The sequence below is a fragment of the Pogoniulus pusillus genome, chromosome 1, assembly GCF_015220805.1.
Source record: "Pogoniulus pusillus isolate bPogPus1 chromosome 1, bPogPus1.pri, whole genome shotgun sequence".
NCBI lineage: Eukaryota > Metazoa > Chordata > Aves > Piciformes > Lybiidae > Pogoniulus > Pogoniulus pusillus.
Window position 1 is genome coordinate 11,074,308 of NC_087264.1, and position 142,346 is coordinate 11,216,653.

The window sequence follows — 142,346 nt, forward strand, 5'->3', positions numbered from 1 at the left end:
GCGGGCAGGCGCCCATACAGTGCGGCGGCACGGCGCTTCCCTAACGCCTTGAAGCTCGGTTCATGGGCTGGAGGAGGGTGGAAGCCTCGGCTGTCAAACCATGCGTGGTATATCCTGTAGTTTCTCTGCACAAGCATTTAAAAATGTGCAAGGAAGATCTTGGTTTAGTTATGAGAAGATCTGGTTGTGAATTAAGACGGAGAATGAGGAGTAATTCGCATAGCGATGTAGAAACAAATCGGGGTTTTTTTGCAGAGAAAACGGGAACCTCTAGAAAAGGAAAAAAAATGCTAGATCTGGTGGAATTCATATAAACTTGGCATCTCCGGGGACCTAGCAGCCTAATAGTAACATTTTCTCTTTAAAAAGCATAGTTTATCTGACAAACTTAATGTCTCTCATGAATATTTGCCAGCTCTGGTTCGAAATCTTTCCTACCAGGTAGATAAAATTTTCCTTGTTTTAAGAGACGTGAACATGAAAAGGTAGCCTTTGAACACTACACAATAAGGAAGTTGCTCCTCTGTTACTTCATCATCATGACGACGAAGTGCTCCACAATACACCTGACCTGCGGAAGGAGAAACCCCTTATGCTTCTCTGTTCCTTCTTCACTTTCAAGCTAATGTCTTGCTCTGTGTCAACAACAAGAATTTTGGATTTGAATGCTTGCCTCTTGTGCAAATGATCCATGTTTCTGCATGTACATAGGCATCTGTGTACATGTATGCTCAGACAGTACATACTTGCAGGAAAGCTGTGGTCTGTCAGCAGGCAGGACGCTTTGCACAGAGAAAGGAGTGGGATTTGTCTCTTATCTGGCTTGCTAAGGTCAGTCATAAAATCTTAAAGGCAGGAAGTGTGTCCAGATCTCACAGTTTTACAGATTGCATCAGGTTGGAAGGGACCCTTCAAAGGTCATCTTGTCCAACTTTACCCCTGTAGTCAACAGGGACACCTTCAACTGGATCAGGCTGCCCAGGGCCTCATCAAGTCTGATCTTGAATGTCTCCAGGGCCAGGACCTCAACCATATCCCTTAGCAGCTTGTCCCAGTATTTTTGCCACTCTCATTGTAAAGAACTTCCTTATGTCCAACCTAAATCTACCCTGCTCCAGTTTAAAACCATTTCCCCTCATCCTATCACTACATATCCTTCTAAACAATCCTTCCCCAGCCTTCATGTAGGTACCCTTCAGATACTGAAATGGAGTTATAAGGCCTCTCAGGAATCTTTTTTTCAAGGCAGAACAGCCCCAACTCTTTCATCCTGTCTTTGTAGGAGGGATGCTGCACTTCTGTGGCCTTCTGGACCTGCTCCAGCAGGTCCTTGTCCCTCTTGAGTTAAGAGTCTCTGCTTTTGCCACAGGACTGCTGCTTCATCTTTTCAGTTGCCAGCAAAGCACAGTATCATCAGGGTTGGAAGAGACCTCACAGATCATCAAGTCCAACCCTTTACCACAGAGCTCAAGGCTAGACCATGGCACCAAGTGCCATGTCCAATCCTGCCTTGAACAGCTCCAGGGACAGCGACTCCACCACCTCCCCGGGCAGCCCATTCCAGTGTCCAATGACTCTCTCAGTGAAGAACTTTCTCCTCACCTCGAGCCTAAACCTCCCCTGGTGTAGCTTGAGGCTGTGTCCTCTCGTTCTGGTGCTGGCCACCTGAGAGAAGGGAGCAACCTCCTCCTGGCCACAACCTCCCCTCAGGTAGTTGTAGACAGCAATAAGGTCTCCCCTGAGCCTCCTCTTCTCCAGGCTAACCAATCCCAGCTCCCTCAGCCTCTCCTCGTAGGGCTGTGCTCAAGGCCTCTCACCAGCCTCGTCGCCCTTCTCTGGACACGCTCAAGCATCTCAATGTCCCTCCTAAACTGGGGGGCCCAGAACTGAACACAGTACTCCAGGTGTGGTGTAACCAGTGCAGAGTACAGGGGCAGAATGACCTCCCTGCTCCTGCTGACCACACCATTCCTGATGCAGGCCAGGATGCCACTGGCTCTCTTGGCCACCTGGGCACTCTGCTGGCTCATGTTCTTTGCAATGTATTTGTTAAAAAATGTAAATGATTTTTGCCAGAGTCAGAAAACAGTAGATGGAAGTTTACATAGGTCGTTTACCAGACCAATGCTCTCACCCTGCACTCATGGGCACTCCAGCCAGCATGAGATGGCTGAACTGCAAGCATCAGAGCAGAGGAGCAATTTGCAGACTTTGAGCAGGACACTAAGCTCAATAATGCTGTCTGCATCTATAGGTTTGCCTGTCCTGAGCCTTGGCAAAACTGATCTGTGGAAGTTCTGTGCACAGACACGAAGAGCTATTAAAGTAAGCTAAGCCTGTGTTGCCATTCCATGGAAGCAGTGGTCACTCAGATAAAATCTGAACTGTACAATAGTGAATACTTAGATGAAAAGCCTAGGCCTGCTGATACAATAGTTCTGCTATTGCTCTCTGTAAAGCCCACTTCTAATTCCCACAGTCCAAATTTAAAAGAGCCTGGGAAGGGGGTTGTGCGGGAGGACTGCTTATGCCTGAATTTCAGAGTCATGTTTCTGACTAATAAAATTAATTTGAAATAAGAACTTTTGATGAAATGCTCGAGACCATAAAAATAATGTCAGGTAATTTTGCCATCTTATTGGCAATAAGCAACAACATTGATTAGTGCTGTTTTTTTCCAGGTAACAAAACCTGCACTGGAAATGTGAAACTGAACAGCAGCTACTTTCTATTTTCTCTTTTTTTTTTCCCATTTAAACAGATGAGTTCATTATTTCAAAGTGGTTTATTTTTCTTCTTAGAAACCAGGCTGTAGTAAAAAAAAAACAATTGCACAGGATTAGTATTTCTTTGTTTCCATAAAACATTCTGCTCTATTATCAGGTACTGTTTAAGCTGTATTCACAAATGAGAATGTGACTTTTTTTCCTAGCAGAAGGCTCTGAAAACTCAGAAAGCAATCTGATAATTGAATTGTGCTTTCTGGTTCTTGTGCTATTGATAGTGATAGTGACTGGTTTTGTGAGGGGGGTTTAGATGACAGTGTTTGTATGTTATCCAGAGTAGGCTGCATCTTGTGCTTTTGGCTGTACTGGCTACAGTGCTAACAGTTATAAAAACTGAGGTTTACAGTAGAATTGGAGAACGTAACTCAAAAGACACGTGGGAAGCAGGTCATAGAATCATAGAATCAACCAGGTTGGAAGACACCTCCAAGATCATCCACTTCAACCTAGCACCCAGCCCTAGCCAGTCAACTAGACCATGGCACTAAGTGCCTCAGCCAGGCTTTTCCTGAACACCTCCAGGGACGGTGCCTCCACCACCTCCCTGGGCAGCCCATTCCAATGCCAATCACTCTTTCTGCCAACAACTTCCTCATAACATCCAGCCTAGACCTCCACCAACACAACTTGAGACTGTGTCCCCTTGGGAGAAGAGACCAACCCCCACCTGGCTACAGCCTCCCTTCAGGTAGTTGTAGACAGCAATGAGGTCACCTTTAAGAGTCCTCCAGGCTGCACACCCCCAGCTCCCTCAGCCTCTCCTCACAGGGCTATGTTCCAGGCCCCTCACCAGCTTCTTAGAGATGCTAATAAAGGTGACATTTTAATGTCACTCTTTTGTCTGTCACCACACACAGAAACCTAAAGAAAATCATGCAAAATGATATCATTGTGATGGAGAATTTAGATTTTTTTTTTTCTTCTGGGCATTAAATGTCAAACTGATTATCTTAACACTGCACAGACATGCTAGACTCTAACAGTGTGTATGGTCAGAGCAAAGAATGTTGGAACTGATTGCTGGACAAAACACAAGGATTGATAGTAATATATTTGAATGCCCAGGTTTTGGATCTTAATTCTGGAGGAAGGATTGCAAATGCAAAACTGACTGAGGAATTTCTATTCTCACCTCACTTTAAAGGCTGGAGACTGAAAGACATCTGTTGGAAGAGGCAAGTAGAGAATCAGCTAATGTAATTCTTAGAGCTGCTTCATTGTGCACTGCAGCTGTGACATCAGCTGGGAAGTCTGCCAAATTATCAGAGCTTTTTAGTTAATTCAAAAATCTCAGTTTGGGCTAATACAGTTGTTAGTTGTGATGTGACTTCTTGGTGTTTCTTTAAGCATTTACAAAACACATTTTAAAATGTGTTACATCCACAGGATCTAACCAGTATCATTCATCCTTTTTTTTTCTGGCACCTTGGGTTTTTTTTTCTTGTAAAATTCTGAGACAATCCCACACAGTGGGAGATTTCCAGGACTGTTACATTATCAGTGTTACCTTTAAAACTAACGTCCTTACTTGTGCTTGAAATCATTATTTGTATTTGTTTTGAATTTTTTACCTTCCACTGAATGTATAATCTTAACAGTGTTTTCTAGTAGGAAGAAGTGTGTGATTTTGAAAGTAGAAGTGGCAAAGATATTGATAGAAAAGGACTGACTGCTCCCTGCAACAATGCTCCATGATGAGACCTAAGTGCAACCCACTGCAAGGCCAAAGCAAAACATGTTTTATGCAGCATAGAAAACCAAGGAAAGAGAAAAGATCTTCATCCTCAACTTCATGTCCAGCAGAGAGTGAGATCTGAAAGACAGGAGAAGATTTTGTATGTGTTGACTTCTTGCTTTGATCCATGCCCATTTAACTTCTGAACTTGCCTTTCCATACAGGAGAAGAGTGAGTCCCTGAACACGGCAGAGTGGCTATAGCAATGCAATTGCTCTGCATTCCCCAGGTATCAGACAGGTTCAGGCACTGAGCTGTGACTATGGAAGCCAGGAGCAAACAGTGATGGTTCCTGAACTGCATTCACTGAGCTGCAACTATGGAAACCAGGAGCAAACAGTGTTGGTTCCTGAACTGCATTCCTCATTTAATTCCTTGCCTGTAAGGCCAAGCACGCTGCGATTTGCCTGCAGAGCCATATGGCATGGTGCATGAGATGTAAACTTTCGTGATGGGAATGCTGTCAAGTGCCTGAACTGCTCTAATTCCACCACCATTTGATGCAAATGCTTATATGGTCTGGGACAGAACCACACTGCTCCAGAGAGCTGCATGCTCTGGAGCACTGCTTTCATGGATTGGCACAAGAACACAGCTTAGAAAAGTGAGAGAACTGAAAATATCTCCTCAGCTTTCCATAAGTGTGATGCCTTGTGAGTTACAAAGGAAGCACAAAGGACGAGTATCCAGTTGGTGATGATGCTAGCTCAGAATTTAACTCTGTGTGTTTGAAGCTAAACCAGAGCTGTGTCTTAAACATAAATGCTTTTGGGTTCTTTGCCATCTGAGTCAGGCATGTTACTGTTCCTCCTGTGCCATTTCCTGTGTGGCTGATACTGAATCAAAGACTCCATTCACAATGATGGGAAAAGAATAGATGACTCTAGTGCACGTAATGTTTTCAAGCACAAATTAATAATCAGTGTGCCTGAGTGTTAGTGGGAAGTAATTGTTTTGTAGCCATGAGATGAATTCCAGGGAGTCTGGGCACAGGTTACCTAAAAATGGTATAGCCTACGCTTGTTCAAAAGGGAGCATCTAAAATTGTCAACAGGCTAATGGAAAGCACACAGCTTAGATGAATTTCCCAGGGCCCACAATAAGTCTCAAGAGCTGGATTTGGCTTGTTGAAACTTGCCAAGGGGTTGTTGGACATAGTTGCCTTCACCATCTCCATGTTCTCCCCAAAGCATCTGGCATCCAACCTGCAGCTCCCACCTGTGATAACCATTTGTACCTTCAGTTGTTAGCAGAGCCTCTCATACCTTTCTCTGCCTTTCTCTAAGGTGAACCCTTTGTCACACAGGGACATCCAGGTGTGTCTATATAGACAGCTCAGTGTACACCCAAATCCATACATAAGTCCACTTTGTTTATACAAGAGTGTGCATTAAGGTCCAAGCTTGAGCTCAGCCTCAGCAGTCTCTGGAGGCACCACAGGTGAAGCCCCAGGTTCTTGTTCATATGGTTTCCAAAGCTTTACTAGACCCAAGCCCTGAAGTGCCTTTATGTGGATTTCCCTGAATAACTGGTGTTTGATTTAAATTGTAACTTTCATTCCAATATTGCCAGAGGCAAGATATCCGTGAAAACTATCCCTGTGATTGTTCTTCCTCACCCTTGGAAACATTTGCTCTGGATATGCCTGCTAATGACAGCTTCCAGCTATGGGATCTTTCCTGCATTTGTCTCATGGATGATAAAACTTACTCCCAACCAGGACTCAGCTTAGCCCACAGCTATCTCTTTAAGAGGTTGAAGAGACTGGAATGCTAGGATTTGTCACCAAAAGGCACCCCATTCCAATCTGTAAGCACTAGCATGCACGTTTTCTCTGATTAATCTTCACCTTTTGGTTTGTGCTACAGATAACAGATGTGAACATGGTATTCCAGCTGTAACCCAAATAAAGATGTGATATACCTTATTTTGCTGATGCCACAGCCAAGGAATTTGTTTAGCCCTCTCAGATACTGTAACTCTCAACTTTGGAAACTCAAGTTCACCTTTTTCAGTATCTCTGACCCTTCCCCTCCACGTGCATTATCTCCTGTCTTGGAAACTATGCTTCATTATCCCTACAAGTATGATTTTTAACTTTAGTCATACTCAAACGTGTATTGTTCTCCTGAACAAAGTTTTGCAAGCTGGTTTGCTCCACACCAGCAACACATCCTATACTTTCCACCTCTTCTTTCCATCTTGGTGTCATCTGCAAAGCTTATCATTAATCCTCTCATTTCTTTACAATGCTGGGTGAAATATCAAATGGTGCAGATAAAGAACTCATTTTGCAGGGTTACATGATTATACTGCATTTTTCTGCATTTAAAAAAAGCATTGATAATTGGTTGCCAGCTTGAAAATTCATAGAATGTACCAACTATCCCAGTGTAGGAAAGAGCTAGAGGCAAAATAGACAACTTGGACTGAGAAAAATCTGATTACTGGGGTGTGTTAGCAAGCAAAGGGAAGGGGTGCAAAAACTGAGGGCTCAATAAATGGCTGAAGTGGCACAATGAGCCAGACATGCCAGGGTGGCATTCAGGGAGCAGTGCCTGCTGCCTGCTGTGTCCTGAGCATCCTTCCAGGAACACCACGATGGTGTTTAAGGGATTAAGCAACCATTTTATGTGTGTCACGTTGGGTTTATATTGTTCCTGTTTATTAATCAGCATGTCCTGCTGCAACGAGTTGAGGGCCTTAAAGAAGTCAATGTGCTTTACATCAGCTTCATTACATAAATCACTTAATCTTGCAATCTCCTTGGTGAAAGATAACAACTCAGTTTGAAAGGGTCTCTTCCCATAAACTCCTGCTGATTGGCATTAATTATATTTCTCTCCCTTAACTCCTTGTTAATCTAGATCCATATGAGTCATTCCATTATATTGCTGGGATTATTGTCAGGAGATAGGCCTATAAATACTTAGGTCTTTCTCTCTACCTTTTCCAAAACCTTTCCCAACATCTGCTTTCCTTTGGAGCTTCCACACTGCCCCAAAAGTTACTGGAGATGACACACAGTTGTAGTCCTGTGGTTATGCATTGTGAAACATCTGTGATAGTCACAGGATCACAGGATGTCAGGGGTTGGAAGGGACCCAGAGATCATTGAGTCCAACCCCCCCTGCCAGAGCAGGACCATACAATCTAGCTCAGGTCACAGAGGAACATGTCCAGATGGACCTTGACAGTCTTCAGAGAAGGAGACCCCACAACCTCTCTGGGGAGCCTGTGCCGGTGCTCTGTGACCCTTACAGTAAAGAAGTTCCCTCCTGTGTTGAAGTGGAATCTCCTGTGCTGCAGCTAATATCCATTGCTCCTTGTCCTATCACAGAGAGCAAGGGAGCAGAGCCTGTTCCCCTACTCCTCATACCCAGCCCTCAAATATTTAGAATCATAGAATCAACCAGGTTGGAAGAGACCTCCAAGATCATCCAGGCCAACCTAGCACCCTGCCCTAGCCAGTCAACTAGACCATGGCACTAAGTGCCTCAGCCGGGCTCTTCCTGAACACCTCCAGGGACGGTGCCTCCACCACCTCCCTGGGCAGCCCATTCCAATGCCAATCACTCTCTCTGGGAACAACTTCCTCCTAACATCCAGCCTATACTTTCCCCGGCACAACTTGAGACTGTGTCCCCTTGTTCTGTTGCTGGTTGCCTGGGAGAAGAGACCAACCCCACCTGGCTACAGCCTCCCTTCAGGTAGTTGTAGACAGCAATGAGGTCACCCCTGAGCCTCCTCTTCTTCAGGCTAAACAACCCCAGCTCCCTCAGCCTCTCCTCACAGGGCTTTGTCACCTTTCTCTGGACATATTCCTGTATCTCCACATCTCTCTTGAATTAAGGAGGCCAGAACTGGACACAGTACTTATAAGCATTTACTAGATCCCCTCTCAGTCTTCTCTTCTCCAGACTAAAAAGCCCCAAGTCCCTCAGCCTCTCCTCATAAGGCAGTGCTTCAGTCCCCTAATCATCCTTGTAGCCCTCTATTGGACTCTCTTGAGCAGATCCCTGTCCCTCATAAACTGGGGAGGCCAAACCTGAATGCAGTACTCAAGATGTCACCCAGACAGAGCCATCTGCATTCTGTATTCTACTGAAACAAGAGTGCTTGGAACAATGAATTAACATTCCAGTTATGTACAACCTTTGCAAAAGCATGGGAATAAAAATTTTGTGTGCCTGTTTATCTTGAGTTTCTCTGTTGCAACCTGGTACCATGGCTACAAAGGGTCTTTTTTAAAAGCATGGGTGATTTAAAAAAGGATGTATAGACCAGCCAGAGGGATGCATGGTACAGACAGGTATGTGTGTAGCCCCCAGCCGTGCTTCAGAGCACATTTGCTCTTTCTAGAGATACGCTGTCTTTTGCCTTCCGTTCTTCTCACACAATGACAACAACCCAGGAGATGAAGAAATATTCCCATACTTACTACTGTTACTGTAGGTGTCTAGGAACATCACTTTGTTTGTTTCAGAACACCAGTGTGGTGACAAATATATAGCGTATTTGGGCTTGTTTCACGGGAAAAGATGAACTGCTGATCATAAAGTATCTGCTAGAAGGTCAACACTTTCAAACTGAATTGGAAAGATCAGCACTGGTCAGACCACACCTTGAGTACTGTGTCCAGTTCTGGGCCCCTCAATTCAAGAGAGATGTTGAGGTGCTGGAATGTGTCCAGAGAAGGGCAACAAAGCTGGTGAGAGGCCTGGAGCATAAACCCTATGAGGAGAGGCTGAGGGAGCTGGGGGTGTGCAGCCTGGAGAAGACGAGGCTCAGGGCAGACCTCATTGCTGTCTACAACTACCTGAAAGGAGGCTGTAGCCAGGTGGGGGTTGGTCTCTTCTCTCAGGCAACCAGCAATAGAACAAGGGGACACAGTCTCAAGTTATGTTGGTGGAGGTCTAGGCTGGATGTTAGGAGGAAGTTGTTGGCAGAGAGAGAGATTGGCATTGGAATGGGCTGCCCAGGGAGGTGGTGGATTCACCGTTCCTGGAGGTGTTCAAGCAAAGCCTGGATAAGGCACTTAGTGCCATGGTCTGGTTGACTGGCTAGGGCTGGGTGCTAGGTTGGCCTGGATGATCTTGGAGGTCTCTTCCAACCTGGTTGATTCTATGATTCTATGATATCACAGTAGTGCTGCTGGCCCAGCCCTGGTTAGAATTCATGTCATACAAGAACATAAAGACACTTTTGGAGACAGAGAGGATGTTTTATCATTATCATCTAAGCACAGGACAGTTTTCAAGATGCATAGAAGAATAGAATTAATTAGAAGAAATGTTTTAATGTTATCAAAATAAAAAGCAATAATTAGGACTGTCATCATTTCAGGTTCTATATTCATCTGCATCTGTATTTATCTCAACAGCTATCTGAAATTGTCAGTGAGAGCCAGACTCACCCCAGCTGTCCCTGCAGGGAGCTTGGCTGGTGCTCCCCAGCAGAGGAGACCTGCTTTGAGCTCAGCCTTTGAAGGAACAGGACATCTCCATCCCCAGAATAGTCAGGACACTGGCTCTGATGTTTCCTAGCCAACAGTGCCAGTCACAGCTTAACCTTTTTTTGACTGCTGACAATAAACATTTTGGGATTAGGTCTGTGGTCTGCATGAATCATGTAGTTCTGTGTGACTTGCTTGATGTTCCTGGCACTGTATAAACCTACTAAATGAATACCCCCTTTTGGCAGTGAAGTCCATGTGTGCTGCATGTATTCTCTGTGGAGAAAATTCAGCCTGCAGCATACAGCTAAAGTTTCCTCTGTGCATCATAGAGTTTTGCTCTGAGTAGCTTGCAGGGATTTTCTTTTCACTTGCTATGCAGCACCATGTGATTTACAGGCAAACACCTAACTACAACTATATTACATTAATTAACATTCATTGCTTTTCTTCCCTCTTGCCCTTCCGTTTTTCAGCCTTATGCTTCTGGGGCTTGTTGAACCAAAGTCTTCTTTCACCATTCATAAAAATGCTTTCAGAATGGATACAACCACAAGCTGCTGGGAGCAGGGCAGGCAGGGAGCCCTAGGAAGCCTCTTAACTGAGGAGTGCTGCTTTCAGGGGCTTTGCATCCTCCACAGCTCTCACTGAACACCTTTTTTGCCACCTACCTTCTCCTTGGTCTGTTCTGTTTGCTAGTCTGGCAATGAAGTGCTGCATCTTGCTGGCAGGCTTTACCTGTGCAAATACAGGATCCTGTTGAGCTAATAAATACTTCCAGTCATTGCCTGAGGTTGCCAACAGTAACATTCCCTTCCTCATTTATACTAGATGCTGAATATGCATTGGTACCATTAACACCTTTAACATCTCTCCCATTAACATTTTATGCCCATAAAAGGATTTTTGTATTTTCTGCTGGTTCTGGTTTTGTTTTCTTTTTGGCTACTGAAGGCTGAGCTACCTGAACATTGAGCAGTCAGCCTTTTAAACTTATTTTTAAACTTTCACAGTAGTTACAGATTTTTCTTCCATTTGATTTTGAAAAGCAAAATAATGTTGGAGAGAAATGTGGAGGTATTGACTTCAAATGCTTTAGAAACCTTTTTTTTTATTTACACCTCCACCACCTGAAGGGAGGTTGTAGCCAGGTGGGAGTTGGTGTCTTCTCCCAGGCAACCAGCAACAAAGCAAGGGGACACAGTCTCAAGTTGTGCTGGGGGAAGTATAGGCTGGATGTTAGGAGGAAGTTCTTGCCAGAGAGAGTGATTGGCATTGGAATGGGCTGCCCAGGGAGGTGGTGGAGGCACCGTCCCTGAAGGTGGTCAGGAAAAGCCTGGCTGAGGCACTTAGTGCCATGGTCTAGTTGACTGGCTAGGGCTGGATGCTAGGTTGGCCTGGATGATCTTGGAGGTCTCTTCCAACCTGGTTGATTCTATGATTCTATGATTCTTTGATTCTATTTTTGAAGCACTGCATTGTTTTTGGGTTCAGCTATATTGCTTTTAATATTTTATGTCTGTGAATATGATGAACTGTAATGAAAACATCCTTATATCTTTTTCTAGTAAGTGTGTCTTTCAAAACAGGGAATGAAATCAAATGATGGAGAGGTGCTCTGGGTATGAAGGCACAAGAAAATGCATAAAAGATGAGGCTCTATTTATGTTTTTTGCACGCACACAAAATCCAAGCAAACAAAACCCAACAACAGCAACAAAAACCCACCCCAAAATCAATCCACCTACATTAAAGAAACACTATTCAAGCTACAAAGTACATCAGCTGGCATGTGGCCTCTCTATACTTGCACGTTAGGATCCAGGCTTTAATTAGAGGACCACATGCTGACTTTTCAGAGGCCTCTGCTTACTGGATCTGCTCCTGGGGCATAGAGTTGTGTGTGGGAGAGGGATCCCCTCTGCTTTACTGCTGGAAGGGGCAAGGCTGTGGAGTTGTGGGGGAAAAGTGTCTCCTCAGGGGACTACAGCTGCAAAGCTGAGTTCAACAGGGACTGCAAAGCTCCAGGATGATGAAGTCTAAGGGAAGTTTGTGCAACTGGCTGTAAAGACAGCATGAAGCCAACATGCTAGCCAGCATGGAGAAAGGAAAATTGCAGAGCTGTCTGCCAGGATATGCTGATGGTGCACAGTCGTGCTGTGTGGTTAGCTAGGTTAGAGTGGATACTTCTTCCAGGAGCAATATAAATGCATTACTGCAATGCAGTGAGCTAATTCCCACTCAGCTCAGCAGACAGCCTGCTATAGGGCTTGCATGGAGCTGCTTCAGGTATCTCACCAAGCAGGGTTTTTGCTTAGCCATGCTTCCACAGGTGGGAACCATCCATTTTGTTCATGGAGATGAGCTTGGGTGGGGAGCCTTGAGGAAACAGTGAAATGAGAAACATGCAGAGACAGCCAGGTTGGCACCTCCTAACTGTGGAACAGCCTATTGTGTAACCTCAGCTTTCTGAAGGTCACTTGCCTCTGTGTGAGCCCTCCTGGGTTGCACTGGTGCAAACTGGAGGTCCCCAGGAGGCCCACCATGCCTTGGTGACAGGGCCAGCAACAGAGCGAGAGTGCTGAGGCTGCCAGACAGAAGGGTGACAGGAGCTAACAAAGCATTTGTCACAGTGGAAGGCTGCCATCCACAGTGTGTTGACTGATGTGAGATATAGGACCAGAAGGTTTCAGCTGATGACGGAAGAGAAATGCAGATGGAAATACTTTATTCATCCAAGGCATTGCAGAGGACATGTCCTCATGGCTAGTGGAGACTTCTCTTTCTTCCTTCTGTCCCACATCCTCTGAGGTCCATCTCTTCCTATCCACCAGATCTTTATCCTAACTTCCCTCTCCTCATCCATCCCACACCCAACTCAGACTTCTCCCCTCTGTCTCCAGAATGCTCACATCTCCTTACCTTTTGATCCTAGAATTTTCTCTAAAGGTCAAGGACAAAAGGTGTCATCCCCCAGCCTCACCCTTGTCAAACTACCTTGTCTGAGATGTCACAGTATCACAGTATCACCAAGGTTGGAAGAGACCTCACAGATCATCAAGTCCAACCCTTTGCCACAGAGCTCAAGGCTAGACCATGGCACCAAGTGCCACGTCCAATCCTGCCTTGAACAGCTCCAGGGACAGCGACTCCACCACCTCCCCGGGCAGCCCATTCCAGTGCCCAATGACTCTCTCAGTGAAGAACTTTCTCCTCACCTCCAGCCTAAATTTCCCCTGGCGCACTCTGAGGCTGTGTCCTCTCGTTCTGGTGCTGGCCACCTGAGAGAAGAGAGCAACCTCCTCCTGGCCACAACCACCCTTCAGGTAGTTGTAGACAGCAATAAGGTCTCCCCTGAGCCTCCTCTTCTCCAGGCTAAACAATCCCAGCTCCCTCAGCCTCTCCTCGTAGGGCTGTGCTCAAGGCCTCTCACCATCCTCCTCACCCTTCTCTGGACAAGTGTGGCAGCCTGCCAGCACAGGTGGTTAGGGCCTGGCAAAAATGTAAGGGACTGCAAAGGTTTTACAGCAAGCAACACTGGACCATGTTGGCAGCAGGCAGTGCTGCCGACTGGCATCGGAGACATCCTGAGTCCAAGGAGCCCATGAGGCTGGCTGGCAAAGCAGGGGCATGTTCCTACAGACTTAGATCATGGTGACCATGTGGTTTTAGCCAGTAGAACACAACTTGTGGACCCTTCTGCCCCTTGGCTTGCTTCTCATGAGCATCCCTCAACATCAACAGAGCTGACCTTCACGGTGAGGCATTTCTGGCAACTGTCTCTGCAGTTGGGAGCAGATGATGCTTCTGAAGGCAGTGTCTTCTGCTTTCCACCAGGCAAGGTTCTGCCTCTGGTTTTTTTTTTCTATTACCCTCTGTCCTAAGGAAACAGAATGTTTGCATGGTTTTGTGGACTTCTAAGTATTTAATAACTTACTAATAGGTGGCATTAGTTAATCTTTTTGCTCTGCCTTTACTCTTTAGAAAGATGGAAGTTATTTCTTAAAAATAAAGCATTGCATATGCTGCATGTGGGAAGTGGTGATTTCTAGCTATGGACTGAGGGGGCAAAACTGTACAGTTTAGAACTGTATCATAAATAATGAGTGTGATGCCTGTGTTACTGTGACTTTACACTAGTCTAAAAGTGGAGTCATGAAGCTGAGAGTCAGCCCCAATATGTTGTGACTCTGTTGCAGAGCTACTAAACATTGGGTACCAGATCCTTGGCTGAACAAGAAGAGTTTTATTAACTTTATTCTCAAGCTCAGCTAATGAGCCAGGCTGTGAATCCTTCTCATGATTCAGACCTAGCACTTCTGCACCAGAAAGTAGGCTGGGGTAGGTGTGGAGTCCTGGACAGAAATCAAGGACTGGCAAGACATCAGGAAAATATCTACTCATCTGGACTGCCTTCTGTGCAGCTACCCTGACTTGTCCCAACTGATGAGCTGGCCCTGAACTTACAGGGCAGCACCCAAACCTTCAGCATGCTGTTCAGGGCACCTGATTTTTCTGAGAGACATGACCAGAAGGCAGGATGAGGTCAAAACCTTCTCAGCAGTGTGAGTTCAGAGCAGCAAACATTTACCCTCGACTTGCCAACACTCTGTCTTCTTCCAGCATGCCCACATCTGCAGCAACTCTGTTGCCTTGAAGGGCTGAGATATTTGAGCTTGACTTGTGGTACACACATTGAAACACAGTATATGGGCAGAGTGAAAAACCAAAGCAAACCAGAGCAACGCCAAATGGTGAGGTACAGCTGCCCAGGTGTGACTTGTGTCCCTCTAGTGCCTACAGACTGTGAATAAGGAGGGAAAGAGAGCCTGGCACAAGGTCTCCTTTGTTCTGCCTGCCCCTGCCGTGCTCTGTGATGCTGGGGGTGCTGTTGCAGGAAAGGCAACATGTGGCAGACAGGACCTGGCTGCAAGGAACCTGGAGCAGACTCCCTACCTAGTACACAGGCACACATGCAACCCTTCAAAGCCTCTTGCACCAAAAGGGAGTCACGTGCTGTTTACCTTTATGGGCTTATCTATCCTGATGTCCTTGGGTTGCTCCATCCCTACCCCATGTTGCCCATGGGTGCCTGCACCCCTTGCTGATGCAATGCAGGCTGCTTCTCTTCCTGCTCGTGCATGTGCTGCAAGCTCCAGGATCTCCTCAAGGGCCTGATTCTCCTTTTGTGACAGAAAAGAAGGACAGTATCTCCACTGCTAGCCACAGCCCATCCTGATGTTTCCCTACTTAAGATAAATCTCAGGCATCTTCACCTTGGGAGGAAGGCTTCCTGGCTGAGGGAAGAAGGTATCTCATTTTTTACCCTCCTACCAACAAGCCCTTTTATTACATGCACTGGTAGACCTTTCACTACAAGCACACAACAGGGAAACTCATAGATTTAGATGCCAACCACAAATTTTCTAGTCCAGTGAATCTCACATTTTTCATTTCCAGGCATCCCTCTCTGTTTGCAGGACTCCTTCCTCTTCCTATGCAAGAGGGGTGGGATGGTCCTTCAGTAGATTTGCCTTTCCCTGGGAGTGAAGGACCCCTGGGGCCATTCCCACTGCAGCTCCCCATGCCCACTGCAGGTCCCCATCCCTGGGGCCAGCCAGCACATGCTTTCCTGATGAGGTTACACAATGGCTGTGGGGAATGGCGTGTTAGGACAAGGAGTGTGAGTCACCAAAGGTACTGGAGTCTTATATAACCCCAGCAAACATTTTTCGAGTGCACTTCAGCTGAAAGGGCTGTCAGGAGCCTTGACAAAAGTGACAGCCTGGGAGGAGCAGGGCAGAAGAAAGCAAATACTGCTGTTTTTTCCCCACCTCCTTACATTTGATCCTTCTGTCTTGACCTTCTCCAGATCCAGGAGGCCCTTGGCAGCTGGAGGACCAGGGCAACACTTACGCATCCTGTGGTGCGTGATGACAGCTTCTCCAAGATGAGCTTCAGGGTGGTGTTTTGGTTCTGAACCTGAAATCTCCATAAACAGACTAAATTTACCTTCAAGCCCATTGTTTTCTGCTTCTGACTCCAGGCTTTGCCTTCACCTCTATCAGCTGTCCCTGCATAATCCTACGTTTCCCTCTGTGCTTTTCTTCATGCTGGTATCCTGAGGCTATCCTGCAGGTATGGCAACTTCAGGGCTGCATACTGAACCCACAGCTAACACCACACATCTGAAACCCCTTGTACAAGACCCATGTCAGAATCTCAGCAGGGTCCACCTAAAGAGGAGGGATTCACTTGCAGTGAGTCCTGCACACTGGCAAACAGGGATGTGACACAAACCCAGCTGCCAGTCTGTGAGTGTGGCACACTCAGAGATGTTGTTTAAGACATCTTAGGCAGGGATCAGCAGAGTTTTCAAGCAATGGGCTACATTTGCAATCATTTTAACTTTGAACTGAATGCATCTTCCAGCTCCTGCATCAGGCCCTGCAGTCCATGGGTGATCTTTCACCAGCAAATGCTCATTTGTGAAAGCCAAGATGTTTTGTGTTTCAGGTTCAACTCAACTTTTGTCAGGTGGCACTCCTGGCTCCAGGACAGACTCTGCAGGCAAAACAAAGTCCAGAAGAGTGTGAAGGAATTACAGCACTCATCTCCACCACTGGGATCCAAGCCAAGCTCCATCTCATGCTTGCGAGCTGATGGGCTAATGAGAAGCAAGATGTCTGAGCAGCTCTTGCTGGGCTAGACACACTTCTCCACTAGCAGGAATTTAACCATTTGCATCATGATTCCAGCTCTCCCAGGGAGCAAGAATCCCAGGTCCAAGTCCAGTCACTGCTGAGGTTGAGTTGTGTTGGAGATAAATTATTCACCCACAAGGGTTGGAGGCATGAGGGCAGGACAGGACACTTCACATGAAGCAGAGAAAGTGGCAAATGAAGGAATCTCTCTTTATTTCTGCATAAACAAACCTTTAAGAAAGTCTTGGCTCCATCCCAGCATGGAAGGGGAATACTGTCTGCAAACGCATTATTACAGACTCCCCCAGATAGCTGAGGCTTTCTGCAAAGCAGCAGAGCATGACTGCTGTGCAGGCAACCAACGTGGCCAGGGACTGAGTCACCAGCAGCCAGGAATGACAAGAGAGGCTGGGAAAACGAGGGGCACAGCTCAGACAGCACAGGGCTGGCATCTTTGCAGGGAAGCAGGAATTGGCCTCGGCACAGCTTCATCTCACCTCGCTGAGTTTTTCTCTGTGTGGAAAAGGGTTTGAGGATTGAGGGTTTTTTGGAGGAATCATAGAATCACAGAATCAACCAGGTTGGAAGAGACCTCCAAGATCATCCAGTCCAACCTAGCACCCAGCCCTAGCCAGTCAACCAGACCATGGCACTAAGTGCCTCAGCCAGGCTTTTCTTGAACACCTCCAAGGACGGTGACTCCACCACCTCCCTGGGCAGCCCATTCCAATGCCAATCACTCTCTCTGGCAACAACTTCCTCCTAACATCCAGCCTATACTTCCCCCAGCACAACTTGAGACTGTGTCCCCTTGTTCTGTTGCTGGTTGCCTGGGAGAAGAGGCCACCCCCTACCTGGCTACAGCCTCCTTTCAGGTAGTTGTAGCCAGCAATGAGGTCTGCCCTGAGCTGCATCTTCTCCAGGCTAAACAACCCCAGCTCCCTCAGCCTCTCCTCATAGGATTTGTGTTCCAGGCCTCTCACCAGCTTTGTTGGCTTCCTCTGGACACATTCCTGTATCTCCACATCTCTCTTGAATTAAGGAGCCCAGAACTGGACACAGTACTTATAAGCATTTACCAATGACTTAATAGATGGGACAGATTCCTAGCTGGTGCTTCCTCCAGATGTGTATTAGCTCAGGCTGGGATGCCCCATGCAGCACTTATCTCCATGTTGCTCACAGCTGGTGAGGAGACCAACAGCCATCTCTCATGGAGGATTAGTCTCTCTTCTTTCAGCCAAGAGAACCTAAATGTCTCCCCTACACTTGATGCCATGTACCTGAGCTGCATAGTTGTGTCTCTGTGTTTTACAAACACAGGCCAAGACTGCAGGCATTACTCATTCTGGTGAGTCCAGAGGGGTCCTGCAAAAGAACCATCTGCTTCCACAGCTGGAGGGGATTGATGGACCAGCAACAGAACAAGGGGACACAGTCTCAAGTTGTGCTGAGGGAGGTATAGGCTGGATGTTAGGAAGAAGTTATTCACAGACAGAGTGATTGGCATTGGAATGGGCTGCCCAGGGAGATGGTGGAGTCACCGTCCCTGGAGGTGTTCAAGAACAGACTGGATGAGGCACTTAGTGCCATGGTCTAGTTGACTGGCTAGGGCTGGGTGCTAGGTTGGACTGGATGATCTTGGAGGTCTCTTCCAACTTGGTTGATTCTATGATTCCTCCATTGTACCCTGCACAACTCGATGGTCTAATGTGATAGACTCTATACTGCATTTTGTGACTTGGCAGTGCCCCCCATGGCTGCAAAACAAAACCCACATGTGCATTTGACCCCTGAGTGCCCTGGCTTCCCTGGCTGGCCTAAGCTTAGGAAGGAAGCAAGGCTGAGAAATGACAACCTGCTCACACTGGTGGTGCTGCCTGGCCAGGAGGTTGGGGTTGCACATGCCCTGGGGCTCAGATGTCAAGGTGACACCACTTCACATGAGACCGGTTCCTGGGTCTCATTCCTCAAGTAGCTGCTTGCTGGGCCAAGCAAATCTGGCAGTGAAGCTGGCTCTTCAGGGTTGTGTGGGTTTTGACAGCCCCAGTGGCCTCCTGAAATGGGCCAGCCAGGTGCTGCTGCAACAGGGCAGGGAAGGATGGCTCCGGAATCTGGGCTTCTCTTCCCTGCAAAGCAGCTAATCTTGACCGGGCACACGAGTGTCAACAGGTGCCACGGAGGGAAGAGAGACGAGGGGATATTGGTGCAGCTGGAGGAAGTATTTATAGCTGCTTTTTAAAAACCCCATATAGATCACAGCTCTGTTAACGTATGTAACACAATCGGGAACCTGAGCTTTGCATGATCCCATGGCTGCAGGATTTCCTGTGGAATCCTCTACAGGCCACAAAAACAAGCTAAAAATAAATGCATTAAAAATGAGACACGTACTGAAACACGTGCATGCCTGTGTCTGCTCTCTGACCAGTGAATTGGGTAGTGGCAAGAGGGGCAAGGAAAAGGGACAGCCCCTAGAAAAGTCTCTGTAGTAACTGTTCTGGTACATTCCAGTCCCCAGGGAGCTCCAGGCATGCAAAGGTCAGAGCCTGTGCTTTTAACACGTGTTTCAGGAGCCCAAAAGATAGAAAGCAGGAGGAGTTACAAAAAGATTGTGCAGGAGGAAGAAAGCAGAAGCAGATGGGGATTCCCTCAGGCAAAGCTGGTGAGCCTATCTCTCCCCTGTGCAGGCTGGTCCCTATCTCCTTCCAGCAGCTGCGCACTGGAGCAAACACTGTCACACAACGCAGAGCTCTGGAGGAGCAGACCTACCTATTTAGCACTCCCATGAGTTCCAGAAAAAGGTGCAGAAGCAATGTTTTCCCATGCACTAAGGGATGCACAGGGCCACCAGGGCATCCTTCACAGATACTGGGCTGCCTGTAAGGCTGGCCAGCAAAAGGTAATGAGAGGGTCTGGGGTAATCATGGTCCAACCCCCATGGGTAGACCCATGACAGAACATTCATCGCTGGTCTACAGTCTCCCAAGCCCCCATGAGCACAATCTCCTGCTGCTGTCACATCTCCACAGCCAGGCCTGGACACCAGCTCCATTTGAAATCATGGCTATGATATGATGGAATTTAGGTCCCGCAAGTAGCAGCGTGGATCAGACAGGACCTAACAGGATGGTAGCATCACCTGGCAACTCAGCTTCTCACCCTCCCTTGGGCTTCTCCCCTTCTCTGGGAGAGGACCAGAATGACAAGACACCTTCACCTCTCCCATGGCAGACCCATCATCTTGCTGCTGCTGTCTGAATCACAGCTGACAGATGCATTCATGCAGTAGGATCAGCCATTAAGGGGATCATTAATTAAGACAGCAGCAGGGCTCCTCGGAACTACAGCGTCCGCTGGAAGGAGGGAAGTGAGGTTCCCTACAGCTCAAATGAGCCTGAGCTTCACATCCTCTAATTACCCAAGACTGTCGTGATTCTATCAGTAGTTGCAGCAAACACCCTGCAGGCAGCAGAATGACGGAAGGTGGCTCTTTCTGTAGATGAATTCAGCCACTGCCCTTGTTCCAGCACCCTGCATACTCCTGTAACTGGACTTTTGGCAGAGGCACACGCTCCTGGCTGCCACCAGCCTATGCTTTTTGTGGTGCCACTCTAAACAGAGGTGTCTCTGTCCCCCGTCCCATTGCAGAGCTGCCTCCTGCCACCAGCACAGAGGCAAAGGCATCCCCCATATCATGGCAAGAGGGGAGATGTTTTGGTCACTACTCCAACCACATATCAAAATCTTTTTCTTGTTCTGGGAGCGTGTGATGTTATAGTAAGAAGGTGCCTTAGACAAGCTGCTTTGGCATATGGTCCCTTCCCCCAGTGCTCTGCTATTAGCTGCCAGAGATGAAAAGCTGTGATGTGCATAGAGAGAGATGGAGGTGTTAAAGATGTCACCGGCAAGCTGCTTTTTGTGGGGATGAAATTGAATGGGATGGGTGAGAGCAGCCAGCTGGGGAGAGCAGAACAGTCTCATGCTGCAGGCAGTCAGGGTTGGAGCTACTTCTCCCACCAATGCCCATTATGCATCCCCCCACTTCTGCCTGCATCCTCCATGGGGGCTGCTGCAGCATGAGCACTGAGGAGCACAAAATGGGCTTTTTCTGCAGTTCAACAGAAAACCTCTCCTCCCAGTGGAGTATCTTGTGCAGAATAAGCTACACGTGTGAGGGCTGATTCCTGGGTTTAATTTTTGGAGTGATTTTCAAGCAGGAACAAGGGAAGGGAGGCAACCCATTGAGAGAGAAATAGTTTTACCCTTTCAGTACTAATGGAGAAGATCATTACAGGGCTATTGCTAGCTATTGTTCAGTGATTGGAAGTCAGACCAAATATCCAAGCTTGAATATCCAAGCTAGAGATGAGTAAGGATAAAATCCTCCAGCACTTCTGCAAAGCCTCTTTTCCTGGCCTGTTGCTTTGACAGGTTTTCTTTGTACAGATTCCTTAGCTAATTTTTTCTCATTGCATCCAGGAAAAAATGTTCCAACTTTTCTCAGAAAGCCCTTTACAGCTTTTCCACATCAAATCTGTGGTGTCAACCAGAGACTGGTCACTCCTTTGCTGAATACTTGTCATGTTCCTCAGTGAATGGTTTTCTTCCTTGCTCCTGCAGAGGTATTTGTTCCTTGCAGAAAGGTTTTGCAAATGTCTCCTCAGCTTCTTTTCAAGCCTTTCTGATAAACCTTCCATTAAACTTTACATTGGAGGAGAAAAGCAAATCGTGATCCCTCCAAAGTCCCACTCACTGCTAGCTACCGCTGTCCCTCTCCAATGGGTCTGAGGTTGCTGGATAGTACATGGGTACACGGCTGCTCTGCACAGGCACAGCCCATCTCAGTTCTTCCCTTCCTGCAGCCGTTCCGTGAGCCTGAAGGAGTTCCTTCAACCTCCTCTGAAACCTCAGCCTCGGTGGCTGGTGCTGGAGGCTGATGGATGCTGCCCCACCCCTAACCTGTTTTCTAAGCTGCTGAGCCTGCCTCATCCGCATCCATCACTCAGACATTTCTGGGTTTGCTTCTTTGCATAGGTGAGTGCCTGCAAAGCAGCACAGGGTTCTGCTGGCTGTGATGTCTCTGAGCTGGCCAGGCTGCCAGGAGGCCTGCTGGAGCCGTGCTGGGTGGTCAGGCTCTCTGGGGTGTAATTCCTGTGGCAGCAATGCACTCACAGATGAAGTGTGAGGAGCCTGAACCACCTCACAGTTGTCTTCAGATTGATTCTTGAGACATCAAGACTCAAAGGAAGTAGCAGTTTATGGAAATGGGATCCTACCTCCTTATGTTTTTTCTTCCTGCTGTGGACTGGAGTGTGGATGCAGTAAGGGTTGTTAGATGTGGTGATGAATAGTTAGGCAAGGTGAATCTAGTGTCCCACTTGTCCTAGGCTTGTAAAACAAGGCTGATCAAGCAACTTATCCCTTGCTGAGAGCAATCCCTACTTTCCTAGTAGCTAAAATGAGAAGAACTAGGCCCCAAACTCCATCCCACTCTGGGTTGATATACAGAATAGTGTTAGGAACACCCAAAAACCCATGATACTATTTATACATATGGGAGGAGGGGAAATCTGCTATTTTTAAGAGCTGGATTTGGAGACATTTGAATAAGAAAGACCTAGTCAGAGTCATTACAGAGCATTATGGATGCTATGGACACAGCCACATCAGCTAGTTCTCTCCCCATCCCACCTGGATGGACCATATGCAATCTAGTCCTCATAGCTGTGGTTATCTTCCTGGAGAATCAACCATGATGGTCCACAGCCCTTTCTCCATCCTCCATTAAATCCGTTATCCTACAAAACTGGAATCTTTGATTAACAGTCAGGTAAGGGAGGCAAAACCTCAGGGTATTTCTCTGTACTCAGGAGACTGTCCCTGCTCCAAGGTAAGTGTATGCCTCATTTTTGCTCTGCAGAAGAGAGGAAGGGCTGAGCTGCCCTCAAGAGAGATGACAGATTCACAGGAGGAAAAAAAACCCACAAACAAAAAGAAAACAAAAAAACCCCAACCAACAGACACCCTCCTCCAGACAATTTCTTTGGAAGTCATTTTCTCTTCAGAAGTTCTGTCTGCATTTTTTATTAATAATACAACACCCTGGATGTGTCAAAAAAATAAATAAATACAAGAATGCGTTTCCTGGTGGGGAGCTCCAGCCTCACAGAGCCAGGTGATGCAGTGAGGTTGTCATTTGCTTCATGGAATTTCATTTCCTAATCAACACGTCTGTGAAATCACTCCGTTTTCAAAGCTCAGTTTTCAGAGCTGCTGAGATCAAAGCCTGGAGAGGAGGAGGGAGAATAGGGAGGGGGAAACCTGCCGTCTTCGTCAGCAGCACAGCACAGAAAAAATACCTGCCTGAGAAAGCCTAAACAAGGGCTGGTTTAATGCCCCAACCTAATTAGACTCAAACAAAAAAACAGAATCATAGAATCATAGAACCAGTCAGGGTCGGAAGGGACCACAAGCATCATCTAGTTCCACCCCCCTGCCATGGGCAGGGATACCCTACCCTAGATCAGCCTAGCCACAGCCTCATCCAGCCTGGCCTTAAACACCTCCAGCCATGGAGCCTCAATCACCTCCCTGGGCAATCCATTCCAGGCTCTCACCACTCTCATGGTGAAGAACTTCACCATGAAGAGATGCAAAGACCCAGCTCTCATCACACTCCATCTTTGAGGTAAAAAATCCACTTCTTAGAAACACGGGAACTCCCTTAAAATTTGCAGGGTCCGTCTTGTTGCCCCTGAGATGGGAGCACTGTGGAGTCATGAGGTGCATAGGAGGGAAGGGGGAGTGCAGGGACCCTCCCAGAGCCACCCTCTACTGCTGCAAGTGATGTGAATGGCACTGCCTTCAGTGTCTCCACAAATCGTGCTCATCACCCAGGCCCAGGATGACAACTTGCCCAGCTTTTTGTCCTGAGCGTCCAACTTCTTCCACCACTCACAGACAACTTAAGGACGAGCAGTCTTTCCCCAGTCACCTGCTCTCACAAGCATCAAACAGGAGGAGCTCAAACACATTAAAATTGCCCAAATCTGAGCCAGACAATCAGGTTTTTGTTTCTCTGACATCTGCAAGGCCATAAACTCACTTGTCTGGCAGTTACCTGGGCGGTTACCTGGAAGATGCAGGCTATGCTTGTGTTTGAAGAAGTTAGAAAGACTTGGGAGGGGGCAGGGGAATAAAAAAAAAACAAACATCCCTGGTGTCTTCATTTATCATGAAAAAGGATTTTATTTTCAAACTTCAAGAAAAGACATGTGTGTAGAGGTGCCAGTTGGAGCTTGCCTGATGCTTGGTAGCTACTCGCACTGCAAAAGCACAGTGTTGAGAAGCATCCCTTCGATTTCTAGGTTCCCATATCTCCTGGAGATATCCATATCCCTTCAACAAGTGGAATTAATTTGCTCTGGGAAAGGTTGGGTCAGTCAACCAGAGATGTTGAGGCAATGCATGGAGCTGTCAGCCGTGTGGATGTGCACCCACTGATGCTTTCCAGCTGCTTTTTGGGTGGCAGTTTGGTCTGCCCCTCCACTGGGCATGGGCAGGCACAGCATCCCATGGCATAAATTCCACAGCCTCCAGTGGGGATTCACCTCTCCCTGTGAAATGCTGTGCCTGCCTGTGCCCATCAGAGCTACACAGATACAGCCAGATGCTGGCTGCAAATTTTTGGACTGATCTCTGCTACAGACAAGGGGATGGCAGAGCAGCAGATGTTACCAACACTCCACGCTGCCAGGTGACTCAGTCTCCATTAATTCACCCCACTGCCACTGTGCTGCCCAAACAAACCCAAGATGCTCTACACACTGTCCAGAAGCAGCTTCAGGTGGGATTGTGTAGGGAGCCATCTGCTCCTGTATGGCTGATGCACTTGCCATTGTGCTTCTTGTTTAAGTTTTGCTCTGTGTGGCACATTTGCAGAAAAATAATAATGCAGAAGAACAGAAAAAAAAAAAACAAACCCAACAAACAGATACTCAGATTCACCCTATTGGACTGCTGAGTAGGAATTGGTGTTGCTAGGTCATTAGTTTTGTCTTCCCTGCAGGTCCCGGCAGCTGTGGGTACCCCTCAGCCAATACAGCTTTTTGGAGCTGTGTAATTACAGTATCCCAAGTATCAGAAAGAGAGATGGAGGTGGGACCATGGGACAGCAAGGTGCTGCATGGTGAGTCACTGACGCATGGGAGGGGACCATCTCCATCCCAGTGCTGGAGGTCAGCAGCAGGACAGGACAGGTGTCCATGTGGGTGAAGGAGCACCTGGCTGCACGTGCACTTGGGCAAGTGCAGCTGGTGAAATGCCTCATTCAGAAGACACATTACCTGGAAATAGAATCAAGAGCTGGATAGAGGATGCAGCAGGAGCTGCAGAGGATGCAGGATCCTCTATGCAGCTTCTGCCTTTGTGCAGTACTTGCTCTGTCAGGTATGGAGATGTGGTAGTTGTTCCTGCAGGTATAACTGCTGGGGTTAATTAGGCTGTGTGTGGCATGAATATATCCTCCAGTGTAAAGGGTATCAGTCTGCCCCCCAAGCATGTGAACTGAGATTGCATGGTCTGAGAGTCTTAAGACCACCTTCGCATAACCCAGGTTGGAGGGTATGATCAAGCAAATGTGCCCTATGTGTAACACTGACTTATTGTGTATCTTTTGGAAGAAAATCCTTCCTGATATGGAGAGGCAGCTGTGGCTCTATCTCCCTCAAACACTTTTTTGACAGTAGTTTTGGGAGACAATTATTTCCACCACCCTCATCAACATGCCTCACTTGCCCCGTCATATGGCTCCTGCTTCTTTCCAGACAGGCATATCCGCTGCTGCAATGCCTCGGCCATCCTCGGTGGGAGGGTGACAAAGCAGCTGCTGTGCCACCTTTCCATCCCAGGGCTACATGCACCTCTGGAGGCCCTATGGCACGCCTGACCCCGCTTTCCACAAGGGCTGCTGAGAGGCGTGGTGTGAGGGCAGGGCTGGGAACCCATTTGCTATTCGAGAGACTTTTGGACTTAATTCCCAAAAACACGTGGAAATGGACACAAGCCGAGCAGCTGCTGGAAGGGACGAGGCCACTCTCGGCAGATTCATAGCCACAAAATGTTCAGGAGTGTGCAAGTGGGAGGCAGAGAGAGGATGCTTTTCTTTTCTTTTCTTTTCTTTTCTTTTCTTTTCTTTTCTTTTCTTTTCTTTTCTTTTCTTTTCTTTTCTTTTCTTTTCTTTTCTTTTCTTTTCTTTTCTTTTCTTTTCTTTTCTTTTCTTTTCTTTTCTTTTCTTTTCTTTTCTTTTCTTTTCTTTTCTCTTTTCTTTTCTTTTCTTTTTTCTTTTCTCTTTTCTCTTTTCTTTTCTCTTTTCTTTTCTTTTCTCTTTTCTTTTTTCTTTTCTTTTTTCTTTTCTTTTCTTTTCTCTTTTCTTTTCTTTTCTTTTCTTTTCTTTTCTTTTCTTTTCTTTTCTTTTCTTTTCTTTTCTTTTCTTTTCTTTTCTTTTCTTTTCTTTTCTTTTCTCTTTTCTTTTCTTTTCTTTTCTTTTCTTTTCTTTTCTTTTCTTTTCTTTTCTTTTCTTTTCTTTTCTTTTCTTTTCTTTTCTTTTCTTTTCTTTTCTTTTCTTTTCCCTTTCCTTTCCTTTCCCCTTTCCTTTCCTTTCCTTTCCTTTCCTTTCCTTTCCTTTCCTTTCCTTTCCTTTCCTTTCCTTTCCTTTCCTTTCCTTTCCTTTCCTTTCCTTTCCTTTCCTTTCCTTTCCTTTCCTTTCCTTTCCTTTCCTTTCCTTTCCTTTCCTTTCCTTTCCTTTCCTTTCCTTTCCTTTCCTTTCCTTTCCTTTCCTTTCCTTTCCTTTCCCTTTCCTTTCCTTTCCTTTCCCTTTCCTTTTTCCTTTCCCTTTCCCTTTCCTTTTTCCTTTCCCTTTCCCTTTCCTTTTTCCTTTCCCTTTCCCTTTCCTTTTTCCTTTCCCTTTCCCTTTCCTTTTTCCTTTCCCTTTCCCTTTCCTTTTTCCTTTCCCTTTCCCTTTCCTTTTTCCTTTCCCTTTCCCTTTCCTTTTTCCTTTCCCTTTCCCTTTCCTTTTTCCTTTCCCTTTCCCTTTCCTTTTTCCTTTCCCTTTCCCTTTCCTTTTTCCTTTCCCTTTCCCTTTCCTTTTTCCTTTCCCTTTCCCTTTCCTTTTTCCTTTCCCTTTCCCTTTCCTTTTTCCTTTCCCTTTCCCTTTCCTTTTTCCTTTCCCTTTCCCTTTCCTTTTTCTCTTTAGTGTCTTTTGCGGGATTGGCTTTGCTTTTTTAATTTTTATATTTTGCCGCCTCTAATTGTCTCTGAATTGTTTCTTCTTTCAATGAGTTTGTTCGTTGCCCTCCGTTCCCGTCCGGCCCGTTACTGCTACGAGCCAGGGTCAGGCCAGAGGGCGGGACCGGAGGTGCTGCTGGCGCACGGGCGCCTCCCGGCGGCCGCCCGGGGCAGCGCTACGCGGCGTTGAGTGCGCGGCCGCTGCAGCCTCCTGGGGTCTGTGGCCACGTCGCTGTACGGCCGCGGCTGCTCTGCTGCGCGGAGCCCATGCTGGGAAACCGGCCTTACTCCAGCGCTTCTCGCAAGTGAAGGAGTAGCTGCGGTGGCCTGTATCCAGCTACTCCTCCCCCGGCCTCCTCTGGCACTCCCCACAGACCCAAACACCTCATCGTGCTTCCGTGAGCCGTTCCCGCAGCCTACGCCAACTGCCACGGCGTGTGCCTCCCAAACCAAACCCATGACAGAGGTACTGACAGCTTGCTAGGGGCCGCAAGTGGTACTCAGGCTGTGCGTGGGTCAAAAATCTCTCCCTGTTCCCTTCTAATCACCCGACCATCTGCCTAAGCTGTGTCCCGCGGCGTACCAGCGGAGCGGCGCACTGGTGCTGCTGCGGCGCAGGGAGCAGGGTTAGTCCTGGCTGCGATCCCCTGCGCAAGTCCCTGTGCTGCAGCCTGGGGACACGCACGGGGACACGGGCCACTGCTGCTACCAACAAACAAGGGCAAGGGAATGATGTAAAATTCCCAGCGTTGGTGGCTTCTCTGATACTTGAGTGCATGCACTGCACATGGACCTCTCCGTGTCAGCCTTCTGACGGCTCCAGGTGTCTGTGTTAGAGAGCAAAATCTCCTCCCACTAACCAGCTCTTGATCAAGGCAGATAATGTTCGCAGCCAAGCAGAGCAAGTGCCGTGGAGTAAGAAAGGCAGAGTAGTCCAGCCCCCCAGTTTAGAAGGGACGTTGAGATGCTTGAGCGTGTCCAGAGAAGGGTGACGAGGCTGGTGAGAGGCCTTGAGCACAGCCCTACGAGGAGAGGCTGAGGGAGCTGGGATTGGTTAGCCTGGAGAAGAGGAGGCTCAGGGGAGACCTCATTGCTGTGTACAACTACCTGAGGGGTGGTTGTGGCCAGGAGGAGGTTGCTCTCTTCTCTCAGGTGGCCAGCACCAGAACAAGAGGACACAGCCTCAAGCTACGCCAGGGGAGATTTAGGCTGGAGGTGAGGAGAAAGTTCTTCACTGAGAGAGTCATTGGACACTGGAATGGGCTGCCTGGGGAGGTGGTGGAGTCGCCGTCCCTGGGGCAGTTCAAGGCAAGGTTGGACGTGGCACTTGGTGCCATGGTCTAGCCTTGAGCTCTGTGGTAAAGGGTTGGACTTGATGATCTGTGAGGTCTCTTCCAACTCTGATGATACTGTGATACTGTGATGCCGTCCAGTAGTTGTTTGCAAGTTAGGCAGGCAGGCCCCAAGGAGCGGCTGGCCTCTTTGATCCCCGGCTGACAATGGGCTCATGGGAATGAGACGGACAGAAGAAGGTGCCTGTTACACTCCATCGCGCTCACAGCCTGCTATGTGCAAGGCAGGTTGGGTCATGAGTGCAGCCACTCCTTCCCATCATACAGGCATCTGCAGGTTTTCCTGCAGAACTGGTTCTCTGGTATTAGTGATACTGCTGCTTCTGTCTTCCTGTCCCACCCCTCAGCAATGAGGTAAAAAAAGGAACAAGGTGGAGACAATACCATAAAGGACTACCTTAAAAAAAGCAACCGCAGCAGTCAGTGCCTTGTTCTCATGAAGCACCCACCACAGCTCCCCGGTACACATCACTGAGCACCCCCTGAAAAGGCTCTCAGCAACAAACAGGTATCTGCTCTCCCACTTCTCCTCCCACTAGGAACATTCACTTCCCCCTTGGTGACTCAGATAAACCCACTCCCTTACCTGGGAGAAGTCTGTTGACATTACCAAACAGGAAGTCCTCACTGGTTGTCTCATTTCTCTACCACCCACGTACCACAGCCACCTTCACCTTTTGGCTTCCTGCTCACTGACCTGGATCAGGATGCCACCAGCTGTGCCCACCATTCTAAACTTAGCTTTCCTTGTGCCTCCCTCCTGGCTCACATGCTCCTGCCCTACCCCAAGGACAGGTCCTGAGCAGACATTTTACCTGGGTGTCCAAACCTGGCCATACAAAGCTGAAAAGCTGATGGTCTCCAGGTCCATGCCAACGAGGAGATTCACCAGGTTAGTGGGGAGAGGCTGCCTGCACAGCTCCAGAGGCTTCATGTTCACCTCTTGCTTCCTGTGGCAGTAGTTATGCCAGAGTCAAAAGCATTGCTCCTGTCTACAGCATGGACTAGGAAGCTGGCCAGATAGACTCATCACCTGTCATTTTCTTTACTGTTAGCCAACATGGGGAGGACACAGTTAATAGTTTTGCCTACACATTACTGCTTTTATGGTTCTTTTCGTCCCTGGACTCTTGACTTCAGCAAGTTGTGCTACTTGCTAAGAACTTTGGCTCCCCCATTTGCCTGCGAGATGAAGGTGTTGTTCCCCACTGGTTAGGACCCAGCCTGCTTTGCTTGCAGAAAGGTTTCCCCTCCCTTTTTTCTGTATCACTCACTGAGGCGGGGACTTTACTCTTCTGGAGATGGCATGCTCCTGGCAGCAGCCTGGGTGGATGTGGTTGCCACATCATTCTGACCTCACGAGACCTAGCTGGCATCGTTTGTCTCATTTAAACTGGTTCTTCAGATTTTGTTAAAAGTCCACCAGTAGTCTATTACTTTTCCCTTAAAATTACTCCTTTGACATTCTCGATCTCATGCAAGTGAAAACTAAAATCTAAACGTGCTGATCATGGAGAAGGCTTGGAGAATACAAACTCCTGAATTAACTGTCAGGATTCTGAAGGAGGTTATTTAAAATTCCATGGCTTTCCTAATGCTGAACAGGATTTTTCCAGCTCCTGCTTCCTGTTTCTCCTGCTTGCCCACTGACCATAACCACCCTGAACCTCATAGCATGTCCAGCTGGGACTACCAGCTCCCATAGTTTATGATACAGAATATGAACACAGGCTGAAGGAACAATAGAGGCAGGAGATGGAAACCTTTAAACCCAGGCTTCCCAGCTTCAGAGGCCATGTGAAAAACCCAGCATCTCTTTCTTTAGCTTTTTCCTTCTTTCTTTAGTCTTTTCCTATATGTATGACTCTTTTCACCATTTGTATACTTGTAACTTTGTTCATAAGTGTGATTATTGTTTAATTATTAATTAATTAACAATTTTCTGACAACACAGAGATGGGATTCTCCTGGGGAAATAATGCTTTCCTTACATTTCTTTTAAAGATGACAGATGTCTGCCTTAACCACACAGATACAAAGCAAACTTCTTTTATGTCAGTGTTGTTACCTGGGTTTTATTAATAACAGGTAGATATAGAAATCAGGATCAAGCGAAACTTCAGATAATAATGCAACACCCACAAAAACCTCTTATTGAGGAGTTTCTGGTGCTGATGCTTGCATGTATGTATGACTGCAATGTAAAACTGAAATGCCTATGACCCTAGGCTTGGAGCAGAGCCTTGCTTTGCGTCATCTCTCTCCAGCTTGGGAAAAAAAATACAGTGCACAAAACGCATCTGCCACCAGAGTAAAGAGAGCAGATTAGCAGTGGAAAAAAACAGCACTCTCTAGCTCCAGCCTCAAAAAATGCGAGGTTCCTGGGAGCAGGAACAGGCTCTGCAGTGTCTTCCCCCTCCTTGCAGGTGCATGGCTGCCTGTGCTCAAGGACAGCTCTGACATGGTGCAGCCAAGTAACACTGGAACTGAGCAACCCAGAAGGAGCTGTGTGAGAAAGTTAGGAGAAGGTCAGGCTGGGGCCTCCCCTCTCTAACACTCAGACTCAGGCCCTTCTAAAACTTGTGCACCCACATGGGCATGCTTGTGCCCTGCCATGGACTCAGCTGATCCTATCCCTTGTCTTATGGACCTGAATTCCTGGCTTCACCCTGAACCTGCCCTGTCATGACAGATTCATTTGGCCATCACTAGAAGCTAGTGGAATCCCATTCACAGAGACACAGAACACTGCTTTTTTTTGTCTGGAGGCTAACCTACTAAAGAACCTACTATATTACTGCAAGTATAAAAAGTGGTCTGGAAAAGACAGATTAACATTTATTCATTTCCCTGACATTCATCAAACAAGAGGACAGATTAACATTTATTCATTTCCCTGACATTCATCAAACAAGAGGAACTATTTGTTCTGTTTTACTGATGATGATTGGGTGACCTGCTGTTTCTTGGGTTTTTAACCCAAGATATTGAAGGCTTCTAAATTTTTTGCTCTCTGAAAAGCATTAGGAATTGCAGAATTCTACCAAATTAAAAGCAGCATCACCCGAGTGCTGGGGCCATGTCCTTGATACATGCCAACCAAAACAGCTCTAAGGAAACCCTGTAGAAACCTTTGTGCTGGTCAACGTTAGGTAAGGAAGTGACATCCTGGGAGAGCTGGTCAGAGGCCCCAGAACAGCCTGTCACCAGTTTCAGGTTCAGAGACAAACTCTGGCACCTCCACGGCAGCAAGACGATTATCTTTGAAATGGAAAATACAGACAATGACAACAGCTTGGCAAGCATGTAAGTAATCCCGATGGCTCCGACAATTCCCTAAGAAGTAAGCTGAAATTTAGGAGACAAAGGGTATTTCACAGATAAGGCTTTAAAGAGCATTGTTTTCAAGCTGCCTTTTATTGTCTCTACTTCTCTCCTTCTACGGTTTTTTCCCCTATCTTCACGGTTCAGTGCTGTTACTGAATGCCAAGGAGTCAATCTCCAGCAACAGCCCTCCAAAGTTCTTGTAATTAGTTTGAGAAGAAAATAGCTGCCACAGTTTGGAAGACTAATTGGTAGGTGACTACATTTGTTCCATCTTCCCTTGCCATTTCTGTTCACTGATTTCACCGGGAGCGCAGAATTGCTGTGATCTTTATTACTACCCTGTAGCAGGGAGAGGACAGCTTTGTTACAGATCACTACATTAACTACTTCCCAGTGATACTTCTTCTTTCCAAATGTCAAGAACTTGCACAACTGGAACACACCATATACTAAACATTCTTTAATAGAGTTAAAAATCAACACTTTTATCTTCGTGGTACATATGGCCAGCAGCAAATTGACCAAACTACTTGAGTTGGGTGGAGATTAGGATCTTTCAGCAAGCACCTCAACCCAAAGAGCAAGACCAAGCTTAGCGGGGCAGGATTACAGCCTAGGTGGTAATCAGTGCCTCACATGAGTGACTCTGTGGAGCAAACTGCACTCTGTTTAAAGTCTTTGGGGGTGTCAAAGCATAGTTGCAGCTGCTACCACAGTGAGGGGAAATAAAAAGCACTCACATCACATTACTGTGCCTGCTGGAGTCCCTTCACATCACTTTTAGCCATTGTCTCATCGTCTACAAGCCTGAGCTGTACACTCTCAGGAGTAAAGAACATCCTTTCATATAACACACAGCTACCACACCAGCTGAGCCAGGCCCTGGCACCTAATGCTGATTTTGAGGCTCTCATTAATAAAAGTAAAACCTGACAATTCTACTTCCTCTACATACAACAATAAAGATTTCAAACTCTACCTGAAGCCACAGAACTCCTTTCATCTGCTCATGCTGCTGTCCCAAAGAAAGCCATAAGCTGCAAAGGTCCCAGTCATGCTGGACTAAGAGAAGACACTGATCAAGGTTGCTGAGCTGCAGCAGACCTCTAGATTGTGGGATCCTGGAGGGAGATGAAGATTTGTAAAGCCAAAGCTAATGGTCCTGCTGCCAGACTTTCCACCTGCCAAATCACGGCATTCACATTGAGGTTTTGAAACAGAGACTATACGGTATTGAAACAATGCAAATAACCCAGCACTTAATGTGTTCTTTCTAAGTGCCAAGAGTCTCTTTGAAGCTTAAAGCAGATTGGATCTAAACACCAAGTTGCTTTTTGAAGAGGCACTTGTTAATTTTAATCAGATAGCAGCAGCAATAAACTCAGACTCAGGAAACTTGGAAGTCGGATCTATTCCTTCTCTGAAGAAATGCGCACTAAATGATCACTCATTTTATTAACTAGTAGAGTCCTTGGTTAATGATCTAAGAAGGAAACAGTGATGTGTATGGAAAATGGTGTGAGAAGTGTAACTCAGTGCCAGGAATGTCATAGTAGTGGCCTCAGTGCTTCTAGAAGCCTCTCTCATGTCTGAATATGAGGGTAGCATTAGTGGGCTACTACAGACAAGGATATTTTCACTCCCTGCACACCTCCATCATGTCTACCCTAAATCTGTGATATGCTATGACATCATCAGTTCCATGATCCAGTGGAAAACTTTTTTTTTTTTGGCAGATCTATTTCCTAGCTTCCCTACTGGAAAGAACAAGCCTGTCACACTAGTTACTTAAGTCTTGAGGTAGAGAAAGAAAAGAGATTATCCTCATTGGTGACAGCCTACAATCAAGTCTGCCCTAAAATAAAACTAACTACACCCTAGAAGAAATTTCACTTGGTCAGAGCTGGTAGCAGCAAACACCGTGGTCCACGTGCTTCAGCCAGAAACCTTCTGGTCACGTCCTAGAGAGGGTATTAACCCAGATCTGCAAAGCTGCAGCTGCAGCCCATCTGCATGGAACAAGTGATTACTTCGATGAACTGTGCTGACCTACACTAGCTAAGAACCAGGCTCAAAGCATTAGGAGAGGGCACTGCCCATGATGCATAGAACTCTCTGGTGCAGTTTATTCAGCGATCACATTTCCTCGATGTTCCAACTGTGAGCTGCTCCTGGTAAAGAGCAGGGCTTTTCTTTAATCCCTCCACGAACAGGAATTCTGCTCAGAAAAAAGCCAACTCAACCCACCCTCACCCAAAGAACTTGCCCCACCTCCCACTGAAATTGGTGACTACCAGGGAGACACAGCTCTGCAGCACCAATGTGACTGGGAGAGACTGCTGAAGGATTTCCTTTTCTGGGTATTACTAATACTCGACCTGTTGATACAAACAAGCAAGGAGCCCAGGGCTGAAACCTGGCTACCAACCACCATTTTTAACCCTCTCCTCAAGCTTCTGAAACCACCTTTTTGCTTTAGAACAGGTCCAGAGATTATTTTCTCTTGCTACCCACACATTTTTCTACTGTTAAGCTGATGATTTTTGCCTGGTACTAACAGCTATGCTGCATTCCACTGGGATTTGTCAGAGGATCACTCCAGCCTAGCAGGCAAATGTCTGTATGTCAGGTGTGCACTGAAGTATTACATGAAGGAAACATGTCTGCACCAGAAAGGATCTTCTTGAGAGGTCATACAGGCAGGACTAATTCATCTTAAGAGTTCCCCAACAAGCATTAAAACTGACAATTACTTTTGAAATACAAACTTGGCTTAAACAGATCTTTAAAAAAACAAACTCAGGTTTTCTTTTGAAGAAGCCAGGAATAAACCTGTGTTTTATTATAAACATCAAGGTTTTACTGCAGTAGTACAAACATTCATCTAAAGTAAAAGGCTATTCAAATGCTTCATGCTTTTTTGTCACATCTGTTGGTGCTGAGTGACTATGATGCCAGGGCCACCTGTAATGCAAATGCTACAGGTGCAGATTTACATCCCACTGGATTTGGAAGAAAGAACAGTAGTGTCTTGAGCTGCAAACTAACTAGAGCAAGTAAAACCTTCTCTAATTTCTGCTAAAACAGATGTAGTCTACTTGGACTTCAGCAAAGCCTTTGACACTGTCTGCCACAAGAAGCTCCTAGCCAAGCTGGCAGATCATGGTTTGGACAGATTCACTCTGTGCTGGATCAAGAACTGGCTGGATGGCAGAGCTCAGAGAGTGGTGGTGAATGGTGCCACATCCAGTTGGCAGCCAGTCACAAGTGGTGTTCCCCAAGGATCAGTGCTGGGCCCAGTCCTGTTCAATATCTTTATTGATGATCTGGACGAGGGCATTGAGTCCAGCATCAGTAAGTTTGCAGATGACACCAAGCTAGGAGCAGGTGTTGATCTGTTGGAAGGTAGGAGAGCCCTGCAGAGGGACCTGGACAGGCTGGATGGGTGGGCAGAGGCCAATGGGATGAGATTTAACAAGGCCAAGTGCAGGGTTCTGCACTTCGGCCACAATAACCCCAAGCAGTGCTACAGGCTGGGGACTGAGTGGCTGGAGAGCAGCCAGGAGGAAAGGGACCTGGGGGTACTGATAGATAGTAGCTGAACATAAGCCAGCAGTGTGCCCAGGTGGCCAAGAGAGCCAATGGCATCCTGGCCTGCATCAGGAACAGTGTGGCCAGTAGGACAAGGGAGGTTATTCTTCCCCTGTACTCAGCACTGGTCAGGCCACACCTCGAGTACTGTGTCCAGTTCTGGGCCCCTCAATTCAAGAGAGATGTTGAGGTGCTGGAACATGTCCAGAGAAGGGCAACGAGGCTGGTGAGGGGCCTGGAACACAAACCCTTTGAGGAGAGGTTGAGGGAACTGGGCCTGTTTAGCCTGGAGAAGAGGAGGCTCAGGGGTGATCTTATTACTGTCTACAACTACCTGAAGGGGCATTGTAGCCAGGTGGGGGTTGGCCTCTTCTCCCAGGCAACCAGCAATAGAACAAGGGGACACAGTCTCAAGTTGTGCCAGGGTAGGTATAGGCTGGATATTAGGAAGAAGTTCTTCACAGAGAGAGTGATTTCCCATTGGAATGGGCTGCCCAGGGAGGTGGTGGAGGCACCGTCCCTGGGGGTCTTCAAGAAAAGACTGGATGAGGCACTCAGTGCCATGGTCTGGTTGACTGGCTAGGGCTGGGTGATAGGTTGGACTCGATGATCTTGGAGGTCTCTTCCAACCTGGTTGATTCTATGATTCTATGATCTAGGACATGCAGTTCACAGGGCACTGAAGTCCCTCAGAACTTCCAATACTAAATCCCACAAACAACAAAGAAACCAACCAACCCACTCGCCCATGCTGAAGTTTATCATCATTCTTGCCACTCTTGTTTTTCCAGAGAAAAGGCTGAGGGGCAATTAAAAAAAACCAACCAACCAAAAAAAAACCCCAAAAACCAAACCACAACCAACCACACTCTCTGAAACCCCTCACTGACCCACCACTCCTACACCAAAGCCTTTCCCTTCAGCCTGTGACTTACTCTTCTGTTTAGATGGGCTTGGCCTCCTTTCATACACTCATAAGGTACACCTTTGCACTGGCACCTGTAAAAACTCATTCCCACAGCTACAAGGATCAGCTGCAGGGCTGCTATGCTCAAGGTAACATAGTGCCTTTGCACCCCCCAGTCTAGACTGGAGATTTGCTCTGGTATGGTAATGTTGTGTATGAAAACCTCAGAAAAAATAACCCCAACCAAAACCCCACCACCTTATGAATACCAATTTAGTTTTTTGTTAGAGAAAGCCTGCAACGATTGGAATGCAGACAGGTGCCCTTTGCAGTACGCTGACATCTTACAATGCAGATGGAACGGGCTTTGTGCCAGTGTTTCGGAGTTCCACTGTTGAATGAGACAAATAACTCTGAGTCTCTGTTGCATTTCTGTCACTTTTGTCTTGCATGCTTCCAATCGCACTCTTACTCGTGAAAGAAATAAGGGAGTTCGGAGTCACAAATCAAGATTGACCAAAACCAAATCCTTTTATTTCCACAACTGTATAAATGTGCTCCAAGTGTGTGTCCAACACATGTTAGAAAAAACAAAAGAGAACATGCCAGTTGCAAACTAGATCAGTTCACCTATGTGCTGACCCCTTGGTATCAGGCTTAGTTACACAAGACCAGTCACAGTAAAAAGATACATTTTTAGAGTACAAAGAGTAGCAGGATGTTAAGCCATTTCAGCTTGTGCACATACAAATCACACTTCTGGCAGAAAATGCAGAGAAGTTTGCATTATTATGCTGGAAGCTATGTCGCATCACTTTAAATGGCATCAATATCGATATCATCATCTTTGTTTGCAGGCTTCACAGTTTCAACTTTAGGTACACTGGCAGTTGTAGAGTACACCACCTGCGGAGACAAGACACTTTCACTATGGCACCTACTGCCATTAAGCAGACTACAATTTCAGCACCAGGAGTTGCAGCACCTGCCTGCTCAACAGCTTTCCTGCCTACTGCCAGGAGCTGCCTCCAGGAGCTCTGAAATGTACCCACTGCACAGCCCCTCCCAGTGCAGCAGTATTGTACAGAGAGGAAGCCAGAGTTCAGGCATGCCAGAATAACTACACTTTAACATGCAGGATCTCATATCCAAGACAATCCTAGGTAGTACTCAAGAGAAGCAAAACAACTCAACATCCTACGTGCAAAAAAACCCTAAGAACACCCCAAAATATCACTTGGCCAGTCACCTGACATGTAGCTAATAGATGTATCTAGACATAGATCCTGAAGAGCAGTCACTTGCCCTTTATTCAGCTTTTCAACAAGCACCCACCCACTAACTCTTTAAAAGCCAGGGCTTTACACACACCACCTTTTTTTGTCTATCTTCCACTACATGTACTAATCTCTGTGGAAGAGATTGTTACCATTCCACAAACAGAAAAAAGTCACCTCACAATGCACCAAGGTTCAAGATTTAGAAGCATGCAGAAACAGTTCACTCCACAGCCACTGATAGCAAGTGAGCACTGCCTTACCTCTATGTTTTCATCTTCGTCCTCGTCTTCATTCCCGGAAGATTCTTCTTCAGCTTCCTTTAGCCATTTAATAAATGGTTCTGCTTTGACACGGATTTCTTTGGCAAGCTCCCTTGAAACGTATTTTTTTGAGGCCTGAAAGCAAGCACATTTTGCTTCAATATTGGCATGAGTTTGTCGGCTCACACCCAAAATATAGTGAGAGCCTAACTCAGAACTCTAACCTCGCCCCACTGAGCAGCCCATTTTTGAAAGGGAGGTCTCCCCGTAAGTAACTTAGCATACATGAGTCATTTTACGACACCTGCACAGGAAGCTACATCTAAATGGAGTAATCAGATGCACTACAGTGCATTCAGATACTTAGCTGGAGGAATACATGAAATACTACACCTTACCTTTTCTGCCCAGCCAAGAATGACTTCTTCTTCCAGGAGATCTGCATCATACATTTCTTTCAAAATATGTGGTATTTTGGAAAGAAGTTGAGACTGATGCATGGCTACCACACACTCAAAGCCATGAAGAAGGTACTTTTGAGCTTTCTTGTTATTGTGGCAGAACTAGAGTTGTGATAAAAGCAAAAGCAACTAGATTAGCTTAGCTTTTTTTAATCTGCAGGAAGATCTTCTGCTTTCAATTTGACAGTAAAATTTACAACAGTTCATATTAGCTCTCTCAACAGTCTTCTCTAAAGGCTGGTTTGAAACAAATCTACTGAAAGCCCTCTTCCCCATAGCACCAAGCAATCCAGAGTAGAGTTACATGGTTGCTAATACAAGCCAATCCAATAGCCGTTGCACTAAATGCAGAAGAGACTGCTTACACGAAGGAAGTGACGTCTGTATTTCCTGATCTGTTCACGAATCTTTTCGTCAAAAAGGACTTCAGTGAGAACCAGTGCGCCCATGGCCTTTACATCCAGTCTCTCTGCTTCTGCTACAATGTCTTTGTCCGAAGTATCAATGACACCTTCTTCCTTCTTTTTCTATGAAGAACACATACAGATGTTTTAAAGCTCCCAAAGACTGCATCAATGCTTTATCGCACAAACTCTTTCTCTGCCACTAGTGGAACCGGTACTTTTGTTGAAGCTCAAGCAGCTTGCTCTTAGGTCTCCTTACCACTATTTTCTACAACTACAGCAGAGAAGGCTATCAAAATAACCTAAAATTATTTACCTTCACAAAATCAAATAGTAGATTGACTCTCTCCTCCAGTGTTCTTTCCAGGTCTTCACTAAGTGTGAGGTTCTTTGCATGGTCACTGATTTCATCCATTCTACGTCTCTGGGCTTCTTCTGTTGTGTCTTCACCCCAGTCATCATCGTCCTCCTCCTCCTACAAAACAAAACCAAGCCAAACAGGTTCATACTAGAAGCTTAGCAATGAGTGAAATGTTGTTATTATACAGAGACACAAGAGCACTTTTATAAACAGACACTTTCAATTTTTCTCTAAAGAAAAGGTGAACACTACAGTTTGAAAGTCAAAACGTGAAGAAACATGTAGAAAAGAAGCAGTAGAAACTAGACTTGAGTTTGCAGAAACCTACGGAGTTACTTGGAAGTCTAATTTTACTACTCTATCCAGGTCCGCTCGAGATACTCCTTTGTAGAGACCTGGATTGTAAAGGGTTGGCAACTTTTCACTTAGAGCACAAACACCATTACTGAAGAGTTGGTAAAGCAGTTAAGATCTGGATGTAGCAAGGACTTCTGATGCAATGTTGACTTTGAAGGAACACCAGTGATTCAGAAGTTTTAGATCAGATAGAGACACCACACACCCTTATCTCCCCACTTTCCCTTCTACTTACCACAACCTGTGGAGGAGTAATCTCCTCTGGTGGTGGGGGTGGAAGTGTCTCATTGCTGGACACAGAACCATTCTCTTTGTCCTTGCCTTTTCTGTTCTTCTTCTCCTTTTCTTTCTTTCCTGTACCAGTGTCACCACTTTCTGCAAGTGAATTTTAATGTTGCATTCTATGAGCTAAAGAAAACTAAAGTCCCTTTGCTACTACTGCACCTCAGCCAAATTCCTGTGTGGGCTCAGATGCTTTTACTGACAGCAAGTTAGGTCCCATCCCTGAAGACATTCAGGGTGGATGTCCACCCAGGAAACCCTTGGTTCCAGTTAAAAGCCTTGCTTCTTGGGAAGACCCAATGTTGTCAAAGTCTATATAACAGGCAACCTCACAAAAACAGAGACTCCCGGAATAGGTTAGGCTTTTTTTGTTCTAGCAAGCTTAAATTGCAGCAGGCAACTAGATGCTTACTACAGAGTGTTGCTTGCATGAAAGTCAGTTAGCATTTACTACACTGACTTTAATTCCTACCCTTCTACTTCACGCTGACTCAAAAGCAGAACTGTAACTAGCTGACAGCTCTCCTCCTACTGCATTTTGTTCTGCATAGGCAAACTCAACTCCTTCTAAGTACTTCCTTCTACTTAGCAAGGATATAGGACAACAGGACAAGACACTACTCACACTAAACCTATGAACACAGGTACTGTGCTTCATCCTAACCCATACAACTCCAGAACTATGCTAGACCCTTCTTATGCGTTGTCTAGAAACTGTTTTTCTACTTCAGTAACAGCACTCTCAATGAATAAGTTCCCTTTACCCCAACCAAATAAAGGGAACTCACTTACCAGGTGGGTTTTTGAGAATGAACGTGCAGAGTTTATGGTTTGTGTCAAGCATGCCTCGATAGCCACAGGCTTTACAAGAGTTGCCTATAGTTTGTTTCTTAGGATTGACATGCTGTAAAAAAAAACAAAACCCAACCTTCAGTTAACATACCATGTGCAGAACATGAAGCACTGAAGCCTAAACCAGTGTTTACACTTAAATCCACAAAATTAAGACAGGCGTTTGAATATTTTATCACCCCCGCCACAGCAAATTTCGAAGCAGAAACTTAGCCCAGAATTTCTGAACCATTATAAATGCAGAACTTTCCCAGAGATGTGAAAGGTTTTGTACTGTACTTTCTCTTCACTGGTATTCAAGCCAGCTATGAACATTGCTGCACTTTAATAAACATCTAACACAAAGTCTTTCCATTAATACTAAGGGGAGAGCACTCACCAGATCAGTTTCAGGATTCTCACACTCAGGACAGAGAACAAATTTTTTAATGAATCCATCCAACATGTCTTGCAGCTTATTCGCCTCATGAGATCCATTGACAATGTAACGGTCATTCTTAACATCAAACTGGGTCTGTGCTCCCAGCTCACAACCAAAAAATTTGGTAGGATCTGTAAAGAAACTATAATAACCACCAGTGCCCTCACATCTTCAGATTTTTAACAGCAAGTACATGAATAAAAAGAAGCAATGGTCTATTATTTCACCTCGAGATGATCTCATTGCTTTCTCATAAATGTTGAAAGCACAGTATTAACACCTGATTAGGTACCTAACACTACTACTTCAAATGTAACAGAACAAAAAAATGCCATCACTCCAGACTACTTACACGTTGGAGGCCGATTAAGCGCCTTTGCAACGTCAACCATGTTGACTATAACTGTCTTTATTCCATTTCCTTTGCCCTCCACCTAAATAAAAAACAAAGCAGAGATAGCAATTACAACAGCCTTTTTACATGTATAAAAGTTCTGCTGTTTTTAAGTGTGTATTCCTACTGTACATTAGCGTGGTGTCTTGCCCTTTCGCTACCTAAATATTATCACTATCTCACACCTCTCTTCTTCTATCAAGACAACAAAGTAGTGTGAAACACTACCTACCTACCAACGTTCAGTAAGTTACCTTGGCAATCAGACGGGGCATTTTGTAGCGATAGAACTGATCTGAAACACTGCGGTTGACGTTGACAGACATTTTTCCTTATTAGTAGCTTTATCAATAAGATGAAGAGATCTTTGATTGCAGTTTTTTGGTATCTTCTGTCTGGAGAAGACGGGATGACATAAACGACTGCAAGAGTTCTCGGTCTCTGACATGAAAAAATTTTCGCCACCGAGGCTGTAAGGTTCTTGCTTGTATGCTATGTTTCCCCAATACAGGTACCAGTGGCTGCGCAACAGCTCTGCAAGCATTAATAAACAGATACAAAACCAAGTTTAACTTAACATGCACCAATGATATCTTGCTATAGAGCTCTATGATACATTTCAAACTGCAGGGCAGAGTTAATCAGGAGAAAGTATCTGGAAGAGCTTTAAATTTCACTGCACAAACCTATCACATACAAACTCTGTCACTGTGTAAAGAAATTCAATACGAAGCAGCAGTAATCTGTATACATATTACACACAACTTACCATTTTTTTTTAAATGGGAGTGGAGAAGAATTGAGAATTAGGTAATTCTCCCATGGATTCTTATAGCAGCTTCAGATTGAGTCCTGACTTAACAATAAGCCTGATAAAGTCTGACTTAAATTGCTTCCCTGTACAAAGCCTACTGATGCAGAAGTATAGAACAATGCTTTCCCAGTTTTTTTTCTTAGGGGAGGGAGGATGAATCCTATTATTAAAGTTGCCTTGAGCAGTATATGCATATTTAACATGTGCCTCTATAATCAGATCCAAGTAGCTAAGCCACAATTGGCTTGACTACGCAGGCAACCCTGACTGCAGCACGTGTGTTATGACACGTCATCATGTTGTTATCATTAATGACAGAAGCACTGACGCATTAAAATAACTTTATTAGTATTTATGCGTGAGAGTACAACTATTGGTTCCACACACTTCTGACTGCCTCTGGTCAGGCTTACAGTTTCTTTATTCAAGAAGCAAGCAGATCCGTACGTGCCTTGTGTGTTTTGTGCTTCCTCAGCACAAAGTACATTGTGGACTTTGTTCCCTAAGACGTCTAAAACGAGCCACCATATGACCTGACCACGTGCTTGCAGAAGCACAGAGGAACCAGGTATCTCCATGACTGGGCTCTCGGACGGAACTCGCGATTTCCCCTCCTTCCAGATTACAGCTTTTGTCTGCTGTAGACTAAAGCTCCCTCTCCTGGTCCCTAAGACACTTCATCTCAAGCGCCACCCGCCGCCTCTTCCCCACCCCCCCCGCCAAACGCTATACGCGGAAGAAAAAGCGGGAAGGCAAGAGACTCCTTGCTTCAAAGCAAAGCTTCGTTTCCCTGCCCGCCCCCCTCCCCCCAATCCTGTGATGAGTCATAAATGCAGCAATTAAGGACTGAGTCAGCCCTAAAGAGATGGGGGGGAAGTCACCTACAGCCACGCATGCGCTCTCCAGTCGCGGGAGGGGGACAATCCACAGCTGCTGCCCCCCTCCTCGCCTTCCCCCGCCCCGCGTCCCTGGGGCTACACCTCGAAGAGCAAGCGCACCCCCTCCACCCACCAAGGCCCCGGGGCGGGTTCGTAACTGCGCCACAGCTCCCGCGCCGCCGCCCCCTCCCCGGCCGCCCACAGCGCGGGGAGGTGCGGCCCCATCCTCCGCCATCTTGTCTCCTCGCATGGCAGCGGTAAGGCATTAAGAGATAAAAAAATAACCCCCAAAACCCAATAAAAAGGAAAAAAAACCCACAGCCACCAAACAAGTGCAACTGAAGCTTTCGAGCATTTAGGGTTTTTGCCTTTCTTTTCTTCGCTTCTCTCCTTCCTCTCACAGACCTCACACGCTTCGTTACACAAAACCTCTTCTACTATCCACCATTTACCGACAACACGACGCGGTCCTGCCTAAGCCACCCACTCACTTCCCTCAACTTCCAGGACTTGAGACCTCCTCTCAATTTCCTCTGCCCTCATCCACCCTTGCCTAGCGTCAAGACTCACCGTTTTCGTCCAATAAAGACATAAACCCAACGCTGCTCGCCCCGGGCTGCGACGAAGCCAAGTGTGCGAGGAGAACAGGGCCGTGGGGGCGCTTATATCCAGACGGAGAGGGAGGCGGAGGCGGACGCCGCTGCCTCCGGGTCCCGGCGTCCTGAGGCAGGCGGTTTCAGCAGGGACAGCAGTGCCGGGCAATCTGCAGGCAAGACACAATCAAGGGCATCGTTAGTGGCGACACCTGGGTGGAGAGGAAGGGGAAGGAAGTGGAAGAAAAGGGAAGGGGGGAGGGAGAGGCGGCGCCGGCAAGGAGCTCAGGCAGAAAGAGGCAGCTGATGGAACCCCAGCAATGGCTTCCCAGTACTCACCTCTAGAATGTTCTCGCTCTGACTGAACAACGCCAAAGCTGGGATCAATCAGCCAGCGGCGTGCCCCGCCTCCCAACCGCGCCATTGGCTCGTCTCTGGCCTTGGGGCGAAGCTATTGGCTGGCGGATGGACATCCCCCTCATCTACTGGCGATGATCACCATCAATCAAGACGCTCTAGCTTAGCCTCCCTCCTCTTCTGCCCTTCCCCCTCCGATGCCCCAAAGGACATCGCGTCTACACTGAGGGGGTCTCGCGAGAGCGCCTTGCTGGCTGGAGCTGGGGGAGGCGCGGGAGCTGGCGGAGCCTGAGTCAGTGCGGCAAGGGCGGGGGTGGCGATGGCTGCGGTCGCGGCCGTGTGGTCGGGGAGTTCCAGCAGCACTCGGCCTCCCCGGCCTCCCTGCTGGGTGTGCTGAGAGATTTCTCCCTGTTCCCAAGCTGCTCTTAGCGGCGCTTCGCGCCCTGCTGCAGGAGCGGACCTCGGCTGCTTCTTAGAGCTGCTAAGCTTCGCTGGGCAGCGATCGGGATGCCCCGAGGCCTAGAGGGGCCCCTTGAGTTTGCGCCGGGAAGTCCGGCTCCCTGCTGTCATGGTGTACACTTAAACGGCGCGGAGCAGGCCCCATTGGAGGCCGCGCTCCCACTGCCCGGGGCCGCCAGCCCAGGCCGGAGCTGGGGAGAGGCGTTCGGGGCTGTGCCTCTGAGGGAGGCAGTGTGTGCAGTGCTGTAGAATGAACGTTTGGGTTGTGACTCGTAATAGAGTGGCAATGACCGAATGCTTGCCATCACGGCAACTATTTTACGAATAATTTGAAGTAATTAAGTTGCTGAATAAGTGTTGGTTTTCCTGTACAGCCTGCTTTCAGCGTGCAGGAAGGACCCTGTTATTTAACTTCAGTGTCATAAAGACTCGTTTGGATACCTGTGAATGCTTGGACTTCCTTATAGAAAGATGACACGTTCAGTATGAGCATACACTTTGTGCTTAATGTAAAATACTGACAGCCCTCGGTTGAGTTTGGAACCTGGATGACATACATGTTTGAATTCTTAGTCAATTAAAAGGCAGAAAACCGGTTCTTTCTTCCCTGTGCTCTGTTTTTCACCAAAGATCAATAATGTTCAAGAACTTTTGATTTTTATCGATAGAGCAATGAACCAACTCTCATACCGCTACAAACACTACTCATCAGAACGGGACTCCTTGGTTCCCGTCATTGTGTCTTACTGAGTAATGTAAAGCTTCTCGATAACTGTGTGGGTGTATAGAGGAAAACAGGGAATGAACATAAAAATAGTGATGTTTAGTAATGTAATATACTCTCTGTCTCTTCCTGCCTGAAGTTAGTTTTGAAATGTAGGTTGCAGGCTGACTGTGATGATGTAGCTGTGGTCAAAGGAAGCACACCTCTCGTTTAACCTTCAAGTGTGTCTTGAAAAATTTTGGAGTGCTCTGCGGAAGAACTGCATTCAAATACAGAAGTGACTGATAAGTCAGTTTTTCTTAGGAGTTACAAAAGCATGGCTATTATTACACTTCTGGTTAGACAAAATAATAAAAACCTGTTCCCTTAGCTGGAGCAACCAGAGAAAAATGTGCACTTCTCTGTGCTTTCTAAAGAGCCTTCAGCATGATGGCTGCTGCCTTAGTTTTATGTCTCAGGCTTTAGAATAGCAGATCTTTGTAGCCAGGATACCACTCTGTAAAACATTATATGAGTCTGCCTTGGACTTCACTGTCTGCATTTGAAAAAGTTAATTTTTTTTCAGGATCAGGAGATTTTAAGTGGTGCCCAAAGATAGGACAAGGGGTAAAAGGTACCAACCTGAATAGAAGAAATTCCATCTAAACTTGAGGAGGAACTTTAATTTAAGGGTGATGGAGTACTGGAACAGGTCACCCAGGGAGGAATGGAGTCATCTCTTGAGAGATTCCAAAGATGTCTGGATGTGTACCTGTGTGACCTCCAGGTGAATCTACCATGGCAGAGGGGTTGGATTCCATGATCTCTCCAGAGGTCCCATCCAACCCCACTGTTCTGTGATTCTGTGATCTTGGAGATACACACTTTGTGAAATGCCTTCCTTTCCATGATTTGTAACATTACCATTCTTGTTAGCTATCATTACTAGTTCAGGAATTAGTAAGAGGAAAAAAAAGAGAGCAAGTGTATGATGTAAATGCACATACAGCTATTATTTATGCTAAAATCTCCCAGCTAGTGTTTGAGCAGGAGAGTCCTGAAATGACTTAGTGTAGGCTGACAGCGTGAGGCAGAGTCTGCTCCAGATTTGCTACCACCTCAGTGTACACAATAAGAGGGGAGTCTGGGTCTGACTCTCCAGTTAGCTCTGCTCTATATGGAACCCACACACTGGGTCATCTGCTTGGGTCACTACTGTGCTTTACCAACGCTGTATCTGTCACCAGGTATGTTCACCATGTTGTATTAAACAGAGCACCATCAAATCTAAAGGGCCTGATGTCACTTTTGCTTTAATGAATAAGGCTTCAGTGAGCAGAGTATCCTGGCTCTGGCTATTTGCTGGAATACCCTTTTAAAAATAAAGGTAGTAATGGATCTTTTCTTAGACTAATTGGTACATCTGGAGAAACTAGCAAGCTTCCTGAAGAGCTAATACCTGACCATGTGGCCTGAGAGAAGAGCTAAAGGCTGTCATGTGCATCACTGAATTTTAAGCAGTGCTATTGTGTGCAGTGTACTAGGAAAGTGGGTGTTGAGGCCATCAGGCTGCATGTACTGCATGGCCATTTGAATGGTCTCACTGTGTTTGCTGGGATATCATGGATATTCATTGTAGTATTTATTTTCAGCAGGAACAGGAATTGCTCTGCATGTTTTTTACCCTTCCAGTGTACATTTAGCATTGCATGTGTCTGGTTCTTTGCTGTGGAAGCTGTCTGTTGGGAATTTTTTAGACAGTAGTTGGTTGAAAGAACAAAATAAAATATCCCTTTGAGCAATTAAAAGCAGGCTGTCTGCATTTAAAAAGACAAGCAAACAAAGGCGAACTCACACAAATAAATGAAGAGTGCAAATGGGGTGGAAGTACAATCAGGAGGTGCGTTCAGCACAGCACAGTTTGGAGGGCTGTGAAAGTGGGATGACCCTGACCTAAGGATCTGTCTTTTTCCTCTGTGTGTCAGCTCTAGGTGAAAATGTTTGTGATAGGAATTGGAGAAGCCCAGTTTCCTTAGTTTTTCCAGGTAGCAGCTTTGGCCACAGGCCTAATGGACAACCACTACCATTACCCAGCAGTTCCATGCTTGTGGTTGGCAAATCTGCCTGCTACATTTATATGGTTGCTGAGAAGTGGGTGTGGAAGAAATCCCTGGGGGAATACAGCTTCCAGCTGACAACGTGTCATCAAAGCTGGCTGCCTGTTCATTATGCCCAGTAGCAACCACCTTATTTACATCTCCCCACTACTTGTCATAGGCTTCAGACATCAAAATCTGTCTGCTTGTGCATTAAGTATCTCTTCCAGTATCATTTTAGCAATTTATGATTCATTTCCATTTCATTAAAGAAATTGCTCAGATCCACTGCAGCCATTGTGTGCTTTGCCGTTGCCTTCACATACACATCCACTCTTTGGCCACTGATGGTCTGGCAGCCAGTGTTGTGATTATTGGTACTGATTTCCCAGAAGATGTTAACTCTAAGTAGCAAAGAAGAGTAATGAATGCTTAGAGTTACTTATTGACTTAACTTTAAGAGCAAGGTATGGTAGCCACTGGTTTTGAGAGCCCATCTCCTGAATATCCTCTCAGTTAGGGGAGACATTGGAGATCTTAAGTGCACTCAAAGCACTTCTTTTGTGGGCTGTTGAGCTAGTTTCTAAGTGTCTCCACTGCTGGTTACTAAATGTTTTACTCTTTTCAGCTTATTTGAGTGTGGAGGAGTTTCTTTGCTTTAGAATAATACAAGGGCATTGCTAGAGAGAACTGGGGTTTGGAGGCATTCCTGGGGCCCAGCTAGGGTTTCCATTTGCACTTTTACTGGCAGATCTAGTACAGGAGAAGGTATCTCTGATGCTTATGCTGATACCAAAGGAAAATTGTGTTTTAAAGGCAGAGGAAAATTTTACTCTTCTCCAGACTTAAACTTTTGAAGGTGCTGCTTGGCGAAAGGTCAGAGCTGTGCATTTGAAAACAGACAGACATAGCAGAAAAGATTTTTGTCTCTGAAGTCTGATTTTAGCTCTCTTACAGAGTTGCTCCTCTTGGAAAAGTGAAGGTATTTTGCAGAGCAATGTAGGTTTTGTAGTGGATAATACTGGATTTGTAGGTTGTAATTCAGAACTTGCTGGTTGTTTGGTCTGCTTTGCTTTGAGCTTGAGTACAGCTGATGTGGGCTTCCTAATGAAACTACAGGGATTACCTTTTGTAATGAAGCAAATAATAGATGACTGTGACACAGTGCTGAAGTCTTTGAATGCTCTGGTGGTTTGCAGCTCAAATATTGATATTGCTAGAGTAAATAATTTGCCAAAAAATGAAAAAGAGGAGTGGTACTCAAAGGAAGAAAATGGAAGCGGAAACTTCATTCCATGATTTTCACATGCCAAGTGTTATGTATGCTTAGGATGTTACACAGACTAGTAGCTATTAAAATAGCTGGTAACACATGTGGTTTGCAAGTGTGGTGTAATGAGTTGTCTGGTTTTGACTGATGTGGATTCTATGATAGCTAATAAAAGCTGCCTTGAAGCACTGATGATGTTCGCTGTACCCATCTATCCATGCCTCGCGTACCCAAATGTCTGTATCTGAAATTATCCAGGGTGGTCAGGAGCAGGTAGATGAGGTTGAAGAGACAGGCACGTGTGTGCATATACACAGATGCACGCACCACAGTCACACAAATCTTACTTGTCCTAAGAAGTAAGGCTAAAAATACCCTTGAATGTGAATCCACATCAAACATGGTGTGTCTGTAAAGTCTTGCATAATTTTACTGTCCTAACATACTTTTTTCTTTTAGAAAACTCAGGAGACACACTGAAAGTAGAATTTTATTACAAGGATATTGCCACTTTGGACTGTTTTCAGAATCAGATTTTGAAAGGTCTTAAGACCCAAATGAATGTGGAAATGTGTTTGTTTTGGAGGCTGGTTTTGCCTTGAAGTTCATGGATATTATTTTAAAAAAATAACTCTTTAAGAAAGAAAACTTCTCTGTATTGATATTTTTTAGCTTTTTACTTGAGAGAGTTTTAGGAAACAAGCTTTCATAGAGTTGAATGGGTCTAAAATAAACGCTGATGAGATAATCCGTGGCTACCATATTCACCTAGGAACCTGTGGCACCTACAACAGGGTTACATTAGGTGGTAGCTGGACATATTTTGGCACTGTAACTCTTAGGGAATTGCCAAAATGGTCTTGTACATATAAGTGAATTGACTGGTGTAAAGCATTAATAGGCCTTTGGGAATCTAATTTATACTTGTTAGTGTCCTTAACATACCTTTTTGTTAAGTCTTATTTGCATAAGTAATGTTAAGCACAGTAGCACTTTTACTTCAGTGCCTGTGTCATCTTGGGGCATCTTAATAAGATGTAACTTGTAGTTGTGCAGGTCTCCATGAATTTTGCATGTAGTACATCTTCTCTGCACTGAAGAACACAGACTTTAAAGTTTTTTGCAACCACTTCACCCTCTAAAAGAGGAGATAAGAATACACTGGATTGTTTTTCAATGTTGTTTCACGGCACCTCACACAAAGTGTTTTTAATCATTCTCATAAATGGTTTACTGTTCCTTTTCTATCCTGTCACTTTTTAACTGTTATATCCAGTGAGCAAAAAGCTTTCAGATGGTTCTTTGGGGTTTAATGTATTATTTGTCCTAGATATTGGGCATGACTTATTCAGAAATGTGTAATAAATACACAGCTTTAATTTCTGATTGTTTGCACAGTTGACAGATTAACAGATGACAAGGTGATGGATGAATTCTCTGTTCTAGATGGGTGTATGGCTGCAGGTGGGATCTCAAAGGTCATATGTAAATGCTTGTGAGCTCAGTCAAATCCATGGAGACGCATAATTTTCTACCGGTAGACAGTGTCCTGGTTTAACTCAGAGACTTTACTACTGAGTTGTCTTTCCTGGTAGTGGCTTTAGATACAATACTTGAGTCTTCTCTCTTTTTTTTTTTCTCTGGGTGTAGATATTCTGTTCTTTTGATGAGTGGCCACCTACTGTGGCTAGAGTATGCCTTTATTTTCCTTGCTTTTTTTCCCCTGGTGTGCTCAGATAAAGAGTATCAGCCCTCCACATGGGATTTTGATAGTTCAGTCTATCTGCCACAAAGGTAAATCTCTGTCAGTCTCTGTGCTCTGGAGGATGTTTACTAGTACAGGTTTGATAAAACTTTTCATTTTACAGGTCATGAATTCTGAATCTCAGTGCCTCTGCAGCTACCACAAAAACTTTCAGTGAGCAGATGAAGCCTGAAATGCCTCCAATTGCAGGTGCCAGGGAGTCTCACCTCTTCCTCTGTAGAGAGCCCTGACCTACTGCATTCTGCATCCTGTAAAGTATTTGGATGCGCAGGGAGGTGATCAAATTGGCTCCTACACCTTGTCCAACAGCGTGCTAATCCTGGTGCATGGAAAGGCATATGTTGTGACACGTGGAGGCAGATTGCTCACAGTTTACTCAATTCCTGGAGCAGCAGGAAAGCAGGCAGAGTAACCGTGGGCTGCCAAGTTACAGCCTGTTAGGTAGACGGAGAATCAGCGCAAACCTCCGTATTCCCTGCTATAGAGTAAACTGCTCAGTAACATTGTCTCCTATCCTAGCAAAGGTCTTAAAGAGGCAGCTTTCTAGCTTACTTTGGGTTATGGCAGATGTGCCTAACGTTTGCCTGTTTAGTTATTGTGCTCCAGCTCTGTAAAGAGTGTTGTGTTTGCCACAGTGATTCCAATGTATGTATTCCTGCTGATCGATCTTTGGACGGTGTGATCAGTGTTGGGGGGGTTCATCTCCCTGCATCTGTGGACTTTGCACAGGGCTACTGCACAAGAGGCTGTGCAATATACACTTCCAAAAAGCCTGCTAATGAGAACAGGTGACTCAAAGGAGGGTTACTTGTTGTGGGTTTCTCTCTCATGGAGTGCTTCTTCTCAACGAACAAAAATATCATATAAAATGAAATCAGATTCTTAAGCATTATGGCTTAGCTTCACCCATTCACTCTGAGCACTTCGAAAGTTTGGCATGCATCATTTACAAAAGAGCAGTTCCAGAGCTGTGAAAAGCCCTATATGTCTTAACTCTTGTCCTGTGTCTTGTATCTTGCCCTTTTCCCACTTACAGAAACTGTTTGAAGATTTTTTTAAGAGGATCTGTCACTGTGCACACAGTCCCTGCTAATGCATTAAGGACAGACAGATTCTATGCATTAATCCTGTATTGAAAATGTCTTCAAAATATATCCCCAGAAGAAACTTCTGGTTTGTTTCTTTTGGTTTGTCCTTTGGCTGTGGCTGGACACCTGATCATGGGCCAGAATCAAACTGGCTGAGTGCCAACACAGAGCAATTTGCATCTCCTCTGTAGACTTTCAGTGCCCGTCTGGATGTGGTCCTCTGTGACCTGAGCTAGATTGTATGGTCCTGCTCTGGCAGGGGGTTTGGACTTGATGATCTCTTTGGGCCCCTTCCGACCCCTCACATCCTGTGATCTTGTGCTGTGATCTCCATCTAAGTTAACTTCAGTTCATTTTGGCCATATCTCTGCAGCATTTCCCACAGCCAGTCATCTGTGCTTCAGCTGATAGGGGTGCAAGCTGAACTCAGCCTTGCCTGGCTGAGCCTGCCAAGAAAAGCATTAGCTAAGCAGAAAACAGCTTGTAACTGAGCACAAAGGTGTGCATGCATTAAGTATCCACAACTTGATACAGAAAAGATAGAGGCACAGTCAAAACAGGGGAAAGGGGACCAGGCAGACAACTGCCTGAGGTGACTCGGGAGCAAGTGCTGCACTGCTTGCTGAGAAAGGTCGTTTTGTCTCCCTGCGTTGTTGTCTGTCTTGTTTTGACTGAGGTGCAGAGCAAATGCAGAAAGTCATCTGTATGGCCTTGACATTTTTCTGGTTTGTGCCACTGCTTTGTTATGCTCAGAAAGTTTAGCACTTTCAAGGTTATGTGTTGGACTTTTGTGTATATCTCAGCCCCAGCGAAACAGAGATATTTGTGCAGCTGGCTTTGCAGTTCCCCTCTCCCTAATGTGCAAGCCAAGGGACAGAGAGGGTGAATGCTGGGGCACCATTCTAACAACAGAATTTTCTGCTGAATCACAGCTGGGAGACAGAATAAGACAAATTCTTCTTCTGTATCTATGAAGGAGCAGGGAGCAGAGGTGACGAGACCTTTAACCATCATCTACCTCTTTAGCACTGGCTGATGCATCTGTCTGATGCCATACAGCATGATAGCATTTGTATTGCTCCATTTACATCAGAGCTTGACTGTTGTGGCCTGCATTTCTTGACCGTATTTTGAACACAGCTAATGCAAGTCTTGCTGTAGCAGAAATCCGGCTGCATCCGTGAGTATCCCTCGAAGACACTGGACAGCATTTCTTACCAGTTTCACAAGGAATGGTCTTATCAGAGTTCTTAGACTTCACCTGGATATGCACAGTTCATTCTTGTTCTGACAAGCCTTCTTTTGATAACATCCACTCTGCCATAGGCTGCAGATAACATAATAAAATGGACTTCCAGCTATGACTTCTTTTCTTTTCAGGCAATGTTATCTATTTCTGCACTGGCAAAATTTTTGGATTGTGGGCCTTGAGGCTGCAAGACTGAATATGTAAGATACCAACTCTGTTTCCCTGAATTTTGGCAGCATTCAAAAGATTAGATTCACAACTTAACTTCCATATCTACCAAATGCCTGTTTGGCAAAATAGTTTTCTTGAATGTCACACCCTGATTCTGGATTCAGCTCAGTGGGGCTATTCTGTGAGAATAAGTAGCTTTCTCCTCCTGCAGTGGATTCAGGTCCAGCCAAGAGACACCTTGGGTTTTGGTACGAGGTAGAACAGTCCTTTAGCAGTCATGACTGCTCTTAACAAGAGGTGGCTATGGGAAAAAAAGGAATGCCTGCAGTGTAAGGCTTATTTCTTTAAGTTGCCCTTTATTTGATGTCTAGCAGGGACAACTGAGCCTATTTACATGACAGTAGCTTTGGTCACTGTTGCACATTTGGGTTATATGTGCTCAAATGTCATCCCTTTGCATGGGAGTGCAGAGGTAAGCTCTGTGTCTGAGCACCAGTCCTGCACTTTGCTTGCAGCTTTCTGATTTCCCCTTAACTGTGGGGATTTAAAAGTTAGCAAGTCTCTTCTTTTCAGCTTCTCTTCTTTGTTCTTCTCATGTTCTTTTTCCTTCCAGCTCCCTAAGGGGAAAACCAAATGTCACTTGCAGTTCACTGCTGTGTACTACTTTTATTGCCTCAGTCTTGTTCTTTTTCAGAGCATGAACCCAGTCGACCAACTTCTTATCTGTTTGACAGGCTGTGAGTGTTGTCCCGGTGACCAGCATAGTTGCACTATCATCACGTACAGAAGGCAGCGAAACAGATGCCTCGGCCTGTGGGTGTAGCTGTGCATGCAGATGATACGCAGGTAAGTCACTGGGATACATGAAGATAAGGTCCAAGTCTTGGTCTATGTATTTGAAAGATGATTCAAAAACAAAATGGAGAAGCATGCAAAGTTAATAGCTGTAACATAAGAAAGGAAAATGTGTGTAGGAGTTGCAAATGCTCAGTTCTTCTCAGCTTCTGATCTGTGTACCCATAATTTACTGCATTTGTACTTGAGAGATGCTTGCCCACCAGCCTCCTATCTTTTTGCTTTTCTTTTTCTACCCACTCCATTTCTTACTTAGGTTTGTGGACATGAGAAAGAATAGTGTTAGTAACACTTCTGAGTTACATTTTCTGTCCAGTCACCATGCTTAGCCCATTCATGCACACGTTTCTGTACAACATTGACTCCAGTTCACTAATTACATGAATTGATCAGACCGTTTTTGTGGTGCCCTGATACAGATTGTCTCCTAGGTGGTAACAGACAGCCCTGCTTTGAGCAACATACAATCCTAGTGGAAGACAAGGAACAACAGATGGAAAAAGACGGTCAAGGGAGCCCAAAGAAACAGTGAGACTCTGTTACTCAGCACTTAGGCAACGGTGTCAGCACACCAGCTGCCTGATGCTTGGGACATCTCCTGCAGACTACACAGCATGTTGGGTTTTTTTGAGTTGGCTGGCTCACTTAAATATTGTCAACTTTCAGCCATCGAAGACAACGTGGGATTGGGATAACCTAGAAAAAACCCTCAAATCCTAGCTAGTACAGGCTATATAGAGTCATAGAGTCACCTGAGTTGGAAGAGACCTCTAAAGGTCATCCACTCCAACCCCCCTGCAGTAAGCAGGGACATCCTCAACTAGACCAGGTCATCCAGAGCCCTGTCAAGGCTCACCTTGAGTGTCTCCAGGGATGAGGCCTCAACTGCCTCTCTGGACAACCTGTTCCAGTGCTCAACCACCCTCGTTGTACATAACTTTTTCCTAACATCCAATATAAATCTACTCTTCTCTAATTTCAAACCATTGCCCCTCATCCTATCGCTGCAGATCTTTGTAAACAGTTCCTCTCTGGCTTTCTTGCAGGCCCCCTTCAGGTACCATAAGGTGGCAATTAGGTCTTCTTGGAGCCTTCTCTTCTCTGGGCTGAGCAACCCCAGCTCTCTCCCTCAGCTTGTCCTAATAGCAGAGGTGCTGCAGTCCCCTGATCATTTTTGTGGCCCTCCTCTGGACCCTTTCCATCAGTTCCATGTTCTTCCTGTATTGAAGGCTCCGGAGCTGGACACAATACTTCAGGTGAGGTCTTACCAGAGCAAAGTGGCTGAATCATCTCACTCGGTGTGCTGACCATACATCTTTTGATGCAGCCCAGGATACAATTTGCCTTTTGGGCTGCAAGCACATGCTGCTCATGTCCAGCTTCTCATCCACTAGCACCCCCATATCCTTTTCCTCAGGGCTGCTTTCTTTCATCGCCCAGCCTGTATTGATAATGAGGGTTGTTCTGACCCAGGTGCAGGGCATAAAAAATGCAGGTGCAGATGTGTTAGGGGATAACAACCTGTTCAGATCTTTTAATCTGGGAAAGTCTCCTAACAAACCTGCTGGGTTTTGTGATGGGTGGTACAGCTTTAATGTGCTGGAGCTCAAGTGGGACACAGCTCAGAGGCTTCTGTGCCTTGTGTTATGTGTGTGGTGGCTTGGTGGTTGTTATGAGGAGTAAATTCAGTTAACCCCTGACCCAGCTAATCTTCCATGGCTGACGAAGACTTGAAGTCTACAACTACCTGAAGGGAGGCTGTAGCCAGGTGGGGGTTGGTCTCTTCTCCCAGGCAATCAGCTACAGAACAAGGGGACACAGTCTCAAGTTGTGCTGGGGTAGGTCTAGGCTGGATGTTAGGAGGAAGTTCTTGCCAGAGAGAGTGATTGGCATTGGAATGGGCTGCTCAGGGAGGTGGTGGAATTGCCATCCCTGAAGGTGTTTAAGAAAAGCCTGGCTGAGGCACTTAGTGCCATGGTCTAGTTGATTGACTAGAACTGGGTGACAGGTTGGACTTGGAGATGATCTTGGAGGTCTCTTCCAACCTGGCTGATTCTGTGAATGTGGTTGGTTTATTATAAAAACTGTCCTTTCTAGGCACTTAAGTACCAGCCATAGCTCCACAGACATCATCAGAATACTGTACTAGACTAAAAATCACAGGAAGTTATGCCTGATCAGCTGCCTGTCTGGTTTTGCTTATGTATCTGTGCTCTTATCATTGCCCTTGCCTATGTTGGCTTGTCTGTGACCTCCAGAGGCCTTGCAGCAGATAGAATGCTCCATCAGACCATTCTGTCTGCTGCTTACATCTGTGTATCTCCAACCAACCTGCACTGGGGGGATTTCTGTAGGAGGCGTTGGGAAAAGGGTGCTGCAGATCTGCCGATCTGTCTCTTGGGAAGGTCTCCAGGGTGGTACTTCAGAGTAGGCTGTGTTTCAGTGTTGGTCAGTAGGGAGAAGGGATATGCTTGTGAATGATGTGACTCAGCCTCTGTGCTAAGGCTCCTGATGGGATATGCCATGTCCTGCAGCTGCAGGATCAGAGATCTGCTGACTGAAGAGGAGAGGTTTAAGGGTGTTGTGGGATGGAGCTTCTGTCATGTAAAATTCATGCTGCTAGCAGGCAATTTTAAATAAAACATTACCTTCCCTAAACGAGACACAAAGTCTTCACATCCTGCTTGTAAGGAAAAAAACCCCACACCAACCCAAAAACACCCAACAAAACCCCAGCCCCCTGAAAATCCCCACCCCCCCAAAGAAAAAAGAAGGCATAAAGAAATAATGTTTAAAGAATGAGAGAATTCAGGACTGTCTTCTATGTGCCAGTCTGATGTGACCCTGAATCTGCTCTCACAGCAGCTTTGCACTTGAATGACATTTGCATGTTGCTCATGAGGAAGTGTAGCAGTGAGGGGAGCCTCAGTTCCGTTAGAGAAGAGGACTCATGCTTTCTGATCAGAGGACTTGCCTTTCTCACCTAACAGCTTCAGCTTCTTGGCTGGCTCCATGAGCTTCAGTGACACATTGCATGGTTCTCGTGAGCAACAAAGCAGACCTGCACCAGCTCTCTTGTTACTGGGCAGCTGATAACCTGGCTCCCATTCCACTTCTCCTTCTGCTTTCTGTTTGCCTGCCCACCTGTGCCTGTCGTCCTGTGCTCATTAGTACTTTTTCTGTTACTGAGATCAGATTGTTTTCCTTGGGCTGCTCCTGATTCATGTAGGTATTGTATATTACGACGTTTCCGAGGGACTTGTGAAAGTCCTGTGTACCTTGAGCTAGTAAGGCACGAATATGTGGCCCTTCCCTTGTAACACGAGTTCTTCCTCTTTTGGGAAGCCTGATAAGTGAAGAAGAAGCTATTGTTTGTTGTTGTTACAAAATGCTCTTGAGATAAATGGGAATCTGGCACCAACAACTAGCTGTGTAGTTTTGGGAGGGTAAGCCAAATGCCTGAAAAGCAGCTTTTGTTACTAATGAGTGCAGTGAGTGATTGCTGCCTTCAGTTCTTTTTGCTGGTTATAACAATAAGAGTATGCATGTGTCAGTGACTGATAAACTATGGCTTATTTTTGTATGAGCTGACCCCCAGAAGAATATGGTTATGGAAAATACAATGCAACATTGCATATGATGTGTTGCAGCTTATAGGTAGCAGAAGTGATCCATGTGTGAGTCTTCTGTGAGGGACAGGAAAAAATACTGGGAAGTTTGGGGTATAAGAAGCTGTCTTCATGAAGTTTATGCCAAAACACTGGTATTCTTGGGAGCAGTGTTAGACTCATGGCATCACAGCTTCAGGTGATGACACAGTGACACTTGGCTAACCCTCCAGCCAGCTTGTGTCACCCAGGCCATTCCAGCAGATTTGCAGGATATGTTCCATGTTCTTAAAACACCCCTGAGCATCCTTACATATGGTTCTCACTCACTGCCTCTGACACACAGTGGCTATACACGTAAGAGAGCTTAGCCTTTCCCATTTGTGCTGTTCCTATTTGCAGGAAAATGGTTTTATTGGGTGGGATTCACCTAGACAGTACCAACAGTTAGCTCAGAGAAGGCAGACCACCTGGGATAAGAGCTTCAAGCCTTGAGATCAGTTACAAAGGACAGATGAAAATATCTTTTCCAAATTTGAGCATATGCAACATCTTGATGGATTGGCAAAGTGGTGACTGGGACTCCAAGAAGGCCCCAGTTTCTGGGGCAGCAGTTCCAGAACAGGAGCAGAGACAAACAAGCTGTCAGCAAGCACCAGGCTCTCATAGAAAGCACAAACCCTTCTCTTTCCACTGTGGCAGAGGCAGCCTATCTCCACGCTCTCATCCTCTCTGCAGCAAAATTCTTGCACAGATTTGAAGCCAAGAGCTAGCGGTGGCTCCCAGCTGTGCAGAAGCCCTGTGCTAGTGGTGGTGTCATGGAGAGACAGGCAAGCAGGATTCCCAGGCAGGTGACTTACCAACCATTCAGCTTATCCTGTGCCCTTGCAGATCATCTACATCTGGATATTTTCACATGAGACCTGTGGGCCTGGAGGCTAGTTTCTGACACCTTTTGAGGTGGTTAGTTTCTACAAATTCAGGCTGTAGTTCATCTGCTCTGAAATGCATGCTTATGGATGCCTCAGCTACTCATTTTGATTTCCTTCTATTTTTGATGGAGAGAATTAGGCAGTGCTGGTGTGCTGCTGTCTTAGATGTCTTCATTTGCTTGAGCGGGAAGGCACTGCCCATGCCTTTATTCTAGGTATAAAAGCAGTCTGGATTCTCACCAGAGACACTTATTCACACTGGTCATGCAAGGTTAGTAAAAGTATCCACATCACCAGAACATGAATTGCCTCTTAACTCACACACTGGGCAAAGACTCTGGATTCCCCACACAAGCCAGATGAATACCAGGCATATGTACTGTCCATAGGGGACCTATGGCAACCCATCCTGGCTTGGTTGTGTGATGGATATCTGTCAGGGTTGTGACCGCTGATCTGCTGAATGAAAAGCTGGTAGAAGAAGAGATCTCAGAAAATAAACTTAAATCTCTGCACAGGTTTTCTGTTGCCAAACTTGGCTGTCCTGCTGACTTTTGTCTATTTGCTGAGATTTTGGGTTTACCTTTTCTGCAGTTGTAAGTGCAGTGATTTCTATCCTTCAAACCCTGTCAGATTCCCACTTTGCATAACCCTCTGACAACATTTCTGCTCTATAGCATAGAATCATAGAATCAACCAGGTTGGATGAGACCTCCAAGATCATCTCCAAGTCCAACCTTGTTGTGGAGGCAGGAGTTAATGTGTGGCCGAGTTGGGAATTTTATACAAAAATAGTTATTTTATTTTCCCAAAAACCCGCCCCCAAAACTATATATATAAAGATTAATTTAGTTTAATTAGCAGGTTCAGTCGTATGAGAATTATCTACAGGGATACCATCAATAATCTGACTGTTTTGGAAGTCAGAAGTTGGAAAAGGCTTTAGCTATTAAATTATAGCAGTTTTCTTACTAATAAAGCGGAGCCAAAATAACTCACGATCAGGCTGACTTGCTTGTGGTCTGTCTCTCTTTCTCGCTCCCTTTTCAGCGGCTGTAGGTGGACCATTAAGAGTCGTTAAGCTTGCAAAGGTGTCGATGGCCTTTGAAGCTTTCTGTATCCAGCTTAGGCGAGGGAGGGCGGGGGGGGGGGAGAGGGGGAGGGAGAACTCTCTGGTGAGCACGAAGGTTCAGGCAGTAACCAAGTCCAAGGCGGGAACCCCCAAAGGCGGGAAGACCCCAATATTTATACCCTCACTAGACAAAGGGCAGAGTTACCACACCTTAGGTGCAAAAGTGCACAGCCAATCCCAGCTCTATCCCAGCGTGTGCACTGCACAGGGCACTCCTCGTGTGGGCAGGACCCCTTTGCTCACTCCATTCACGCCTGCGGGGCAGGCAAGGGGGGGAACAAGGCGGCTTTCCCCCTCCCATTCAAGCCACGGAGAGAGAGGAATTTAGGGGTACACAGGACTTCCAGGACAAACCTGTCACCCAGCTCTAGTCAATCAACGAGACCATGGCACTAAGTGCCTCATCCAGGCTCTTCCTGAACACCTCCAGGGACAGTGACTCTGCCACCTCCCTGGGCAGCCCATTCCAATGGCAACTTCCTCCTAACATCCAGCCTATATCTCCCCCCAGCACAACTTGATACAACTGTATCCCCTTATTCTGTAGATGGTTGTCTGGGAGAAGAGACCAACCCCCACCTGACTACAGCCTCCCTTCAGGTAGTTGTGGACAGCAATGAGGTCACCTCTGAGCCTCCTCTTCCCCAGGCTAAACACCCCCAGCTCCCTCAGCCTCTCCTCATAGGGTTTGTGTTCCAGGCCTCTCACTACCTTTATCACCTTTCTCTGGACATGTTCCAGCACCTCAACATCTCTCTTGAATTGAGGAGCCCAGAACTGGACACGGGACTCAAGGTGTGGCCTGACCAGTGCTGAGTACAGAGGTAGAATAACCTCCCTTGTCCTACTGGCCACACTGTTCCTGATACAGGCCAGTACATCATTGTCCCATGTCACCTGCATCACTGTCTTGGTTTTTTTTTAGCATCTTCGTGCTCTTGGCTGGTTTGGTTTGCTCACTGCAGAAAGCAAAGGTCTCAGACATCCATGAGGGTGGCCAGCCCTTCTGTCCATCTTAGCCACATACCACCATTGTTACACGACTGAGTGGCATAGGATGTGCTTTCCATCTCCTGGAGAACTAGTTGATGGAGAAGTGTCCTGTGTGGTTCATCAGTGGGACATGGCATTGCCTCATCCAGGCCTTCCTAGCTTCCCCAGCATGTGCACTCTGTCTGCAACTGGATCCCATCGTGCCCTAGCATTGTATGGCTCAGTGGACCTTTCTGGATAAGTTCTTGGCATGACAGAAACCAGCAGCCCTTGATCCAGCATAGCCTCACTGCTGGAAGCCAGGGGCAGGAGCTGCCTCTGAGCTGCCAGAGAGCCACGAGTGGCTCTGGAGCAGCAAGTGAGCCACCCTGCTGTGTGATCCTGTCCTCTATGGCTTTGGCACATGTCACCCTCTCCATGGAGCCGTGGCTGCCTGGCCTGCTGCTTTGCTGAAATGAGGACTGCAGTCCTTTCCAGACTCTGAATTGAGACCAGAGGCTTGCTGGAGCCATCTTTGTGCTGATGCAGATAAAGCTCTTTTATGGCTAAAGGATGCCACCACTTTCCCTTAAGTTTATATCCTCTTTTCCTCCTTCCTGTCCCCCTCTCCCATGATATGGATTCATGAATTTCTGACTCAATGGTGGGAAATGCTCTCATTCAGGCAGAGAATCTGGGTCAGCTGTTTGTAAGAATAGATCAAGCCTTCACTGAAGGCAAGGGACAAGACTTCAGCGGGGTGGAGTATTTTCCTGTCTTGTTTATTATGAGCTCCAAAAGTTGACAGGCATTTTGTGGACAGCAGCTATAGCTCCTGTCCACGTGTCCAGAGAAAGGCAACAAAGCTGGTGAAAGGCCTGGAACACAAACCCTGTGAGGAGAGGCTGAGGGAGCTGGGGGTGTGCAGCCTGGAGAAGAGGAGGCTCAGGGGTGACCTCATGCTGTCTACAACTACTTGAAGGGACATTGTAGCCAGGTGGGGGGTGGCCTCTTCTCCCAGGCAACCAGCAGTAGAACAAGGGGACACAGTCTCAAGTTGTGCCAGGGAAAGTATAGGCTGGATGTTAGGAGGAAGTTCTTGCCAGAGAGAGTGATTGGCATTGGAATGGGCTGCCCAGGGAGGTGGTGGAGGCACCATCCCTGGAGGTCTTCAAGAAAAGCCTGGATGAGGCACTTAGTGCCATGGTGTAGTTGACTGGATAGGGCTGGGTGATAGGTTGGAGTGGATGATCTTGGAGGTCACTTCCAACCTGGTTGATTCTATGATTCTCCCTGCCAGCTAGAAGCAGGCATTACTGATTCAGTGCATGACAGGGGAGGACAAATAATATTAAATGTTAATTGTGATTTAAAAGTATTCTTTTAAAGTAAGATGGAGCACACAGTAACAAAGACCTGTGCCTCTGTGTTCAAGAGGATCTAATTTGTGAGCTGTTACATTATGAAGACAAAGCTTAGGTTTTTTTTTCCCCTTGTTTCACACTTATAAATATCTGCTTTTACATGTGGCTTCTAATTATTTAATTGTATATGCAGATTACATAGTCGTTTGCATGTTGTCATCAATGACAGCGACTAATAACACTGACAGTTATTTCCAGGCACATATGGTGATGCCAAAGATTTTAAATATCAGTCAGTACCTGTCATACATATCAATATCTCCTGATCTCTTCCCTTAAAAATGTTAGAATAAATTAATATCACAGTGTACATCTGCTGCTTCTTGGAACTAGCTGTATCGTGGCAGATCTGTTGTGTTATGTATTTAGTCTAAGACTACAGTCCAGCTTGGAGTTTCTGATTTAGCTGTGTGTGATGGTCCCCTGAGACTGGGAAGCAGAAGGAAAAATAATGTTAATATACATTTTCACAGTTGTATTTACACATCAAAGGGTGGGGGAAAGCAAGTGCAGACATGAAGGACTCGGGTCCTGCTTGTATATCGCTGTTTTGATCCAGAAGGTATTTTACAGCTCTTTGACTTTCCCTTTATGTAGACCTAAATGTTTACCTAGGGTAAAGTTAGTAGGAATCAGGGTTAGGGAGTGCCCTGTTCATCATGAAAATCAGTGCAGTAGTCTTTTTCCTGATACAAACTAGGTTTTGAGCAGGAAAGCTTATGTTTTGCTGCCATTTATGCATTTTGCCTGCCTGAAATGTATTTAACTGTGAAGACTGTGGTAAAACTCAAGGAGACCTCAGTGGACATGTAACTGTTACTGAACGTGGAACCTCTCCATTAAAACTTTGCACAGAAAATACCACTGAAACCCATTCATTGAATCAACCAGGTTGGAAGAGACCTCAAAGATCATCCAGTCCAACCTGGCACCCAGCCCTGTCCAATCAACTGGACCATGACACTAAGTGCCTCATCCAGTAATTTTTTTAATACCTCCAGGGACAGTGACTCCACCACCTCCCTGGGCAGCCCATTCCAATGGCAAATCACTCACTCCATGAAGAACCTCCTCCTAACATCCAGCTTATACCTCCCTCAGCACAACTTGAGACTGAGTCCCCTTGCTCTGTTGCTGGTTGTCTGGAAGAAGATACCAACCCCCACCTGGCTACAGCCTCCCTTCAGGTAGTTTTAGACAGCAGTGAGATCACCTCTGAGCTTCCTCTTCTCCAGGAAGAAACAAGCTTCGAGTCAGCTGCCTTAAAAGCCAATGATTCCATGCTATGTCAAGATCAGTTGTTTTAAATTAATTTACAGTTTGTGCCATTTTCAGATGTTACTGACTCCAAGGCATTTGTTGTCGTGTAGCCTTGGAGCATGCAAACAACACTCCACACCATTATTTCCTGCTCATTAAACAGATGTGTACTGCTAAGAGTCTAAATAATCTCTCTGAAGCTAAAGGAAATAGTCAGTTATTTAAATCCTGTTGGAATGTAGCCTTCAATGCCCTTTAATTGATTTGAGTTTCAAAAGTCTCAGCTCTTGACATGTGTGGGAGATCTAAGGTCCTGACAGTACAGGTACTTTGCTTGTTGGGGATTGGAAAAAGCTGTGGCTCCTGTTTTAATTTGCTTGACATTTGGGAACATCCTTACAAATTGCCAAATTTTGGTACCTCAAGGACCACATCCTTCTCCTCGGTGGGGGAAGGCTTGCTGTGAGTGATGAACACTGGCAGAATGGTTGTGATGAAGGCGGTAGAGGAGCACTGCCAATGTGCTGTGCAGCTCTCGGGAGCTGGGTTGCCGTCTCTGATTCTTTATATAGCGCTTCCTCCGCTTTGCTGAGAAGTGGGAAGCAATGGAAAGATGAGCTACATCCTGATACTGGTGCCAGATGAATGCATTGTAAATACTCTTCTCTTTCTTTTACCTTGCCTCTATCTGTTGCCTTACCTGCCAAGATTTACACACCTCTTGCTTTTTGGTATTTCCTTCATTCCTGTAAGAGAAGAAAACGTTGAAAACTCTTAGGGAGCTTCCACAACATGTAGTGGTGCCAAATTTTCACAGTATCACCAGGGTTGGAAGAGACCTCATAGATCATCAAGTCCAACCCTTTACCACAGAGCTCAAGGCTAGACCATGGCACCAAGTGCCACGTCCAATCCTGCCTTGAACAGCCCCAGGGACGGCGACTCCACCACCTCCCCGGGCAGCCCATTCCAGTGTCCAATGACTCTCTCAGTGAAGAACTTTCTCCTCACCTCGAGCCTAAATCTCCCCTGGCACAGCCTGAGGCTGTGTCCTCTTGTTCTGGTGCTGGCCACCTGAGAGAAGAGAGCAACCTCCTCCTGGCCACAACCACCCCTCAGGTAGCTGTAGACAGCAATAAGGTCACCCCTGAGCCTCCTCTTCTCCAGGCTAACCAATCCCAGCTCCCTCAGCCTCTCCTCGTAGGGCTGTGCTCAAGGCCTCTCACCAGCCTCGTTGCCCTTCTCTGGACATGCTCAAGCATCTCAATGTCCCTCCTAAACTGGGGGGCCCAGAACTGAATATTCCCTCTAAATGCTTTTCTGGTTTAGGAAGAAAACATGGTGATGCTTTGTAAATGTTTTATCACCATGTATTTGGGAGGCCTGCTTTATTCAGCCCAAACTCAAACTAATAAAAATTTTATGCTCCTCCTTGTGCTCATGTAGAGCTCCTCTCCAGGGTAATTTTCTGAAACAGCTTCAGAGGATGATTAACTCTCTCCTACACCCTTTTGGCTTCCATTCCTGGAGATGTTGAAGAAAAGCCTGGATGAGACACTTAATGCCATGGTCTAGTTGACTGGACAGGGCTGGGTGCTAGGTGGTCTGGATGATCTTGGAGGTCTCTTCCAACCTGGTTGATTCTATGATTCTTGCTGTACCAAACCCCTCACTGTTGCTATCTAGCTCCAGTGTTTAGGGATTACAAAAGACTTTCAAAAGTGACCTTAAGACAATGTGATGTGGCATCTTGGATATCCTGAGCTTTGCCAGGGCTAGTGGCTAAACCAGCTCCCTGCCTTACTGTGGGGAGGGAATGGATTCATACTCAGATTGTCCGGAATTGATAACAGGATTTGCTGTGCTGAACATTTTTGAAAATGTGATTCTTTTAGATGTCTCTATAAAAGCTGCTGTCTCTTCTCTCACCTTCTCTCCTAAATAACATGTTTGCCATGTCAGCAATGAAGATAATGGCTCTGAGCTATGTTGTTAACATATCCCATCCTATGTAACAACTCCTTTGGCAGTGCAGGTGCATTGGATGTTCTTGCTTTAGTTTATAGCCAGAGATACCTGCCATGAATGTTGAGTGAAAAAATGCTTGCGTTTTGGTCTTGTGTCTTAAATGTGCCCAGCTCCTATTTTGAGTCTCAGGATGTCCTTGAAGCCAATCTGTATTTAACGATTTTTAACCTCCAGATGGTGTGTGGCAGATGTGCCTTTGGAGCCATGGTGGGGTGAAACATGGGAGAGTGGAAATTACACAATCACTGGCCTCTTGCAGCAGCAGAAAAAACATGCAAATGATGTAATGTGGATTTTCAGTCCCAAATCTCTGCACACGATGTTCTGTATAGGGCAACCATGGGCTATTTAAACACCCCCAGGGAGTGCCAGCAACCCAGAGTGGGGGGGACAAGGTGAGAGAACAGGGTGTGGTGAGGCAGTTGGTGTGGGCAGGGAGAAGTCTCTCTCCTAGCTTTAGGGTAGGTCAGCAAGTTCAGCGGATCTGCAGCTCATGAAGCAAAGTGCTCAGGCTCTGCTAGCTTGTGGAGTGGGCTCATCCTGGCAGATGAAGTTGCCAAGCCACTACCTCTCATATTTGAAAGTTCATGGCAGTCTGGTGAAGTTCCTGCTGACTGGAAAAGGGGAAACATAACCTTTACCTTCAAATAGGGGGGTTAAAAAAGAGGAATACCCCGGAAACTATAGGCTAGGTGATTTTACTGCTAGAAAGAATTGCTGAAAAAGCACATAGAGGACACCTGTCAATCTGAGACAGGTGAAAAGACTTGAATAAAATAATTTTTGGCTTGTCTGTCCTAACAGAAAAGGAATACTCATCACACAAGCTTTCAAAAATTAACCTTTCTGGATAACATCATGGGTCATCTTGAAAAGAGAGATGGTGGCAGTTGAGGTAATGCATTCTTTATCACACTAGCAGATGATATCCATAATTTATTTCTCAGAAAGATCTTTCTAGCCCAAAGATGTCTAGCAACATTTAAGTTGTAGTTCTCCTTTGGCAGGCATGCCTCTGTAAGTCTTCCTTGGATTACTCCTCTCATAGCTCATAGGATTAGAAATCAAGCTGTCAGGTGTCTGCTTTTCAAGGGATATGATCAGACTGACAGCCCATTACGCTGCAGTGCTTTCTGAGAAATAAACACATCCCTTAGCTGCTGTTCAAGACTTCGACTTCCTGAGCACTGAAGTGAAAAGGGTGGATTCAGAGTAGAGGAGATAAGACTTGAACTACCTTTGGAATATATTTTTTCCATGTTTTTCTGATCTTTTTGAGGCAGAGAGTCAGGTCACCCCTCCTTCAGACACCTTGGCACAACACTCTGCTGTTTGGCATGGCAGACAGGAAGAAAGAGACCTGGGGGTACTGGTAGATAGTAGGCTGAACGTGAGCCAGCAGTGTGACCAGGTGGCCAAGAGAGCCAATGGCATCCTGGCCTGTATGAGGAACAGTGTGGCCAGTAGGCCAAGGGAGGTTATTCTTCCCCTGTACTCAGCACTGGTCAGGCCACACCTTGAGTACTGTGTCCAGTTCTGGGCCCCTCAATTCAAGAGAGATGTTGAGATACTGGAATGTGTCCAGAGAAGGGTGACAAAGTTGGTGAGAGGCCTGGGACGCAGCCCTGTGAAGGGAGGCTGAGGGAGCTGGGGGTGTTTAGCCTGGAGAAGAGGAGGCTCAGGGGTGACCTCATTGCTGTCTACAACTACCTGAAGGGAGGCTGTAGCCAGCTGGGGTTGGTCTCTTCTCCCAGGCAACCAGCAACAGAACAAAGGGACACAGTCTCAAGTTGTGCTGGGGGAGGCATAGGCTGGATGTTAGGAGGCAGTTGTTGGCAGAGAGAGTGATTGGCATTGGAATGGGCTGCCCAGAGAGGTGGTGGAGTGGCCATCCCTAGAGGTGTTCAGGAAGAGCCTGGATGAGGCACTTGGTGCCATGGTCTAGTTGACTGGATAGGGCTGGATGCTAGGTTGGACTGGGTGAGCTTGGAGGTCTCTTCCAACCTGGTTGATTCTATGATTCTATATTGTTTATAAAGAGATGTATATGGTTAGAGAACAGGGTCAGGCAGTATTCCTTCTTTGCCTGCTGCCCATAGAGGACTCTGGAGGCCCTGGGCAAACATACATTTTGTCAGGCTGCCTCACTTTGAAGCCCAGGCTGTTTTCCCTGATAATTTGTTCTCTGTGACTAAACAGGAAAATAACCTTCAAAATGAGGTGCACGCAGTGAGGGGGTGGAGCTGACGGACTCCATCTCCTGTCTGTCCTGGGTCTGTGGACCTCATCCTATCCCCGTGTCCCCTACAGGTGCCAGTGCTATGCCGAGGTCTACACCCCCATCCCTCCACACCAGTAATGTCAAACCAGTTGCTGGCTTCAGTGAGTAGGAGTTCCCAGCTTGGTACCTGTTTCTTTACTGAAAACTATGCTGCTGCTTCAGGAACTGTTGCTTTATTCTACTCTCACTACACAGAGAGGAAATTTTATTGCAGAGATTTTTAGGGTTACTTTGAACATTCCTATTGGTTAGACTTCTACAGTTCACTCCTAAAGTTTTGGAGATTGTGTGATTTACTGATTTATCACTGCCACTGTTGCTGTCAAAAGGGGAAAATATCTTCTATAAAAATAATGCTTGTTTTACTCTGAAAAAAAAAAGCAAGCAAGCAAGCAAACTAAAACCAAAACCCAACCTTAGAATTAGGCAAAATCCCCAGGAACTAGCTAAAAATGTTTCAAGAGAATGGCAAAGTAGGTTACTAATTAAGTGAAAATTGAGGTCAGTTTGGAGTGGGGCCCTCACAATCAGGAGGAAGACACAGGCAGTGCAAATTGTACGTCACAGCCAAATGAGTCTTGTTTATGTATTGAGGGCAGGAGAGGAGACAGTGTTCAACTCATTGGGGAACTTGTTCTTAGGACTTTGGAGCAGTGTCTGAGACTGCTGGGATCATGCAGCCCGTCTGTCAATCTGTCTGTCCTCTCCTAATAAACCACATTCCTCCAATTTCAGACAAATCTGGTGCAGGAGAGGTCTCAGATTAGCTTCTACAAAGTGGGATGAAACTCAGTGACTAAGTGAGGAAGAGCTACTCAAGTGAACACACTCACTAAGAGAAAGGAAGAAATTTCCTTCTTTCCCTTTTGTGACAGCTGTAGCCATTGGGCAGCAGCAAGAGCTCCACATTAGCTCCAACTTGCAGCTCTTTTACCTGTTTGGGATAACAGATGTCAGGGAGGTGATGGGGTGCAGTTTGAGGCAAGGAGGCAGTGCAGGGGAGCAGCTTTGTTTCAGCAGTTACTATGGGAAAGGTTGCTTGTATTAGATATTTATGCTGCTTTATTTGCTCTTGCACACACATGAGTTAGCCGTAGAGTAAACAGGGGATTTGGTGAGCAACAGAGGCAAGGAAACTGTGTGTATTTTCAGACTGAGCTGCTGGGTGGAATGTCTAATACATGCTGAATTCAAGCCATGTTTTATTGCTCAGCAGGAGCAGTGAAGGTCTGTCCTCTTTCCTCAGCAATTCATTTTCATGAAGTGTGTGAGGATGTGCTATTTTGTACCAGCCACCCTCTGTCACTTTGGCTAAAATTAGCTTTAAAATTGGTAAAAAATGCCTCAAGACCTACTTGAGGGCATCAGGTGAGCATGGACATCCACACAACCTGTGGCTGCATTCATGAAATCATTTAGGAAATGAGGTTATCCTTAGGAAACAGGAATGAATGTATGTTTTTTACAGAGCGAGAAAGAGCTGATTTTGCATAATTGACAAAGTAATTTCTTGCATATGATCATTATGGTAATGCCAGCTGTAATGTCAAACTGGTGAGAAAGGTATTTTTGGCTTGTTTGTTTGCTCTCACTCCCAAAAGCCTCCCTTTCTTACACTACAGACTGGCTGTTCTTTGATCACTGATGAAATCAAAGATGCTGTGTGTGTATGGAAGAACTCATTACTGGCTTACACCATAGCTTGCAAAGTTCTTTTGCATGGATTTCTATCCGAAGGAATCTCCATATTTCTGTGCCACACACTGCATGTTTTATCATTACAAATTAATATTCCTTTATGCAGTCTTTCATTGCTTTGGTTCAAAGTGGTGGAGAGTGCCAGCATGTTCTAGAAACAAGGAAGGAGTGGAAAAACTCAGATCTCTCTTCAGATACTGCAAATCCAGCCTGTATATTAGGATTCAAGTGTGTTTCATGTAACAGATGCTACTGAGCACAAGATTTCCATTGTATATGCCTGACTGTGTTTATGTGGAGTCCTGCAAAGCAAGCAGGGGCATCACTGCATTGCTGGAATCGGAATATTACTGTAACTGGACTCTTGCAAAGTCATTTCATTTGAAGTGCTAATAGGCTGACTTAATCTCGTTAGCATCCAGACCAAACAGCTATTATTCAAGTCAGGCACACAGTCCAATTATTATGAAGCAATTTTATTGTTATAGGGTAAAAAAAAAAAAAAAAGGAGGAAGCAGCAAGATAAAGAGTTAAGTCAACAGAGAAATAATATAAAAACTTATCTGAGATACTCACTTGTTTAGGGAAAAATCCCAAAGACAAAGGAGATACAGTTTCTCTGAGGTAGAAAGACAGAGTCTTAGTGACGTGGAGAGGCTGTGGGCTTTTCCAGCAGCTCCAGGCAAGAAGGGAAACTCCTGAACACTGAGCATGTTCCCAGTAAGACAAACTGCTCCTCTTTTGCTGTGAACATAACAAGGGTCAGGGCAGGAAGGAGAATGAGCCCCTTGGAGAACATCACACTGTGGATAAATAGAGGCATTGAAATGCCAGGAAGGAGAAGGGAGCAAGCTTCCAAGAAGTGGCTTTTGAGCAAAATCATTTGGTACACCTGACAATGGAGATTGTTCAGAAGCAGAACTGTGCTTGCTATGGTGCTGTGTCCTTGTGGTTTCCTACTGGCCTTCTTAATGCTTGGAAGGACTCCCCTTGGGTGGATATCTCAGTAGCCCATGGAAGGGGCAGGTGGAAGGTAGCAGTTCCCTGGTTTCCCCTCAAAAAAGTACGGTTCTGAACAGCAAACAATCTCTTTTGAACTGTGTTAACACTTGGTGAAAGACCAAGTTTGATCTTGACAAATTTCAGCTCTTCTGCTGTAAACAGGTAGCCTCCCTGGAGACTTTGCTTGTCTTGGCATCAAACTATTCATGGAAGCACTGCAGTAGAAGATGTTCCTAGAGATTGAAATCCTCCCCACGTTTTAGCTGCAGAACTTTAGCCTGAGCGGTAACATAGCATTAAGAGACAGAGGGAAGAGGACTGTGCACCCTGTATGTGCTGCTAGGCACTTAGACCCAGGAAAGCAGGGTGCTATTAGTTTTGGCAGCTGTTTTGTGGCATGTCCTCTTCTGGTACAGTGAATTCAGTAAAGCTACCCTTCAACCCTTGCCTTTGGACAGTAGTTGTGGGCAGAGGTATGCAGAGTGAGTGGGGGTGGATTGCTGCTCCTGTTGCAGCAGGAGGTGTGGGGTGTCTCTTCATGCTTCTGATGGACTCAGCATGCACAGTCAGAAAGACCACCCCCAACTTGCTGTTCCTTCATAGGGTCCTCATAGCTGACTGTTCCTCTAGGCAACCACCTGCTTTGCCTGTACACACACATTGCTCTGGTTCATGGGCCAGGTGACGGTAGAACAGACGAACCACTTGGGGTTTTGGTGCTGGAGTGCTCATATGGGGTGTACCCTGAGATCATTCTCATCTTGGGGAGTGTCTACCATGGCTTTTGTTCAGTGGATTAAGGTGGGCCATGCTATGAGAGATGTTCCTAGCCTCATGAAGCAACATCTCTCTGCTTATTCACTTCCCTCTTTCTATAGGCTCATGTTGTATTCCTTTGAAAGAAGCTTTCAGCAGTTCCCATACATCATGTTGCCCTAGTTTAGAATCACGGAATCGTTTAGTTTGGAAGGAGTTCTTAACATCATTGAGTGCAACTATTAAGCTCTCTCTGCCAAGTCCACCATTAAACCATGCCTCTACGTGCCACATCTACATATCTTTAAAGTGCCTCCAGGAATGGTGATTCCACCACTTCCCTAAGCAGCCTCTTCCAGTGCTTCACAACCCTTCCAGTCAAGGATTCTTTTCTACTATCCACGGCAGACTCGCAGAGAATTTTGCCTGCAGGACTGGCACTTTTCCTTCCACAGAGAAGCCTAGGGAAATGTTTTTTTGTTAGAGCTGGGCTTGTTGGAAAAAATGCTGATGAAGTGAAATGTAAACACATTGTGTTAGAATTTTCATGGGGAGATATTGCTGAAGGGTTTCAGTACGCCTGGAATGCATCTCTGCAGTGCTAACCCTCTGGCATCGTTCTGTATTCACATACAGTGCAGCTATAATATTCCAATTCACATACAGTGCAGCTACAATATTCCGAAGGAAACATTTGCACTTCAGCCAGTTAAAAAAATTAAGGTAGAAGTGGAATGTACATGAATGAAGCCTCTCCATTTCCAACATTTTTCACAACCTTGGGAAACACTGTATTTTGCAACCTCGGTATTTTCTGTTGGCAGCAGCTCAAATGTGTGACCATTACTGGAATTTCTGCTGGTTCTTTGAAATGAGATATATTTATTTCCTCCTGTAGTTACTGTTGAATCAAACAGCTCCATGATAACATGCTGATGGAATTAGGCACTGAGTAAAGGAGTCAGAACAATATATTTGCATAGTGTCCAAGCAGGAAAGCAGTGGACTTTCACTTTCATCATAAAAAAAGTAGATCTTGGAAGAAGCCACAAGCATTAAACCCAGAAAGATGACTGCACATACTGAGATTAATCCAGGTGCTATGTGGAAAACTTGCCTCTTAAATGCACACACCTCAAAAATGATTCTTGAATAGTGTATGGGTTTTAATCATTACAGCTGTAACAGCTAAGACAAGACTTTCTTCAGCCTGTGGAAATCTTTAAGTTCTTGATTTAATTTTTATGTTAATGGAAAAGATAAATAAACCTCATTTTGTAACTATCTAGCAAAGAGAGCATGATAAAGACATCACTTTAGCTTATCGCAATTCAAGAGAGAAGTTGAGATACTGGAATGTGTCCAGAGAAGGGCAACGAAGCTGGTGAGAGGCCTGGAACACAGCCCTGTGAGGAGAGGCTGCGGGAGCTGAGGTTGTTTAGCCTGGAGGAGGCTCAGGGGAGACCTCATTGCTGTCTGCAACTACCTGAAGGGAGTTTGTAGCCAGGTGGGGGTTGGTCTCTTCTCCCAGGCAGCTAGCAATAGAACAAGGGGACACAGTCTCAAGGTGTGTTGGGGGAGATATAGGCTGAATGTTAGGAGGAAGTTCTTCACAGAGAGAGTGATTTGCCATTGGAATGGGCTGCCCAGGGAGGTGGTGGAGTTGCTGTCCCTGAAGGTGTTGAGGAAGAGCCTGGATGAGGCACTTAGTGCCATGCTCTAGTTGATTGGACAGCACTTGGTGATAGTTTGGACTGGTTGATCTTGGAGGTCGCTGCCAACCTGGTTGATTCTATGATTCTATGATCTCCAAGCAGAGTGTCTTTCTCAAAGCAGTGCAGGGATTTGTTAAATATCTTTTGAAAACATGATCTCCTGGAGTTAAATGATACTTCTGTGTAGGAATTCATTCTGAGGATTACAGATCAGAAACTTTAGCAGCTCCAGACTCACCAGTATGGTCCTTGTGCTGAGTGGGCATAATCTCCTTTCTCTTCACTGTGGAGGCTGGGTGTTGAATAGACCTGTAGGTGCACGGGCACATTGGACACACAGCAACATGCACAAGTTTATGGTGGACTGCTGTAATGTTGTGCCCTTTTTATGTGTGAGTCTAATAGTGTCTACAGTTGCTGGAAAACTGCAGAGACCAGAAGGCTCCTCAGAATGGTGCTGCTAAAGCATGAAAACCATCACTTCTTTTCCAGGTCTTCCCTCTTGGCTAACACTGGACTTGCTGGGAGGTGGGGAAAAAATTGCCTGCAAAGATAGGTATGATCTTCTTGCCAACAAAGAGCTCAGGTGCAGCCAGCACACAATAGGGTCGTTGGCAAGGGATGTATGCTTCATAGAAACTGTTAATAATCAACTTCCTTAAACTGATAGTACTGCCACTGAAACAGCTGTCAGTACACAGGGACGTTTTAGTCATCTATAAACTGCTGAAAATCCCTCTGGCTTTCCCCCAGTGCTTGTGGTTAGCTTGTGTGTGAAGTATTTGATGTTAGTTTCCTAGAAGAGAGAGAGAGAGATTACATAAAAGGGCTGGCAGCCTATAAAAACATCCTCACTCAGCACGGGCATGAACCAGGTTAGACTTCTTTGAAGGCTTCTATAAGCTGCACAGTGAAAAAAGAAAAATAAAAAAGAGAAAGAGAAAAAGAGAAAAAGAAAAAGAGAAAGAGAAAAAGAAAAGGAGAAAGAGAAAAAGAGAAAGAAAAAGTAAAAGAAAAAAAGAAAAACAGAAAGAAAAAAAGGTCTTGGAAGAAATTACATCTCTGGGAAACAGCCACCCAAATCACCTTGCATAGAAGTGTTTCTTATGTATTTTGTTTTGTTTTGTTTTGTTTTGTTTTCTAATAGTATTCCCAGCTGGACATCTGCTTGTATGATGAGGAAGACAAAATATTCCTGGCTACCCTTCACGGAAAGAGGCAGTGAGTGGGAGAAAACAACTGGGGAAGACACAAGGATGCTGCCCAAGGTCACACATGAGGAGGGAAAGAGGCAGGAATCAAAGAGGAGAGGGAAGCTGAAAGCAGTGGCAGGCAAATTGCTGAAGGCCATAGCTACTGGGAAAGAGGCATCAAAGGAGAAGGCTGGTAGTGAGGATGTGGCAGAGAATTTGCTGAAGATGGAAACCGGTCGGAAGGCAGCAGAGGGAAAGACACCTACAGGTAACCTTGAAGTTATCTCTGGGTCCAGTTCTGCAGCTTCTCTGCCTCTCCCATCCTTACAGGCTCTTGGTTTTGTTAGCTTCTGGAGTGAATGCTTTCACACTTTCTTCCTTCTCAACCTTTGCTGAGCTCTTATCCTTTTTGAACTCCACCCTTGCACTTCTGGAGACTTCTGTATTTCACTTTCTCTTTGCCTCACAAGTGTTTCTCTTTGCTATTCTTGGTTTTATTCTTGCAAAGACTCCTGATGTGTCTTGTGAGATAGATGATGTACCTGTGACTGACACCTTGTTGGGTATGTCTGTACTGTTCTTCCACAGATGAGGAGGAGGAGGTAGGTAGGTTGTACGTGGGCTAATTGTACCAAGTACACATTTCCTATGCATTGTATATATTGAGGCAGGGCAAGTGCAGCTTGCTAGACCCTTCCTGAGCAGCTTGCCCATTGCTTTGCTGAAGTCCTTGTACCAAGCCTTCCCCATTTTGTGTCATGTTCTTCCCTCCAGTCTTGTTCATTCAATTCTTACTACACAGATCAAGTGATTTCATAGAGGAAAATTGGGATGCATGTGAAATGTAATGGAATCTCATAGTCTTTAGTTTTTCATTCTATACCCAAACCTGCATCCTAAATCAGTTTCAGAGTCTCACTGCTTCTGGCCTTGCTTAGCTTTCCATGTGTTCTCATCCAGTTTGATTTTCCCTCTGGGCTCTGCTCCATATACCTTTGGGCAAATCTTGTTAACTCTTTGTTGTTCAGTTTTGTCATCTGTAAAATGCACAGGAAAAAAACCCACAGCTCTGTGCAGCTCTTGTGAGATTGCATTTAACTCTTAGTGGCAGGCTGGATGTGATGTGTAAATGCTTTGAAAACAATTATCAGTGAAAAACTTCTCCTTCCAAGTTCTGAACTACAGAGATTTCCTAACTGCCTTAATGGAGTGTCTGGTGTTTAGGGCAGTGGATCAGTCACTATAGCTTCTTGCAGATGTGGAAATAATGGGGAGTTACTTGAATCCCTGTTGCTGAGACACTGGAGATAGGTAGCCCACCTTTAGATTTTTGCCTTTGGACAAAATAGCATGCATAGTCATTTGACCTAGTTAAAAAGCCCCAGCAAAGAGAGCCTGGACTACACTGAGCAGCCTTAGTCAAACATGGGAGTTCCTTGGCAGGAGTGACACCCTCTGCTTAGTCATGCCAGACTGTGAACATGCGGGAAGGACCTTACAAGAGAGTTTGCAGCACTTTGGTCCTGTCAGGGTTTCTGTAACGAAGGTAGAGGATTCCTTCTAGTCTTGATTTTCAGCACCTGGCTCTTTCAGAAGGTGTCCTTTCTCTCACAACTCTTTTCTGGACAAAATGTACTTTCCTGAAGTGAAGATTGTCATTAATGACCCTGCATTACGCACGTGAGGAGGTCTGCTGGGATGAATGCAGAAAGCTGCTGAAGACTAGTCTTCAGACTTAATCTGAAGGAGAAAGGCAAAAGAAAGAGGAAAGGAAGTGCTTGCCCTGAGGAAACTGAGAGGTGCTAAACCTTAAGTGAGGTGATCTTGGGTAGATCTTGAGGAATTTTGAGATATTACATACTTCAGGACTCAGATATTAAAGTGACAGGTCCTATAGAGGAGTGAACAAGTTCTCTTGTTATTCTTTCTGTTGCAGAGGAAACCATCTGTGGATTCATTGAGCAAGGAAAATTTTTTGAAGCTTGTGATCTCATTTATGATCTGGAGCATTCTGGAAATGATGATGTGGGAAAGTCTGACTCACTTTACATGCTACTGTCTGAACAAATGTGGACTGTGGTGGGAGAAGCACTTGGTAGAAGTGGTAGGATGTTCTTGGAGCCATTGCAGTCGGTGGGGGAATCACTGAAATGGGAGAAGCAGAAGGAAGCAGAGTTGTTTGGCAGTGGCCAAGAGATGGAGTCTGTTTCCACTTGGAGTCCAAACTTCTGGAGTAAAGATCTGGAGGAAAAACTAATACAGTACATGACAGCCCAGATTCCCCCATTTGATTCTTCTAGCAACACAGATGAGAATACACTGAAACAGCATCTAAGTGAGCTGGAAATGACATTTCTTCCCAACTTGGAGCACAGAAGTCATGTCTTCAAAGAGGCAGGACTGCTCGTCACTTACACCTACTGCTGTCATGCCTCTTTGTCTTCTCATATTTCCACACTTACTGACAATAATCATTTCAGCTTCAGACAATGTCTTTTAGTTTATGAATGGTGCCTTAAAATGCACAAAAGGTACATCTGAAGGTTTTCTTTTCCTCTATGTTTTTTCTGTGTCTCTATTTTTCAGTTCTGAGCACAATCTCTGCATCCAGCTAACACAGTGATGGTCAGGACTCTTGCTGAGTTTCGATTTTATGTTCTGTGCTCTCTGAATCAGAGCCTTTTTTCATTGCACTACTGCCTCTTTCTAAATTTTTAGTACTGGGCTAAGAGGTTTACCTGAGATAGGCAGGTATTTCTCCTCTGAATTCCTGTTGGATATACAGAATGTCCTGCTTCCTTGATCAATTTACTTTCTCTCAGTGAGCCTTTCTTAGCAAGAACCATAGTCCTCCTGTTACTCCAGAATAATTTTCTCTTGTCTTTATGTCAGCATGTAAGTCTGCAGACTTCTCTTTTCTCCTTGGTTCTCTTGCTGCTTTATCTAGCTTGTAGTTTGAGCAGCCATTTCCCTATTTCCTGCATTAGTGTTCAGACCACAGGAAAAATATTTGACAGATCATTAAACTCCCGCCCAGGTTTGGGGAAGTGGATGAAGAGCAGCACATCTGGGGCCTTTCTGGCCCAATGTGAATTCAAAAGCTTTCTTGTGATTTCTTTTTGCATGACAGTGGTAGATGAGGTATTTGTCCATGCTTGCTTTACTACTTGACAGTTCCAATCTGCTCATGTTCTAGTGCTGTTCAGCCCTTTTGGGTTATCTGGTTGCTTTGCGCCAAGCCTGGTGCTTTTCTGTTCCTTGTATAAACCTTTTATACCTCATATGCAGCTCATCAGGTGTGCTCTTCCCTTCACTATGTCCTGAAGGAGGGAGGCAGGGTGGTAGGTATGTGCAGGTGCATGCTGAACTCAGACACCTAGGAGACGTGGCCAGGATGCATCCTTTCTACTGCCACCTTTATGAGTTTAAAATGAGAAAACTCTAGTTTAGAGTAATAGATTGATGAAATGTTTAAAACTGACATGAAAGTGGAGGTGAATTATTATGTAATGTAAATATACAATGAGAAGCTCAAAGAGAGGAAAAAATGTGTTATGCAAATGCTGAATTCCTTCAAGAAGGAAAATAACATCGAGTAGCTTGTGATTGTATTAAGGCCAGAAGGTAGTGAAGAAAGTGGAAATGAAAAGAGCAGAGATACCAGACTTAACTGTTTACATTTTCCTCTCTGAATACAGATACAACATTAATGAAAACTCCTGTGTAGATGCAAGTGTCCTGGTGCATAACTATATTTTATTCCATTCAGAGAGAATATGTGACACTTGTAAAGCTGTGTTTGGGTGGCTCTGCTCAAGCCTGAGAAGGAATTCATCTGCAAAACTGAGGGAATGGGAGAGGGAAATGGCAAGACAAAAGTGTAATTTGGGCAGTAAATGCAGAAGGAGGAAAACAAGCAGCACAAAAGAATTGCTGGCAAAATGGCATGATAAAGATCATCTTCCAAATTATGGGTGCCTTGACACTGCAAACATCGATGGGTGCTTACAGGGCACCCTTTGCTTAGTGTGGGGTTGTGATGCCAAGGAGGGGGTGACAGGTAGGCACTGGGCTGTGGAGCAGTGGGAAGCTGCCCCTCTGCTGTGCTCTTGTTTCTGTACACAGTGGCAGTGAGATATTGCTGAGACCCAGACAGACTCCTCAAGACAGCTTTTCTCTTGGTGCACAATGTCTCATGTGGATTATTTTGAAGACTGAGGAAAAGTTACTTGCAATCACTCAGGTAAGAACACAGAAGTTTTACCTCAATCTGCTCAGTTTATTCCCACAGTTTTAACATATGAATTGCCCTTGTTAAATTAGCTGCTCCCTTGCTATCTGAGCCAGCTCTGCTCAGGTGTGTTTGAGCCTCAAGATGCTGCATTTTGTTGTACAGCCCATCTGTGAAGATCCATCCATGTCTGTCTTCCAAAAGAATGCTGCCCTGTCTTTGCTCCTTAACAAAAAAGATGCTCAGACAGGATGCAGATCTCCATCCTGTTGCTGCACCTTCACACTGCTGCAATCTGCTCTGCTCAGAAGCCAGTGTATGTGAAGGAATGGGAGGCTATGGGTGAAATTCACTGCTTTATGAAAGACCATTCAAGATACTGTTCATCTTCTCTCCAGCTGTTAATGAGCTCATAGTGAGTAACAGATGGGGATGTTTTTAATAGCCGCTTTGCCTCAGCTATGCAGGATATTGAAGCTGCCAGATTTGTCTGCATATAGACCTCTCACAGCCCTCTCCTCCCTGCTGAACTGGCACTGCTGAGGTTACAGCAAAGCTTGTTTCCAGAGCTCAGCACAAGAAATCATGCAGCTGGTGCACCTCCAGCACAACCCTCTTGTAAGGCTGGAACAGTCAGTTCTGCCTTGCAATCCCACAGGTGACCTCAGCTCCAGGGCTGCAGGATCTCCTTTTTAGCAAAGCTCCCCCTTTGAAGAATGCTGTCTCAGTGTGTGGAATACAAAGCAGGGAAGATGTGTTGTAGCAGCAACAGGGAGCTCCAGAGGAAACCATGCTATTTGGAAAACTCAGCAGGGCCTTTTGTATTCAGCTAAAGCTAAAATGCAGCAGCGGGAGTTACCACACTTCTCTCACTCTTGCTTTCCCTTTCCAATAGTCCCCAGGGAGCAGAGGGAGGGAAATTCCAGAGCTGAATGCTGAATCATCCCAGGGAAAATACTCTGAATTGCAGAGGTTTTCCTCAAGGCTTATTCTCTCAAGGAGAACACAAAGGTAGTCACAAACATTGGAGCAGAGGTGCCAGATGATCATAGAATAGAACCATAGAATCAACCAGGTTGGAAGAGACCTCCAGCATCATCCAGTCCAACCTATCCAACCTATCCATCCAGTGCAACTTATCCAACCGAGATCATCCACCTGCTCCTGTTTCTGAACTTGCAGGTATGATTAGCTTTCATAGAATCACAGAATCATAGAATCAACCAGGCTGGAAGAGACCTCCAAAATCATCCAGTCCAACCTATCCTCCAGCCCTAGCCAGTCAACTAGACCATGGCACTAAGTGTCTCAGCCAGGCTTTTCTTAAACACCTCCAGGGATGGCAACTCCACCACCTCCCTGGGCAGCCCATTCCAATGCCAGTCACTCTCTCTGGCAAGAATTTCCTTCTAACATCCAGTCTATACCTCCCCCAGCACAACTTGAGACTGTGTCCCCTTGTTCTGTTGCTGGTTGCCTGGGAGAGAGACCAACCCCCACCTGGCTACAGCCTCCTTTCAGGTAGTTGTAGACAGCAATGAGGTCTGCCCTGAGCCTCCTCTTCTCCAGGCTGCACACCCCCAGCTCCCTCAGCCTCTCCTCATAGGGCTTGATGACAATATGCTTAAAACCTACTGATTCCAGTGCTTAGTATTAAGCATCTTTATAGGCTTGTAACCCTGGGGAAGGCCACATGTTACTAGGTCTGTGTTTAGCACGTCGTTCAGTGAAGGGAATTCCTCAGGGTAATGCTAGTGAGGTTATGTTAGAGCATGTCACTGAGTCATTGACAAACCCTCACAGATGCTGACTATCACTGATGAGGGTTTTTAAAAAAACATCTTTTATTTTTAAATTCCCTCAAATCTAGTGGCTGCAGAAAGCTTTTGTTTGACCATGAGCTTCCTGCTTTTCTGATACACCACGTGCAGAGTAGGTTTACCTAGATCTGGCAGTGGTTACAAGCTCTTGTGCTATGCTGTTTTGAGTTGGCTGCATTTTTTAATGCCACCTTGGCTGTAGAAGGACCACAGCTCTACATGGCACTGCTGTACACAGAGAGCAGAACTGGACCTGCTGGGGAAATGTGACACATAGGCAACCTAGATTGCTTCAAACCTGGCCAGCTTAGGACCAGCTCCATGTTCAAGCTAATGGGTTTAAGTGGACATGAGCTGACTCTGTATGGAAGAACTATGGATGTCTCTTCACAGTGGCATAGCTTATAAAACCTGCTTTATCCCTCAATTTCCTTTTCTTTGCTACTTCAATGGATGTTTCATTTTTTTTAAATGGAAAGAGACTGACCAGAATAAGCCATGGTCTGCTTTGTCTATGAATCTCTGGCTTGTGGCTGGGAGTGCCAGCCTGATACGTGCACAAACGAAAAGCACTTCAAATGCAAATCAGCGATGAGAACTGTAACCACATCTGAAGGTGCTGAGAGCTCAGATGCTGCGTGGGGTTCAAAACCACTTCCAGACACTGCTGTGGGGAACTCAGACAGATCTGCATTTAGGTGGTATTCCCTCAGCTCAGACATGTCTAGGGCAAGGAGGCTTTGTGTGTTTTGAGGCTGAAGGGTTGGTGAACTGGAAATCATGGTGCCATCAATTGGGTTGTCATCCATCACCCCTACCCATGCTGCACTGATGGATTTGACATAAATGCAAGGCAAACCTTCCAGCATGATGCCAGGGTTAATTCTGATACTGAGAGGTAGAAAATTAGTTCTATGTCCCCAGCTTCTTCAGCCTTTGCTCAAAACTGGCTCTTTGTCCAAAAATAGAAATGGACATGCACATCTGGACAAAAGCTTGAGGAGAGTTTAGACTGATCTGCAAAGTATCACTTAGGACTATATCTCCCTCCTCATCTCCCTTTATTTTTATCAAGTAGACAAAATGAGGACTGAGAATTTCTTCAAGTTGGAGAAACTGGGGTAAGGACCTGCTGCTGCCCACATGAATAAGGCTGTGCAGCTGTTCTGCACATCTGCCTGCCGTGTTTCAGTGGTATTCTCCCACCAATATCAACTCTCTTACTTAACTTTGTACTTCATAGCAATGTAGAGGCCTCAAAGATGTTAAATTCTTGCATGTCTTAAAACAGCAGCTGGACAGATGAGGGACTCTAGTTATACCTCTGCCCTTTGTACTGTCTGAGAGGAAATGCTGGCAGGCTGGCCATCCATGACTCTGAAGCTTTTACAGCATCAGCTATCACATCTTGGTCAGGGAGCAACAAGGAGGAAAACTGGAGGTTATTTATGGGCCTGTTTGTTACAGCAGAAATTCTGGTCCTCTCCATTATACAGCTTTGGTGCCTGAGATCCTGGTGTTACAGGCAAGCTGATGCTAATTCAGACACATCATCTGATCCAAAGCAACCAAGTGCTGTGGATCAACAAATTATTGCCTTGCAGTCACTAACTAAATGCCTGCTTTGTCTCACTAGGGAGCGAGACCTTCATGTTGGCTTAAGCTGACATATTTTACTGTGCAACTGGGGCAGGTTAGAAGTGTTTGTGCAGCTTGGCTGGGATGTGTTATCTCAACACATCATGTTCACACAATTGCTCTCAGTCAGGTGATGGCACTCAGGAGGACAGGAATTTTTCTGGGTTTGTTTACAGCTGCTTATTTGTCTTCAATTAAGACTTTTCAATGAGTATGACAGTGCAGTTCTTTTTGCATGTACTTTTGATGAAATTCTTTGGCGACAGCCAGAGATTTCCTAATCCATTGGCCAGAAAAGAACAAAGACAGAAACGGAAAACCACACTTCATATTTTTTCTGTTTTGTTGGAGGAAGCTGCAGAAATGAAAGAATAAGCAAGCTAGCCAGGCTTATGAGTTTAAAGCTTCTATGCAGGTCAGATCATGTTTTAAGGGACGAGCGCTTTCTCTGCAGTGTTGGGCTTGTTTTTACAGCTCGTTCGAACTAGCATAAGCCAGCCAAGTCTGGGGAAACTTCCCATCATGCAGCCTCATGGGGCTCATCTCCCCGTGACAGTAGCTCTAAACACTAACCCAGCTCCTCTTTGCAGTCACAAGTCCCTGGCTCAAGTGAGGGAATGCTTTTAATTAACGCTGGCTGGTTTATGCGGGTGCTGGCTGGCGCTAGGAAGGGTGGAAAAATCTCAGCTACAGTAGCTGGCAGCACAGAGCTGCGTCTAAGCGTTGTTTTGCTCTGCGGGCGCCTTCCTTTGAGCTAAGCTGACTAGGGAAGACTGTAGATAGCCCGAGCTGACACTGGGATGAAAGAAAGCTGCAAATCATTTAAACTCAAACAAACAATGCAGAACAAAACAGAACAATGTTATTAGGTCAGCTGGAAAATAGCCAGGCTTTGGATTAAACGAGTTGGCAAAAAAAACCAAACAGAGGCAGAAATTCATCTAGTCCAAATGCATAATGAAGCACTGGTAAGGCTAACTCATTATGAATGCCATTGTATCTCAACTGCTCTTTTTTCCTTTTAACACTTAGAAGGAAGTAGGAGAAGCCCTAAAAGAAGCCTTTGATTTTGGGAAACCCCCTTGTACAGATGCTGCAGTCATTCAGGTAAAATGGGGAGAACTGAAAACCTCTCATATTTTGAGGCAATCATGGTTTTGCACACAAGTACATAGAGTTTTGGCAAGATCCAGTTTTGCATGCCTTGGGCTAAGCTCAGATAGTTAAAAGCTTGCAAGTTAGCTGCCATACTTAAGCTGCATCTGTTTGCTCCTGAGCTTATTTTCCCCATGTGCGTAACTAAAGAAACTTAACTAATAAAGGATGAGCTTGAGATTAGTTGATTCAAGCTGAAATTGCATCTTTGTACATGCACATGGATTTTCACACCACCTTCTGGAAAGTCAGGGTGTGCATTAACTGGTCTGCTCTGTATGAGTTCTGCTGAGCACTTGTATAGAAAAGCAGCAAGGCTTGCCAAGCTGCAGCAGTCTCCATACCTAACTGTACATGGAGGCAGCTGTGTACAGCTGCAAGTGCTGTGCTAATGGGTTAGGCAGCATAAGAGACTGCAGAGCACAGTGAAGGCAAGTGCTCAAAGGACACTGCAGAAGCATGCACTGTTAATTTATGAGCAGTACATACAGTAGCCAGAGGGTGTTTAGATCGAGACCTGCAGAAGGCTTAAAATAAATCCTGGAGGTTACACGTGGACTCAAGCAATGCTAGAAATCAGGGACAGGTTGTGGGCTGTTGTGACTGTAGCTTTGCTGCCACCATCTCAGCTAGAAGTCCTGTTTGAGGTCATGAGAGAGGCAAGTAGTGCCACGGTCCTTTGAGATGGAAGACAACCTCAGGCAGCCCCTTGGAGGCTGACAGTAGGCATTGCAGATCAACAGCAGACGGTCATCCTTTACAGCTTTAGCTGGTAAAAACTGACTTTTCTGGCCCAGCTGAGATCCAGGCACCAAGATCAGGACCTATAGCGGGGACTTCTCTCTCCCCACCTTGCCACATTCCCCCTGGAGCAACAGAGCAATGATATACTCAATGATAGGCTAAGCAAGTAGCTAATGAGCTGGGTTTTTTATTTTCCTGCTTCTGGCTGACAGAACAAAAGTTTCTAACAGGGACCAGGCCAAAGCCTGGTTTGAATGCTGTGAGCCTCACATCTGCAACATCTGGCCATGCTTCAAGATGAGTAGTTTTGCTCTGTTGTGCAAGTAGCTGACAGGTTTGAATACTCTAGGGAAGATGATGGAAAAGCCTGCATAAATATTCAAGCCTTATGAAATTACCTCCTCCTTGATTTTCTCAGGCTGATTCTTAAAGATCAGGTAGAAAATGAATGAGGTGTCATGGAAACTCATCAGCTATGGTTTCCTGCCACTTTGGGGTGGCATATTTTATCCCATCCCTTTGGGTGAACTTTTATATCTGCTGTGAGCAGTGGAAAAACACGTTCATGATGTGAGTCACCCTTTGTCTCTGGCTGATGCTTCCCAGAGCACTGGGAGAGCTCAGCATATGAGTCCATCTGTCTCCTTTTATCCATCTGGCTCTTCTTGCCTTACAAGCTTTTGTTTCCACAAAGCAACTAATGGACAACATTAAGTTGCCACCTGCTCAAGTCTGCCCAATATGGGGTGGATTTTTAGCTATCTGGTATAGCCCAACTCCTGCAACTACCCTAGCCACTCAGCTGGGGTCAGCAGGGTGAGGCTGGCACCTCATTACATACATAGCCATGTTAGATGTGAGCGGTGATGACTGAGGAGATGATACCTGTCTTCTTCAGACATCTCTGGCAGAGGCACAGGCCACACAGAGCTGCCTAATGCTTTTGTTAGCATCAGCGCCCAACTTCACCTGTGAGGGTGAGTCAGGCAGAAGCACAGGTGCTCCTGCAGGTGGCAGGTCTTTGTATGACCTGAGCTGACTGGCTGGACACTGTTAGCAGAGAGCTTCTGTAGAGACCGGCATTCCCCTGAGCTTGGCACTTGACGCCAGCCTGTTGACTACAATGAAAGCAGTGGTAGCAAAGGTCAGGCACTAAAATCAAGCTCTGAAAAAGTACTCTTCACAAGGACTCTCAAAACAAAACCAGAAGTCATTGCTTAGAAGGCAGAGGTACTTGCAGCAGGAGGGATGGGATGTATCTCTGTCACCACATACTGAACAAACAGCTTTGTTCTGCCTTCCTCTCATGCCTTAAAATCCAGATGCTAACAGAGAAGAAGGAGGCTGCCTGGCATGTCAGCAAGAACCTGAGCAAGAAGGTAGAAGCTGTATGCCTGGAAGAGTGCCTGAGGTTCCTGGAGAGGTAGGTTTTCTTGCTTGGCAATGCCCTCAGTGCTCAGTGGAAAGAAATCTGATGAAGTGACTGGCAGTGCTGTGAACATCCAGATCTGCCATTGCTCCTCCTTAGTTCGATGGCTATTTCCCATTAGGGTATTACTGGGCAGACAGCACCTCGCTTCTGCTTATGTGCTCAGCATTGCTGTTGGACTAAAGCTGTTGGAACAAAGCACCTGGACTAGCCTGGACAGGTGAAAGCCTTGGGGGATGTTTATTTTGGAGAGGCTCAGACCTTTGAAAAAAAGACAGAAAGAGGGGCATCCAAGTGGCTAGTGCCCAGGCTTGGTCCTTCCTACCCTCACTGTGCTTCCCAGGCACAGTGCTTTCTGCCAGCTCCCTGGGAAGGTGAGGAACTCTGCTCTGTCCTGCTTCTCAGAGGACACCTATCTTCTTCTCATCTTATGCCCTCTCACTATTTCTGGATCCATTTATATGCTTTTCATTCTTGGCCATTGCTTTCTGTTTCCTGAGGAGCAGAAAAATGTTAATATTGCCAATTGTAGATGGATATTCCAGAAGAAGGTTTGATTTAAGATCTTTGGCCCTTCATAATTTGAGAGGAAGAAAAATCCTATACAATGGAATTGTCCAGGTTTCTGAGACTGAAGCTGCAAGGAAACAGTCAGTAGATTGGGAGTCATTCATACATGCTGAGGTGCTTTATTGGTAAGGCATGTGTTGCTCCTCAGAAACAAGTGTTACAGCAACAGCAACTGTAAAATGAATCTCCTGCCTCTCAGTTCCTTAGTAGTGGAACCTTGGCAACTTGAGGGCCTTCCCAGTGCTGTTCCTGTGCTCTCCATCCTTGCCAGCTGGGCAGGAAAGAAAGCATCTTTGTCCTGCTGTAGATCACACCTTGGGGAGTGAAACTGTGTACTGAAAAGATAAATCATCACAGAATATTTTCCACACTTACTGCTGGGTTAATGCTGTCAGATGCATTACAGAGCATGCCAGCTTCAAGATATGTCTCCCTGTTTTAATTTAGCTATGAAAATGAAGTAAGAAGCTTTCTCCAGCTTGATGTCCACCCAGGGATCTGCAATATCTTACGAATCCTGGAGAACTGCTGCATTCTCAGGTCAGAAACCATACCCTAGTGGCATGGGAAGCAAAATTAAATTTCTGCTGACTGATCATCTTCTAACTCTGCTATGGAGTCAACCTTGCCTCCAGCTGGAACTGATCATTCAACCCCATGTACACAAAAACCTTAGGCATGCAGGGACCCAGATGTGGCCAGCAAGATGCCTTCAGAGCTGCCCTGGTTGCCCCAGCAAGAGAGGGACTCAAGTTGGGGCTGTACCATGGCCAGGCCCCTGACTGCTGCATTGACAGCACCGAGCTGCTGCTCCTCACCTACTCCCAGGCTCTGTAGTTACAGGGGCCTGTGGTCCCCCATCCAGCTCTTCCTGGGGCCCACGACACTGAGCAGAAGGCAGGCAGCAATGCCATGTTGCACGTGGGGATATTATCCTGGCCAAACCTGATGCATATTGCAATGTGGTTCCTTTCCCTGGCTTAATTCTCCTTCATTCAGAAAGCCTCATAAATGTTGCACTGAGGTGCGTGTCCTAGAGCACTTGAGGGTGAGCCCAAGCTCAAGTGTTTTGCTGAGTGAAACCCAGCTGAACATGCCAGACTTCCCCTGGGGTTGCTAGGAGGGAGGGAAGCAATAAAGCACAGGAGGCTGGGGGAGGCTGTTGGCACCTACGAGTTAATCTCAGAAGTGCTTGCAGCAATGGAGAAATCAATGTTGCTTCTCTTCTTCCTATGTAAAATTATCTGTAGTCAGCAAAATGCCCAAATCCAGAATATGCACAGTGCTTACTTGACATTGGAGCTGTGTGCTGAGCCTAGGTAGCTGCTCTGTTTGTTACATTTCTGTGTTGGTGGTGTTGAATCCTAGACTGAATATTTCAGAGTCTCTTTTACGTGATCCTTTAAAGTGATACTGAGGATCATAGAATCAGTCAGGGTTGGAAGGGACCACAAGGATCATCCAGTTCCAACCACATGCCATGGGCAGGGACACCCTACCCTAGATCAGGTTGGGTAGAGCCCCATCCAGCCTGGCCTTAAACACCTCCAGGCATGGGGCCTCAACCACCTCCCTGAGCAACCCATTCCAGGCTCTTACCACTCTCATGCTGAACAACTTCCTCCTCATCTCCAGCCTGAACATACCCATCTCCAGCTTTGCTCCATTCCCCCTAGTCCTGTCACTCCCTGATATCCTGAGAAGTCCTTCCCCAGCCTTTTTGTAGGCCCCCTTCAGGTACTGAAAGGCTGTGAGAAGGTCACCTCAAAGCCTGCTCTTCTCCAGACTGAACCCCAACTCTTTCAGTCTGCCCTCATAACAGAGGTGCTCCAGCTCTCTGATCAACCCAGTGGCCCTTCTCTGGACACAAATTTATACACTGAACTTACCCTGAAAGTAAAATGTCTGGTTTCAAGTTAGTGGTCATTTTAACCAGGATTTGCTGACTTGAACACAGTTCTGATGGAAGATAATGATCTGTCTTATATTTGTAGGGTGTCAGAGGCACACAGGATGCTCATCCAGCTTCCATTTGTCAAGGCCACTTCATGCCTGCTTAATTTTGAAAGTCCTAGAGTTTTTACTGGTCTCATGAGTGATGGCTACAACTGGCATTTGTGTGCATTCAACTTTCACTTCTTTGGGGAACTATCTTAACGAAAGCCATCCAAAAGGTAGATGCTTGTATGTGAGCTAACCCTGGACCTGAGCGTATGTCCATTCAGTTACCCAGGCAGTCATGTTGGTTACTGTAGGAGAGTTCTGATATGAGAAAATCCATCCACAAGAAGGGTTGTATGGAGGAACCTGGGAACTACAGACCTGTCAGCCTGACCTCAGTGCCAGGGAAACTGATGGAGCAGGTTATCTTGGGGGTGATAAGAGTGCACCTGAGGGATGGCAAAGGGCTCAGGTCCAGCCAGCATGGGTTTAGGAAGGGCAGATCCTGCCACTCCAACCTGATCTCCTTCTATGATCAGGTGACCCGCTTGGTGGATGTGGGGAGGCTGTGGATGTGGTCTATCTGGACTTCAGCAAGGCCTTTGACACTGTCCCCCACAGCAAACTGCTGGCTAAGCTGTCAGCCCATGGCTTGGATGGCAACACTCTGTGCTGGGTTAGGAACTGGCTGGAGGGCCGGACCCAGAGAGTGGTGGTGAATGGTGCCACATCCAGCTGGCAGCTGTCACTAGTGGTGTCCCTCAGGGATCAGTGCTGGGCCCCATCCTCTTTAACATCTTCATAGATGATCTGGATGAGGGCATGGAGTCAGTCATCAGCAAGTTTGCAGATGACACTAAGCTGGGGGCAGATGTGGCTGGGTTGGAGGGCAGAAGGGCTCTGCAGCGGGACCTTGACCACCTGGACAGATGGGCAGAGTCCAATGGGATGGGGTTCAATAGCTCCAAGTGCAGGGTGCTGCACTTTGGCCACAACAGCCCCGTGGAGAGATACAGGCTGGGGTCGGAGTGGCTGGAGAGCAGCCAGACAGAGAGGGATCTGGGGGTGCTGATTGATACCCGCCTGAACATGAGCCAGCAGTGTGCCCAGGTGGCCAAGAGAGCCAGTGGCATCCTGGCCTGCATCAGGAATGGTGTGGTCAGCAGGAGCAGGGAGGTCATTCTGCCCCTGTACTCTGCACTGGTTAGACCACACCTGGAGTACTGTGTTCAGTTCTGGGCCCCCCAGTTTAGGAGGGACATTGAGATGCTTGAGCGTGTCCAGAGAAGGGCGACGAGGCTGGTGAGAGGCCTTGAGCACAGCCCTACGAGGAGAGGCTGAGGGAGCTGGGATTGGTTAGCCTGGAGAAGAGGAGGCTCAGGGGTGACCTTATTGCTGTCTACAACTACCTGAGGGGTGGTTGTGGCCAGGGGGAGGTTGCTCTCTTCTCTCAGGTGGCCAGCACCAGAACGAGAGGACACAGCCTCAGGCTGCGCCAGGGGAGATTTAGGCTGGAGGTGAGGAGAAAGTTCTTCACTGAGAGAGTCATTGGACACTGGAATGGGCTGCCTGGGGAGGTGGTGGAGTCGCCGTCCCTGGGGCAGTTCAAGGCAAGGTTGGATGTGGCACTTGGTGCCATGGTCTAGCCTTGAGCTCTGTGGTAAAGGGTTGGACTTGATGATCTGTGAGGTCTCTTCCAACCTTGGTGATACTGTGATACTGTGAATAGCCTGATTTGCTCTGCTGCTTTTTTTCCATATCCTTTTAAAAATATATTGGGTTTTTTTTTTTTTTTTTTTTTTGTTTTTGTTACAGGACTGTCTGGCACAAGCTAACATACATTTGGAGTGCCAGCACTGGTCAGGATGTTAAAGTAAATGGATTTCTGGACAGGATGGAAGATGAGATTACAGAGCACTTTCTCCAGACAGTCACTTCTAAAGTCAAGGTATGGGAGACTGAGATGAACGGTGAATATTTTAAGGCTGCAGTTCACTCTCATGTCCTGATTTGGAAACAGTGAAACTGTAGTTTGGTCTTCAGGCCCAGTACCTTCCTCTGCCTTGTCTGAAGATGTACATAGAGAGCTTTATCTTTTCCAGTTTTGGGGATGCTGGTTTCACTGTTTGTCGTATTTACTCAATTCAAGAAGGATGTTGAGGTGCTGGAACATGTCCAGAGAAGGGCAATGAAGCTGGTGAGGGGCCTGGAGCACAAATCCTATGAGGAGAGGTTGAGGGAGCTGGGCCTGTTTAGCCTGGAGAAGAGGAGGCTCAGGGGTGATCTTATTACTGTCTACAACTACCTGTAGGGGCATTGTAGCCAGGTGGGGGGTGGCCTCTTCTCCCAGGCAACCAGCAATAGAACAAGGGGACACAGTCTCAAGTTGTGCCAGGGTAGGTATAGGCTGGATGTTAGGAAGAAGTTCTTCACAGAGAGAGTGATTTCCCATTGGAATGGGCTGCCCAGGGAGGTGGTGGAGGCACCATCCCTGGGGGTCTTCAAGAAAAGCCTGGCTGAGGCACTTAGTGCCATGGTCTAGTTGAGTGGATAGGGCAGGGTGATAGGTTGGACTGGATGATCTTGGAGGTCTCTTCCAACCTGGTTGATTCTATGATTCTATGATTCTACTGATGTGTTACAAATAAGCACCCCATGGTGCACCTGGGCACCTGGACCCCAAGGGTTGTAATTCACCTGATACCTACTGTATCAGAAATGAGTAATCAGTTATGAATTATGGCTACTGATTTCCGTATTAATATTAATTTTTAATATTAATATTTTTAAATGGGAAAATTCATAGAATCAACCAGGCTGGAAGAGACTTCCAAAATCCAGTCCAACCTAGCACCCAGCCCTAGCCATTCAACTAGACCATGGCACTAAGTGCCTCATCCAGTCTTTTCTTGAATACCTCCAGGGATAGCAGCTCCACCACCTCCCTGGACAGCCCATTCCAATGCCAATCACTGTCACTGCCAACAACTTCCTTCTAACATCCAGCCTATACCTCCCCTGGCACAACTTGAGACTGTGCCTTTGTTCTGTTGCTCGTTGCCTGGGAGAAGAGATCGGCCCCCACCTGGCTACAGCCTCCTTTCAGGTAGTTGTAGAGAGCAATGAGGTCAACCCTGAGCCTCCTCTGCTCCAGGCTAAACAACCCCAGCTCCCTCAGCCTCTCACAGGGCTGTACTCCAGGCCCTTCACCAGCTTCTTTGCCCTTCTCTGAAGTTCTTTAGATTTTCAGTCAACAAGAAGCAATTGCATATTGTGAAACAGTTTAAACAATCAGAACTTGGAAAACAATAATGCAAGAACAGGAAAAATTCTACCTAATGCCTATGGAGTCTGGGCATTCACTCCAGCATATACTCACGACACCTTTGGTCCCTGAGTAAGTCTCCTGTATGAAAGACGCTTTCAAACTCGTATGACCCCGGGGTAAAATACAATTATTTCAGGTGGAGGAGGAGGGAGATGCTGCTAAGCTGGCCGGTGTGAGCTGCATACACCTGACCACCTGTTAACGAGCCGCAAATGAGGAGAGGCTCCGTGCAGACAAAGGCACCGCGGTGCAGAATGGCTACTGTAGGAAAGGCTACTGTAGAAAGGGCTGAAGTAGAAAGGCAGAAGGTAGAAAGGTGTGCTTTCTAAATCATCCCCCTGTATACACTCGATTTTGAAATCAAACTGGCCAGTAGGCACCAGCACCATTGTTCTGGCCAGTGAACTCAAGCTTCCTGCCTCCTTTGACTGCCAGGCACGTTGAGGGCAGCACAAGACACCTGACATGAGGTGCTAGGCCCCCGAGCCCTCAAAGCTTTGCTGGGGTGAAACCCTTTTTGTTTGCTCATCTACTTGCTCCCCGATCCTGCTTCGACAGGATGAGGAGAGCCAGGGTTAAACATGCCTGGCAGGATTTATGCCCTACCGGGACACCTACTCAACTTCAGCTGCTGAGCATCTTTCTGGGGCAGTGATAATTCACAGAGCCCAAGGCTGTGGTGGGTTGTAGAGAAGACTGACAGAAGTTTATCCCTCCCTTGAGATAAGCTCCACTCCCTTCACACTCTCTATTATTACACTGTTAGCCCAGACATCCACATTCATATCCAGGGCTCCATATCTAGAGCACACAATTGCATGCTCCTAATAGTGTGTGATGTCATGGGTTTCTTTGGGAAGCTCCCCTAAGCATCCTCAGGCTCATTGCACAGGCTCCCTTGAGCATAGTGAAGGCGACAAAAGGAAAAGAAATGAAACCTTGGCCACACTGCACAGTTTTGGTCTCTAGAGCTCACTGACAGTCTGTCCTATGGGCCCACACATTAAGATGGAAGGCGAGGGTGCTTCTGACAGGCAGCATGGACCACCCTGGAGAGAAACATAAGACCTAGGACTCAGGTTTTTGGTCCTTTTCTGGGTCTGTCAACACAGGCTTTGAACTGTGAAAGACAGATTTTATGCCCTGCCTGTCTGCTAAATGATCCTTAGATTTTCCCACTGAGTAAGAGGCAATGGCCATGCTGGGAGCAGGATGCCAGAGCAGAATGGCACAGAACAACCAGCTCTTCCTGTGCTCCCCGTCTGTAGGGGTACCTTTTACATAGTCCCCAGATTATAGCTATTGCTACCCATGTTTCATAGGTTTTTTTTGCCTTCTAGGTTTGGGCTTAAGGAATTAGTACATATCCTTCCTGCATTTGAATTGTTTCTTTCTTTCATGTTTTGCTTTTCTTGGAAATGAAAGCACAGGATGCTGCAGCTTGTGGAGTCCGTTTCCGAGAGCAGAAAGAGCTTACAGCACAGTAATCCACATCTGTTGTCTGTGCTGTGTCTGCACAAGCACCCTTTGACTCTGTCAGTCTCTTTTCCTCAGGGAACACTGAAGGAGCACTTCAAACAGAATGACAGTGGTTTTGACTACATCCTTGAATCCTTAAGGCAAAGCTTTTTGGCATTTGACAAGAAAAAAACAGACATGTATGAGGTAAGAAATAAGTGAGAAACTAAGAACAAGATGTGACTCTGGAAAATCATTGAAATTAGTACTTGAACCTCTGGATGGCACAGTATTTGAGCATTAATTCAATCCAATTTTGTCTCTTGTTTGAAGGGCTATTAAAGATCTAGTGGTCTCAGTCCAGTTTATTTACTTAAAAGAGTTGGCTATCTTCTTTACACTGACAGTTAGGATCTTGCTGTGATCTTGCCAGAGAAACCAACAAATGAAGAAATGTGGAAACTGAATGTACCTCCCAAAGCCAGAGGAGAAGTATTGGGCAGTCTCTGATCCTGTCATTGCTCAAATACCTTTATATTGGAAAGCTTTTCAGCTTCTAATGCGCTTCAACCTTAGTTGTGAGGAATATTTGTCCCTTGGATGGAGAGTGGACACACAGAGAGGTGAAAGTTCCACATCCCCAAAGGACATAATCTCTCAGGCAGAGTTTAAGATTCCAGGGTTGGTAAAGAAAAATTCACAGAGCACCTAAGATTTTCACCTTTAGAGTAGCCTAAACAATTTGTCTAGGGTCTCACAGCACCTTTCAGCTTGTCTCTTTGGCAATGAGATTTGTACCTGGGGTACCCTCTTTTTGTACCTGTGCCTCACATGTCCCCCTGACCACCAGATCCTTTCTCTTACCTGCCCAGGTCTGTGGGCTCTTTGTTAGTGCTGATTTTAATTAACATTTGGAAATGTAGAAAAAGGTAATGGAGCAGAACAAAATAGAAACTATTCTGCTGTTGTTCAGAGCCCATCACTGGACATTATGTCACATTAGTGCTGGGCCAAGCAGCAGCTTGGTGGTGGGGAGCTGTGCCAGAGCTGTCTGTCTCTTGCTTTGTCTGTTTTGGACAAGGGTGGGGATTTCCTGTACCTTTGGACTGCAGCCTAAAACTGCTCTGATTTCAATTGTTAGTGAAAATGTGGTTTCTGTGCAACATTCCATCTCGCCTTGGAAACATTCATTTTCCCTCACCCTTTCAGGCACTGTGTGCTATCAGCCCTGGAGTTTCTCAGCAGGTAGTGAGTGGCTCAAGGATGTTCAGGCAACTTCTCTGTGCCCAGACACAGCTGTATGCCCAAGGGTGTGGCCCTAGGATCTGTCTAGTGAGGATGTTTCAGGGAGGCTGCATCTGTCGTTGCCTGTAGTCTGAGCTGTCCCCAAGTGATGTGCTCTTTAGTGTGGTGCTAAGCCAAGTACTGCTGCTGCTCTTGAATATGAGTGACCTCAGCTAACTGGTCTCATTGCTTTTAGTGGAATGTCTCTGTAACACTCTCTCTCTCTCTCTGCATATATATATTGTCATCCACACACACTTTGGAGGCACTCTATATGTTAAACCAGGCATTTTAGATGAGTAATTAAACAAAGAAATGGGACAGCCATCTACATGGACCCTGTATCTGCTGTCTACACTGCTCAGAGTCCTATAGATATGGTCTGATCCCTGCATAGTACAGGGAAGTTAATCTGAGTATCTTTGCTCTGGAACAGGCCCTTGTCAAGGCTGTCAGTGCCATCGTTATTACAGAGTATGTGCAATCCCTCCTGACCACTTCCAGGAAACCATCTTCTGTGCAGAGGAGGAGGATTGTCAGCAAGATAGAAGAAGATCATAGGATGCTGCAAACCATCTTTAAAGAGTGCTTAGTAAGTCTTTGATATGGTTTTACTCTCCATCATCAAAAACAGTACTGGCAGAGCAAAAGGCTCCAAAAGCACCAGAAGTGCTTAAGAGGTCTTACCACAGTTGCATTCAGCTTCACAGAAACGACAATTAGAGGTGCTGATGACCCTTCAGATCTGCCAGAAGCTGATAGTTTATAGTTTTGAAATGTGTGACTAGAGGAGGCAAGTTTCACACTCCTGCCACTGAAATAAGAATGAGGCACACTCCTCTGAGCTGGTAAGACAGCTCCAAAGCTATCAACTCCCCCAGGTTAGCCTTTGGTAAATGGCATGGGGATGCAGAGGAGGAAGAGCTGTGCTCCCTACAGTGCTTACTCTTGAGCCTTTGGAGTGGTGAACCAAATCAATTGCTTCACATCTTCACCTTCTCCTTGGATTTCCTTCTATGGCTGCTCCTCCCTGACCATGGGGTGTGAGTTGTTACTACTCCATCTGGCCTCCTCCCTTCCTGCAGGCCCTTTCCAGCCCCTTAGAGTGGGGATGATGGCTGCATAAGTCATTTCCTCATGCTGCAGTGTTTCGTCATGGACGGAAACAGGCTGATGCTGTTGTGGTTGGTGATGGTTGCAGAAAGGAATGAGTTTTCCTGTAGAGGTAAATACCTCACACCATTATGAGGTAAGGATGCACTGTATAAGGGAAAGGTTGGATGTAAAAGCAGAGCCACACCTTTGAAGAAAACTTGTGGAAAAATGCTAGGTCTGGTTTGCAGAAGCAATTTCAGAAGCTTAAAAAAGCCTCATTTCTTAATTCATAATCTGGTGTAATTTGCAGTGCCACATGAGGCATCTGTGGATGCCATCAGGCTGTCACATGAGTCCTTTGATTACCCCAGGGCAAGGACTGCAATGCCAGCAGCATCCCCTCTGGTGGCTGCTCCAGCTGGAGCATTGTTGCCATGCAATGTCCCCTGGCACAGTTCTTTTGCAAATGCAGGCTGAGAGTGCCCAGGCATAGCACTTTGTAAGGAGCTGGGCCCAGCATCATGCTAACGGTTGCAAAGTCAGTCTGGTAACAGGACTTAGATGGGACAGAGTAGATTAAAAAAAAATCTATTTCTCCTAGACAAATCCCCCTGCAAGTAATTTGTCAGCAATTCTTGCTTTGCACAAAGAGCAAAATTAAATCAAAATAATCATAGAATCATAGAATCAACCAGGTTGGAAGAGACCTCCAAGATCATCCAGTCCAACCTATCCCCCAGCCCTAGCCAGTCAACTACACCATGGCACTAAGTGCCTCAGCCAGTCTTTTCTTGAACACTTCCAGGGACAGCCACTCCACCATCTCCCCGGGCAGCCCATTCCAATGGGAAATCACTCTGTGAAGAACTTCCTCCTAATATCCAGCCTATACTTCCCCTGGCAATCTGTAGACTCCTCTAAAAAAGATGTCAAACCCATTGCGATTAATGCATTGGTTTCATGGTGGAAAGCTGGAAGTTGCCAGTGCTTTTATCTGGAGACTCACTTCTCCTGGAGTGATCAATCACAGATGAGTCAATGCTTTGAGCAACTGAGCCACCGGGAATAGCAGGAGGATTCTCTGATCTCAACTCTGAAGTTTACCAGTGATACTGTGCTCAGCTCAAGGAAAGCAGGGTTTATAGTGTAAAGGAGGTACAGGAAATCTAATTATCTGCTAAATCCCTGCATTCAATTTGGGTAAAAAAAAGTTAGCACTGTTTCCCTTGTATTCCCAGTCAGCTTTCTTACTTGATTTGGGAGCCACTGCAAACCTCAAGGAGGAAATGCATGTGATTTGCAGGGGACAGCCTGATCCTCAGTCAAATGAGGTACATGGTTATGCATGCAAAATATGTACTCTGCTGCAGACTGAATTTATCATGCAGTTGCTGTACAGGCTGCACCTGCTCCCTGCACTGCTCTGCCCTTTCTTCAGACTCTTCCTTTCCCTCTGTCTTCAAAACACATTAGGAAATACCTTGCTTCTCTCCCAAGAGCAGTAGGTGTCAAAGCGACTTGGGCACTGCTGACAAGGCATCCTCTCTCTTGTCCTTTTCAACTGCAGGCTGTTTATCTTTGACTGCTTGTGTGGTGTTTTACTAAATCTGACACCTTCTAATTAATTAGCATTTTGTAATAGTGAGCTTGCCAAGTAGGAAGCTGTGCAGTATCAGTGCCTTAGGAGCTGAGTAGAGCTTGTGTTCTGCGCAGAGCTAGGCATGCTGCGTGTCTGCAGCGCAGAGGAAGAGAGAGAAGGCTGCCTTCAAATATGACTATGATTCTTAATTTATGTTCAATGCAGAGGTGAGCTGCACCAAGAATAAGGCCTGCTGATTCTAATGCCCTGTGGAGATCAGGGGAACCTGGGCTTCTCCTTCCCCACTTTGGCAGCCTGCTCTCTAGGTTTGCTTTGTCAGAGTCCCTGTGGACATGATGGCATCAATAATTCAGGGAAGTGGTGTAATCACATTACTTCACCAAGGAAATATGTGAGCAAGACCTGAAGCTCTCCCGTGGCAGTTCATCCACACCGTGCTTCCTCTGGCTCTGCTAAAAATGCTCTGTGTTTCTTGATGAGGCTTTCTTCTGTGTGCTCCAGTTTAGAGGGAGCTGACTGTATGTAGCATCTACCAGCCATGTCGTATCCTTTGCAGTGTTCACCCTTGCCTCATCTTTTCTCTTTCCTGTTAGAAGTTCTGTGTCTCCTCACCCTCTCCCAAAAGTTGCTTTTCTGTCCCTGGGCTTGCTCCAGAGCAAAAGAAATGCCATTGTGCCTGGCCAACAGAGCTTATTTTTGCATAAGTACAAGGCTGTGCTTACCTCCAGAAGCAAACCACTTCCCAAAAGGTGAAATGGCCTTGAGAGAGCAGGTTATGTAGCGAAAAATAAGGTGCGTTTACCTGTTTTGCCAAAGGAAATGTGAAAGGGGATTCTGTGCTGCTGAAGGCAGTCACTCAATGCCCTGGAAACAGTCTGTAGCTATACTCTGGTTTCTTTTCTCCTGCCCAGGAGGGAAAACAGGCTTCTATATAGGCAGAGACAGTCCTGCAAAGATCCTAATCCACGCAAGGAGATGCCCAGTCTGACACGAGTCCAGCTCTGAATGTCATAGCTTTTTCTTCTGCCCTGAAAACATCTTTGCTTCTGTCCCCAGGGTCCTGCAGCTGGTCCCTTCAAGGACCCTATAAAAGCAATTTTAGAACTTATTCAAGCATCTGATGCCGAGGGAATGAAAATAGCACTTCTGCCCATTCTCAAGGAATTTCCTGGTCTAAGGTGAGAACTTTTATTGGTTTGGCTCCTGGAGATTCTTACATGATTACTTGCCACCAGAAGACATACAGCAGTGTTAGTCTTTTGGTACTTTATGCAGTGTGCTGGGCCAGGCATACTGTTTCCCTTTGAAGGCACTCATGAGGGTAAATGAAACAACTGTCAATAAAGCAGGGATGATGTGGAAAAATAGAACTTGGATGGACAGTTTGCAGGCACATGTGTGCCAAATGTAAGTTTCAACAACATCCTTAAGTCAGGTGTTTCATAACTTCCAAGCACTTGACTTTTGGCTTTAACACTTCACCAGTCAGTTTCTAGTGTAATTATTTCCACAAAATTCTAGGCATATTCAGCAAGAACATATACTTCAGGTTTGCACAGGAAGCTCTTAACAGAAATGAAAACAACTTTGGTTGAAGAAGAGACGAGGAGGCTCAGAGGTGATCTCATTGCTGTCTACAACTACCTGAAGGGAGGCTGTAGCCAGGTGGGAGTTGGTCTCTTCTCTCAGACAACCAGCAACAGAACAAAGGGACACACTTTCAAGTTGTGCCGGGGGAGGCATAGGCTGGATGTTAGGAGGAAGTTCTTGCCAGAGAGAGTGATTGGCATTGGAATGGGCTGCCCAGGGAGGTGGTAGAGTTGCCATGCCTGGAGGCATTCAAGAAAAGACTGTATGTGGCACTTAGTGCCATGGTGTAGTTGACTGGCTAGGGCTGGGTGCTAGGTTGGACTGGATGATTTTGGAGGTCTCTTCCAACATGGTTCATTCTATGATTCTACTTCCTAATAGGTGAGGTCTTAGCTAACTGCATTTGTTCCAAAGCCTGTGGTTCAATACATCTATCTTTTGTTCTGGTGTCTTTTACTGGTGACTATCTTTCCAAGTTAACATGATTAACAGCATGGAGCTTTCTGTCACAGGATGCTGTGAAGGCCAAAAATGTCAATAGCTTCAAATGGGGAGCAGACAAATTGTGGTAGATAGTGATTTCAGTGGCTGTTCAACATGACAGTCATGATACAACCCCCAGCAAAGGAAGTCCTTAAAATGCAGACTGCCAGAAGCACAACAAAACAAACGCCCCCAAAACAAAACAATAACACACACAAACCCCCACAACCCCCCACAACAAACCACAATCAAACTATAGAGAGATCATATTCTGTGTTGTTTGTTTTCTATGTGATTTTCCTAAGCATTTGCTACTTCTGAAGAAGCTATTGAGCTAAAAAGCTGCTTATCTAATACAGCATGGCAATTCTTAGACTCTTACAACACACACACACATATAAAAATACTAATAGATATATATAACTATATATTTATAGATATAGATATAGCATAGGAAGTGGGGATCATAGGAAGTGTGTATCATAGGAACTACTAAGAAGAATGTTATTTTGATTCAATTCTCAGGGGAGGTTATCCTGGTGTGAGTAGATGCACTGTTCTTGATTTTGGCAGACCCCCAGATGTTTAAAACTGTTTGGCTTGGATATATTTGCCCTGTTTGTTAATCAGAATAAACAGTGTGGCCTCACTCAGTGAAGCAATGACATGTAGGACAGAAACCCTATAGCCTTCTAGAAGAACAAGAGGTGGCTCCATTAGACGGGGAGAAATGGTATCCAAAATGCTTCCAAATTGTAGCCAGGTGGGGAGTGGCCTCTTCTCCCAGGCAACCAGCAACAGAACAAGGGGACACAGTCTCAAGTTGTGCCGGGGAAAGTATAGGCTGGATGTTAGGAGGAAGTTCTTGCCAGAGAGAGTGATTGGCATTGGAATGGGCTGCCCAGGGAGGTGGTGGAGGTACCGTCCCTGGAGGTCTTCAAGAGAAGACTGGATGAGGCACTTAGTGCCATGGTCTAGTTGACTGGCTGGGTGCTAGGTTGGCCTGGATGATCTTGGAGGTCTCTTCCTACCTGGTTGATTCTATGATTCAAATGGTCAAATGCAGAGTTACCCAAACCCCATCATGATAGAAACAGAGACACCTGAAGTGATTTCCACGATTTCATGGGGATGCTGTGTGCACTGGGCTTAGGACTCATGAGCTCAGCCATATCTCACACAGCTTGTGTGATATGACCTCCTCTGTTAGGTGTCCAGAGAGGTGCCAAAGAGCAACTCAACAGCTTCCAATCTTTACACCGTTCCAGCAAAAGGGAATGATAGGAAGGAAGAATCTTTTTTCCTTGTCTTGTTCACTGATCTGCCTTCTTTTTCATTTGGAAAGGAAGGAACATCTGAGTACAGTGCTGGACATGAAAGACTCAGTCAGCCGAGAAGACAGAGCTGCTCTCTTGAAGGCATTTCATGATAACTACAGGGTACCAGAAACAGAAGCAAACTTGCTTTTTGCAGACATAGAAGTAAAACCTAGAAGATATGGGCTCTGTAGCTGCCTCTGCTGTTAGTAAAGGTAGGGGAGTGTGTGTGTGTATGTATGTGACAGACACAGGCATTCCTGTTTACAGAGAGGTGGAACAACTATGGCTGTACCATCACCTCCCTGACCTCCTCATTGCTGCATACTCTGTGCCTCCTTCTCTCTCTCCATCTGCAAATTTCCACATCATGAAGCATTGTGTGTAGATAGTGCAGGGTTCCAAATGTTTAGATGGGTGTTTCAGGTACAGCAGGGAGAAGGTAGAAGGACAAAGGTCTTCATCCTTGTCCTTTGCTCCCTTCTGTGTCCCTAAAGCAAGGTCATTCTGCAGCATACATCTGCTCCCTCCCAGCTCTTAGCATGTGTGCATGGGCAGATTCTCCCAACAAGTGCTGCTGCCTCCTGGCAGGGCTTTCTGCGGGATTTTCTCCTTGATGGTCCTCCTGCTTCCCTAGTGCCGAGGGGAGGGATATGTAAGCTCCTCTACTGCCCCCTCGATGAGAGCTGCTTTAATTAAAGTGGGCTTGGTCCTCTTGAGGTGACTGTCCTGCTGTGAGCGCCAGAGGCAAGTGTGCCCCCTCCATGCTGGCAGCAGCAGCTGGTGGCAGAAGGGAGGAGGGATAAAAATCAGAGGATGACTGTCACTCTGTGGTCTTAAATCCCCTGGCCTGAATTGCCAGGGTTCATTTGGAGCACCTGCAATCTCCTTTCAGTTTCCCAAGGGATTCCTTTGCATTCACGGATTGAGGATTTTTTTTTCAGGGGGGTAAGCTGCAGCAGATTTTGAAACTAAGCAGATCCTCATGGTTTAAAAATACTTCTTAGTGGAGGACATGCAGCTGTTCATTTCACTTTAAATAATCTGCAACTTCTTTTTAGTTCAAATTTGTCCAAGTTCGAGCCAAATAATTTTTTTAAATGTTTGCCAGTCCAGAGCCCTTGACCATCAGAAATAGTCCCCCTTGATTGTCACCAGTCACCTTCTGTTGGATAAGCTGAGTGTCTCAGGTTGAGAAGTGTGGTCCCTTCCTTCCTCCTCCACTCTGTGGTGTCACCACTTATTTATAGCTTCCCATGTTAGCAGATCAAGGATGAGCTACTCAGGGCTCTGACCTGGGGCCTCCAGGCACAAGCAGACAACAGGCTACCCTGGTAGCAGAACGAGAAAGCAATTAAAGAAACTATTATTAAGTGTACAAGTTTTCCCTTTCTAAGGAAAATTGATTCTGATATAATGAACTGGCTGTCAGCTGTCTGCTTTTATACCTTCCTTTAAAGAAATTATCAATGGCATCACCTTGGCTTTAGAAAATATATTCAGGAACATGTTTTTAAAACACAGTCAGTCAGCCTCCTGTTTGCTGCAATCCCCAGGGTAAATAGCCTCCCCAATCCCAGAAGACCTGGTGGAGTCTGCAGTGAGGTAGAAGCATCTGTGTAGCACAGGTTGGCTGCCTCACCCAAGCTCAGTAATGGTGAAATCGGTTATGGGATGAGCTCAAAGGAAGATCACCTTCCTTCTGCCATCCCAGCCCTGTGAGTTTGCTGCTACACTCTGGGATGTGGCCTGCAGGTACATTGAGAATCATCTGCTTTCTCCCATCCAGGAACACAAGAGTTGTGCATATTTGTCCCTTCCATACGTGGAGGTGAGAGGCCTTTGGAAAAGCATTATCTTACTGTTTCATGTTAGCATGAAATAACATCCCAGAGAAGGAGTGAGCAGGTTTGGCTAGATGAAAGAGGGAGCAGCAGGGATGTTGCCCACTGCCATGGGCCCATGAATCATGTTAGTCAGAGTAGCCCAGGAAATGGAGCATTTCAGCAAGTCAGTGTTGATACAATTTCATGCAAGAGTCTGTGCGTAGGAGGGATGGGTTTGCTGTTTGACCCTTGTCTGTGTTCTGCATTCTGACAAGTGCAATTAAATTACCCAGCTTTTTTTCTTGTTTTCTGTCAGGCCTGCAGTGAGAATCATGAGGTTTTGCTCCCATGTGGCAGTATGTGCAATCACAGCTCCTGGGAAGCTTCAGGGACCCGTGCAACTGGATTTATGAGGAAGCCTGAGCAGTAATGGAAGACAAAATACTTACACCTCTGAAGAAAATCGTGTGGCCCAAATCCTAATCTTCTTTACAAAGCCCAGGCCAAAGATGAACAAGATATGGCAGAAAAACATTCAAAATTTCCTAGAGATTGCCACTTACCTGAGTCCTGGTGGTTATTCCCAGGATGTGGCATGGTGGTGTGCAGAGGATGGAGAAGGTTCCCTCCCCCCCTCACCAAATTTGTGTCTGTTGTTTCATTCAGTCTCATGTGAAACCCAGGACTGCTGCACCACATGGTGCCCTAACAGATGACATCGCATTGTAACCTCCACCAGAGACTCAGGACTCTGGAATTCTGCCTAGCCCATGGTGCCAGCAGTGGTGATGGATTTGGGCACCTGGGTTCACTCCCTGAAGCCCTGCACCAGGATGGGTGCAGGCAGGGCTACCTTTTCTCTCGCTCCACACACATGAAGGCTGTGACCTGCTTTGGGGGCAGCCTGCCATGGTGCTTGCTAGCTGTGGGATGGGGAGCTCTTCCTATATGTGTTTTACAGCTGGCCTGGAGCACAGTCTTGCATTAATTTTTATACTTCATTTACTGGAAATTTCCTCCTTGAGAAGGAGGGGAATGCCTCATGGGAAGCAGGCAGTGAAAGGAGCTGTTTGTCCCAGCCTCTGGGCAAGGTCTGTGCTGTTTTCAGATAGGCAGTTTCATTTCAAAAACACTGATTTTTCTTCCCAGTTATCTATGGATTGGTCACCATCTCCAGCTTGGATTTGGTTCAAGGCCCTCCTTTGCTATTGTGTCATTACTGCTCCTCTCTGCCCATGTAAACAAGCAAAAAGGCTCTACTACCTCAGATGTGCCACTGCTTTTCTGAGTGAGCGTTCTCCCCTCAGAAGAGACAAATCTGCGTATAACCCATCAGTGTGTGAGGTGAGGGCCAAATCAGACCCAGAGACCAGGGGAAAGTGCAGACTCAAATGGGTCCTGCCATGCTCTGCAGTGCATGTGTCCCCAGGGTGTTCTGGCTCAAGGATGGCTTCCTTGCCCAGAGTATTTTGCACAGGTGAAGTGAATTTGACAGCACCCAGGGCAGGTTTATAAATATCATGAGCTTTGCTCCTGGCACAGCATGGAACGTGGGGCAAGTGGCAGAGAAGTAGTAAGGAACAGGCTGCTTCATCTCCAGGGAGTCATCTGTGGACTTTCAGACCACCATGAGACTTTGTCATTGTTACCCTCTGTCCCTCACAATCATTAAAAGGCAGTGAGAGCAACCTGTGACCTGCCTGCCCTTCCTGATGGCACATCTGATTCAAAAGCCCAGCTCCTCTGTCCCTTGCATTTTATAGGTGTCTGTTGCAGCTGCAGTGAGACCTTTCCTGCACGCTGGGAGACTGGGGGGAGCTGGCAAAGCTGCAGCCTGGCAGGGTGGGTGTGAATCAGGCTGTGGACCTGTGTGGATACCTGCCCTCTGAGGAGTGCCAGCCTTGCCAGCACGCTGGGCCAATCACCCTCCTCTCCCACCTAACTGCATGTTTTTTTCAAGGGCAGGAGGGGATGGGAGACCTAAGTGCCACATCAGGGTCAGACTCAGCTTCTGCTGAGAGGCATTTCAAGCAGCAAGCCTTCTGGAGAAAATAAATACAAACCCCTCTGACATTTCAATCATGATTGGGCTAAAAATAACCCCCCAGCACATGGACGGCTCCTGCCATGTCCACGTCGATGTCTCTGTCCGTCTCTGCCATTTGACATTCGCAGTCAGATGGGGGTGAATTCTGACTGCAAGCAGCGGCTGGGAGCCATGGGGGACTCCAGATTTGCCACTACTGACCCCCTGGGTGAGATGGTGGAGGACAAGTCCCGTGCCATCACAGCTGTTGCTGTGCCTGTCTTCACTGGGTGGGCAGCACCTTCTGTTCTGCTTGCAGGGAAGCACTGCTTCCAGTGAAGTTTCTAAGCAGCAAGTTTCTGCACCTCATTTGTAGCATGCAGTCCTAGAGAGGGCCACTAAAGACTTGAATTTGTTCAAGAGGTTTAGTGCTAGTGGCTCATATGAAGTTTTCCAGAGCTGGAGGACCCAGGGACATTGATGGAGTGGGCATAGGGGAGTGGTGGGGAGAAGCCACCAGGTGTGGAGGCAGATGGTGTGGGAGGGATGTCCTTGGCCACCCGCAAGTCGCCTGGGGAGAACAGATGGTGTGTGTAGAGGCTTCCGGTGGATCTTCAGTAGGGGAGGCAGTGGTAGGAGGGATGCTGGGTCTCTCCCTAGGGCTACCTGGGGTGATCAGGGATGGGAGGCTATGAGGAAGGGGGATGAGAGATTTCCCTTGTTTGGCCCCTCACTCTGCTATGTTTTTTCACCTTCCCAAGTGACCCAGCCTCCTCCTTTCTAGCCTTCACCTTAGGCTGAAGTTAAAACACTCATGTGGGATTTGTGCTGCTCTCTGCAGAGAGCTGGGAAACACGGTCACATTCAGGATCCTTTTGCAGGATTATCTTGTGACATCAGAATGAGGCCGGGGCAGCCTGCCAAGGCCACCACAGAATCATGCTGAGTGTTTCCCAATTGTCCTCATGTCCATCAGCTCCACTGCTGTGAGCAGGACAGGGTGGCTTGGAGCTCAGCAGCCAGAGGCTCTCTGTACAAAGACCCTCTCCCACACTGTCTCTGAATGCAAGGTTTCACAGGGATTCCATTGACATCATGCCACTGCAGTGCCCACCTGTTACCATGATGTGCCAGCCACAGGAATGTGGGCAGCAGAGTGACATGCTGCTCCTGGTGACTCGATGCTCTGGCTTTTTTCAGAGCTGCGCTCTGTCCATCGCCTCTCCAGTTCTGCACTGGGCCAACAGGTTCTGTGGTGAGCAATGATTTGTCACCCGTGTCCCTGACACTGCTCAGGGCTGGGGTTTGGCTGCTTTGAAATGCTGCGTGTGGCAGAGCCTCACTCACTCTTGTCTCCAAGGGTCACCTTCTGTGTTCGATGCTGAAGACAGTGAAAAAAAAACAATGCTCCTTAATTATACTGCAAGTTCTGGGGAAAGACTCCAGACATTTGCTGAGATGTGAACCTGCGCTTCCTAGTTTACTTTGTGACAGCTAATGGAGGGCCTGATGGTGACAAAACAGGTAACGCTGAAGATCTGGGACATGCTGAGCTCTGTTAGATAGCAAATATTCACGGAGAGAACTGATCCTTAAAACCAGGAGACCTCAGAGAGGGCATGCCACTTGCTGATTGGAAAAGGATAAACTCTGTTATCTTCCCTTTCTTTCTCAGTCCCAAGAGGAGCCTGTCAATGCTGGGAAACTCCTACTTTGATCCCAGTATTAACCATATTATCTTACACCTGCCTTTGAGGCTTTCCTCTCCAGCCTCCGGAACTGGGGATGGGTGCGTGTGTGGCATCGGTAGCACAGCAAATGCCACCACAGGCTATTTCCTCGCGGCTAAACACGCCAGCACAACGATGAAGGTTCGATTTCAAGGCTTAAATGTCTGCCTTTGCCCCAGCACCCCACGGTCCGTGCAGGAAGGAGGAGGAGGAGGCAGGGGCGTGTGCCTCAGCACCAAGGACTCAGCGCCATAGGCTGTTTCCTCCAGCTTCCCCCGGGGACAGCCCGGGCTGGGAAGGGTACGCCCCTGCTGCCACCTAGTGGCACTAGGACATGGACCGCGGCTCTTCCATCGCTTGTATTGTCAAGATGCTGTATTACAGGGGTGCAAGCTGGGGCTGTATCACTTGTGTGAGCTCTGAGTGGGCCCTTACCAGGCTGGAAGACTTGCAGGAAACCAAAACCTTGGGAATTCTAATGTAAAGTAGGATGCGCAGCGCATGTAGACATGTCAGGTAGTGACAGGATTAGGGGGAATGGAGCAAAGCTGGAGGTGGAGAGATTCAGACTGGACAGAAGGAGGAAGTTCTTCACCAAAAGAGTGGTCAGACCCTGGAATGGGTTGCTCAGGGAGGTGGTTGAGGCCCCATCCCTGGAGGTGTTAAAGGCCAGGCTGGATGAGGCTCTGGCCAGCCTGATCTAGGGTAGAGTATCCCTGCCCATGGCAGGGGGGTTGGAACTGTATGATGCTTGTGGTCCCTTCCAACCCTGACTGATTCTGTGATTCTGTATTTCTGCTAGACAAAGAACCTGGAGTTTTGTGGGAAGATTGTGAAGAAAAGCAGTGAGCGGAATGGTCAGGATGTGTTCTGTGCTTTATAAAACCAGCTGGAGCTTGTAAGTGCTGCAGAGTGGGGACCCAAGGAAGTGGTTTCTTCCCCCTCTGCAGCAGTCAGGGTTCCTGCAGCAAAGGCCATTAGGATAAGGGTTTAGTTGGCTTAATCTGGGTTTTAATTAGACTAATCTGACCTAAGGCCATACTGGTATCTGAAGGTGGATTCACGTCCTCATCCCTGAGTGCCTCCCCACCACCTCCATTGCTTTCACTCCAGGGGTCAGCTTCAATTCTGTGACAGAAAATTAATAGCCAGAATATATAGTTCCACATGGGTTTGTCTCTCCTTTTTCCTTCTCTGGGTCTTTGGGGTAGTTGCCTCTCTCTGAGTTCCAGAATTCAGCCCTATCCATGTTAACTGTCCTGTCTCCTATTGCTGTCCTAAAACCTGCAGTTACAGCCAGTTCCCAGATGCCTTTTCTGAGTTGCCCCCTTGCTTGCTGCCCTGTTGCCCAAGCCAGATGGAGCCATTCCCTCACTGGCATTTTGCTTGCTGCTGCTCACAGCACAGTGGAGAGCTTAGGGCTGTTACTGCCTGTGCCTGCCTACCCTGCCCACTCTGGTTCATGCTGCCTGGGCAAAAGCCATTGCATACTGCCCAGATGGGCAGTTCTGAAAGGGATGCCAGTCTGCCAGCAGTTAAAGTAAACGGGCTGGAATTAAAGCAGCTGCTGGAAAACCCCCGTGTTGCAGGGCTGGGGCAAAGTCTTTTTTGCAAGGATTTTTGCAAGAGCAGGCTGTCTGGGTGGTTTGTGTGTCATGTACCCTTGCAGAGGTTTGGAAAAAAATGCAGAGCAAATTGTGGCTCACAGAGAGAGTGTGTTAGATTTTTTTCCTGCAGTGCATTATACTTCCCCTAAACTTCTTCACACTGATCTTTTGTGCCTAACAAAATGGGTTTGTGCTACGCTGAATGATGTCATTTTATTCCCCTCCACACTGTCCAGTGCTGAGAAAGATCTGAATTCCTCTTCTCAGGCACTAACTGTGGCGCCTGTTGAGGCTGCCAAATGATCCACTTGTGTCTGCTAGGGCTTCATGCAGCATGAACCGAACTTAGGAGGGAGTGCTGAGTCTGGCAAGGGTGAATGAGCCCACAGCGAGGGGTTGTAGCCTGAAAAGGAGTTGGGATAGCCACTAAACATGAGCTCTTTGTTAAAAGCTCTGCAGAGGAGAGAGAGCCCTTCTGTGCGCAGGCTAAGGACTGTGCTCTGCTTGGTGTGAAGCACCCATATGATCATCGGCACGGAGGAAGCTTTGGCTTTGCATCAGACTGCATTTTGCTGTTCTGACACATACGTCAGTGGCCTCACCCTTGATGCGTGGGTGACAACGTGCCACAAGTGGCCTGGAGTGGGCGGCAGCACTCATCTGCCCATGCAGCTGCGTGCCACCCCAGAGCACCCCTGACCTCCCAAATCTGAGCCAAGCACCCACGAGTCTCCCCTTCGTAGCTCCAGGCAGGGCTGTTTGGATGGAGCAGCCAGAGCCTGGTTTGGAGCTGGTCTGTCAGCAATGCTGGAGAGGCAGGGTGCTGCTGCCTGCCCCAGGTGCTGCTGTGGCGAGACAGCGGTGATGGTGCCTGGGCATGAGGCTAAAGCACCCTCTCCAATGGCCGGGCAGCCACAACTGCAGCGTTTGTCTGCAGCTTGGTCTTTGGAACGGGAAAGTGCTGACCTCCGTCCTCCACACTGTGAGAGCCAAGTCAAGCAGTTGCTGCTGGGGTAGAGGACATCTCCTGACACCCCTCAAAGCTTCTACCCACCCTGAGTGTGCATGGGTGATCCGGGTTCCCCCAGCCTCCCGTTTGGCGATGAGCTGTCTTCTGCAGCTTGTCCAGGCTCCTGGCATGTCATTCCAGCCTGGCTGACAGGACGCACTGATGGCAGGCTCTGCTGGTTCTGCTTTGGAGCAGCTGCAGAAAGGGAACTGCAGAGACAGACAGAGACCTCCCCTGCCACGATGTGACTCTGGGCTGGAGGTGCTGCAGCCTCCTTGCCCCCAGAATTCCTTCCAGCTGTTAAGGTCTCTTTGTACCTCTCAGCCCCGCAGCAGAGGCTCCCCTGGCAGAGGGGCTGCTCTCCGCTGCCTGCTCGCAGGGCAGACCCCAGACCCGGCCCAGCGTTTGGCTGCCCCGCCCCGAAGCCGAGCTGCGTCTCCCCGGGCCGGGCCTCCTTTTGCGGGCTGTGAGGCGCCCGGGTGCGGGCGGGAGCCGCCGCTAGATGGAGCCAAACCCCACGGGAGCGGCCTCTGCCCGCTCGCCGCCCGCTCCCGCGCTGTGCCCCCTGCGGGCTGAGCCACAGCGAACGGTCCGTGGCAGCTCGGCCCCTATCCCGGCCTTGCCCTGTGGCCGAATATCGACTGATCCCAGAGGATCCCCAGCTGGAGCCTGTTCTTTCCGTGCCTCGGAAAAGCCTTGCAGCCGAGCTCCCCTTTCCCAGTGGGGCTTGCTCGTCCTGAGCCGTGGCTGTCCCCTAGCCCTGGTTCAGCCCTGTGCCCAAGGCATGGCAATTGCTGCTGGTGTCTCAGTCCTGAGAAGCATCCCATAGCTCCGCAAAGGGAGAAACAGGGTGCACTGAGTCGAAGGCCAAACCTATGGTGATTTCTTTGTGGAGACTGTCCCTGGCTATGGGCATGTAGTAGGGAGCTTCCCGCTTTGTTCTGTGTCCTGCACGGTCATGGATAACAAGCCCTGCCGGCAGCTCCTTCTTAAACAACACAGTCCCGGGCAGGTGGACATCAGGCTGCAAGACCATAACTAAAACATTTATGACTGAGATGTTTTTCTCAGGACTGTCTGATAGCCACAGGGGCCAGGATTACTGTGTGGACGCAGTGGGCTTCTCAGACACCTGTCGCAGTGGGGGATGAGGGTGACAGTGACTACAGAAGTCAAGTGCCCTTGTTGGACAGGTGGGGTCCTGAGGTTGGACTGGATGATCTTCGAGGTCTCTTCCAACCTGGTTGGTTCTATGATTCTATGATTCTCTGGCACCATCTCCCCTATTGCTTGCTCAAAACCAGGGCCTTGGAGGAGTGTGGAGCTGCTGGCAAGCCTACATTCAAAGTATATGAGGAATCCTTGAGCTGGTGGTTTCCTGAGTGATTGAGGAAGAGCTGCCATCATGAGACCTTGCCTTGCCTTGCCTTGCCTCCCCCGATTTGCATTTCTTCCTAGAAGCAAACTTTACCTGTCTGAGAGACTTCTTGTTTAGCCTCACCATCTTTCCTAAATTAAGCTATGTTGGTTCCTTCAGTGCTTACTTGGACATCACATTTCTGGGCTGCCTGTCATTCTTTGTCTTTTGCACTCCAGAGTGCCAAGAGCAGAGACTGTACAGTAGCTGAGCCCTGACTGACAGCTAGAGCAGGGGATTTGCTTTCTGTGTTGTCCAAGTGTCACTTCTCTTTGCAAGTCTCAGCTAGAGGTTTCCCTTTTCATATCATTGTGTTGATGTGACCCATTCATGACCTGTCATTACTCCAGAGTGTTGGGGGTTTTGCAGCATTACTACTGAATAGGCCATTTCCTCCCTGTATTTGTGCAGTTGTCCACTTCTGTGTCAGATCCTGTTCCTTATCCCTGGTCACAAACTTTGCAGTCCCTGAATACCTTGAGAGCATTCTCTGCATTGTTGCATCCAAATCATCAATGAACCTGGCCATGACCAGACTCTTGTAGACTCACACTCAGCACCCCATGCAGTTCTGCTCTGATCATGAATTTCCATCCAGTTTTATATGTCTGCCTTCAAGAAGCTCTGCAAGAGCAAACCCCCAGCCCAAGGTCTGTATATTCAAAGAGATGTATGGTGCTCTTCAGACCTGTGCCAAGCCACGGCCAGCAATGTCATCCCTCCTGCTCCACTGCCTTAGCTCTGTTGCTACCCTCAGGGGCAGTGTTTGGCACTGGCAGGGACCACTGTCTCTGCCTGACTTGTTTATGTGAATGTTGCTTGTGATGGTGTCCAAAACCTTAATAAAGTCAAGAATACAACATAGGCAGCTTCTGTGCTGTCAGGGAGGGGAAACTCCTGTCATGGAGGGAAAGCAAATAGATTTATGCAGAGCAAATTTCATTAGAACAATCCTGATGTACTGTATTGATATTTTTCTCATACTTAAAACTCTTTAATTCTAACAATATTTTTCTAGGAAATAACCTCAGGGCATATTCCTCTCCCTCCTTTAACATCAGATCTGCCTTCCCTTACCCAGCGAGCTGCCTCACTTTTGGCCATGAAGGTGGATGGCGGTGAGATGGCTTTGGCCAATTTTCCAAACACTTTTTGGCTGAGACAAATGGGGTGGATGAAATCCTCCCCTGGAAGCCTCCCATTTATTTAGGCTGCAGTTGGATGCCCAGTTTGTTAACATTATCTTCTTTCAGTTATTGTTTTGGCAGTGTTATTGGCGTAAGCAGCCCCCACTACTGGTGTCTTCCTCCCCCCGGTGCTATTGCAGCTGTTGGGGGCTGTGGAGGGGGCAGTGATGATGGAGAGTGAGAGAAGCTGCTTAAGTCAAGGCTGATGCTGGAGCAGACGCACCTCCCACTGCTTATGGGTATGGTTCCCTGGTGGTTCTTATCCCTCGGTATTGGCATCTGTGCTTCAGCTTTCCAGTTGGTCCCCAGATGCTTGTTCTACATGAAGCTCCTGGAATTTGAATAACTTGCTTTCTCTCTGTAATTCCTTCTTAAACTTAAAAGGATTCAGGAATTTATGTTTCAGCTGAATTCTCATTATGGTGCAGAAGGAGGATGTGCAGCATAATGCAGCATAATGTCCTTCTGCACTGGGAGATTTCTTCATGCCTTTAATTAGAATTGCATGCTCCTCTAATTTCCGCTTTCCTCTTAAACTGACCTGCTCTGGGTTGTATCTGTGTCTGCTGCAACTTGCCACCACCAATTCAATTTTTCCAGCTCCTGCCCTGAGACCCAGCATCTCTCAGGTCTTCTCATTCCTGGGCACCTTCTTCTGCCCAGGACTGAATCCATTATCTCACCTCATGAAGAAGGGGATTAGGAAAGCAGAGGTGTGCCCTACACACTAAGTGCAGGGATGAAGAACACTTCCTAAGATATCCATGGAGGATTAGGCTCACAAAAGGCATTCCCAGGGTTGAAGCAGGGTGCCACTGGTATGGCAAGGTCAAACCACTCTGGAAGAAGGGGTGAGGGGCCCTGGAAGTAAAAAGATATTTCCTCAGTAGCCTAGGGAGTATAAGAGATCTGAGAAGGAGGGTAGTCCAGAAGCTGAGGACAGCCAGGCTGCCTCACTGACTTGAGTGTCTTTAGGGCAGCATGGGTTTGTTTTGGGAGTGGTAACTACTCTGAGTGGGTGAACTGCAGATAAATCACTTCTTTAGCTGAGCATCAGGCTGAAGGATCTGCAAGATGCCCAGGGAAACTTTGGCACACGGCCTGGGAAGAGCTGTCAGGGAGAATCATTGTGCCTCAGTTTCCATTTTAAAGCTGTGGCACTGCCGCCTCATACCCTGCCACATTTTGTCATGTGTGTGCCAGCTGTAGGAAAGGGCAGTGGGTTTGTCTGTCCCATCTTGCTGCAAGGCTGTGTAGGCAAATCCAAGCTGGTGTCTGGCTCATATGTGACCTCATCTTCAGCAGAGGCTGAGCTGAATGCTCTGGGGTTAAAACTTGTATTTATGGCTTTCCCTCTCCTATCTCATCGGAGTGCTGGGCTTTATTTAAAGGCAGGCATGGCTGGAAAGATGTGGGAAATGCAGTGATTCCGAGAAATCATGTGTTCTCACAAGCCTTTCAAAACAGTCAAGGCATGCCAGGCACGGTGCACGCTCATGTTTCTGCATGCTTTAAGGAGTGTGTCAACACTAGGCTGTAGCAGGGCTTGAGTCATTTGCTTGGAAAAGTCATACACATCCTAGAGGAGCTACTCCCCTGTCTGTGGAGAAATGACAGAGTGCTGATCCTCTGGGGACCAGTGTTCACTTGGACACCATCTGATTTCCAGTTTCATCAATTCAGAGATGCTTATGTTAGCCTCAGATGTTTGCACAGTGCTGGACTCTTATGGTTTCTGCATTGATGAAATTCCTCTTTTGCTCAGATAGGATGCAGCTGGAAACCTCTCTTCTGGCTAGAAGTGAGGTCTGAGGACAAGTTCCTCTCTTGGCCAGGTTCTCCTGGAGCTGCTGAGCTCTGCCAGCATAGGCAGGGCAGCACTGCTGCACCATTGGGTTGCTGATAGTAGATACCAACATCAAAGACTGTCCTTGAGCCTGGGCTTTCCAACAGCTCTACCAGGTTTGTGTTGGGAGAGAATGTCAAGATGACTTGAAGGGTCAGCAGCCTGTCCTGACAGCCACAAGTTTCGTAAAACCACAGTTGTTGGTCAGAAAAATCTCTACTGAAGTCCTTCACTCTGAAAACACATGAAGGAGAGAGTTGCCCTAGTGTTGTCAGTGAAAGGGCTGAGCAGAGAGTTCTATACCATGTGGCTGATGAATCACAGAATTATAGAACCAGCCAGGTTGAAAGAGACTTCGACTTCATCCAGGCCAACCTATCACCCAGCCCTGTCCAATCAACTAGAACATGGCACTAAGTGCCTCATCCAGGCTTTTATTGAACACTTCCAGGGATGGTGACTCCATCACCTCCCTTGGCAGCCAACTCCAATGGCAAATCATTCTCTCTGTGAAGAATTTCCTCCTCATATCAAGCCTATACCTCCCCTGGCACAATTTGAGACATAGAAGCTGGGCTTTCTTAAGTTGGCAAAGAGGGAGATAAAAGGCAATTTGATAGTAACCTACAGGAAGGGTGGTTACAAGAGTGACAGGGTCAAACTCTTTTTCAGTAGCAGCAGGTGATACAGCAAGGGAACATGAGCACAGGCTGTGGTTTGAAAAGTTCAGATTCAACATCAGGGGAAAACATCTTCCATGGTGATTGCTCAGAGAGGTAGTGAATCACAGAATCATAGAATCAACCAGGTTGGAAGAGACCTCCAAGATCATCCAGGCCAACCTAGCACCCAGCCCTAGCCAGTCAACTAGACCATGGCACTAAGTGCCTCAGCCAGGCTTTTCTTCAACACCTCCAGGGACGGCGCCTCCAACACCTCCCTGGGCAGCCCATTCCAATGGGAAATCACTCTCTCTGGCAAGAACTTCTTCCTAACATCCAGCCTAGTAGACTCTGTTCAGTGTTTTCCAAGATTTCGCTAGAAAACCCATAGGCTGACCTGAGCTGGTATTGGCAGTGGTCCTGCTTTGAATGCGAAGGTGGTTCCCAGAGCCCCCTTCCAGCAATGTCATCATCCTGTGAGCCCTGTGGCCAGGCCAAGCTTACTTACAGCTTATCTGAGTACTTATGTGTAGTGGGTCATCACTTCTAACCCATAGGAAAAGGCATAGGAGATGAAGGCTCTGTGGTCTTTGTCTGAAGAGTTTGTTCTCAGGCATGGTGTACTGGGGAGGTTGATTGAGCAGAGAACTTTAGTGAGAAAGCTCTCATTTTTCCTTTATGTTTAAACAGTGACCTATTGTACTAAGAGAAAGGACAAACAAAGGGAAAACATAATTAAGTGTAGACTAGAGGGGGTTTTGTCTCCCCAGAGTCAAGAGTCTGTTTTCTTTACCATGCACTGTGCCTGGATGAGACCAGATGGGACAGACAAGATTTTCTTATGCCACTGGATGGTCCTTCCCAGTTTGAAGCCTGTTGGCATTGAGGACCTATGTTTTTGTATTGCTTCCTGGGAAGTGAGGCTCCCAAGAGCCTTTGGAATTTACCACAACTTATTGCTTTCTCAAGGCATCAAACCAAGAAATTATGCTTACTTGGGATGTTTGTTCTTGTTGATATGACTGGAGCATAAACACATGTCCTAGCTGCACACAGGATGTGAGACAGAGCTCCAGGCTTCCATGAAAGCAGACCTCCACAGTGAAAAGAGTGGGGAGCTTTTGGTGAGCTAACATTGACTTGAATCTCTTGTGAAGATACTTTTTGGATTTAGCATAGTACCAACCTTATTTTGTTTTTCTGCTGAGTGGCAAGAAGAAAGAGCACCAAAGATGCCTTTTGGGAAGAGCTATGTGAAGACTGATTTACCAATCTGATTTCCCAGACTACTTTTGGGATTCAAAATGAGTGTGACTGAGGTTTGGCAGAGTCTGAGGGTGACCTTTCATAGAGGCACTCTGTGCTTCTCCTGAACCTCTGGGCACTGCATCAAAATTATTTAAACAAACAAAAAAAATCAGATAGTCTGGAGCCAAATGACACAATCCACAAGCCTCAAACAGCTGGGGAGTCTGGGTGCGGGTGCAGGACAGATGCACAGGTCAAGCAAAACATTTCTCCAGCTCCATGGCCTCTTCATGACAGTGGCCAGAATAGATGCTCAGGAAAAGCAGAAGGCATGGAAGAACCATGATCCACCTCTGTATACTCTCTCAGACACAACAATTTGCAGCACACACATTTCCTCAGCCAGAGCAGTGTCTATATTTAAGAGACTTAATGGTATTTTGTTCCGCTCGCCCCCTCTCCATCCCTGACTGTCTGCTTTCTGCGTCCAGCCTAGCTTTTAGCAGCCACAGCATCCTGCAGCAGGAGCTGCTGCAGCCTAATTACACCTTGAGCGAAAAAGGCCTCAGTTTTATGGTTCTGAGTCATGCACCTATCACCTTCATCTGATGCTTTTCATGTAGGAAGATACAGTTTTTCTCTTTTTACCATCTTTACTCCTCCATTAGTCTGAAGACCACGATCCTCAGTTGTTCTATTTCCATCATGAAGAGTCCTATTCTGCTTACCCAGAAGCTCTGCTGTGACTCTGCTAAGTCCATGCTTCTGCTCTGGACCTTCTGCTCCCCTACTACCATCTCTTTAAGACAGAGTGACCCATGCTATGCACAGTCCTCAAGCTGGGCTGCCATGGGTTTTCATTATGGTGTGATTTCTTGTTCCTGATCTGTTCACTTTTTCCCTCCTTATTAACTCCTCACATTTAATTTGAGACTTCTTCACTCTTCCTTGTATTAAGTAACATTTCAACAGAGACAGCTCTGTCCAGGGTCTCATTTGGCTCCTCTGATTTGAATGTAAATCAAGAATTTTGCTTCTGTTTGCTGTTCTCTGACCTTTCCTTTCTGCAAAGTAGTTAAACATTTGCATGTTCCAGTATGCAAAAGATAGTTTACAAATGAAACAAAACCAGCAAGGCTGTGATATGGAGCCCTCAGACAAGCCCACCTCTTGCTGGAACACACCAAAGTACTTCAGGAAGAAAATTCTGCCCTAACAGATATATTAACTGGCTGGAGCTAGCCTTTTGAGGAAAAAGGCAGTGTTTCGAGATCTAATGGCCTCCCATGCTCTGGTACTTTGCTGATGCTGGAGACTGCTTCCTGGCCCATGTGGCCACTTAACCCATGTTGATTGTGTTGCAGAGTCAGCTTGTGTCTGGCAGCGCAGGGGTGCTGCAGCCATCCCAGCTCAATGTGAACAGTCATGGTCAGGGAAACAGGAAATTTACTGTTAAATGCTGTGATAAAAGTTCATTGGCTTTGCTCAGGGTTACAGAGTTTCAAGTCCTGTTCAATATCTTTATTGATGATCTGGACCAGGGGATTTAGTTCATCATCAGTAAGTTTGCAGATGACACCAAGCTAGGAGCAGGTGTGGATCTGTTGGAGGGTAGGAGAGCCCTGCAGAGGGACCTTGCCAGGCTGGATGGGTGGGTAGAGGCCAATGGGATGAGATTGAACAAGGCCAAGTGCAGAGTTCTACACTTTGGCCACAACAACCCCAAGCAGTGCTACAGGCTGGGGACTGAGTGACTGAGAGCAGCCAGGAAGAAAGGGATCTGGGGGTACTGGTAGATAGTAGCTGAAGATGAGCCAGCAGTGTGCCCAGATGGGCAGGAGAGCCAATGGCATCCTGGCCTGCATCAGGAACAGTGTGGCCAGTAGGACAAGGGAGGTTATTCTTCCCCTGTACTCAGCACTGGTCAGGCCACACCTTGAGTCCTGTGTCCAGTTCTGGGCCCCTCAATTCAAGAGAGATGTTGAGGTGCTGGAACGTGTCCAGAGAAGGGCAACAAAGCTGGTGAGGGGCCTGGAACACAAACCCTGTGAGGAGAGGCTGAGAGAGCTGGGGGTGTTTAGCCCAGAGAAGAGGAGGCTCAGGGGAGACCTCGTTGCTGTCTACAAGTACCTGAAGGGAGGGGAGGCTGTAGCCAGGTGGGGGTTGGTCTCTTCTCCCAGGAAACCAGCAATAGAACAAGGGGACAGTCTCAAGTTGTGCCAGGGGAGGTCTAGGCTGGATGTTAGGAGGAAGTTGTTGCCAGAGAGAGTGATTGGCATTGGAATGGGCTGCCCAGGGAGGTGGTGGAGTCACTGTCCCTAGAGGTCTTCAAGAAAAGACTGGATGAGGCACTTAGTGCCATGGTTTAGTTGACTGGCTAGGGCTGGGTGCTAGGTTGGCCTGGATGATCTTGGAGGTGTCTTCCAACCTGGTTGATTCTATGATTCTAAATATAGCTTCATCTTACTTCCAGCCACATGAGTTAGCCTGCTGATTACAAGTGGTGGTGGGGTAAAACTCCCAAACCACATCACATAGCTTGCAGTGGATACACAGATGACAGAAGGGAAGATGGCAGAAGACTTTTTCTTTTCCAAACTGACTAAAAACCTAAGCTGGTCTGGTGGCTGAAGGGTACACAGGGACCTTTGAGCCTGGACTCAAATCTGTGTCCTGCCGCAAGCTCACAACCTGTGTCCAAGGGCAGGTCACATCTGTATTTCATCTCCTGGTCTGCAAAATGCAGCACAGCTCTTTTCCCTGGCACATAGAAAGAATAAATACTCAGACTGGGCTGCAATCCTGTGCACAAGGGGCCTACTAAGTAGATGGCTGCTCCAAGGTGGAACAAGGCCAAATACCTCTTCCCCCAGTGAAAAAGAACTGCTGTTTGAGTCAGTTGGAGCATGATATGGTTTCTGCAGGGTTATTGCTACCCATCTGCAGTTAAAAATACATGGTCCACTTCCTTAAGAATTGTTTGGGCTTGGTTTAATTCCATTTACATTGCAAACTGAAGCATGCTCCAATGGGAGTGGTCGAGAGGAGGTGTGGGATGGAAGAGTGAACAGTGAGGTGGGTTAGGAACTGGTTGCAAGATAGAGTTCAGAGGGTGGTGATCAATGGTGCCAGGTCCAGATGGAGAGCTGTGACTAGTGGTGTCCCCCAGGGATCAGTGCTGGGGACAGTCCTGTTCAAGATCTTCGTCAATGACATTGATGAGGGCACAGAGTGTCTGCTCAGCAAGTTTGCTGCTGACACCAACCTGAGAGGCTTGGCTGATGCAGCTGAAGGCTGTGCAGCCATCCAGAGAGACCTGGACAGACTGGAGAGCTGGGCACAGAGGAACCAGATGAAGTTCAACAAGGACAAGTGCAGAGTCCTGCATCTGGGGAGGAACAATAAACTGCACCAGTACAGGCTGGGAGGTGACCTGCTGGAGAGCCACCCTGTGGAGAGGGACCTGGGGGTGCTGGTGGATAACAAGTTACCCATGGCACAGCAATGTGCCCTTGTGGCCAAGAAGGCCAATGGGATCCTGGGGTGTGTTAGGAAGAGTGTGTCCAGCAGATCAAGGGAGGTTCTCCTCCCCCTCTACTCTGCCCTGGTGAGACCTCATCTTGAATACTGTGTTCAGTTTTGGGGTCCCTAGTTGAAGAGGGACAGGGATCTGCTGGAGAGGGTCGAGTGGAGGACTACGAGGATGATGAGGGGACTGGAGGGCATGGCTTATGAGGAGAGGCTGAGGGATCTGGGGCTTTTTAGTCTGGAGAAAAGAAGACTGAGATGGGATTTTATGAATGTTTATAAGTATCTGAAGGCTGGGCAGGAGAGGGGGGACAGGCTCTGCTCACTTGCTCCCTGTGATAGGACAAGGAGCAATGGATATAAGTTGCAGCACAGGAGGTTCTGCCTCAACACAAGGGGGAACTTCTTTACTGTAAGGGTCACAGTGCACTGGGACAGGCTCCCCAGAGAAGGTCGTGGGGTCTCCTTCTGTGGAGACTTTCAAGGCCTGTCTGGATGTGTTCCTCTGTGATCTGTGTTAGATAGGATTGTCCTGCTCTGGCAGGGTGGTTGGAGTCGATGATCTCCTTGGGTCCCTCCCAACCCCTAATGTCCTGTGATCCTGTGAAGTGCTTTATACTGGAGATATAAAGCAGAAAGCATGCTCCAGTAAGGCCTTTCAAGCCCAGTTCTGCTCAGTTTATCTGCATGCTTTAATCTACACAGAAACACATGCCTCAAGATCACTTGTGTGGTTAAGAGTAACTATAGGTGCAAGCAAATTAATCTTTGACTGAACTGCACAGGCTGTTTGGGTTTGATGTCTGCCAGTCATTGTTAACTTAATGAGACTTGAGATTGCTCAAAGCTCTCTTGCTGATGCCTTCCTGTAATGAGGGATAAATTAAAGCAAACAAAAACTAAAGCAAACACAATTGAACTGTGTGGAGGGAAGCCAGTAAAAATAACGCCTGATGTCCTTATTTTTGCTTACCGTGGCCTGACCTTGTAAATGCACATTGTGGCTGTGTCAGCTGGACTGGGGCTCGCTGAAATCTGTGTGCATTGCTCTGCTCTGCTGTTGGAAATGCTTGACAGCTCCACTTATATTTGAAAAGCAAGTTTGGCTAGGCACCCAGCCAGCCTCACACATGATAGCCTCTTCCCCAAAGAGTTACAGGCTAAAGTGCATGTTGGATGGGAGAGAAAATTGAGAGAGCTGAGGGCAGAGGAAAGATGAGACTGAGGACTAGGAGGGTATGTGCATTCCTGGGCTGATGAAATTGCCATCTGTCATGCTTCTGTTAGGGTAAACAAAGTGCCCACAGTGTGTGGTGAAGGCTAGAGGAAGGCTGAGGACAGCACTTGCCCAGCTGCTGCTCTGATGGATGCTCAGCCTCTGTGGCCTGCCTGCAAGCCTCTGTGCCCTGTTGGCACACAACAATCTCTTTTGGCAGCTTTTAGGAAGAGCAGTTTTTAGCTAAAGGTGCAACTGCTACCCAGGCTAACTTTTCAGAGTTTTCCTCCTCTTCAGAGCTGAGCACAGGAGACTCAGATGGTCTGAACCTTGACAACATATGATTTATCACTGACAGTGCTCATGTTACCTTTGGTCATGGTTGCCTTGCCTACAGATCAATAGAAAATGAGGTTTTGCTTCTAGCTAAATGTGTCACTGCCAAATATAGAGACACAGGCCCTAAAGTGGTCATCATCTAACCTTGACGACTGTGTTTCTCTGGCTTTCATTTGCAGCTGTGATGTCTCTCCTATGGTTCTGCCAGTGTTCAGGCACTTGGCTCCCAGCTTGTGCTGTGTACTGGAGAGCCACCAGACTCCCAGGAGATGCTTTTGCTGCCCTCACATGTCATGCCTATGGCCAGGAGTATTTCATAGAATCATAGAGTGGTTTGTGTTGGAAAAGACGTTAAAGATCATCTAGTTCTAACCTGTGTAGAATCTAGTTCCCTGTGGGCAGGGAAGCTTTCCACCATCAGGTTGCTCAAAGCCCCACCCAGCCTGGCCTTGAACACTTCCAGGCAGGGAGCATCCACAACTTACCTGAGCAACAGTGTCTCACCACCCTCACAATAAATCCACCCTCTTTCAGTTTTGGCACTCCCAGCCCTGATTGTGGCTTTGCCATACCTCTGGAGGAGGATACCATAGATTGCTACCTAGTCACCTCATGCTGCAGTCACCCAAGCCAGGTTAGAGTGCAAGCCCAGCCAGGTGTTCCTCATTTGCTCTTTCACTTGAGAACCCCACTTCACATGCACATGACAGATGCAAATGAAGCCATGAAATACATGCAAATGTCTCCTCATGCACTAACACACAGCTACACCAGCAAACTGCCTTGCCTCTTCCTGCTCCTGTGCTCTGGATTATGCCTGTCAGCAGCCTCTGACAGTGTGTCCAAGTGGCACAGAACACCAGTGGCATCTTGGCCTGTATCAGGAATAGCATGGCCAGCAGGACTAGGGATGTAATTCCACCCTGGTGAGGCATCACCTTGAACACTGCGTGCAGTTCTGGGCCACTCACTTCAAGAAGGATATTGAGGTGCTGGAACAGGTACAGAGGAGACTGGGAAAGGGACTGGAGGGAAAGTCTTATGAGGAAAGGCTGAGGGAGCTGGGATTGTTCATCCTGGAAAAGAAGAGTCTTGGAGGGGACCTTATCACTCTCTACACCTACCTAAAAGGAAGTTGTAGTCAAGTGGGAGTTGGATTCTTCTCCCATGCAACTGCTGACAGGACAAGAGGGCATGGTCTGAAGCTGAACCAGTGGAGGTTTAGGTTGGAATTAGGAAACACTTCCTCACAGAAAGGGTGATTAGGCACTAGAATGGACTGCCCAGGGAGGTGATGGAGTCTGCCCAGGGAGGTGATGGAGTCACCACCCCTGGAAGTCTTTAAGAAATGACAGATGTGGCACTTGGTGGCATGCTTTAGCTGATGTTGTGGTGTTGGGTCATAGGCTGGACTTGATGACCTCAGAGGTCTCTTCCAGCCTCAATGATTCTGTCTTATTAGTGCACATCATGGAAAAGAGATTGGCCCCCTCTACTTGACACCTACCCCTCTGATATTGATAGACATTGATCAGATCCCCTCTCAGCCTTCTCTTCTCCAGATTGAACAGCCTCAGGTCTCTCAGTCTCTCTTCACAGGGAAGATGCTCAAGACCCCTAGTCATCCTTATGGCTCTCCACTGGACTCTCTTTTCCTCTCCATCCCTCTCCTCTCTACCCCCCTCCTTTCAGCACCACCTCTCCTTCTCCACTGTATCTGTCACTCTCCCACCCTCCCTTTGATCTTTTTCCCCCCAAACCCAGAGCACCTGGGTTCTGTTGGAGTCTCCTCCCACCCCAGGTGCAACCACTTTGCTTTCCCTGCCTACTCCTCTATTTAGTCAGCCCCAGGAAAGGCAGACTCTCCAAGCTGTGCCCATCTGGGCAGAGGGATCCTCCTCCTGTCGCCACTGGTGAGTCCCTGTGGTGTGCACTGGGTGAATGGGAGTGGGATCTAAAGGCCGGGGGGCCTGGTTGGCCCCCCGGTTAGCTAGGAAAGAGAACTGATTGTCGCTCTGATGTCACCCATGGGTGCTGGTTGGGCTGCCTTAATTAGACTGAGCTCCCCTCTGTTAATTGCTTCTTTCTGCTCACTTGTAAAAGTGTAAAAATGCCAAGAACAGGTCTGTGAAATGTTTTGAGAAGCCTTGAATTAGCATGGAGGAAATGTCTGAGAATCCATAACAAGGGAAATAGAATGAAACTCAAATCTCATTGATGCTCTTTTATGTCAGAGTGGCTAAAACTCTGTCTTGTTTTGTAACTAAGTTAAAACTAGTTTTATTTGGTACCAGGTGAAATCCTGACTGTGTCAAGCCAGGTCAGGGCACTAGATAATGATGATGCAGTTCAGGATTTCACTTGATTAAGCTGCCTGACAGCCAGAGGTTTTTACAAATTGTTATCTCAAACCGTGTGTGCTTCTCTTTCAAACTGTACTAATTTTCACATGGACTAAGCAATCTCATTTCACACCATTATGGCTGCAAGCTGCAGTTCTGCAGATGCTCTGTGGGTTGGTTGGAAAATACATTGATTTGTTCCCAGGTGGGTAAAGGTCTAAAGCTACTGCACAGGTTATACCTCAAAATCTGTAAGTCTGTTTTTCAGCTCTCTTATGCACCCCATGAGATTCAGGAGTTTATGACTTAAAGTTGCAGAGGTGTAACAACAAATGATAGGTGCTTAATGAAGACAACTAGACAAGATCTTCTCTTGGCTGTAGCCTGGGTGAAGCCTCTTGCCTAAATTTAGGCTGGCATATGAAATGCCATTCTTCTTGGAAGAGATTCTTCTTTTCTGTAGGATAAGGCTTGTTCCAAGGAGCCTGTTAAGGTCAGTCCAAACTTACATAGGAGAATTCTGATGGTTTATTTGACTATCTTAAAGTTAGCATTTTCCTACTGAACATTTCATGTGGCCAATAGAGAAATCCAGTGTAGCTTGCAATTGGTGTTTTCACAGCATGCTACAGCTGGGAGGGAAGCCTGCCTCTAAAGGAAGATGGGAACAGGATAGACTTGAGTCCAACTTTTAAGCATTTTGGAAAGAGAAGTTCAGTTTTGTGTTTCATTCTGTTTCCATTGGCCATAACAGTATTTTTTGCCCCTTCTCTCCCTTATTCTGCAACTTAACTTACATTTGTATTTTGCCTCAAAGGGATTTGGTCTTATGTCTCAATGGCATCCTGGCCTGCATCAGGAACAGTGTGGCCAGTAGGAAAAGGGAGGTTATTCTTCCCCTGTATTCAACACTGGTCAGGCCATACTTTGAGTCCTGTGTCCAGTTCTGGGCTCCTCAATTCAAGAGAGATGTTGAGATATGGAACATGTCCAGAGAAGGGCATCCGTTATCCAGAACAACTTCTTAAGCCAACTTTTCTTGGATAGAAAACACAGGGAAAGGAAAAGGTTCCACCTTCCTTCCACCCACCTCAAAACCTCACCCTTCATAATCCTCTGAGGCTGAGGGAGCTGGGGGTGTTTAGCCTGGAGAAGAGGAGGCTCAGGGCAGACCTTATTGCTGTCTACAACTACCTGAAGGGAGGTTGTAGCCAGGTGGGGATTGGTCTCTTCTCCCAGATAACCAGCAATAGAACAGGGGGACACAGTCTCAAGTTGTGCCAGGGGAGGTGTAGGCTGGATGTTAGGAGGAAGTTCTTTCCAGGGAGAGTGATTTGCATTGGAATGGGCTACCCAGGGAGGTGTTGAAGAAAAGCCTGGATGAGGCACTTAGTGCCATGGTTTAGTTGACTGGACAGGGCTGGGTGCTAGGTTGGACTTGTTGATCTTGGAGGTCTCTTCCAACCTGGCTGATTCTATGTAAAATATAATTTATTTTTTGTCTTCTAAAATAAGGAAGTTGTATATCTGGACTCTGATTACAGAGAAAAAAGTCTGTTCAGTACAACAGAAGACTCTTACTGTGGGAAAGAAAGCCAACAGGACACTGGGTTGCATCAATGAAGGCATCACCAGCAGAGATGAAGAAGTCCTTGTCCCACTCTACTCGGAGCTGGTCAGACCACACCTGGAGTACTGCCTGCAGTTTTGGTCCTTGCTGTAAAAAAAAACCACCAAGTGGCTAGGCTGGAAAGTGTCTAGAGAAGGGCCATGAGAACGTGAAGAGGACTGGACACTCTACCATATGAGGAGAAGCTGAGGGGATACTTTACTATGGAGCGGTGTTGGGAATAGTAATGTTAAATGTATCGATTCTGTAGAAATGTCTGTCTGTGATACACTGGAACATAAGCCAAGGACAGGTGAGAGTGCAGGAGCTCAGTAAGTGCTGAGTTGAGATGAAGTGGAAGGTTGGAATGACCTTAGAGAATGGTACAACAAATATAAACAAATGTTAAGGCTGGAGCCTGTGGTTTTCACCTATCTCTGCTGATTTAGGCTGCTTAGACACAATGTATGTGTTGTTGAGAGAATATGATGGATGTCTGCGCTAATTGGTATGTAATTTCTAATGCAAGTACATGTAACCAATTACAGTTTAATACAATTTGTAGCCTTCTGATGAAAGGTATAAAAACATATGTTTGGAATGCAATAAATGCATTGGATTGGAACTTGCTTGTGTTAAGCATTGCTCTGTCTCTTCTTCTGATGCCAGTACCTAAAGAGTGGCTACCAGGATGACAGAGATTCCCTTTTTGCATGGAAAAGACAAGGGGTGAGGGGGAGAAGTTACTGCTGGGGATGTGCCCATTGCACTCCAGAAGAAAATGTTTCCTCATGAGCACAGTCAGGCACACTGGAGTCCTCTCCCAAGGGAAGCAGTGGAGTACTCTATGCTAGGCAGTTTTAAGACTCAGCTTGCCAGGGTGCTGGGCCCTCACTTTGCCTCTGCTATTACCTAGAAAGGTTGGACCAGATGATCCTTGGGGTCCCTTTCAGCCTGGCATTCTGTGAGGCATTATTTAAAGAGCTTTGCTTCAAGAGCAGCACTGGTCCCCCTTCTGTTGTTGATGATAGGTCACCTTCCTGTTTCACAGCACAAATGTCCTTCTCTGACTGTCCCAGGACATCCAAGCAGGTGTCACCTTCCTCCTGGGAACTCTTCCTGTTCCCTCCTTATCCAGGAGATAGACCAGTATTTGATTACAGCAGTGGTCATCTCCCATCTTTACATACGTAGGCAGGGACTTCCATCCTGTCTGGCAAGCAGCTTCACTGCCAGGAGAGGTGGCACAGACCCCAGCTCCTGGGTGCCTTCTTAACTCATCCTAGGTTACACCTCCTTCACCAGATATCATAGGCTGCCCTGAAGACACAGTTGAAACACCTAATGAGAACAAAGATGTAACTCATCGCTGCCTCCTGAGAGCAGTCACATTGGCCTCTGGGGTCTGATGCCCACCCTTGACCCTTTTGGGCGTACTGCATATATTTGTCTCTGTCTATTGAAAGCTTCCAAAATCATAATTCCAGGACTCTTAAATTGCCAGAGCTGACTACTGTGGGTAGGGATAAGATTGTGAGATTTTAACATGTCTGGGTATTCAATTACTTTGTATGTTATGTGGGAATTTCATGGCCCAAACTGCTGACACAGTCTCAAGTTGTGCCAGGGTAGGTATAGGCTGGATATTAGGAAGAAGTTCTTCACAGAGAGAGTGATTGGCATTGGAATGGGCTGCCCAGGGAGGTGGTGGAGGCACCATCCCTGGGGGTCTTCAAGAAAAGCCTGGATGAGGCACTCAGTGACATGGTCTAGTTGAGTGGTTAGGGCTGGGTGCTAGGTTGGCCTGGATGATCTTGGAGGTCTCTTCCAACCTGGTTGATTCTATGATTCTATGTTCTTGATGGCTCTCAAACATGGAGAGGACAGAGAAGTCCTCTCTCTGTTGTTTGTATTTATTTCATGATATGTCAAAGCTCTTCCAGGATTGTGAACTTGCATGGCCTGATTTCCCTCTTTTATATTTTCCTTGAAGAGAAGGAATAATGACCAAAACCCATGCTGGGACTTGTCTAATCACACGCTGTGGCAGCGTGGGAAGAAAGGAGCTTTCAGATATTGTTGCATTCTACTCTTGGGTCCCAGACTTCACGGTTTGAATTTGCCAACAAAATACCCTGATTCAGCCACTTGCTGTGGAGAAAAAATGTTGAATTACCAGAAAAGAATGTTTGGGTTGCTGAAAGTGGGCATGAGGCTGCGTGATGGTTTGGGTGTTACCTACCCTGCCCCACCCTTAAGAAAATCACCCAGACTAGACTCAGCCAAGCTGGAAATTCAAGAATGAAGCTTTATATTTACAGCTTAGCACAATATAAAAGCAGGTATTTACAGCTATATACAGCTGTACACAGAAATATACAAGTCACAAAGTAATACAGAAACACAACAGCCCTCCCAGAAACCAGAGTCCCCAGGAGGGGCTCTCAACCACCCTTCCACATTCTTCCCACCCCTCTACCTTACCCCAGACTTTGCCTTACATTCAAGGTGAGTTTGGAGGGATGGCCAGGGGGGCTAGGAAGCAAAAGGATTAGTCACACAGAGGGAAAAAAAGTTCATGCAGCCCAAGAGCAACTGTTATCTATGTTTATGTTCTTAGAATCATAGAATCAACCAGGTTGGAAGAGACTCCAAGATCATCCAGTCCAACCTAGCAACCAGCCCTATCCAGTCAACTACACCATGGCACTAAGTGCCTCATTCAGTCTTTTCTTGAACACCTCCAAGGATGGCAACTCCACCACCTCCCTGGGCAGCCCATTCCAATGCCCGTCACTCTCTCTGCCAACAACTTCCTCCTAACATCCAGCCTACGACTCCCTGGCACAACTTGAGACTGTGTCCCCTTGTTCTGTTGCTGTTTGCCTGGGAGAAGATACCAACCCCCACCTGGCTACAGCCTCCCTTCAGGTAGTTGTAGATAGCAATGAGGTCACCCCTGAGCCTCCTCTTCTCCAGGCTAAACACCCCCAGCTCCCTCACCCTCAGAGGATTATGAAGGGTGAGGTTTAGAGGTGGGTGGAAGGAAGGTGGAACCTTTTCCTTTCCCTAGCTGTGTTTTCTATCCAAGAAAAGTTGGCTTAAGAAGTTGTTCTGGATAACAGATGAATCTGGTCTTTCTTCATAAGCTGCTATTGATTTCCTGCTCCATGTGCTGACTTGACAGAATGTTCCCCAAGTAAATGCAATCTGAGCTCCTTGAGAGAGGCTTTGCAGAGAAATGAAATCAAACAAAAATGGGAGCTTGGGCAGTTCATGCATTCCACAATAATAGTCTGTGTGACATTTCAGTGGATCAGGAGGAGGTGCTGAGTTGGACAGTTAAACAAAGACTGACAGAAGGCTTTTGACCCAAGGCATAGCAGGTACTTGAAGGCTGCTGTCCTGCTTTCTCAGTTTCTACTTCTGCAGCCTTGTCTCTCTGGGTCACCTCCTATATTTTTCTTACTGAGGTACTGCAAAGGTTATCTTCACTACTGTTTGTATTGTGTTTTGCCAGCTAAAGGATTAACAGTGTTACCTCTCAGATCTTCATAAGCTGTCAAGGTTCTTCAGGAGCAGGTCTAGGCCACCCAGGGCATGCAAGAATTACCCTGGTTTAGCTTGCACTTCTTTTTCAGTAATTCTTATGGGTTTCCTTGCCCCATGAGGTCACAAAACTAGCCTGTGAGTCCTACCTGCCCTTGAGTTATCCCAAGTCCTTCTGATCCCCCAGAGGTTGAATGGGATGCCCCTTCCCCAGCATCCTAGGGGTGAGACACAAGGCTGCTCAGAGATGCTTTCTGCAAACCACCTGTGCCCAGGCAGAACAGCAGCAACATTTCTGAATGAAGTGTGGCCTCTGTAGATCATGTCCCATTCTTCCTTGACCAAGGTTCCCCAAGGCTGTTCTGGCCCAGGATTATATACCCAAGTTTGTCCCAAGTAAGTGGTTGCCAGGATCCTGCAGTGTTGAATACTTCTCTTGGAGTATTGGAAATATCTCTATTGCCCCCCTCCCCATTTTAAATGGAGGAAGTGGGTAGCTTCAGCCAGTTTGCTTTGGTCTGCATTGCCCCATGCAGACTGTGAAGGGGCTGTGCCGCATCTCTTGGAGCTGGTGTCCAGATCTTGCCAAAAGAAAGGAGTCTGCTGTGCAGGAAAATGAAAAGGACAGTCCTTGTCCCACAGGTCAGGTGCCACCATTTCTGGTGGCCATGGTGCAGTATAGGGTAGGAGGGACTGCAATGAAACCAAGTTGCAGAAGCACACCCCCCTGCCCCCCACTAACTAGGACACAGTTCTGTTAACTTTAGCCTGACATTTTCTCTAATCTGCACGCTTAACTTACAGGCTGCACTGCACATGACAAGGGGACTTGGGGTTGGACTCCAGCCTTTGGGATAGGGCTCCAGCCCTTTGGATAGGGCTCAAAAGGTCTTTATGACTCCAGGACCAATATTGTTCTACCCGAGAGTTTGTTATCTCCTCCCTTTCAGACCTAATCTCTCCCCACCGCAGCAGTTTCAGCATTAATGAGTACTTTTGAGAGCTGAGCTTTTCTGCCTTCCCTATCCCCCCCCTCCCCCCACACTTTTTCTTAGTGCATTAGGAGACTTACTCAGCTTAAATGCTCTGTCCCACTTGGATGAAAACTACTTAGATAAATAGCAATGAATTCCTCATCCTTAAATGACAGTCTTTCTGCGTGCTGGTACATGATGTGCTCTGATGTATCCTATTTGCTGAATGAAGGGTGAGAGAAAATGGTTCAAGGGCTTTGCTGGGTAGTGTTGGGAGGAGAGCTGTGGTCAACATCTAAGGCTTTTGAAGAGGTGAAAGATGCAACTGAAAATCTCTAAAGGAACAAGACCCAGATAAGACGTAAAAAATGAGTTGGTAGGGAAGCCTTCGTTCTGATCAGTTAAAAAAAGACTTTAAAAAACTTATTTCTAGAGGAGGAAGACCTGGGTAGCAAGGAGAAATGATCCAGCAGATGTGACTGTTCACAGTAGCCTAAAGACTTCATATTGCTTTAAAAAAACACAACTAACCTTCCTTCAGTAACGTGCACCTGAATGGCCTAATGTGCAATCTGTTCTGTCACATTTCCTCTGGTGCCCCTCCAGGAGGTGAGATTTCTCTCCCTCCCCAGCACTGAGGAGTTGGACCTTTGCTAAGGGGGAAATCTGTGGCCGCTGCACTGATGACTAATTGAAATCCCCCATTAGGTAGGAGCATCTATTGTGGCTACAGAGAAGGTATTTGGCATTTCAGTGTGTGGTGTTGCCACATCCTCTTTTAAGTGATATAGGAAGTCAGCAATTACTGTTATGGGTTACAATCTACAGCCTAGCAAAGCATGATTTTGCTAATGTCACACCCAAGCTTCCCAGCTTCCAACCTCAAAATGTTCTTCCTCCCCAGTGCTCAGTGATAATGAGTCCTGTCTGTTTGATTCCCAGCATTGGGTCACCACCCAAGTGGTGCAAAGCAGAGGAAGGTGTGATGAGGCAGCACATGAAACCACATTGGGAGATGCCAGACTTGCAGCTTGTGTGTCCTAATTTCCCTGGGGAAAGAAGCTCTGCCATCTCCACTTGCTGCAGGTGCACCTTTTCTTTGGGATGCTCCATACATTGCCAGGTGTAGCAGTTTCTTTCCACTGAATTTGGGTTTCTAGAGTTTCTGCTATAGCTAAGGTAAATACAATATCAAAGCAGCACATTGTGAATGTGTGGCTGCAGGTACTCTTTCTGCTTTACACTGGTCTGTGTGTGAGGAACTGTGCCACCTGCATGTCAGTGAAGCCTACCTGGAGAAGTAGGCTGAATTTGGACAAGCCTATTTACCAAAACCTTTTGGTCTATCACATCTCACTTAAAATCAGCACATCAGTAAATCCTATGGCCTTTAGTCTAGTGCTAGATCTCTCAGGAGATCTTGGTGAGAAGATTCAGCCTCAAAGGGGAGGAGCTGAAGCCATTCTGGTTTCTTAACACTTCACTTTCATGTCTGCAGACCCCAGAGTTTCTCAACAGGCTTAATAGAAGGCTTCTGTTTTTTCACTTTATGCTCACACTTAAGGAGTCCAGAAGCTCTGGGCAGATATTCCCCAGCTATCACAGAGGACCTCTTTGTGTAGCAAATGGCTCCTGCAGGAGCAGAGAAGGCAAATAAAACCTCAGTCCACCCTCTAGCCTGCAGTGGTTTGCATTCCTGTGCCTTTTGCACTGCAAATGGCAAGTCTTCTGCCAAATTATAGAAGTGCCTGGTGGGACAGATGGGTAAGGAGCCAGAAGTGTGTGTGTGTGAGGACAGGCTGAAAGAGTTGGGGCTGTTCAGTCTGGAGAAGAGGAGGCTCTGAGGTGACCTTCTTGTGGCCTTCCAGTATCTGAAGGAGGCCTACGAAAGAGCTGGGCAGGGACATTATAGGCTATGAGGGAGTGACAGGACTAGGGGGGATGGAGCAAAGCTGGAGGTGGGGAGATTCAGCCTGGGTGTGAGGAGGAAGTTGTTGAGCATGAGAGTGGTGAGAGCCTGGAATGGGTTTCCCAGGGAGGTGGTTGAGGCCCCATAGCTGGAGGTGTTTATGGCCAGGCTGGATGAGGCTGTGGCCAGCCTGATCTAGGGTGGGGTGTCCCTGGGCATGGCAGGGGGGTTGGAACTAGGTGATCCTTGTGGTCCCTTCCAACCCTGACTGATTCTGTGATTCTGTGTGCATGTGTGAGCTCAGTCTGTGTCCAGTGCTGTGGCTGTTGCAGGCTGATGTGGCAGGGATGATGACAACTGACTCGAAATGCTGGCAACACCACAGCAACTGTGCCCTGGAACCAGCTTTCTTCACTGCCTTATAAAGCTGATTGTACTCTTTGTCATCTTGACTTTCTGCTCTGCCACCAAGGAGGGGTAGGCAGAAACATCAGCAGAGGTTGCATGACGAAGACAGCCCTGCCACACTGACCCCAGAAACTTGTATTTATTTAGTTTTTAGGAGTGCTATTTATCGGTATGGATCTAACTGTTGTCAGGAGACATTTGTGCAACCTCCTGAGAGCACCTGGCTATGTGTAATAGGCCACATACAAATAAATGCCACGGTAAATGTCGAGTCACTCATCAAGATAAAGTAGTTTACTGGGCTCATTAGAGCTGAAAGCTGGAGTTTCATAGCACAGTGAAGTGACTTACAGAATGCAGTTCTGTAAGGCTTGTGAAATGTGTATGAAAACCACAGTATCACAGTATCATCAGGGTTGGAAGAGACCTCACAGATCATCAAGTCCAACCCTTTACCACAGAGCTCAAGGCTAGACCATGGCACCAAGTGCCACATCCAGTCCTGCCTTGAACAGCTCCAGGGACGGCGACTGCACCACCTCCCCGGGCAGCCCATTCCAGTGTCCAATGACTCTCTCAGTGCAGAACTTTCTCCTCACCTCCAGCCTAAATTTCCCCTGGTGTAGCTTGAGGCTGTGTCCTCTCGTTCTGGTGCTGGCCACCTGAGAGAAGAGAGCAACCTCCTCCTGGCCACAACCACCCTTCAGGTAGTTGCAGACAGCAATAAGGTCACCCCTGAGCCTCCTCTTCTCCAGGCTAACCAATCCCAGCTCCCTCAGCCTCTCCTCGTAGGGCTGTGCTCAAGGCCTCTCCCCAGCCTCGTCGCCCTTCTCTGGACACGCTCAAGCATCTCAATGTCCCTCCTAAACTGGGGGGCCCAGAATTGAACACAGTACTCCAGGTGTGGTCTAACCAGTGCAGAGTACAGGGGCAGAATGACCTCCCTGCTCCTGCTGACCACACCATTCCTGATGCAGGCCAGGATGCCACTGGCTCTCTTGGCCACCTGGGCACACTGCTGGCTCATGTTCAGGTGGGTATCAATCAGTACCCCCAGATCCCTCTCTGTCTGGCTGCTCTCCAGCCACTCCGACCCCAGCCTGTATCTCTGCATGGGGTTGTTGTAGCCAAAGTGCAGCACCCTGCACTTGGAGCTATTGAACCCCATCCCATTTTCTCTTGCCCATCTTAATTATGATACATAAATAGATCCACTATTTTTCTTTGAGCATTTATTTACATGATTTTTTTTTTAAAGACCAATGTGATCACTTGTGTGCTGCATTTCTGTAGGCCCTGGACAGATCTCTAAATAAAAATGGTCTTCTTCATAACAATAACATGACCTTTCACTAATGGGGAAAGAAAATGTTGCACAACAGCTGACAGTTGTCCTGAGCGCTCAGCAGTGTCAGAAGTCATTTTGGCAGATGGCTTTAAATTTTATCAGGGGTAAGTGTTTAAATAATGGGTAATAAGTTTTCAAATGATGCATCTGAAGTTTTGTGTGAATGTGCTTATGGAGGGAAAAGGAGGTTCTCACTATCTGCAGCCAGACTGAAACCAAAGCATTGATTCGCACCTGGGGTGCAATTTCGTAACATAATCTGTTGGCAGAGGACTCCTGCTTCCTTGTCACTGTGGACAGCAGCAAAGCCACGGCTTAATAGCAGCTGCATGGAAGCTAAAATGAGCCACAGGGCCATCTGAGGCCAAATTCTGGTGAGCTGTGGCTGCTGAAGACTTGTATGAACAGGAAGAGGCATTAACAGAGGTAGTCACCGTCCCTGGAGGTGTTCAAGAAAAGCCTGGCTGAGGCACTTAGTGCCATGGTCTAGTTGACTGGCTAGGGCTGGGTGCTAGGTTGGACTGGATCACCTTGGAGGTCTCTTCCAATCTGATTGATTCTATGATTCAATGAACAGAGTAGTCAGAGTGAGATGTATGTTAAATACATATCTTTTTATTATTCAACACAGATTGCAGCAGTGCTCAGAGGCTGGCATCTTAGACCTTATACCACATACCATAAATATGGTGCACATGGCAGTCCTTGCTCCAGACAGCAAAGAAAATCAAGCTATGAGAGCCATATACAGCACAAACAGAGTGTCTCTGCTTTTCCAGCTTCTCTACAGTCCAGAAAAACCTCTCCTGGCTCAAACCAGTGAGTGGCAATCACAAGAGCAGGCTGAGAGGAGTGGAAATTTGCCCTCTGAAGGACTATGTAGGACTACATGTGGCAATGCAGTGAACAGCGACGAGAGACAGAATAAATGAGTCACTTTTCTAGCATATTTGAATACTGTTTAAATATAAACATTGCAAATGAATATCTCTAACTGAGAAAAACCAAAATTGGATGCAAAAATGCACCAGTGGTATACTGCCTATGCATATAAATACGCTACATGGTTTTGCACAGTCATTGGGTGTCTTCCTACCAGACTGACTTTCTGCAGACTGATGCAAAAGCTGAAACAGAAAAATCAGAAGATCTTCAACTAAACACATTGTTGTTTTGGCAAGTGATTTGCTTCCCCCAAAACTAAGCTGTAAAAAAAAAACCAACCATGACAACATAGTTTTACAACAGGTTTGTGTTTTCACATCACATCCACGCATCACAGTGAGAGGGGAAAGAGAGAGCAAAGAAACAGTGACACATACAGGGTACTCAATACATTTTAATGCCATTTGAGACCAGTTCCAGCACCTATTTAAAACCTGTGTTGTTAACAGGGTCTGGAAAAGTCCTCTCCCTAACAAGGAGTGTTTAAGTAATATTCAAAGTGCTTTACTAGATGCTGGGGCTTAGCCCACATGACCCTTTGCAATAGACAGCTTCTCCTAAGCCTGTGTTAGCAGCTAACCACTCCAGTGCATGGGGTCACTGCAGAGGGGTTGGATGCTGCTGGAGAGGTTCAGCACCCCCACCTCAGAGATGAAGGAAGCATATGCTGCCTTAACTGGGTTTCTTCTGCAGGACCAGCTAGGGCTCTGCAAGGCCAAGTCACAAAAATCTGGCTTCTGCATGGGTCAGAGCAGATGATTTCCAAAGGTCCCTTCCACCCTCTACCATTCAGTGATTCTGTGCAGCTGAGGCTACTCCAAACCCAAGGTCTGCGGTGCAACAGGACAGCAGGAGCCCTGTCATGATTGGAGCTGTTATTCTTTCTAAACTAAAAAGTTGGTGTCTCTCCAATCAGCCTAACATAGCCACCACTGTCTGGTTCAGAGGAAAGCAGTTTCAGTGCAAGCATGCTCACATAGGACTTATCCAACAGCTCTAAATTCTGGCTTCAGTTTTTGTTTCACTCCATTTCCTTAGCAAACCAAATGTTACACAGGAGGTGCCTGCTCAGTCTGGGCTAGTTGAGGAGTCAGAGTGTGGCCTTCTTGGCACCCTGTGAGGTAGAAGGAGGTCAGAGCACCATGGCAGTGTCCAGGCAGAGAACATGGTGGTACTAAGGAGAACATGGAGGCAGTCCATGATTGGTGTGAGGAGCAGCCCTGATCCTTCTGGGTACTGCTCCTACTGCAGGCACACTTTCCTCCAGCCCTTCATAGAGGAGTGATTCCTAGAGGTGCTGAGCACCAGATGGGGGCAGAGTACCTTCCACTGAAAAAAGGCAGCAGTGTGCACTGTGCATTGCTCCAGGGGACAGTCTCCGACTCTAGTTTAGTCAATAGGCTAAGCACGAGGAGGTGCCAGGCAGTACCTTGGCCTAGGACATGGGTATGTTGGAGAAGAGTGGGGCCTCAGGCAGTGCGGATGCTGTGCTGTCTGCCAAGTAGCCTAGGATGCTTTTCAGTTCGCTGCGTGACAAATTGGCTTTGATGTGCAGGAACGCTTCGAGGTGCCTTTTGCTGCGGAAACAAATAGGCAGGTGTTATCTCCTCTGACAGATCTCCCATGCTCCATGATGCAGCTCCCAAACCACAGTGGGTGCTGAAGTCCCTGCCAGATGCCAGTTCAGCATCTATCTGGTGGTTCCACAAAGGACCCAGCACTGTCCCAGGATGTTTAGGGTACAGAATCTCCAAGGCAAAGGAGAAAATTGTGATGGAATTTGGAATACACCAATAGGCAGGTGAAGGGCCTGGAACACAAACCCTATGAGGAGAGGCTGAGCGAGCTGGGGGTGTTGAGCCTGGAGAAGAGGAGGCTCAGGGGTGACCTCATTGCTGTCTACAACTACCTGAAAGGAGGTTGTAGCCAGGTGGGAGCTGGTCTCTTCTCCCAGGCAATCACCAATAGAACAAGGGGACACAGTCTCAAGTTGTGCCAGGGGAAGTATAGGCTGGATGTTAGGAGGAAGTTGTTGGCAGAGAGAGTGATTGGCATTGGAATGGGCTGCCCAGGGAGGTGGTGGAGGCACTATCCCTGGAGGTGTTCAGGAAGAGACTGGCTGAGGCACTTGGTGCCATGGTCTAGTTGACTGGCTAGGGCTGGGTGCTAGGTTGGACTGGATGATCTTGGAGGTCTCTTCCAACCTGTTTGATTCTATGATTCTGTGATTCTAATTAGTTGTTGTCCAACAGCCCTGGGTTTGCCACAACCTGGCAGGAAGCCCCCATCCATGTTTATAGACTCGGGTTGTATGAACTCCACTTATGCTCATATTTGCCTGTTCCCTGGCTCAGTTGAGATTCAGCACCTCTTACCGGATATCTGGGTATATAGTGGCGAGCGTCGCGACTTCGATTTTAATAGCACCTAAATCTTGAAGTCGGATTATTTCAGCCAGCTTGGGGAGTGCTGCATTCAGCCACGTGGCTTGAGACCCCTGCTAGAAAAAAAAAAAAAGTGGTCAGCAGGGCATCCTGAGGTGCAAACCCCCAGCCAGCCCAGGAGCTGTGTGTCACAGGGGATGCAGCCAAGATGACTCCTGGGGCTGTTTCCTGGTGGTGGGGAAGGAGGGAAAGGACATGGCAGTGATTTGAAGTGCCTCTTTTTTTTTTGCAATGATACTTCTACCCTGATTAGCCTTGGAGAAACTGGGTTAGTTGTGTGGTGGTTTCTAATCTTCTTGAACAAGTGGGATAAGGTCTGCTATAAGACTGAGTCTTCTGCACCCACCTCAACAGACTCCCTCTGATATAACTCCTGTCATGTTTTCCTTTCCTTGGGTTTCTAAGCAAGCCCAATGTGTGTAGAAGGACTGATGGGCCAGGTAAGGCATTGCTGCATCCTGCTCTTTCTCAGCAATGCACTCAACCTTTAGCACCTCCAGGTATTGCCAAACTCCTCTCCCTGCCCAACTAGGTAAAATCCCCAACCTGACTTGTTTTCTGGCCATTGGATATCCCAAGGCACCAGCTGCCTGACCTCCTGCCCATGCCAAGTAACACTCAGGCTTGTTTCTTCTCCAGTCAGATATTACACAGAGTGGTGGAGGCTGTGACTTGGTTTAACTCTTTTGCAGGCAAATTTAGAAGCGTGAAAGGAGGGAGGTGATCTCAGAGGATGGGGAAGGATGTTTCAGCCATGCAGAGAAAGCAAGAGTCTCTGGTGGAGAAAACCCTTATGTGTGTCCTAGACATTTAGCACTGCCCATTCCAGTTGCTGCCGGATCTAAAATCAGCAGAGGAAAAATCAAGGGCAAAGGGGAAGAGTCAACACACAGACTCCATGCAGACTGTACTGAAACCACAGCAATGCAGTGTTTAGCTAAATCTTCTGACCCTATTATCCAAGAGGAAGCCTACAGGACAAAGGAGGATGAAATAATTGCTCTCCATCCAGAGGAGGGTCAGGCCTGTGGCAGGGGAGCCTTCCTGCCTGCAGGCACTTGAGACCTCTTTCTGCCTGAGGCCCTGCTTTCCAGGAAATTAAACTGACTTGGAAAGGTTAATGAGAAGCCCTAAAAAAACAGTTTTCCTGTTTTCCAGCATGCCTGTGCTGCGTGCTGCTGTTCATGCAGTGTGCACTCACGTACATTGCTGGTGCAGAAGGCTTCCAGGTCAGCAGCGTTCTTGGAGATGTGCTGAGCCAGTGTTTGCTGTTGCGTTGGAGTCTTCAGGCTGACTTTCCTCTTCAGCAGCCTCACAATGTACTCTTTAACCAAACGAGCATGGATCTTCTCAATGATAGCCTGTAGGAAAGGAGAGGGGGAATAATCTGTCTATCTTTTTCTTGGGGACAAAACGAACTCTGTGTGGGGGACACAAAAACATGTTGAATGCTGCCCCACTAAAATGCCTGCTGCTGACCACACGTCAGGAGTGGCACTGGTTGCCAAGCTCCCCACCACTGGTTAAATGACATCCTAGATGCCGAGAAACTCAAACTAATGAAGTGTGGGAATTCCCAAATGTAGTTTCCTTCTGGGAAGCATTTAAAGCACACAAAAGAACTCAATGTGTTAGAGGAGCAACAGTGCTCCAGAGAAACAGGAATTCATGCTGCTCCTCCTGTTCCTCTCTCCAACAGACAAAACATCATCATTTTATTTCAGCTACTGAAAAGACAAAGGCAGGAAATCAAAGATTTTATTTTTATATGGTGATGTTTCATATATACTCCAACATCACTGAAGATGTTGGAGCTCATTTTTCTGGGATTTGTCCCAGTTGCCTGCAACTCCTCCAGCCCTTAGGGCAATCAAAGGAGCCACAAGACAGAACTGTGTGATTGCATCCATATTTCAAAACTGCTAAACCAAGCCTGTAGATAAATAAAGCTATATTTGGGCAGTCCCTAGAGCAATTTCTCTACAGCAGGGGTGGTTTTCTCTGAAAACACTCCAGCAGACCTACAGGAGTCTGCTTCTCCTGGAGAAGAGTACGATTTATATGGCGGTTCTAGCTAAACTACGTGCTGATGGAAATAATAGAATCAGTCAGGGTTGGAAGGGACCACAAGGGTCATCTAATTCCAGGTGAATGTTCCAGGTGAAAGGTCTGGAACATAAACCCTATGAGGAGAGGCTGATGGAGCTGGGGGTGTTTAGCCTAGAGAAGAGGAGGCTCAGGGGGGACCTCATTGCTGTCTGCAACTACCTGAAGGGAGGCTGTAGCCAGGTGGGGGGTGGCCTCTTCTCCCAGGCAACCACCAATATAACAAGGGGACACAGTCTCAAGTTGTGCTGGGGTAGGTCTAGGCTGGGTGTTAGGAGGAAGTTCTTCACAGAGAGAGTGATTGGCATTGGAATGGGCTGCCCAGGGAGGTGGTGGAGTCACTGTCCCTGGAGGTGTTCAGGAAGAGACTGGATGAGGCACTTGATGCCATTGTCTAGTTGACTGGCTAGGGCTGGGTGCTAGGTTGGACTGGATGATCTTGGAAGTCTCTTCCAACCTGTTTGATTCTATGATTCTATGATTCCAAGCCCCTTGCCATGGTCAGGGACACCTCACACTAGATTAGGCTGTCTACAGCCTCATCCAGCCTGGCATTAAACACCTCTAGGGATGAGGCATTGACCACCTCCCTGGGCAACCCATTCCAGGGTCTCACCACCCTCATGCTGAAGAACTTCTTCTTGACATCCAGTCTGAATCCACCCATTTCTGGCTTTGTTCCATTCCCCCTGTCCTAATGTTACCTGACATTCTTAAACGTCCCTCCCCAGCTTTCTTGCAGGCCCCGTTAAGATACTGAAAGACTACAAGAAGGTCACCTCAGAGCCTTTTCCTCTCCAGACTGAACAGCCCCAACTCCCTCAGTCTCTCCTCATAGCAGAGGTGCTCCAGCACTCTGACCATCCCCATGGCCCTTCTCTGGACACGTTCTAGCACATCCATATCCTTCTTGTAATAGGGATATTACAAGATACAGGGATATCCTGCATGAGAGCCAGCTTGTCAGTTCAGTGCAGGTCCAGGCAGCTCTAGTCACAGAGGATCACAGTCTGAAAACATGAGGCATCCCAGAATCTCTCTCTCTTTTTTCTCTTTGACTTACATGATAGAAAGGATCCTTTAAGGTCCGGAAGTCTGAAATGTGTTTGCTGGTGGTTTTAATGATCTCATTCATAACTTCGTTGCTGGAGTCCCACTTATTTTCTGTAAACTTCTTATACATTGGCTGAAAAAAAAGGAAAATCTGCTTAGTTCTCTCAAAACAAATTCAATGCACATGTAGGTGTCCAAGAAAAGCCTGGATGAGGCACTTAGTGCCATGGTCTAGATGACTGGATAGGGCTAGGTGCTAGGTTGGAGTGGATGATCTTGGAGATCTCTTCCAACCTGGTTGATTCTATGATTCTATGGATGAGGCACTTAGTGCCATGGTCTAGTTGAGTGGACAGGGCTGGGTGATAGGTTGGACTGGATGATGGATGATGTTGGACGATGACTTGCAGGGGAAGAAGGGGCTGTATTAGGTTCCTTGTGATGGGCTTAAGAAGCTCACATAGGAGACCTTTTTTTGAGTTCCACATTTGTAATGTTTTGTCCATGCCATTTTGGTTTAGAGAACTATGGAACCATTAGGGAATTTTTTTTCAACCAGTTTTTCTTGGACACAGTAAGTAAACATGAAACTGAAAAAAAGCAGCCCTGCTCTATCATGCCTTCCAAAAGGCCCTAATGGGAAAGCAGGAGAAATGGTGTCTGAGCATTCCTGACACCTTCCCCTCTACCATGCTTTTTGGTGTTGTATATATTAAAAAAAGAAAAGAACCCAAACCAAAAGTGCCTCTCAGGCCACCTGTACAAAGAAGCCTAAAACTGCTTAATTGCAGCTGGTGTCATTTGTGACTGCTTCCCACAGTCTGGAGTGCAAACACTGTCAGGTTGAAACTCTCACTCCTGCAGCAGCTGGCTAAGATGAGGTCAGCACATTTTATCTGCACAGTCATGCTTATGTAGCTGCTCCCATTTTGCCTGCAGGCTGGAGGAGAGACGAGTGAGTTTTCTGAGAGCTGTACAAATTAAAACCAATGTCAAGAGGTGACCTGGCCCAGAGCCCTTCTGAACTTTGCTGCTCTTGAATCAGAGGTTTGGGCAATCCATAAGAGAACAAGCCTGGCATTAGCACAGGCTGAGTCACCAGGCAAGAGGGTGTGGAGTGTAGATCCAGTACCTTTAGCTGGACAAACAGCTGTTGAAGTAGCACATCAAAGGCACTGTTTTCAATGTCACCTAGAGTGCTGAGGATAATGGCTTTATTGTTGTCCTTTTCTGACATGTTTTTCTCTGCATAGTCTCTGCAAGGAAATATCAGAGTCAGAATTATGTGTCCTCAAAAGAGAGAGAAAGAAATCCAGAGGTCTCCAAATCTTCCTCTGCAGGCAGATGGACCTTGCTGTGGAAGTACTTTGGAGTACCTCCCCTCTGTCACACTAGTGTCTGTTGCCTGCAGAGGAAGGAGGAAAGCCTTTTGCTTTGGACTCTTACCTAAAATTCCAACAGTTGTTAATATTTGCAATCAGCGTAGGCTTGTAGTATCTGTGCTTCTTGCATTTCTCCTTAAAGTCTTCAAAAGCATCCTTGTAGCTGAAAGGCAGATGGGGAGAGGAAGTAGGGATGAGTGCACGTCCCAGGCAGCTCTGCCAGCCCTGCTGCCTGCTGCCACCTTACCGCACCTCTTCAGGAAGGCAGGTAGCTCCTTCCACAGCCGATGTGACAGCTCCTCACCCACCGAGGCACTGATCTCCTTGGCTCGTGTCTGGCCACTGTAAATACTCTAACAGACAAACAAGCAAACAGTATCAGTGTTGCCACTTCAGCTAGATTTCTAGCTCAGACATGAAGAAAATTCAGAACAGAGAATCTTAGAAGCGGATGCTCTGAGTGGAGAGGTGAACATTCTAGGGATAGGCCATATAATGGCCACAGTGAATAAGTTAATATCATTTCATTGGAGCATCAAGAGCTTTGTGTCTGGGAGCACAGCTTGTACCTTCCTCTTGCTGCTGCTTCTGCTGCGCCGCTGCTATCTTCCCCCACCAATGTTTTGGCTGCTGCTGCTTTTGCTGCTTCGCTGCCACTTGACCCCTTCCCCATCTTCCTTAAGGTTGTTATATATTTCTGTAGTAGTTTATTCTTCTTATACTGCTGTATTTAGTTTAAACTATAAGAAATACAATTGCATTTTCCCTGACTTTCCAAAAATCCATGTTGTCGTGAGTTTACTCCACCGGGGGAGGGATCTGCCCTAAACCAGGACAATCAATATTAATGCTGCCTGCTCCAAAAAGCTTACAGATCCTTAACTGTAGTACCTGCACCCAGCCCTCCTGCATACCTGCCTGCAGTCAGGTCAGGGACCATGAAGGGCAACTATACTTATTTGGTGGGTCCAAGCTAATTTGGAACTCCACTTTCAAATGAGGAAAGAGGCAAATAAGATACCTTAAAGAAAGTCTATAGAATACCTGAGAGAGTAGGGAAAGTGACACTTGGGTATAATTCTTTTTTCCCCCCAAATGTTATAGTCTTTGCATTAAGAGAAATTATTAATGCACAACCCCCTCAATAGAGTAAAGAATTTAAAAAAAAAACCAAAAAACTCCTCCCATTAACCTTGCACAGCCTGAGAAGGATAAATGTTGATCTTAGGGAAAGGGTGTGAGCACTCAGAGCAGCTCTACCTGTGAGAGCCTCCCTGGGAGCAAAAGAGGGCAACAGCACCATGCTGCTTTCTTGCTCGGCTGAGCCTGTCTCTTGGCTCTCTGCTGTTCCACTGGCCAGCATCTAATGGCTTGGCATCATCTAGGGGTGCCAAAGAGACTGCAGAGGAGAAATGAAGGCAGCTTTCCTGCTTGTTTTGTTTAGAGACATGTTTGCTTCCAGCACATGGTACACCAGGGCCATACCACACCACGGGTTTGGGCTCCCCTGTACCCTTCACCTCTACTACCACCCTACACAAGTGACTCAGCATTTTGCTTTCCTGCATTGACCATAGTTGGGTTCAAATCCTAAATGCACAGAGGATGCAGTCAGTTATTTTGAATCTGTATTACCTGGATGACAAATATTGCTAGTAGTTCACTCTGAAAATGCCCATTTAGTTTCTCTGGTTCTTGGTCCTCCTTCCATCTTTGGATTTCTTTGTCTAAACATTTGGTCAGTGAACTTTTGATAGTAGCCTTTAGGGAAGGAAGAACAACAGCATTTACCACTGAGTGGATGTAGCACCTGCTGTCTCATAGAATCATAGAATCATAGAATCAACCAGGTTGGAAGAAACCTCCAAGATCATCCAGTCCAACCTGTCACCCAGCCCTAACCAATCAACTAGACCATGGCACTAAGTGCCTCATCCAGTCTTCTCTTGAAGACCCCCAGGGACGGTGCCTCCACCACCTCCCTGGGCAGCCCATTCCAATGGGAAATCACTCATGCAGGTTTTACTTGCCCACCCACCACTCATCTGGCTCTAGAGACATTTTCCTCGGCCCTTGCTGAGGAATAAAGGCTCTTTGTTATGACTCACCGCTTCACATCTGCAAGGACAAGACTCTCACTATATCCACCCAAGCAATAGCAAGTTAATATTTCAGGGTAGGAACGAAGATAAAAATCTATGTCCCTGCCTTCCACCTTGCTGCATCAGTGGTGATCGGAGGGCAGATGAGGGCAGTGGTGGATAAGTTGCAGGCTGCATGCAGCAACATGTGCCAGTGCCCGAATTCCCCCAGACAAGCATTGTCTGTGAGTCACACTACCTTCTGGGCCTGGTTTTGCAATCCTTTTTCATAACCACTTCTGAGTGCTGGAAAGTGAAACGAGATGCTCTTGGGCTCACTCTGCTCTGATCCTTCCCATACACACTGTGCAACAAGGCTTTGGAAATGGCCTGTGTGGCGGCTGTCGTGTATGTCAGTGCCTTGTCTTGCAGGCCTGACATCCACATCTCCCATGTGCAAACCTGCATGGGCTCCAGCTAAACCTGGAACCTGTCTTCTCATTTCCCAGAATTCCAGCCCAAAATGCCAAAAGCACTAAGCTATAGGAGTACTGTAAGAGTTGCTTAATCATAGAATCAGCCAGGTTGGAAGAGACCTCTGAGATCATCTAGTCCAACCTAGCACCCAGCCCTATCCAATCAACCTATCACCAATCCAGCCTATAACCTGTCCCACCAACCTATCACCTAGCACCCAGCCCTATCCAATCAACTAGACCATGGCACTAAGTGCCTCGTCCAGTTTTCTCTTGAACACCTCCCCATCGCCCTCTGGTTTCCATTAAAGCAAGAGTGATCCAAAACTCAGAGTAATTGTTGTTTTCTGCACACCAGGTCATTCTCTATCAAAGAAGCAGACTTTTAAAGGTTGGACCTACATTCTTTTGTGTTCACCCAAGGTCTGGCACCACTGAAGAGACCAGAAGTAATTCTGAATGCATGAGCTGTGAGAGGGAGTGTAAATTCCTCTGTGGTGTTAACAGACAACAGAAAAGTTTCCCATAAAGATTTGTAGTTGGACTTCTCCTCAACTTCGTGACATGAGGTTTTTGAGGAGAGAGCAGTTATTTTCTGATGGCTCCCAAGGCTAAGCAGAAGTTTGCTCTGCAATTCCCATCAAGCACAAAGCCAATCTGGCCCCAAAACTGAAATAAAAGCATTCTTGCTTTTGCTTCTCTCTGGAAGGATGTGTAGCTCACAGATCAGAAGCATGTACACAGGACAAGTGATAGCTCCTCTGGGGAGTTCAGGGGTTGAACAGATTCTCACCTCTTCACTGTCAAGGTATTTCTTTTCAAGGTCTTTGCTCAGACTTGATGGCAAAAGGCTTCCAAGCTTAACTTTTTCCAACTCCTTGG

At 46.7% G+C, this 142,346-nt stretch overlaps 3 protein-coding genes and 1 non-coding gene across 4 annotated transcripts in view; 1 reads left to right on the plus strand and 3 right to left on the minus strand.

The window, feature by feature from the left end:
* Positions 1 to 36,650: 36,650 nt before the first annotated feature.
* Positions 36,651 to 43,569, minus strand: EIF5 (eukaryotic translation initiation factor 5). Its single transcript, XM_064167752.1, has 11 exons — positions 43,479 to 43,569; positions 41,471 to 41,750; positions 41,175 to 41,256; positions 40,781 to 40,953; positions 40,342 to 40,453; positions 39,503 to 39,642; positions 38,866 to 39,024; positions 38,511 to 38,672; positions 38,083 to 38,247; positions 37,685 to 37,819; positions 36,651 to 37,050 (listed from the first exon to the last, which is right to left on the minus strand). Exons 2-11 carry the CDS (start codon positions 41,540 to 41,542, stop codon positions 36,961 to 36,963), a joined length of 1,290 nt encoding a protein of 429 aa, XP_064023822.1. The 5' UTR covers positions 41,543 to 41,750; positions 43,479 to 43,569; the 3' UTR covers positions 36,651 to 36,960.
* Positions 39,851 to 39,976, minus strand: LOC135181125 (small nucleolar RNA SNORA28). The gene has a single exon (XR_010304746.1). It is a non-coding gene; the product is annotated as a small nucleolar RNA SNORA28 (small nucleolar RNA).
* Positions 43,570 to 43,953: 384 nt separating the features above from the next.
* LOC135173187 (uncharacterized) lies at positions 43,954 to 101,568 on the plus strand. Its single transcript, XM_064145688.1, has 14 exons — positions 43,954 to 44,150; positions 53,394 to 53,505; positions 73,470 to 73,783; positions 75,452 to 76,046; positions 77,641 to 77,758; positions 82,237 to 82,311; positions 84,426 to 84,526; positions 85,550 to 85,642; positions 88,859 to 88,991; positions 91,926 to 92,036; positions 93,550 to 93,705; positions 96,865 to 96,986; positions 99,227 to 99,412; positions 101,340 to 101,568. The coding sequence occupies exons 2-13, from the start codon at positions 53,489 to 53,491 to the stop codon at positions 99,405 to 99,407; spliced, it is 2,016 nt and encodes a 671-aa protein (XP_064001758.1). The 5' UTR covers positions 43,954 to 44,150; positions 53,394 to 53,488; the 3' UTR covers positions 99,408 to 99,412; positions 101,340 to 101,568.
* Positions 101,569 to 131,572: 30,004 nt separating this feature from the next.
* TNFAIP2 (TNF alpha induced protein 2) overlaps positions 131,573 to 142,346 on the minus strand; it is a 17,528-nt gene continuing 6,754 nt past the window's right edge. The window contains exons 3-11 of the mRNA XM_064152982.1: positions 142,258 to 142,346; positions 140,543 to 140,668; positions 139,160 to 139,260; positions 138,972 to 139,070; positions 138,658 to 138,781; positions 137,536 to 137,658; positions 135,572 to 135,727; positions 134,298 to 134,419; positions 131,573 to 133,499 (exon numbers count right to left, since the gene is read on the minus strand). The exon at positions 142,258 to 142,346 is cut by the window's right edge and continues 26 nt beyond it. Of these exons, the coding sequence (XP_064009052.1) occupies positions 133,358 to 133,499; positions 134,298 to 134,419; positions 135,572 to 135,727; positions 137,536 to 137,658; positions 138,658 to 138,781; positions 138,972 to 139,070; positions 139,160 to 139,260; positions 140,543 to 140,668; positions 142,258 to 142,346 (1,082 nt within the window). The 3' untranslated portion in view covers positions 131,573 to 133,357. The remainder of the gene's footprint in view (positions 133,500 to 134,297; positions 134,420 to 135,571; positions 135,728 to 137,535; positions 137,659 to 138,657; positions 138,782 to 138,971; positions 139,071 to 139,159; positions 139,261 to 140,542; positions 140,669 to 142,257) is intronic.

Bases quoted from the DNA above. Each gene is read 5' to 3' on its own strand.
- EIF5 (XM_064167752.1), bottom strand. From the start codon at position 41,542: ATGTCTGTCAACGTCAACCGCAGTGTTTCAGATCAGTTCTATCGCTAC. The intron at 39,025-39,502 runs GTAAGTAGAAGG...TTTGTTTTGTAG, and splicing joins TTACTCCTCCACAGGTTGTG to GAGGAGGAGGACGATGATGA. The intron at 37,820-38,082 runs GTAAGGTGTAGT...GCTTGCTTTCAG, and splicing joins TTCTTGGCTGGGCAGAAAAG to GCCTCAAAAAAATACGTTTC.
- LOC135173187 (XM_064145688.1), top strand. The intron at 85,643-88,858 runs GTCAGAAACCAT...TTTTTGTTACAG, and splicing joins GAGAACTGCTGCATTCTCAG to GACTGTCTGGCACAAGCTAA. The intron at 96,987-99,226 runs GTGAGAACTTTT...TCATTTGGAAAG, and splicing joins AAGGAATTTCCTGGTCTAAG to GAAGGAACATCTGAGTACAG.